This window comes from Balaenoptera ricei, chromosome 15 (genome assembly GCF_028023285.1).
Source record: "Balaenoptera ricei isolate mBalRic1 chromosome 15, mBalRic1.hap2, whole genome shotgun sequence".
Lineage (NCBI taxonomy): Eukaryota > Metazoa > Chordata > Mammalia > Artiodactyla > Balaenopteridae > Balaenoptera > Balaenoptera ricei.
The window spans coordinates 79,364,658-79,506,478 of NC_082653.1; the positions used below are offsets into that span (position 1 = coordinate 79,364,658).

Below are 141,821 nucleotides of genomic sequence, written 5' to 3' on the forward strand. Positions count from 1 at the left end.
TGCCCTGGCCTCTGTCTCTCCTTGTCCCATATCATCTCCGTCTCTCTCTGAATCTGTCTGTCTCTCTGTCTACATCTTTCAAGTGATGCTGTCTGTCATCTCTCTCTCCCTGAGCCTTTATCTCTCCCAGCTCTCTCAGGGGCTGCTGTTTCTCTCTGTCTCTGTGTTTCTGTCTCTCTCTTTCTCTGGGGGTCCTCACTTCTCTTGCTCTCTGCGACTCTCTCTCCTTGCGCCTCTTGTCTCCACCGTCCCTGCTCTCTGTCTCCTCCGACTCTCCTCTCCTGGAATCTTTCAAGAACTGAGAGAGGCATATAATTGCGCTGGGGCCGTCTCCATGGTTGCAGCTGTGGCGTAACTGAAAGATCACTTTGGAATGACCGTCTTTGTAATAATTGCACCGTAATAGTTTCTGTGAGGCAGAGTAGGGCTCGGTGTGAGGTGGCCAGGACAGCCAGGGACCCTGGCGGGAAAGGGCCACCTGCAGCTACCAGTATCCCAGGGCCAGGCTCCAGAGGGGACACTTGGCCTTGGCCAGAAAACAGGAGGGGGGCGGGAGTGGGTGAGTGGGGAGGGAGGCCAGTCTCCCTGCCCTTACATGCCCTCCCTGCGCCTACCCGCTGGGCCCTGCTCCTGTTTATAATTTATGCTTATGATCAGAATTATCAGCAATAATGATAACATGATTATAATTGCTGAGCTGCCTGGCTCAATTGCAGCACTGTTGGTAAATATTATGATAGGGAATAGCATGAGGTCAGTACCTCCCAGACCTTGAGGATGGGGTGAGGGATAGGAGGGGCACAGCGGGTATGTGGTCCCCCACCCCATCCTCTCCAGAAGAACTTCTGCTTGGCCATTTGCTGATCCATTTTAACCCCCAACGATCCTCCCCGTGTCTGCCTTAAATCATTCCTGCTTTCGGCTCAGCAGGAAGCATTTAGAAGCCTGCAGGGTGTCACCCCACCAACAGAGGGCTCTCCAGAGCTGTGGTGTGACTGCCACCTGGGAGGTGAGGGGGCACAGAAAGGATGGCCCTTCCACACCCAATTTGGGTTTGACTGGCGATTCAGTCCCACAGGAGCTCGGGGGTGGTCTGAGGGGTCTTGGCAGAGGGCTAAGGGGCAGGACAGGGCCACTGCCCTGAGCACAGTCCCTGGGGAACGGGGGACATTTCTGACATCCAGAGGCCCCGCTTCCTGCCCAGGTGAAGTGAAGCTGGAGGCCCAGGGTGTGAACAAGAACAAGAACTGCATCCTGCATGAGATGTAAAAACAGCCCCTTTAAGGGAGGTCACCCAGATCATCCGAGGACAGGGACGAGATGTGCCCACTGCCACCACCCAACAGCCCACTCGGCCGAGCTGAGCCCCCTGGATCTCGGTGGGACCGGGCGCCCCCTCAGCCTGCGTCCTCCAGCAGCCTGGAATAACCGTCCGGCTCTGATGCTATTAAGTGCGTGGTTAGAAAAGATGGGTGTGGGCTTCCCTGGTGGCGCAGTGGTTGAGAATCTGCCTGCCAGTGCAGGGGACACGGGTTCGAGCCCTGGTCTGGGAAGATCCCACATGCCGCGGAGCAACTAGGCCCGTGAGCCACAACTACTGAGCCTGTGCGTCTGGAGCCTGTGCTCCGCAACGTGAGAGGCCCGCGCTCCGCGATGAAGAGTGGTCCCCCGCTCGCCGCAACTAGAGAAAGCCCTCGCACAGAAATGAAGACCCAACACAGCCATAAATAAATAAATAAATAAATAAAAGATGGGTGGGCTCTGAGAATCAGAGTGAGGCTATAGGCGAGTGCACCGGTGCCCCAGGAGAGGGCCGAGGTGGCAGCGAGGACGGACTGGCCCTCCAGGCTGCCTTGTGGGTGGCAGGGCGAGGCTCCACACTCCTGTTTTATATCCGGAGGCTCAGAGGCTCAGAGACACTTCCCAAACTCCGAGGAGCAAGGGGCACAGCCGGCATGTGCCCTGGGCCCGTCTCTGGCGACTTGGAGCCTTTCTGGACAGGACAGAGCCCGGCTGGCCCCCAGTCCTCCATGGGCTGCATTATTCATGAGCCCCACAATACCCCCCGGGGATAAACATTCAGAAGGAGCGTTTCAAATCCACTTTCCTGCTCTGAAAATAAATGAATGAGCAGAGAATGCCAGCGCACACGGAGGCCATGGGCCCAGACTCCTCAGAGTCCTGGGAAAGCTCACAGATGGCCTATTTCTGTCCCCTCACCCCGGGCCCCTGACCAACAGGGCCTGAGACCAACACAATTGGCAAGCTGGGCCGAGCCCAGAGCGGGGGTCTGAGGCCAGATGCCCCTCTCTGTCCACTTTTCCTGCCCTGGCCCAGGGCCAGCCCACCCCCAAATCCAGGTGACCCAGGTGACTCTGGTCCCTGGCACTTGTTGGGTCCCAGGCAACTGGCACAGTCTCGGGATCCTCCGGGGACTGGGAGCTGGTCAGACCCAGAGGAACTGCCTGGGCTCCTCGCCAGGGTCAGGCTGGACACACACTTAACTGGTGCTTTTGTGGCCTGAAAAATAAATAAAAGAGGCAGCGTGCTCCTGACTCCATTGCCTGGAAGATGCCCCCGCAGCCTCCCCTCCCCCCGAGCTGCCTCTGCCCTTCTCCACCAGCCCCTCAGGAGGAGCATCTCACACAGGAGGTCCTCGGCCCAGAACTCCGGGGTGGACCCTCGCCAGAGAGTGCCTCGAAGGTAGGGATGTTAATTCGGTTGAACCCACGTCAATGTGAATTAAAAAAAGGAGGTCAGTGCTCGGGGCCAAGGTCACAGAAAATGGACTTGGTTTCAACAGCAAGGGGGCAAACTGAGAATTGTCCATCTGAAGTTCAAGTGGAGACGTCGCATGGTACAGGAGCTGTACCTTCAGGGCTGGGCTGCTGAGATGAGGCAGGACAGGGGAAAGCCATCCAGGTAGCAAATTCCGAAGAATACATTCAAAGAACTCGTCAGCTCTGGTCCCCGAGGAAGGCAGAGCTGTGGGTAAACGTGTGTTCTTGCTGTACAGGAGACAAGGGGAATACCTGGACCCAGGGAACCAGGGTCTCAGCCTTGAAATTTCCTTCTCTGCATCCCCAGCCCCAGCCCCAGCCCAGGGCCCCATCTCGCACCAGCGAGCTGGTGTGGATAGGATTTCAGCCCCCACCTGCCCCCTCAGCACAAACTGTCCAATCCCCGAGGTCTCACCTCCCAGGTCCCCGGAGGCTGAGGGACATTTTGAGATCTCATAAAGGAAGTATCCTTTGGGTGACAGAATGGAACTGTTTGCTTTACTCTGGAGCAAGGAGTCAGGAGTTGCTGTGCTACTGCAGGCAAGTCCCTTTCCCTCTCTGAGCCTCCGTTTTTTTCAAAATGGGAGGAGTTATCCAACGTTCTAATGAATTTCCCTGGGCTTCATCCTAAATGGTCTAAAAGGGGCCATCTAGGCGAGAAGGATAAATTGGAAGATTGGGACTGACATATACACACTACTATATATAAAACAGATAACTAATAAGGACCTAATGTATAGCACAGGGAACTCTACTCAATACTCTGTAATGGCCTATATGGGAAAAGAATCTAAAAAAGAGTGGATATATGTATATGTGTAACTGAATCCTTTGCTGTACACCTGAAACTAACACAGCACTGTAAATCAACTACAGTCCAGTAAAAATTTAAAAAAAAAAGGGGGATCACTTAAGCCAGAACCTAAGGGAACCAAGAGATAAAGAGAAAGAGGTTGTTCAGACTAATGGTTAAGAGTGTAAATCCCAGCACAGCCCCTCACTAGCTGTGTGTCTCTGGGCAAATAACCTCACCTCTCTGTGCATCAGTGACCTCACTGATCAAATGGGAATGAGGGCCTTGTCTACCTCGAGGAGGTGCCGTGGGAGGTAAATGAGTCCGTGCATCTGAATGGTCAGCGCTGTGTCTGGCATGTGTAAGGCTCCACGGCACCAGCTATGAGTGCCCCCCACTACCCTCGGCTCTAAGGGACCCTATGGGGGAAGCAGGCCAGGCACCTGCAAGGACAGACACACTGGATGTCTAGACCTGCTGAGCCAGACCTGGGTGGTTGGACAGGCTGAGGGCAGGTGACCGGGGCTGAAGTCCAGGCCACACTCAGCTCACTCGGGCTCAGTGGTGTGAGGTTGCTTCCAAGGTCAGCCCATCACGCTTAGCGCCCCAGCATGGCATCTGCCCAAAGCAGAGACACTTTCTAATGTGTTCCGAGGCCACCAGCCCCCTGCCTGCTGGGCCCTCCTGAGAGGTATCCCTCGACACCTGTGGAATCTGGGTCACCTGCCCAAGCTCCCGGAGAGCAACGTCCTCTTCTGAGATACTGTTGGTCCAGGCCTGTCCTACCCAAGGCCCTGCTGGACCCGGCGCTTCCTGTCACCGCTGACGGCCGAGACTATCTCTCCCCAAGCTCTTGGTCATTTCCAGCCAGCTGTCCCCGCACACCCAGGACTCTGGTCTGTGTCATTTTCTGCTCTATGTCCTGCGACCGGAAGACTGCCTGAAGAAGTGTAAGAGATGCTCGTTCATTGAATGAGGTGTGGGTAGGCCTCTATAGGCCCTGGATCTGCAGCGCTGGGCCCCCTGTCCCTGGGGCACCGTCTTTCACCTTGCCTTGTGACAGGTCCTCTGGGGCCAGTGCAAGGCCACCTGGAGCTGCCGCTCAGGTGGACGCACGAGCCAGGGCCAGCCGGGCACTCAGCCCTGAGGTGCCAAGGTGGGTAGCCGCCCGGCATCCTCAAAGCCCCTTTGCCTGCCAGCATTCTGTTCACCTCTCCAGGCCCAGCTCTCACGTCGCTGCCTCCAGGAAGGGATCCCTGATCTCAGGCTGGTCAGCTGCTCCTCTGGGCCCCCGTGGACCCGCAGCACTCTGCCCCTGCTCAATCAGGTTTGCGGAGACTTGAATAAAGAAGAAAAATAAAACCACATAACACATGCTTCTCTTCCTGCTTGACCCAGGGCCAGGGCCTGCTACAGAACTGCAGAATGAAAATGGGGGGTTGGGGGTAGGTGAGGGGGGCAGGTGCTCATTGTTCAACAAGCCAGAAAAATGTGTCCTTAAAGGTACTAAAATATAAAACTTTCCCTTTCTTCCGCAGTCTCTCTTTCAACATATCATGGTGTTTTGAAAAATTTGCTATTTTTTTTAGAATTTATTTATTTATTTTTTAATTAATTAATTATTTTATTTATTTTTGGCTGCGTTGGGTCTTTGTTGCTGCACACGGGCTTTCTCTAGTTGCAGCGAGTGGGGGCTACTCTCCGTTGTGGCTCGCAGGCTTCTTACTACGATGGCTTCTCTTGTTGTGGAGCACACGCTCTAGACGCGTGGGCTTCAGTAGTTGTGGCACGCGGGCTCAGTAGTTGTGGCTTGCAGGCTCTAGAGCGCAGGCTCAGTAGTTGTGGCACACGGGCTTAGTTGCTCCCCGGCATGTGGGATCTTCCTGGACCAGGGCTTGAATCTGTGTCCCCTGCATTGGCAGGCGGATTCTTAACCACTGTGCTACCAGGGAAGCCCCAAAATTTACTATTTAATGTCATTCTAAGTAAAGAAAAATTTAAATGTAAAGTGATTAGCATTGTGCCATTTCATCTTTACCATTCCTCTTTATATTGTTCAGGGCCAGCTTTAAATGCAGCTATAAGAGCGTTTAACTCATATGTGGAACCCCCGAGTTTACGCAGTTTATATCATGCCTTGTACACGCCTGTGTGTGTCATTCTTACTCCAATAGGTGGAAACACGGCACAAAACTAACTCAACTGTTTTAATTTCACTTTAACATACACATGCATTCAACCAACTCCCTCTACCGCTGGCTTATGATGTGTAAGAAAGGACCAAAAGGAAAAGAAACTCTGAGTTGCCCTACTTATTCATTTCCTTCTATGTCGTCATTTTCGGCATGAGTGGTTGGCTAATGCAGGGAAGTAACGGATAAGGAAGGGTATGATAGGGTTCCTTGGTCCTTTGTGATTCTTAGAAGTCATTGCCTTCTTTTCTGCATTCGAAGCAGGTTGCGGTTTGAGCAGAAAGCAGGGCTTCTCGAGGTTGTCGGCAGCCCCCTGGTAGGACACGCTCCCCTTGTACTTGCTTCAAGTCTCCTGCTCTTGATGGGCCCCCTGGAACTTCATGCCCAAGGGTCATTGCCTCCACTGTGTGACTGTGGTGGCGCAGAACACGGGTACGTATCAGGAACCTCCTCTGTCCCCACGCATGTTCCTTGTCCTGTTGGACTTCACTTACAAAACACACATTCAGTGACAGAACTATTAAGAATTTTAAGATGGCAACAGCAGAGCATTTAACTGAGCGTGGAGCCCTTCTGAGCGCAGGGCCCTGTGTGGCCCAGGAGGTGGGCCCTGCCAAGGGGAGCACAGTTTGCTCATTTGCCTGCTTCTACATCATCAGTGCACACCTGCAGGGCTGGCTCTTTTTGGTGACCAAAGGGAGTCCGTGGAACCCTAGGGGCTTGCCTGGGGCCCCACCCCAAGGCCGGTCAGAGGCATCAGCCCCAGGCTGGTCCTCCTCATGGGCCCAAACTTTTGTTTCAGGAGCCCATTTACTGGTCCCTTCACCCCCAGCTTGTCCTCCTTCCCAGAAACCAGAGACCTGTCTCCCGACCTCTGCTGCCCACGAGCTGTGCAACCTTGGCTAGGGTACCTCCCCTCTCTGGGTCTCATTTTCCCTGGGGTGAGAGCCATGGTGCTGTGGCTGCCTGATCAGCTTTGTGAACTTGCCATCAGCCAGGCCGGCAGGAGGGAGGGAGGTGTCTTTCTCTCTTGCCCACCTCTATGTCACACTCGGGGATGTTACAAGGAACTGTCGGTGTCCACGGTCACGCAGCCTGGCCCCCTTTCTGGGGCGGGGGGGTGTTCATCCCAAAGTGCATTGGTTTCCTACCAGTTGGAGTTTCTGCTGACACAGCCGTATTTTCAGTGCTGGCATTGTGCTTGTATTTAGGTCAGGCCTATTTTAATTCCACTGGGACTAGTGCTGGGCTGAGACCGCCTTCTGGGGCTGACACAGAGGAGTACTGGGTTGGTTCAGACGGGCTGGGCTCCTGAGGCTTCTGGGAGGTGGCAGAGGGAGGTGGTGGGGAGGAGTGGAGGGTGGCAAGACAGGGCAGGTGGCCTTGGCCCCAAACCCTGGCCCACCTGAGGCCCCTCCACCCTATTCCTTCTTGGTGGGAACCCCCAACACACATACTTAGCTGCTGAGGAGGAGAGAGACTCCTGGACTGAGCACCCAGGGACATGGTTTCCATTCCACCAACGTGCAGTATGATTTGGGCAAGTGACGCCCTCTCCTGCCTCAGTTTCCCCACCTGTGCGATGACCGCCTGCTTGATGAGGCTAGCCAGCCCGTCTAGGTCCTCGTGTCCCTGTGGTTAAGAACCCAGACTGGTGTCCTCGTGCAGCCACTTGCTAGCTGTGTGACCTTGTCAAGTTACAAAACCTCTCTGTGCCCAAATGTCCCCAGCTGAAAAATGGAGATAAAAATAGGACCAATCTCATGAGGCTGTAGGGAGTGAGATGACGGAAGGCACATAAAAGCGGTCACGTGGGCCCTGCCTGGAACTCGGGAACTGCTCGGCAGGAGGTAACTGGCGGTGGTGTTATTTCATTACCGACATCCACCCAAGGTGCCCCTCAGCTCCCAGCCCCTCCTTGGCCCAGGCCCCGAGCCACAGAGGCTGCGCGCTCATTGGCATTCTGACCACCAGCACCCTTACCCGGCCTGAGTAAACCTACCCCGCGTCTATCACCAGATCTGGTAATTAATACCCTTGACGGTTTTTATTGGAATGAGGCAGGACCTGCACATGACTTGCTTTTTAATTAATAACCAGCCTCCCTCCTCACTCCCCTCCCTTCCCCCTGATGTCCTTGAGGACAGGTCGGGGTGGGGGACCCAAAGTCACCCAGGCCAGTTCGGCCATCTCTGGAGGGAGGGGTACATGGCGGGGCCCAGGGATGCAGCCCTGTGATTATTTCTGACACTCCCCCCTCAACGTGCTCTGTGCAGAAGGGCTGGCTCTGGGGGGGGCGGCCAGGCCCAGGGGAGGTCCCCAATGTGGCCCCCGACCTTGGGGTGCATGTAGCCCAGGATGGCTAGACCCACAGACACATCAGTTCTAAGAACAGGCGCTACAGGAGAAGTTTGTGGAAGAGCAGAGACAGAGGTAACCAGCCTGGTCTGGAGGCGCCGGGAAGGTGCCTTTGAGCTGCCGATGCTTGAAGGATGACGTAGCTGTCCTGGTGGGAAAGAGGAGACACTGCTTTTGCAGGATGCAGGGGTGGCCTGTGCAACGGCTTCGTGTGAGGGTGAGGCTGGCTGATCAGAAAGGATGGTCCCTTGGCTGGAGCGCCGGGGAGCCCTGAGGACATGGTGGGAGATGAGGCTGAGGGACCAGACACGACAGGCCTTGAGCGCAGGGCTGAGGTTTCATCCTCAGGGCAACGGACAGCCTCAGCAAGTTATATACAGAAGAGTGACGGGGTCAGATCTGAGTCTTAGAATCATTGCTTGGGTGTCCAGTGTGCTAAAGGGACTCGTGGGGACCCCGGGCTGGCAGAGCTGTGGACCACACTCAGGCTCTGAGACCTGGACGCCCCACCAGGGGCCCAAGAGTCTGGACCCTCCCGGGGCACAGGGTCGGCTGCCTCCCTCCAAGCCCAAAGCTACCTCCTCCTCCTGCTATTTTTAATATAGAACCTTGTTGGGATTCAAATGAGCATCTCCAATCTGGGCTTCTTTGCATAATGTCCCTCAATTAACATTTCTAAGGTGCCAAAGAAGAAGACAACACACACATCCCAAGTGGGGACCCCATTGCTCTGGGAGGAACCCCACTTTGCCGGTGAGGAGCACATTGCCATCGTCCTGGAAGCTCAGTCCCAGATGGGGTCTCTCTGAACCTGACTGAGGGCCCTCTGCCTCTCCGGGACTCAGTTTCCCCTTTGTGAAATGAGGCGGCTGGTGACGTGATCTCTAAGGAGCTTTGCCCTCTCCTGGCTCAGAAACTGCAAATCGTCTCTTTTCCTCCCTGCAAACTTGTAAGGGCGATAAGGGGGATGGACCCATTTAACAGATGAGGGAACTGAGACACAGAGAACGGGAGGGATTTGCCCAACATCACTCAGGGCTTCAGTGTCCTTTCACCTCACCCCGTAGGGTCTCCCGAGCTCTATGTGCCCCCAGGGAATTTGGGGAGACAAGGCCCTCACCGGAAAACAACCAAAGGAAAATTGAGGCAAGACAAGGCCATGGTCCCTGAGGGTTGGGGCAGCCAGGAAACCCTTCCTTTTTGTTCTCCTTGTCTCAGCCCCAACTCACTTCCTCCAAGAAGTCTTCCTGGATCTCTCACTTCTCTGAGCTACTTCACCCCTTACTGTCCATGTTGCCCACCAACACCTGACCCTCCAGGTGGTCCTCTTCTCCCAGAATGCTCTGGTCTCCTTGATGGACCACGGCTTCACTGAGGTCAAGGAGGAATCCCCTTGGTTCCTGGGCTTCCTGCCTCTGAGCCCCACACATGGCTTAGCACAGACCTGAGCAAACAGGGCTGGCCATCCCCAACTACCTGCATTCCCAACACATGGCAGGACACTCCATGTGCGCTGGACATGTAAATGAGCGCCAGTCGCCGGGCGCTGACACAGGTCACTCTTTCCACGGCTGGACTGGACACTCCTGGAGGGCAGGGACCATGTTGTCTCCTCTTTTTGACCAACAAGTCCTACCCCAGGATCTCCGTGTATGGGGCTGAGTTTACTGTTGGTGCTCAATAAGGCATTTGGGATGTAAGTCACTTTGCTTCTTCAGTCCATGTCTCCATCTGCAAAATGAGAATTCTTGAGCATTTTGTGGAGCATCTGCTACGTGCAGGTCCCAGTGATAGACGCTGGGACCCACAGAGGAAGCAGATCTGACCATACCCTGTTCTATAGGAGCCCAAGGCTAGCTGGGGAGAGAGGGCATCCAAGAATAAATACCAGGCAATTAGATGGATCCTCTGAGGAAGGCAACAGGCCATGGGGATGAGAGAAAGAGAGAGAGAAAGAGCAAGAGAAGGGGAATGGAGAGACACACACTAGCTTCTAAGCTGGACCTCAATGATGGGAGAGGAGCAAGGACAGATCAGGAGGAGGAAAGAGCCTGTGGACAACCCAGGAGGCAGAGACAACACAGGAAGCGGCAGGAATAACGAGTTGTCCAGCTTGACCCAAATGTGGGGGAGAAAAGATGGGAAAGAGAAGTGGCAGATTTACTGGGAGGGGCCCTGCAGGCAGGGGTGGTGGTGGACCACAGTCCTAATGTCGGGGGGACACGATGCTGTTTGTGACACTTTTGCTGTTGGTGTCCTCCCCATATACCCTTGACCCACCTGGCATTACCTGCAAACAGCATCCCGTGACTCCGCCTAAGGGTGATGTCTGGCTCTAGGTAAGGGGGGCACCCTCAACCATTTAGAGGCAGGAGCTGGAAACTGAGCACCCCAGCTGGCCCCGCTCCGTGGGACGATCCTGAGGCACGAAGCCAGCGCAGATCTCAGAGGGTCCCGGGCCCCAGTTACCCCAAAGTCACCTGCTCACTGATACACTCTTTACTGGCTTTTCTCCCTGTCCCACCCCCTCCACAGTCATCCTGGGTCACCTCCCAAGCAGTTGCATTTAAATCCCTGGGGAATTCGAGCAAAGCCAGCCAGAATTTCCTATTTCTCTGGGATTGACTCCTATTTAAGAAGCAGCCCAGGAGGATGGGGCTGCAGAAGCCCTGGGGAAGAGGGGGGTGTCTGAAGCTATAAAGGCTGAGACACCCCAGAAGTAAGCATCTGTGGGAAAAGTTTGCATCTTTACTCTTTCATTTATTCAGTTATCTCGACTGTACCTCGTTTCAGAGAAAATTTAAAGCCACTTTCAACAACACAACACTCATGTCAGTTGGGTCATCCCATCCTAACTGACATTGCCCCATTGCAGCAGCTTGGTCCTTAAGGCTACCTCTTCAGCCTCCCGCCGTGTACTCTGGGGTTCAGTGTTAACATTGCTGGTTTGTCTGGAACCCGCCCCCCGCCCAGACAAAACACATCCTTTATGGTCTTTTTTAGGTGCATGAGGGTAAGTTTCATGTACTGGGTTTTAACCTTTTTCTTATTGATTTGTAGGAATTCTTTAGATACGATAGATCCCAATTCTTTGTGTAAAATTTTAAAACACTTAGCTATAGGCACTGCAAATCTTTCCCCAAACTAAGAGTTAACATTCATTTGTTGTCAATATTTATTTATTAAAATAAGTTAAATATTTTACTTATTAGAAGTTTTACATTTTAATTTAGTCACAGTTGCCAATATTTTCCTTTAACATTTGTGCTTTTTGCATCTTGTTTCAGAAAAACTTACTATGGTTGATTCTGTTGGGGGCCTTCAACATCCATTCTACCTTTCTGCCTTAGTAACAGAATACCAGTTTTTAGCTGGACATACTGCCACTCAGCTAAAAGACTACATTTCCCAGTCCTCTTTCCAGCTGGGCGTGGCCATTAGACTGACATCTGGCCGATGATATACGAGTGAAAGTGTTTTGTGGGACTTCTGGGACATTTCCCTTCCTTACCTTCTTCATTCTGCCATCTAGAATGTAGATGTGATGGTTGGAGCTCCAGCAGTCATTTTGGACTTTGAGGCGACCTCAGAATGGAAGCAACATGCTGAAGGTGGCAGGGCAAAAGTTAGAAGCCTAATTCTTGGTATCACTGTGAATCAGTCATAACAGTTTTTCTGGTTTTGTTTAGTTTAGTTTTGTTGCCTACTTCTAGAGTGATTATACCTGAGATAGAAATGATCTTAAATAAGAGACAACTTACTTAAGCCACTATTGCTTTGGGTGTTTCCAGTTGAACACACTTCCCTATCCTACATTTTCTTTTAAAAGTTGAACAACTTTACTTTTCACACATAGTTCTTTAATTCATCTGCAGTTGATTTTTGCTTATGTAGGAGGTGGGAATCTAATTTTATTCTTTCTCCATATGGACAGCTAATTGTCCTAGCATCATTTATTGAATAGTCCAAAACAAAGTATAAGGTATTTTGGAATACATTTAATAAAAGTTACTCAAGACCTAATAGATAACATTGTAAAATTAACTTTGGGATGTAAATTTTAAAAACACTTAGATATGGGGAATTCCCTTGTGGTCCAGTGATTAGGACCCCTCGTTTCCACTGCAGGGGGCACGGGTTCAATCCCTGGCCAGGGAACTAAGATCCCTGCATGGCGCGGCCCAAAAACAAACAAACAAACAAAAAAACACCTAGATAAATGGAAAGATATACCATGCTTACAGATGGGAGAATAATTCATGGATGGGAAGATAATTCTCCCTTCAATTAATTTATAAATTCAATGCCACCCCAATCAAATCCTAACGTGGGTTTTTCAAGTTATATTTGCAAAGATAAACAAAAACAGGTTAGGAAATTAGGGAAAATAATGGCAGGAAAAGAAGATAAAGCCAGAGGTGAGGGCTAGTGTAGTTGTCAGAGGTGAGCCACAATTTCCCTATGAAATTTTTGGCATCTGATATACAGAGGGAAACATGATCCGTTTTTATCTAAAAGGCAAAAGCAGGCCATTACCAGGTAAGCACAGTTGTTCCTGGGAGTGGTGGAGAAATTAAGGGGGTAACAGCTAAGGGGCATGGGGTTTCTTTTTGGGGTGATGAAAACGTTCTAAAATTGATTGTGATGATGGTTACACAATTCCATGACTATACCAAAAAAATAGCACTTTAAATGGGTGAGTTGGGGACTTCCCTGGTTGTCCAGCGATTAAGACTCTGCGTTCCCAATGCTGGGGGCCCGGGTTCGATCCCTGGTCAGGCAACTAGATCCTGCATGGCACAACTAGAGTCCGCATGCCACAACTAAGAGTCCGCATGCCACTACTAAAAATTCCCACAAGTCGCAACTAAAAAATCCCTCATGCTGCAACTAAAGATCCCGCACGCCGCAATGAAGATCTCGTGTGCTGCAACTAAGACCCGGCGCAGCCAAATAAATAAATAAAATATTAAAATAAAAAAGGGTGAGTTGTATGGTATGTGAATCATATCTCAAGAAAGCTGTTAAAAAAAAATGAAAGGAGAACAAAGAACACACAGTAAGATGTCGTAGATGTGTGGGTGTGAGTCCTGTGGTTCCTGGCTCTAAATCAGGCCCCAAACTCACTGGGGTGACTTGCAGAAATGGATCGTTACCTAAAAGTGTCTAAAAGCCCGGAGCATCTCCCAGAGTCGTGACCTGGGATGGTGGGTCTGAGCCCTCTTAATGCGATAATCAGAGGGCAGGTCAGACCTGGTCCAGGCCCAGGGAAAGCTATATCCTCTGCCTGCAGGAGAATGCATCTTTTTTTGCTTTTTAAAAAACTTTTTATTGAGGTATTGCATACAGAAAAGGACACATGCCACAAGTGTACAGCATGTTGGATTTCATAAACTGAACACTTGCATGTAACCAGCATGTAGGTGACGAAATAGAATCTTCCAGGCCCCCAGAAGTACCCCCATACTTCCTGCTAGTCATACCCTGACTTCCAACAGCATAGATTACTGTTGCCTGTTTTATTTCGTATACAAACGGGATTCTACAGTATGCATTGTTTTGCCTGGCACCTTTTAACAGATATATTCCTTTTTTTTTTTTTTGGCAACACCGTGTGGCATGCAGGATCCTAGTTCCCCACCAGGGTAGCAGGAGTCGAACCCATGCACTGCCCCCCTTGGAAGCGTGGAGTCCCAACCACTGAACCACCGGGGAAGTGCTTTTTTGTTTTCTTTTAACTGTCTGCTACACTTCTGTTCTTTATAGCTGGGGGTGAAGTGTGGGAAGGAGGTGAGACAAGCCTAAGGGATGGACATTCTAGGGGATCCTGGTGACCTGTGGTGGTCCTGGCAGGAAAGGGCTGGGGGTGAGGAGGTAACCTAACTGGCTGGCCTGAGTCAGGAGCCCCTGTGTGACCCCAAAGGTGATCTCTGTTTGGGATAAACTCTGTAAGAGCCAGCTGCTCCCTGACCCTCGGCCCATCAGGAGGATCCTCACACAGCATCCCTGCGCGGCACTACGTGAAAAGCATCCCCTGGCGTTGTGCAACATGACGGCCTGGCTTTCACACAGCCTTTCAGAGAACAGGACTGGACCATCCAGGAAATGAATGTGTCGGGGCAGCCTGGTGTAAAGCTGGGCCAGGTTCCTGGTGTAGACCCTCTCCTGTCCTCCATCACCAGCTACCAGGACCCCAGCATCAGTTCCCATTGGAGACCAGTGCACATGGGCAGGACCTCCTGCCCAGCACGGCCTCTAGGTCTGTGGCATCCTCCTGGCAGAACCTGCCCTGACTCCAGTAGCTGTGGGTGTCAGAGACCACGGATTCTAAAACATGCAGGTCCTTAGTGAAAGCCTGGGTGGCATGAGATTCTAGGCAACCATGTGCTTCAGTAAATCAAGGTGACCTTTGCACAGAGAGGCTAGTGAGCCTCTCTAGTTTCTTGGAATGAAGTATTTGGAAAAAGCAGCAGTGAACGGGTGGGGAGATCTATGGGGCTACCTGAGGGGGCCTACAGGGACAGCCAGGGGAATGAGGCACGGGATCTCTGCAGAGGGCCAGGGGGGCTCCTGGGGTGAAGCGGAGGCAGGGGCCAGGAGAAGGGGAAGCAGAGAGTGGGAGCCTGGACCCAGCCACATTGGGCTCGCCATCCCTCCTGCCATTCACTGGCAGTGTGACCTCCAGCAACTGTTTATCCTCCTTGGGTCTCATCTGCTCACCTTTCAAAAAGAGCTGATGGCAATCCTAGAACACCAGTTGCACAGGGTTTAGTGAAGATTGAATGCCTGGAAGATGAAGATGACGTAATCCCTGAGAAAAACAATGATTTTAAACTGAGAAAATCAAAAGCCAGCCAAGACTTAGAGTAGAGAATTATTTGAAATAATGAAAAAAATTTAAGATGACAGAAATCAAAGACTAGGACCAATGAGATGACAACTTTAAAATGTAAATGTGTATATATAACACAAAGTTGTAATCAGCCAATGCAAAATGAAAATGAAAACCCAGGAAATCGGGCTTAAAATTACCCTTAATGAGAGAGGAAAGTTAAGAGGTTTAAAATGATGATAAAATAAAGTGACAAAATGAATGTGATTGAAGATTGAAGATCAAAGCCTAAAGTCTGAGATTAAAAGATTAAACCTAGGAAAGGTAAAGATGTAAGAGTTTAAGAAGATGCAGACGACCACCCACGAGATAAAGAGAGATTTTCAAGAGGACGGGACCCTGGATGAAGAAGTGACTTTGAGAATGAAGACAGTGCTGTTTACCTTCTAAACAAGAAGAAAACTTGAAAGAGGACTAGGAGAGAAACCATTTTAAAGGAAACAACAGCAAAAAAACTTGGAGAAGTTTACAGATACAGAAAATAAACTCAGATTACAAGTAAATGAGGACATTTCGGAGACCCATAAAGGGCTATATTTTTTAGAATGGAGGGCAAACCTGGGAATGTTTGGAGTTCAAGGAAGATGGCCAAGAGGAAAGCAAGGCTGAAGATTTAGGTGTGTGTGTCGGGTGGGGATAGATCCATCTGACAACTGTTTATTGAGCAACTACTCTGTGTCAGGCACTGGGCTAATTGTGAGGGATATGGGGTGAGCCCCACACGGTGCTTGCCCCTGGGAGAGACAGGTGGTACACAAGTTCAGACTGTGGTCTGTGCCATGAGGGGGTGGGGAGCGTGCAAGGGGAGAAAAACAGGGGTTATGTGTGTGTGTGTCTGGTCACTTGGAATGGTTTCTCTGAGGCTATGGGGTTTGAGCCAGGATCTGAGGGCTGAGTTGTGAGAAGGGGGACAGGGTACCTGGGGGAGGTCCACGCAGGACTGAGAAATGAAGGATAGAAAGTGACAAACGCAATGAAGTCCAGAGATGCACACCTAGCGAGGGGAATAATGAAGATGTTCCTGGTAAATTTCAGGCTCAAGGCTTCTGGGAAATTGGAGGCAAAGTTGTCTATGTGGGTCGGGGGGGGGGGGGTGGTGGTCACTGTGACTGGGAGAAGGAGGCTGTAAGGGGCACCTAGATGGGCGTTGGGGCAGCCCTGGAGGCAGCAGGTCCTTCCCTCTGCTGGGACACCCGAGCAAAAGAGCAGAAAACTTTGCCCAAGTTTCCAGAGAAGACTCTAGAACTCGGTCTCCTGGTTACTTGCTCTATCCCATATTGTCTCCTAAATTTACACTGGGCCCCAAACTTCTGTCTTAAGACATTTTTCAGCCACTCTTGGGGAGTAGGAGGGGGACCAGAAAAAGTACCCAGAGTTGGGGTTGGCAAGGGGGACATGAAGAAAACGTTTAGGACAGAGATTCTAGGTCTAGGAGGCATCTCCATGGAGGTGGGTAGAGCCTAGAGTTAGGAGGGGTGCATCAAGACCCGAGGTCCTGCAGGTTGGGGAGGCCACCGTGATGGGAGGAGGGAGATGGGTCAGGTCCTGGTCTGCAGGGTCCTGGTGATGGAATGAATATCCACCCCCAGCTGGCCTCGGTCCCAGATAGATACTCACATAGAGGCCGGAAGCAAGACTGGGAAGCCACAGGGGCAGAGAGCGCTAGGGTCACGCACTGGGACATCTGGGTCCCCATCTGGTTCTGGCTTGTGAACGTGGCCGTGTGTCTTCTGGGCCTCAGTCTCCCCTTCCCCATCCATCCACGGTGGATTGATACGCAGAGGTGAGATGGCCGAGGGTGACACCTGGTGGTGAATGGGGAGCATCACAGGCTTGGCTTGCCAGATGGGTCCCCGTGGATCCAGGGCTGTGTATTTCACCCACCCTCCAGCTTCACCCCCAGTTCCCTCAGGAGGAGATGGCCAAGACCTCCCAATTGGCCTAGCTGGTCTGACTGATGTTTCCCCAGGAAGTCGGAGTAAAGAGGGGAAGTCTATGGTTAACATTCTGAGTAAAGTGGGACAAGAGAAATCCCAGTTCCTGAGACCAGCACCCCCCAGGAGACAGACCCTGTGTTGGGGGGAGGGGATGTCACATTTGATTGTCACAACAATCCCATAAGATGTATTCCACTATCCCTGCCATACTGGAGATGGGAAAACAGAGGCTCGGGGAGGTTTAGGGGTCTGGTGCAGGTCATAAACCTGGGAAGTGGTTGAGCTGGAATACAAAACCAGACTGTCCAGTTCTTAAGCCTGCTCAGGTTCTTGGCAATTTTTTTCTCTGAAATTAGCTGAACAAATAAAAAAGTTCACACATCACGGCTGAACAAAGATTACCAATACAGTTTGGTGTTAATATGAACAAATCACACTCCTCCCACAATCTTACTGGTACACATGTGGAAACATGGCAATTATCATAATGTAAAATTTCTTTTCTTTTTTAAAAAGTAATTTACTGAGGTGAAAATTATATCACATAAAATTAATCATTTTAAATGATTAAATGATCACTTAGTGGCATTCAGTATTTTCATGACGTTATACAACCAGCACTTTTTAAACAAAAAATTTACTTATTTATTTGGCCATGTTGGGTCTTAGTTGCGGCACGTGGGATCTTCGTTGCTGGCACGTGGGATCTTCGTTGGGGCAGGCGGGAATCTTTCGCTGTGGCACGTGGGCTCTAGAGTGCGCGGGCTCAGTAGTTACGGACAAGTTTCCATAAAAGAAATGGACAAGTTTCCCCCTCACCAGACCCCACTGCATGTGTGCCAGGCCCTGCCCTCCAGGGTATGAGACCTTTCCCTACTTTCTTTTTTTATTATATTTAACCTTGTCTTTACTGTAAAAAATTAATAGACTTTTTTTTTAAGATGTTGCTTTTTAAAAAATATTTATTTATTTGGCTGCGTCGGGTCTTAGTTGTGGCACACGGGATCTTCATGGCAGCGCGTGGACTTCTCTCTAGTTGCAGCACGAGGGCTCAGTAGTTGTGGCGTGTGGGCTTAGTTGCCCTGCAGCATGTGGGATCTTAGTTCCCCGACCAGGGATCAAACCCGCGTCCCCTGCATTGGAAGGTGGATTCTTACTCCTGGACCACCAGGGAAGTCCAACAACCAGCACTTCTATCTAGTTTCAAAAAATTTCCATCACACCAAAGTCAAACCCTACCTCCCTTAAGCAGTTTCCTCCCCACTGCCTCTTCCCATCAGACCTTGGCAACCAGCAATCTGCTTTCCATCTCTATGAATTTATTCTGGATATTTCATATAAATGGAATCATAGGGTATGTGACTTTTTATGACTGGCTTCTTTTGCTTAGCATCACGATTTGGAGGTTTATCCACCTGGTAGCATATATCAGTATTTTATTCTTTTTTATGGTGGAAAAATACTCCATTATGTGGATCTACCACATTTTGTTTACCTAGTCAAAAGCTGATGGGCATTTGTGCTGTTTTCACTTTGGGGCTATTGTGAAGAATGCTGCTGTGAACATTTGTGCACAGGTTTTGGTGTGGACATTTTAAAATTTATCTTGGGTATAAACCTAGGAGTTAAATTGCTGGGTCATATGGTAAGTCTATGGTTAACATTCTGAGGAACTGTCAAGCTATTTTCCCACGTGGCTGCACCATTTTACAGTCCCACCAGCAATGTAGAATTCCAGTTTCTCCACAAGCTTGTCAGCACTTGTTACCGTCTGCCTTTTAATTGTAGCCCTCCTAGTGGGTGTGAAGTGGTATCTCACTGAAGTGGTTTTTTTGGGAGGGCGGGGGTTAGTGCCACCCCGTTACAAGATCTTAGTTCCCTGAACAGGGATTGAACCCAGGCCACGGCAGTGAGCACCGAGTCCTAACCACTGGACTGCGAGAGAATTCCCCTCTGATTGAAGTTTTATTTATTAATTTAATTTAATTTAATTTAATTTTGGCTGCATTGGGTCTTCGTTGCTGAGCGCGGGCTTTCTCTAGTTGCAGCGAGTGGGGGCTACTCTTCGTTGTGGTGCGCGGGCTTCTCATTGCAGTGGCTTCTCTTGTTGTGCAGCATGGGCTGTAGGCTCACGGGCTCAGCAGTTGTGGCTTGAGGGCTCAGTAGTTGTGGCTCGCAGGCTCTAGAGCGCAGGCTCAGTAGTTGTGGCTCGAGGGCTTAGTAGCTCCTCGGCATGTGGGATCTTCCCGGACCAGGGATCGAACCCGTGTCCCCTGAACTGGCAGGTGGATTCTTAGCCACTGTGCCACCAGGGAAGTCCCCTCATTGAAGTTTTGATTTGCATTTCCCAATGAGCATCTTTTCATGTGTTTCTTGGCCATTTGTCCATCTGCTCTGGAAAAATGTGTATTCAGATCTTTTGCCTAATTTTATTTTATTTTTAAAAATTGATTAATTTATTTTTGGCTGTGTTGGGTCTTCGTTGCTGTGTGCGGAGCTACTCTTCATTGCGGTGCGCGGGCTTCTCATTGCAGTGGCTTTTCTTTGTTGCCAAGCACGGGCTCTAGGCGTGTGGGTTTCAGTAGTTGTGGCACCCGGGCTCAGTAGTTGTGGCTCATGGGCTCTAGAGTGCAGGTTCTGTAGTTGTGGTGCACGGGCTTAGTTGCTCCACGGCATGTGGGATCTTCCCGGACCAGGGCTCGAACCCACGTCCCCTGCATTGGCAGATGGATTCTTAACCACTGTGCCACCAGGGAAGTCCCCTTATGCCTAATTTAAATTGAGGTATTTATCTTTTTATTGTTGAGTTGAATGAGTTCCTTATGTATTCTGGATACTAGACCCTTAGCAGGTAAATGATTTGCAAACATTTTTTCTCACCTTTGGTGGATATCCTCTGAGGCAAAAAAAGGTCTAAATTTTGATGAAATTCAATTGATCTATTTTTTTCCCCTTTGGTTGCTTGTGCTTTAGATTCTTATCTCAGTGGCTGATTCCAGGGCTGAGGCAGGAAAAATACAAAATGAGTTTGGAGTGTACTGTAGAAAGTATGGAAGTACTCAAAAAACAAAAGGATGAGGGCACATCAAAGGGACAGGGGATGGGACTTCCCCGGTGGTTAAATGGTTAAGACTTCACCTTCCAATGCAGGGGGCATGGTTTTGATCCCTGGTCGGGGAACTAAGATCCCACATGCTGCGAGGTGTGGCCAAAAAAAAAACCAAAAAACCAAACCAAACCAAAACAAAACAAAAAGGGACAGGGGAGCCAACTGAAGGCACTCCCGATGGTCAGGGCTAGGACAACCTGAACAACAAAGTAAATAACAATCGTATTGGATAATAACCCAAAGTATGGAATAAATATCTCTGAGTCCATAGCGAAATAAATACATAGATAAATAAATGGGGGAGAAGAAACAACTCTCTCTTACAGAACAATTCCAGTTAATAAATGAAGACAGAATGAGAGAACTAGAAAACCACTACTAGAATATCATAGTAATAATTACAGCAGGCAAGCTCCGTGGACAGATGCAAAAATCAGTGGTGAAAGTTTAAGGAGAAATGGGACATTTGCATAATCCCAAAGTATATCCTCCAAAATAGTTACGATTAGAAACGGAAAAAAAGAGTAATTTGACAGTGGAGAATCCTAGTGAGACAGGCTGGGACATGGGACACTTTGCTGGGACCTGGGACCCTTTGCTGCAGTGCTGCAATGCTTGCACCTGGACACACCTCTCCTTGAGCAACAAAACACAAAGAAACTGTATGGGACTAAAAATAACTGCGTGCATGTGCAGCTGGGGCAAATTCTGGACCCAAAAGATACAAAGAGACCAAAAAAACCCAACCGCCACTTTTGAAAAGGCTGGAGCAAAAACAGGGCGTGTAGAGCAAAAGCAGGGTACTGCACATGGCCCCTGCACACAACATCACCTAAGGGGTGGACAAAACTCCTAAGCCAACCCTCCGGCCCAACCCCTGGACACACCCCTACTCTTACCCCATATAAGAAACAAGCTCGCACCCCTCAGGGAGTGAGCAACCAAGGGAACCTGTTGTTTGTTCTCACTGTCCACTGCTGCAGCAGGGGCCCCAGTAAAGCCTTGCCCAAATTTCTTGTCTGGCCTCTAGTCAATTTCTATTGATTGGGGCAGGCCAAGAACCCTGGTCGGTAACACGAGCACACACCACCTTAACCAAGCGATCAAGGTTAATCATCATCAGTAATAACCCAGGTTGACTGAAATCAGGTACCCCCGCTATGGTGCACCGAGAGGGCACATCACCTCGGGGCTCCATCTAATCATGAGAAAACACCAGACAAACCAAACTGGGGGACATTGTGCAAGATAGCTGTTGCACGCTCTTCAAATGTGTCAAGGTCGTGAAAGACCAGGAAAGTCCGCTAAACTACAGACTGGATGACGAATCCATGCCCTGTGGGATCCGGATGGGATCCCGGACCAGAAAAGGGATATTTAGAGGAAAAACTGGTGAAATCCAAATAAGGTCTGTACTTGAGCCCACAGTACCCTACCAGTGTCAGTGTTCTAATTTGGATCATCGTCCTGTGGTTGGACAAGAGGTTTACTCGAGAGGAAGCTGGTGAAGGGTGTGTGGGAATTCTATCCGCAGTTCTTCTGTATGGCTGACATTATCTCAACACTTAAAAGTTAGGAAAGTCAAGGGGACTTCCCTGGCGGGCCAGTGGTTACGACTCTGCGCTTCCACTGCAGGGGGCCCGGGTTCGATTCCCGCTTGGGGAACTAAGGTCCTGCATGCCGCGTGGTGCAGCCAAAAAAAAAAAAAAAAAAAAAAATCGACCCGGGGTGGTGTCGAGACACCCTCTGTCCAGAGTGGCAGGCTCCTGCCCCCTGCCACCCATACCCCACACCCAGCCCTGGGGGGAGCAAGCTTGCTGCCTCTAAACTGGACTGTCCAGGGGTCCACCAAGCTGGGGGTGAGGGCTCCCAGGGGCCTGCAGATGGAGAAAGGGCAACTTCCCTGCTAGGCTGGGAGAGTGAAGAAAACCACCAGGTGTAGCCCGTAACCTAAAGGCTTCTCACGGTCTCATTTAGACCCCACGGTGCACGAGACCAGTTTTATTTTCTCCATTTTACAGATGAAGAAACTGAGGCTCAGGGAAGCGGAGAAATGGGCCTGGCCCACAGCCAGAGGGTGGCGGGCTGGGCTGGACCCCAAGGACGTCCAGTGCCTGAGCTCTTCCCAGGGTGATGCTGTCAGAGACGCCCCCCCAAGGGGTACAGCTCTGAAGGGCTCAAGGCTGCCCTCCAGGTCTTTGACTTTGCACACACCTCCCTGAGTCCCCACCCCTGGGCTTCCTGCCCCCCAGGCTTTGAGCCCCCGTGAGAAGGACTCTCTGTGGCAGGCTGTTGTCACCACTTCACCCCTGGCGGACGGCCGCCCTCATCCCTCCTTCAGGTGTCCTCCTTTCATCCCGCACCTCCTGGATGCCAAGCTCTGGACAGATAAGGACTCAGGAAGCTCCTTCCATGAGATTCAAGCCCTCCTTCTCCATCTGGCCTCAGGTCGCATGCACCCTCAGCCCCGCGGCTGTAAGGGCCAGAGACACCAGGCCCCTGGCCCTCCCCTTGACAGTCCCTGCCTGCCCACACTTCCTTCCTCCCTGCCCCCGCCCCCAGCAACCTCTCCTTCACGGCAGCTAACACAGGGTTACGTCGACTGCTGGCCTGGGAGCCATGAGCGGGTGGGGGGGGTCTCTCTCTTCTCCGACCACGAGCCCCCAGCGTGGAGTTCCCACCGAAGGTTAAACTGGTCCCGGAAACGCTTTACCTCGGGGAGGGTGACCCACTAAGCGCCATCGCCTGGTGGGTGACTGGCCTAACACGGTGCCTTGGGTAAAACGGAAAAAAAAAAACCAATAAGTCACAGCGGTGTTTGGTAAGCCTCAGAGGAAAGGATCTTTGCAGAAGCTCTCTGAATTTCAGAATACTGGGCTGATGAGTTCTGGAAAGATAGAGACCATTGATATTTGAGGCGGCAGAAACCTAAGAATTGGCTGCTGTTTCAATCTATCCCAGATCTGTCCCCACCTCCAGACCTACTGTGCACCCCCCTCTCCATCCTGGCTGTGCCCCAGGAGCTGACCTCTACGGCCTCCAATAGGCTCCCTTGCCTTGGCTTCTGCTTATGTCCAGCCAATGGGAGGGGCTGGCAAGAGCGGCGGGGGGTGGGGGGGTAGTAGAGACCCTCATAGGTTTCCTTTGCCCTGTCCACACCTGCGCGCACAGCCCCTCCTTAAACTCTTATTCCCCCTCGCACGGTCCCACTGCTTCCTCCAGGACTCTGCTGATACAGTGCCTGAGAGAGAGCACAAAGCTTCTGGGTACATTCAGCTGTTAACCTCGAGAGCCTTGTTCAGTCTCCATGGGGGGAGGGGGGGGAGGACCCTCAACTGCACAGCCTGCAAAATGACCATAAAGCTTGCAAAACGTTGACCATTTGATCCATGACGTCTTGCTGCAGGAGACAGGATTAGCTCACTGAAGTCTTAAGTGCTCTCACCGAACGCATCGAATTTGCGTTAGCTGATCCATCACTATTTTGTACACACTATTTTGTATTTTCCATTGTTCCGTGTGGGCCCACTTATACCTCCAACAGATTCAAATCCAGCCCCCCAGACCTCTCTGGCAACCTTGCCTGGCCTCTACTGCTGCCCCCCATCTCTGGTTCTCTGCCTGTTCTTGCTGAGCTCCCTCTCCTCGGACATGGCAGCCACACCAGGCCCTCTGAGGCTCTCATCAGCCATTCACACCTGAGTAAGAATTAGCTGGCAGTCCACCAGGCACAGGATCAAGACACACTCCTGGCACCAGGGTGCCAGTGAGCTGAGAGAGGATGGGGGAGCCCAGGGAACCCACAGAGAGAAGCAGAAACTGCAGGGGTCCTGGACCTCGGTCACAAGCTTTATTGTCTCGAGCACGGACTCGCCACACTTCAACAATTCCACTTTGGGGAAGGGAAGGGTGCGGGAAGACTTGGGGAGGGGGCATGGCTGAGCGCACACTGGGCAGGCGCAGATGCTCACAGGGAAAGCGCTTGCCACCTGCCAGCCCGCCCTGGGGGCTCAGCCCCTCCCGGTGTGGGCTTTTGGCTGTTAGTAGACTAATCTCCAGTGGGCAGGGCGGCTGCCTGATTTTGCTGGAAAGAGTAGAATTTGACTCTGGGTTAAGCCACTACAGCGTTGCTTCTAGACCGTTGTTAATAAAACCGCATGCAAGAGCTACCGAAAGCCAACGGGGAGAGGGGCGGGGGCCAATGGGACTAACTGGCCACCCCCAGGATGGGCTGCTTTGGGGCAGGGACGTGACCACCACCCACCTGTACCCAGGAGCACTCAGAGGCTACCTGGGCTGCTGCCAGGGCACCAACTGCATACCTGTCCTGGGGCAATTCAGGAACGCTGTGATGGGCCATCAGACCCCCCCCTCTAGCCCCTAGTGGGAGAGGCCCCTGTGAGCACTCACCCTGAGCTGGGGGAGGAGGGGCAGGCCCTCCACGGAGACGCCACAGGGTACAAGGCAGTCACCCGTGGGCCCTCCAGCTCTAAAAGTGGGGGCTTTGGGCAGACGCTGTCTTTCCCCACCACGCATGAGGCTGGAGTAACTTGGCAGGGCTTGAGAGGAAGCGGGGGAGGCAGGGAGATTTTTCTTGTCCCAATCATCCTCGGGCTCCTTTCTTGGCTACAGAAGACAGGGCTTAAAAAGCCCAAGGCAGATGCCTTGTACCACTGAAAGGGGGCTGTTGGGATGTGTGCTCCTGTGCGTGTGTGGCCACGCCCCCTTGAAGGCTCACCCATGTGTACCCGGCTTTGTATGTGCACGGTGAGGTCTCAGGAGCATTTGCAACTTGTGCGGTCACGGCCCTGCCAGGCCTGGGGCTTGGTCCTGGAACCCGAGGGTGAGCGTCCACAGGTCTGAGTGTGGCTGACTGCCAAAGTCCTACCTACACGGCACATGTGCACGCGTGACCCCTCTGAGTGTGTGTGTGCCAAGGGTCAGTGGGTGTATATGTCGGGGTCTGCATGGGTGAATCTGCAGGTGGCAGGCCCGGTTTCGGAACATCAAGTCAACCAGGGGACAGCATATTACTGACCAGTCAAAACATACCCAGAGCCCTAGTCCTGGGCCCCCCTGGGGCCGCCCTGCCCCACCTCCAAGCCAGGTCACTGGGGGTAGGGGGTGCAGGAAGGAGAGGGGCTTCCAGACTTTCCTAATACTGTGGCTCCTGGCCTTGGTGACTACCCTCCGGCCAGCAGCTCAGAGCTGTGTGTGCGTTGGGGTCAGGGTGGGAACGAAGGGCCTCGCCTCCCAGCACTTTGAACCTGGGGCCTCACTGGGCAGACGGGCTGAAGGGAACTTGTACCACTGCATGAAAGAGGCTCAGTATGCGGGGACAAGAAGCCCTGGGGACTGCCTTGGCCTGGAAGCAGAAAAGGGGGTCCCCCACCTGGCTCCTAAGGGCTGGACTTCCCTCCGTGGTGCCTGAAGGAGAAGCTGGAGCCCTCCTCTGGCCCCTTCCCGGGACAATGGCTCTGGGGTCCGAGAGGGACCCAGGAGAAGAAGGGGAAGAAAGGGAGGGCAGGGACGTGCCCAGAGGGCCAAGATGGTCCTCAGGGCAGCTCCTTCTGGGGAGGGGGCCTGGCCGGATCACCTCGGCCTCCCCAAACCAACTCCAGAAACTGCCGGGGTGTCCATGGTGTCCAGGGCGTCCAGGCTGAAGGTCCCGGGGGCCAGGCCGGGGCTGTACCGCCTTCTGTGGAAGGTCGTGCTTGAGGAAGCCTCCTGGTCCGGCAGGGGGGTCGGGGTGGGGGATTGTCCGCGGCGGTGGGTACGTTATTGTTACACTGTTCTCTTCTCCAAAGCGACAGTCCTGGCCCCTGCCTGGAGGTGGCGCCGCTGGGGCAGGCTGGAGGGGCTCTGGTGTGGACTGGGCAGTTCCACAGTGTCCCTCAGGGTCAGTGCTTGTCCTGGAGAGAGAAAGGGCTTGGTCAGCAAGTGTCTCAGTGGGCATAGGGACAAGCGGCAGAGGGGGTGGGGTGGGGCTGGGGGAGGAAACCCACCTGGGCCATGTAAAGGGTACAGCATGTGCAAAGGCCCTGAGGAAGGAGCAGTCTCTTTGCTGTGTGTTTGGGGCATGGTGAGACAGGAGGCAGGGTGGGAGCAGTTTATGAGAATTGAGGGGAAGAGGCGAGAGCAGGTGGGTTTTACAGACAGCTCTGAGGGCCTGCACGGAGGCTGGATCCGAGGAAAGGAAAACTGGCGCTGAGACCCCAAGCCTCAGTTTTCGCGTCTGTAAACCAGGATGACCCCCATGTGCCTTGCAGGACAAAGCCGCACAAGGTCTGGACATCAACTCCCAGGGTGCCTGGTACAGGCAGCTCCTCTGCAGACACAACCCCACCACGTCCCACTACAGCTCCGTGCCTCCACCCTGCTCTCAGGTCCTGTGCAGGGTCCCCTCCTCCCCGCACCCATCTCTCTCTCTGCTTCTCACCCACAGGGCCAGGCCCTCGGCACATGCTGTGGCCAGGGTTCTCCTGTCTCTACATGAGCGCCTGCGGCCGTGGCCCCACTGGCCAAGTTGGAAGGACAAGCCTTCCTTCCTGTGCTCCAGCCTCACTGGCCCAAAGGTCACACAGCGAGCCAGGGACAGAGCCTAATCGGGCTAGCACCTGGGCCCCAGGTGGGCTCTCTAACACTGTGGGTGAATACCAGTGGCTAACTGTGGGGTGGAGACCACCAGGCACCCGCTTAAAACACAACACAGCAAAGACATTCCCAGCAAGGGAGTCAGGCCCATGAAGTTTCAGGAAACAAATTTTCCACCCACAATTTTATAAAACATAGACTTTACAAAGACTGCTTAAGGAAGAGAGAAAATATTCAGTGAAAGAAACCAAGAGGTGAAATTGAATATAGAGCACACTACCTACGCCATTAAAATAATTTAGGGACTTCCCTGGCGGTCCAGGTGTTAGGACTCCGCGCTTCCACTGCAGAGGGCCCAGGTTTGATCCCTGGTGGAGGAACTAAGATCCCACAAGCTGCGCGGCGTGTCCAAAAAAATAATAATAATACGATACAGTACAATAATTTATGTGTTACTTTGCAACCATCACAGTAAAGACCAGCTCAGGCAAGATTCATGAATGGATGATGAATCCAGGGACATTTGGGTGAGGAGCAGAGGATTCACAAGGTCTTCCGGGGTCTCCGCTGAATGCTCGTTAGGAAAGAACCAGCAACTATACAGCGGAGGAGTCAAACAACACCTTGACCAGGTGATCAAGATTCACATGAGGAATGAAGGGCAGATGGACATCACACACCACAGTCGTGATGCCCGGAGAAGAACATGGCACTGACTGTGTATTCCAGCCTCAATCGTAGAACCTGGCTCTAATCAGCAGGAGCCATCAGACAAACCCCAAAGGAGGAATCTTCTATTAAAAAAGGAAGGAGGACTGTATTTCAAAAATGTCAATGTCGGGACTTCCCTGGTGGCGCAGTGGTTAAGATTCCACCTGCCAATGCAGGGGACATGGGTTTGAGCCCTGGTCTGGGAAGATCCCACATGCCACGGAGTGACTAGGCCCGTGAGCCACAATTGCTGAGCCTGCACGTCTGGAGCCTGTGCTCCCAACAAGAGAGGCCGCGATAGTGAGAGGCCTGTGCACCACGATGAAGAGTGGTCCCCACTTGCCGCAACTAGAGAAAGCCCTCGCACAGAAACGAAGACCCAACACAGCCATAAATAAATAAAATTTAAAAAAAAAAATCTATAAAAAAAAAAAAAAAGTTAATGTGTACACACATCTGCGGACATATACATACACACGTAACAATGCTCGTTATTTGCAGGAGTACTGTTCTACAGAATCACACAGATGCTGAATCAGCAAATACTGAACCATCGCTCCCAGTGGAAATACAAAGTTCCTGCGAACCTCTGGTCTGACATTTTCGTTGATGGATCAATACGTAACCATGTTTCATGTGTGCTTCTGTTTAAAGACACCTCACTGAATATATATTGTTGACTCATTAATAACGAACTCAAGGCCAGCAGCACCATAACTCATGGCTGAATGAAGCTTCTCTAAAGTACTTTCTGGAAGGCACATTGCAGCCTTCTTGCACTTAGGAACACTAGACAGCTCTTCAGCAAGACTATTGGGGACCATTTTAAATGGCGGAAATCACCAAGAAAAAAGCATGAAAATGTGAAAACCATGTCACTAAATAGACCGTGAAAAGGACACTTGTTTGCAGAATGAGCTAAACAAGAAGGCAGCATGGTGTTCTGTATGAGCTCAGCTGGGAACATGCGTGTCCGGTGATTAAATTTTTTCTCCACTCTGCACGGGTGTCCAGGAATGACCAGGAAAGTGCCATGAGTATTGACTTTGGGGTTACAAATAAACGTTACCAAGTAGGTAAGTCTGCAAATACGGAATAGTGAGGATTGACTGTACATGCATACACGTACACACACGCACACGCTTAGCAAAGTTCAGGAAGGACATCACTTAAAAATGTTAACCTTGGTCATCTCTGGGTAGAAGGGCTACTGGTAAGTATTTTGTTTTTTGGCTTCACTGCGTGTCTTGTGGGATCTCAGTTCCCCAAGCAGGGATTGAACCCAGGCCCATGGCAGTGAAAGCACAGAGTCTTAACCACTGGACTGCCAGGGAATTCCCAGTATTTTCTTCTTTATATATTTTTAATTTTTTTCCCCAAAAGTTGCCCAGTAGGCATGTATTACTTTATAATAAAAGGTTTTCTTTTTTTTTTTGAAAGAGAAACAAGGTTAAAAGAGCAGGATGGTCATTGAATCAAGTCTGACTACATTGGCCCCACTCTGTGAGCAACCCTATTGTAAAGCCTCTTGCACAATGTATCTTTGTATTTTTGGTGGCTTTTCAAAGTTTCTTCTCCAGAGAAGTCGGCCTGTACAGGAGGGCCGTGGGAGTGGCAGAGCATCTCCCCGGGGCCAGGGTGCCCCTTACCTCTTGTATTTGGGCCTTGTCTTGCTGGTGGATGCCATTTGCAGAACCGGAATTGCCGGTGGCCTGTAAGAGTCGAGGGCAAGATGCTGAGCAAGGTTCACCAGGCAGCATTTCCTGGTTTGTCCACTAGATGGCGAGGTCTTCCCAACAGGACCATCTCAGGATCCAAACTCTGAGCAGAGCCCATCAGAATAGGGGTCCCAGGACCCACCCTAGGAAACACCGGCTCTCAGGGCATCTCCGCCCTTAGTCTGAGCTCCTCGGGATAAAGCCATGTACCCCTTGGGCTGGGACTCCCAGGGCGCAGGGTGGAGTCTCTCCCCTCAGGACCTGGCTGAGACCCAGCTCACCTGGGACTTATCGGGGCAGCTCCTCATAGCCTCCATGAGCCTCTCCACCTGCTGAGCCTGGTCCAGCGCGTCCCGCAGGGCATCCTCTGTGCTCATCAGCTGGTGCTGCAGCCGCAGGAGCTCCGGTGACGAGGACGAGGACGGCTCAATGAGGGAGTAGCGCCTCTGATCCGACAGGGACTTCTCTTTGTCCTGGAAGCAGCAGGAGAGAGGAAGAGCGTGTGCACGCGTGTACGTGCTGCAGGAGGGTGTTCTCTCCTCTAGGCCGGAAACTCATCTGTCCCACCTCATCTCTGCGTCAGGCCTGAGAATCACCAGATTGCCCCTCAGGCCTCCCTCCCTCACCTAAGGGTCCCCTCTGAAGCATCTTCCTCGGCCCCCGCCCTCAATTCCCAGGCTCTGTCAGATGCTCCATATTCTTCAGGCCCCGAAACCCAGGACCCCTCCTCCCCCTCTTTCCTTCTTGCACCCCCCCGACTCCCTCCACACTGTTTATGCGGGTCCCTCCTCTTCACCTCTAGACCTACAGCCTCATCCCTGAACCTCTCCTCAGAACCCTGCCCTGCCCCAACCGGACAGGCCTTCCCTTCCCTTCCAAGTGCTCCGCAGCTGACCGCGCCCACCGTGGTACCTGGAGATGCACCTGCCTTGTGGGCAGACCAGCCTCCTCACTCCCACACGAAGCTTCCCTGCACTGCCCTCCCCGGGCCGGTGCTTCCAGGGCCCTTCTGCTCTGCTCTGACCCTCTCCCCAAACCTCCCTCCCCACCCAGACTTTCCTCGCTCCAGGAGGTTTTCTAACAACCAAGCCCGTCCCTAGTTCTCCCAGGGGGGCAGCTCCGTGGCACTGAGGACAGTGCAGGGGGACATGGGAGAGGCTCTCCTACGGGAAGGGGCAGCCAGTCACGTGTAAACTTGACCAGCCTGTGGCCCATGGAGACAGTCAGCGCAGCTCTGCCCCCTCCACGCGGCTCTGGCAAAGCCTTGGAATCAGAGCTCCCAAATCCACACCAGCCTCGGGGCCTTGGCTTCTGAGTTACGCCCAGGCTCACAGCACCACGAGGACCACGGAGGGCTCTGTAACCAACCCCCTGCTGGCCAGACCTGCCAGGACTGAAAGGCCGCAGGGCGGCTGGGCCCGGTGGTCCCCACACACACAGTTGGGTGCAGCCAGAGTGATACCCTTCTCCCTTAACCCTGTAGGCCCAGGGCTGCTTCCATGGCCGCAGGCCCCTCTTCTCCTTCCATCTCCTCCAGCGTGGCTGAGCCTGTGTGGCTGGGTGGGAGGGCAGCGGGGTGCTTTGGAGCAGCTTCCCCTGACAGCAGTCCTGTCCTCCCAGACACTATCTTGTCAACGCTCTGGAGTTGACCAGGCCCAGGAACCGGCCACAGGCTCGTCCTGAATGCTGACCACAGGGGGATGGAGTGGGATGGTTCCGTCCTGTGCTACCAGCATCACTCGCCTACCCCACCGCCACCTCTGGAGACTGCTCAGTCAGGCCCCTGTTCCCCTCTCCTTCCTGAAACGGATGCATGAATCGCCACTGTCAGACCCTGAACAAGGAGCTGGTTTCTGGTTGATTACTCCTCTGGATGGTGAGCTCACCACCTGCTGGTAGCCCATCCCACCTCTGGATTGGTGAGATTCTTAGGAAGTCTTCCTCTGCACTGCATCACCCAGACGGACACATAGCCGGCCACAATATCTACAAAAGGGACCGCCCACGGCCCCTCCACCAGGTACCTTGCTGACCCTGCCTGTGGTTCTAGGGGATTTTGAACGCTCCCTGTGACTTGGCTATCCCTGGGGTGGCTCCAGGAGGTCATCAGTCTCCATGGCTGACAGCAGAGAGCCCCAGCCCCTCCCTGGTGTCCGCCATCCCCAGGCCGCCCCCTTCCCCACGTACCAGCCCGGTCAGCTGTTCCCGCAGGCCCCGGATGTCATCCTTGAGTTTCTGCTCCTTGATCCGCCACTCGGCCTTGTGGACCTCACGGCTCAGGTCCCTCTCAGGCCCCGGGGAGTGGCGATTGGCCTCCAGAAGCAACACGCGCAGTTCGTTCAGGCTCCTGGAGGGGGTGGGGGGCACACAGAACACCTGCACTCAGATGGGCCCCTCCCCTCCCGCGCTCCGCAATTTGCCAAGTGCTTGGAGACTGGCCACCCTGAGGGGGGACACTGGCTACTAAGACAGCATCTGTGCCAGGAGGGGCCAGAGAGGAAATACAAGGCCTGAAACCATCTAACCACAACCCGAGAGGGGCCAGGATTCGGGGGTGGTACAGTCAAGAGGACTTAGCCTTTCTTAGAATGATTTTGAAGTTTTTTTTAAAAAAGAGAATAGTTGGAAGTTTGGGATTAGCAGATGCAAACTATTATATAGAGAATATATAAACAACAAGGTCCTACTGTAGAGCACAGGGAACTATATTCAACATCCTGTGATAAACCATAATGGAAAAGAATATGAAAAAGAATGTATATGCATGTATAACTGAATCACTTGGCTGTACAGCAGAAATTAACACAACATTGTAAATCAACTATACTTCAATAAAATAAATTTTAAAAAGAGAATATAGTATTTGTTTAATTAAAAACTAAATAATAGAGAAGTAGAAATATGTTGTACATATGAAACTTACATAATGTTATAAATCAATGTTATCTCAAATTAAAAAATAATAATAAAGTTAAATTAAAAAAACAAAACATTTATCCAAGAGAGCTCATGTGGCAAGACATTTTAAATGCCTGATGTCAAATAAGTTTTATTTCCTATGTCAACTCTTAATCAACTGGCAGTAGCTGCCTGGAGTACTGTGGTGAGAATGATTCTGGGCTTTGCAGAAAAAGAGTGCAGTGATCAAGTAGGAATGTCTTCCATGGGCACGGCACGGGAGAAAAGGACACACACCTTCTAAGCTCTTTCCTTTGCTTGCATCTACTATAGAGGAGGGGAAAACTCCCTCTCTAGGTGGCCATGGGTAGTTGAGAACAAAGTGGAAGTCTGCTGGCACTGACCCTTTCCCTGTCCTCCTTCTTCCTGCTAGGAATGATGGCTCCTGATGGCTGGAGCTTCAGCAGCCACCCTGCAACCACGAGGGAGAGTCTAACAGAACCCAAGAGAACAAAGGTGTTGGCACTGATATCTTGAGCCACTGAACCAAATGCCAGCTACAGCTACCTCCAGATTTCTTGTTATGTGAGGAAAATAAATCTCTACTTGTTAATCTGCTGATCTCCCACTCCCATCCTAAGTACCACAGAAGCATGGAGGAGCTCACGGTGGCCTACATCAATCAAGAAGAGCTTCAAGGAAGAGGTGGTGGGAATCCTCAATAATTTTTAAGGGTTTCAAGGAGTCCCTGGGCCCAAGATGCTTGGGAACCACTAACCTTTCCTATAAGCTCTGCTTGGAGAACTGTGTTAAGAAGGATTCTGAGGCTTCATCGGAGCTTAGCAGTGCACAGTATGGTGATCATCAGTGATGCCAGCCATCTGTCCACCGGGTCTATCCCTGCCCCGCCTCTGGAGAAGACTGGCTAATATTAACTGGGTGGAGTGAGGGTCAGGCAGGTCTGACCACACAGCCCACGGCTGACTCACCGCTCCTTCCTGAGCAGCTCCTGGCTGATGAGGACCAGCTGGCCCGAGGCGTCATGGGTCTTCCGGGACATGGCCTCCAGCTCCACCTCCAAGCGCCGCTTCTCCTTCTGGAGGGTGTCCACCTTCTTCTCTCCCGACCTGCACTTGCTCTCCAGTGCTGAGGGCCAGCCGGCAGGGCAAGGAGGGAGAGCGTTGGGATCACTGTGGGAATCTATCCCACCTGGGGGCCAAGGCCCGGGCAGGGAGCAGGTTTCCCAGGGGTCACAGGGACACACTCCACTGGGTGGGCCTCTCTCGTCCTGTAGGGCCAGGCAGCGAGGGGCCGAGAAGAGCTACTACGAAAAGCAGACCAAAGCTCCCACACAGTAGCCGGGCCCTCTGGTGTCAGGAAAGCAGTCCACCCTTCCCGAGACAGGGCCCGGGCATTTACACTGTTGCCTGGACAAGGAAAAGCTAACACTTCACCTTGGCCCCGGAGGAATCTGAGGTCAACTGACCTTTGTCGGGACCAATTATGCCACGTGAACGTGATGGGAACTGGATAGGAGTGGGGGTGGGAACCATTTCCCAGGATGGGGGCCGTCTCATGGACACCACCAATGGCATTCTGGCGGACAAGAAGCAGGGCCAGTTTGTCACCAAGTCACAAATTCCAGACCCCCCCGTCTCTCCCCAGTCTCCCCTCTGGCCTCACTCTCCCTGTGCCTTGCTTTTTGCTGTGGCCAAAGTCCTTCCCCCTGATTCTGAAATCCTGGTATTTCTTCTAGGGGCTGGTGCACAAATACTGTATCAAAAGGTAGAGAGACTGAAACCCAAGGGTCTTCAAGCCCAGAAAGTAAGAACTCATGATGCAATGTCAGAACACAGAGAACACAGACCTGGCTCTGAGGAGAGAAGCTGGCTGGGGTCCCCAATTATATTATGGACCGAGTGTGGGCTACTGCTCCCCATTCACTGCTGTCCAGGTGGAAGCCCAGTGCATGTGAACTGGGCCAGGCCGCCTTCTCAAGGCAGAGTGGGGGAGGGCACCCTGACGCAGTACCACCCACCCCCTGCTGGACTGGCACACGGCACGGCCCAAAGAAAGCTCCCCGCATCTGCCTTGAAGGAGGGAGACTTACCACTTACTTGGGCCCTGAGCATCTCGGTCTGGGATGTTAAGGCTGTCACCTCTTTGTCCCTCTTGTTCAGCTTGTCCTGCAGGCCTGGGGTGAAGGGAGAGATGAGGGGCCATCAATACTCCAGGGCCAACACTGCGGTCCAGTGGGTGACGGGGTGGCCCTTCCATCAAAACCCTAAAATGGGGTCACACTTGGCCTCAAGAGTCCAAGTTCTTCCTCATTCCAGTGGTCCCTCTGGGTAACCCACCCTGAAGAAGAGGCACCAGGGCTTCCCTGATGGCGCAGTGGTTGAGAGTCTGCCTGCTAATGCAGGGGACACGGGTTCGAGCCCTGGTCTGGGAAGATCCCACATGCCACGGAGCAACTAGGCCCGTGAGCCACAGCTGCTGAGCCTGCGCGTCTGGAACCTGTGCTCCGCGGCAGGAGAGGCCGCGAGAGTGAGAGGCCCGCGCACCGCGATGAAGAATGGCCCCCGCTTGCCGCAACTGGAGAAAGCCCTCGCACAGAAACGAAGAACCAACACAGCCAAAAATAAATAAATAAATAAATAAATAATTTTTAAAAAAAGAAAAAAAAAAAAAAAAGAAGAGGCACCAATACTGTGTGGTCTTGGGCAACTTAACTCTCAGAGTCTCAGTTTCCTCAAGTGAAGAATGGGGATAGTAATGGTGCCCATGTCACTTGGCCATGTGCATTCAATACTGGACAGCCTCAGAACAGTCATGAAAAAGATTCATGGAAAGTGCTAGAAAGGTATTAACTTTCTGTAAGTTAATTTATAAATTTGACATGATACCAATAAAAATACCAGCCAGATTGTAATTTTTGTGGAAATAGATAAACTGATTCTAAAATCACTTGGAAAAAATAAGCAAGACTAGCCAAGAGAGTCTGGCAAAAAACTTCTTCAAAGAGTTAAACACACAATTACTATATGACTTAACAATTCCGCTCCTAAGTATACACCCCAAAGAGCTGAAAACAGGTACTCAACAAGTACCTGCACATGCAGCACTATTCACAATAGCCAAAAGGTGGAAGCAACCCAAATGTCCATCGACAGGTGAATGGATAAGCAAAATGTGGTGATGCATACGATGCAATATTACTCAGCCATAAACAGGAATGAAACACTGACATGTGCTATAGCACAGATGAATCTTGAATATATTATGCTAAGTGAAATAAACCAGACATAAAAGGCCACATATTGTATGGTTCTTTCTATGTGAAACATCAAGAATGGGCAAATCCACAGAGACAGAAAGCAGATTAGTAGTTGTCAGCAGCTGCAGTGAGGGGAAAATAGACAGTGACTGATAATGCATATGGGGCTTCCTTTTGGAGTGATGAAAATGTTTTGGAACTAGATAGAGGAGTGGTTGCACAACATTGTGAATGTATTAATGCCCCTGAATTGTCTGCTTTGAAATGGTTAATTTTATTTTAAGTTAATTTTGTCTCTATTAAAAACAAAAAAATGGCTGAGAGAATTTTGGAAAAGCAGAGCAGGAAGACTAGCCCTGCCAGTAATTGAAATATAAACAAAGCTTCAAAACACTGTAGAAATGGCACACGAAGAGACAGACAAGTCATTGGAAAGGAATCGAAAGTCTAGAAATAGAACCAATTACCTGATGGAATTTAAAGATGGTAAATTTGGTTAATTCAAATCAGTGGAGGCAGGAGATGAGGCTTTCAAAAATGGTACTGGCAGGGCTTCCCTGGTGGCGCAGTGGTTGAGAATCTGCCTGCCAATGCAGGGGACACGGGTTCGAGCCCTGGTCTGGGAAGATCCCATGTGCCGCGGAGCGGCTGGGCCCGTGAGCCACAATTACTGAGCCTGCGCGTCTGGAGCCTATGCTCCGCAACAAGAGAGGCCGCGATCGTGAGAGGCCCGCGCGCCGCGATGAAGAGTGGCCCCCACTCGCCGCAACTAGAGAAAGCCCTCGCACAGAAACGAAGACCCAACACAGCCAAAAAAAAAAAAAAAAAAATGGTACTGGCGTAAGTGGGTACTCTTGGGAAAAAAATAAAAATGGATCCTTACCTCACACCTTATAGAAGGGAGAATTCTAGACGGATCAGAGATTTAAACATAGAAAATGGAACTTAAAAGGTACTAGAGGAAACCACAGAATACATTAAAAAAATAATAAACCCAGGATCCCAGAAAGAAAAGACTGATTTTTAAAAATCTGCACGGCAACCACCACCCAAAAAAGAGTCAAAAGACAAACCACAAATGGGGCGAAAATGTTTGCAAAGTCATATATAAGTAGTTTCTAAAAACCAACAAAAAGATCAATAACCCAACAGGGAAAAAAATGGGCAAAGGATGCAAGGAGAAATGGCAATGGAGTGTCACTCACAGTAAGAGAAAGGCAAGTTGAAGCTACATCGGGTAACATCTTTTACAGTTGAGATTGGCAAAGATCAAAGAGTTTGATGAAATATTTTGTTGGTGAAGCTTGTGGGGAAACATACTTTCAACCAGAGCCGGTGGGAGTTACAATGAGTTGAGCCAGGGAATTCCCTGGCAGTACAGTGGTTAGGACTCTGCGCTTTCACTGCTGAGGGCCCGGGTTGAGCCTAATGGAGGGCAAGGTAATTTCCTGCAGCAGGGTTTGTAACAGACAAAAACTGGAAACAACCCGTGATCCATCAGCTAAATACACGATGGTAGCTCCACATGATGGAATATTCTGGACCATATAAAAGAATGTAGTGACAGGGAGCAGTCTCCAAGATACATTATTAAATGGGAAAAAAGAAGTAAGGGGCCTGAAGGAGTTCCCTCGTGGTCTAGTGGTTAGGATTCCACACTTTCACTGCCGTGGCCCGGGTTCAATCCCTGGTCAGGGAACTGAGATCCCGCAAGCCGCAAGGCGTGGCCAAAAAAAAAAAGTAAGGGGCCCGAACAGTGTGGGAGGTGTGGCACCACCTGTGTTACCTCTGTGCTTGTATGTGCATAAACCATCTCTGGAAAAGAGACATGAGTTGGCCAACATTGTGCCTTTGTGGAGGGAACTAGGGAATAGAGGATGCTTCACCATACGCCCTTTGAACAATCTGAAGTTTATACCTCTTTTAAAAATAACAAAACCAAACATACAATCAGGTTCTCAATAAACTGAGCCTCCGCGCTCCTCACCTGGTGGGTGAGTGGCTGGTGCACGCAGTAGGCCGCTCTCACCAAACGGCAGATGATGCAAAACAAAGCGGGACCCAGCTCAGAGGCAGAACCGACCAGTCTTTCCCCATAGCCCCGCATCTCATCCGGCCCAGCGGCCACTCACCCTCCACAGTCTCCTTCATCCTCATCTTCTCCCCTGAAATGTCGTTGGACTCAATCATCTGAAAGGAGAGCCTGGTAAGGGGGACACTCACCTCCCCCTCCCGGCCCTCAGCCCCAGAGAGCCCATCTCTCCCCAATTCAAGGAGACTTTCAGGGACTCGAGAAAGCAGGGGGCACAGATGTCCTTGGGCTGGCTTCCCTGACAAGAGGACCCCCTCTGCTCCCAGGGCCCCGGAAGGCTGTTTATGTAGCTTCCACGTGATCACCTCCTACCCTTTCCTTCGTGCAAACGCCTATTATATTAAACAGATGTCTCCTTCCCTGGGATGCCTACAGAGATTGGTCCTGGGACTCTGTGTCCACCATCATCCAGAGGCAAGACTCCCGGCCTTGGTTTCCCATCCATAAAGCAAGAATTGACCGCCACGGGGCAGCGTGTGCAGGGCACGCACCGGGGTCGGCTCCCGGAGGGACTTCAAGAAATGCTACTTCTTTTCTCTCTAACACGTCTTTTAAAAAAAATAAATCCAGAAGCCAAAGAAGAAAAGATCAACCAAGGAAAAAAAAAAAATATCTGCGTGGCAAAACATCAACAGGCTCCTTGCTGCCTTTTGGTAGAAGTTTTTGGCCCCCTGCCCAAGCCGGCTGTCCCCTGAGCCTGCAGTTTGCCAGATTCCAGTATTGCATATCAGGGCAGCACAGAGCTGAGCAGGCAGTCACCTCTATCCACTTGCCCCTCATACTCCTGCTCATACATCCCAAGCCCTGCTTTAGTCTCAGTCTGTTGTGATTAACTAAGCTTCCTAGATCTTTACTTACACACACTGCAGGGAAAATGAGGCACGCACTAAAATTTCTCCAAATTCCCATACTTACTACATGAGACCAAAAATTGAGTTGTCCCTGGACTTAAACCTTTGAATCTGGGAGGCATGTGGGTCCAGACCAAGTCCCCACGTGTGTGGAAATCAAGAGATGGGCATTCCTGAGATCACCACCCACTCCTTGGCTTGAGGTCTGTGACTGAGGGGCAGCAGGCCATCCTGCGGAACCACAGCAGCCCCAAACCTCCCCTGCTAAGGAGTCCAGGTCCTGGGGTCCCAGGCCTGACCCTCCTTGCCTGAGCAGCCAATCAGGTCATGTGTACACAGCTAACCTGAGGATCTTCCTTTTCTCTCTGCCCAGCATCCTGGGAGAGCACTTGGCTGGTCCCTCCCTGGGAGAAGGGGGCAGAAAGGTCGATGCAGTGGGACCTCAAGGTGTGACACGGGCAGAGCTCCTTTTACAAAAAAGGCACCCCCTGTACGTGGAACTCCTGAATACTTGTTGCTCAATCGTTAAATTCTGGTTTAAGTGTACAAAGGGAACCAGAAGCTCAGGAACCCCCATGGCTAATAAAAAGGCAACGATCTTGCTGCTAGCTGTCCTATCGTATAAGATTTGACTTTGTCGTCCCAGGCACCCTCTGCTGGCCCTTAGGCAGTGGGGCTGGACACAAGCTCTGCCACTGATGGACAAGAAAACCTGGGAAAGGTACTCTGCCTCGGAATCTCAGTTTGCTCATCTATGAAACAAAGCCTATATGGACCTTGAAGGAGTCCAGGTGAGATAGGGCATCATAGAGCCTGCACCAGGTGTGGCGCCCAGAGCCACTCATAAGGCCCTTCCTGCCCCCGCTGCAGCACACGCCCAGGCTACCCGGGGTCTTGGCCTCCCCAGCATGCTCAGCTGGGACTTCTAGATTTGGAGCAAAGCTGAGCCCAATGGCAGCAGCCTCTCCAGGGTCTCGCCCCGCTAGCCTTCCAGAGCCCGCTCCAGGGACCACCCCACTCTCGGGAAAGCGGCTGCTGAACTGTTGCTCAGTCTCATCAGGACTAGCAGGTAGGGGGCCGCCCTCGGGTCCCCTAGGTCGGTGCTCACATTGGAGATGGGCAGGGTTTGCCCTCCACATCTCTGCCAGCCCAGTGCCAGAGCATCTGGTACTGGTGCCTTGAGGAGGCCCAGGAGCCTGCACAGGGGGACGTGTCTGGGGACTGGGAAGAAGGCTGTTCCCTGTGCCTAGATACACATCTCTCCGGGCCTGGCCTGTGGGGACCCAGCCAGGTCAGCTCAGACCGCCTCGGGGCCCCACGGTCACCCGGGCCTGCTGCCCTTCTAACGGAAGGACCTCCTCCTCCGAGCCAGGTGCCCTCCGATCTCGCACGGCGTGCTCCTGGGGGCAACGAGGACGCTTCCCTGGACTGGAAATGAAAGGTCAGTAGACGCCTAGACCCTCCCCAGCCAGGCCCTCGAGCCTGGACCGCTGCCGTCGCGGTCCCCGCACAGCCAGGCAGGAGGGGTGGCCGCCTACGTTGGTGTGCTGGGCCGAACACAGGGACTCGACAGCCTGGAGTCTGTTTTCAGTGGCCACAAGCTTCTCCCGCAGCCGCTCGGCCTCCTGCTTGCTCTGGGCCTCCGAGCGCTGCAGCAGCTCGTAGTCTAGCATCTTCTGCTCGGCCAGGGAGATCTGCTCCTTGAGGAACGCAATGGCCTGCGCCTGGGCCCGGTACTCCACGTCCAGCTTCTCCAGCTCGCGCACCCGCAGCTCGGCGCCGCGGCCCTGGTCCCGGGCCTCCTGCAGCTCCAGCCGGTGCTGGCCGGCCTGCACCTCCAGCTGGGCCCGCCAGTGTTGCTGCAGCCCGGCCAGCTCCTCCTGGGCCTCTTGCAGCTTCTGCCGCAGGCCCTCTTTCTCCTTCACGTGCACGGCCGTCTCAAGGTCGTGCTTGGCCCGCAAGTTGCCCAGCTCCAGCTGGTGCTCCATCTTGATGCCCTCCATCACGGCCTTCAGCTCCCCGATCTCCTTCTGCTGGGCACCCGGGCTCGAGTTCAGGGTGGCCTTGAGGTCCTCCAGGGACTTCTGGTGGTCCAGGGCCAGCGAGTCCAGCTTGGACTTCCAGTTGTCCATGAGCCCCATGTTCTCGCTGGTGGCCTGCTGGACCTTGGCCTTGAGGTCCGCCACCTCCTGCGCGTACTTCTCGTTGGCCGCCCGCAGCTTCTCCACCTCCGCCTGGTAGGCCCTCAGCGCCTTCTCGTACTTGTCCCTCAACATGCCGCTCTCCCTCTGGTGCTCCTTGCTGGCGGACAGCAGCCGCTCCCGCAGCCGCAGGGTCTCGGCGGCCTCGGGGTGGTCGGCGGGCGGCGGGCCGCAGTGTAGCAGGCACTGCTGCAGCTCCTCGATCTCCCCGCGCCGCAGGCTCAGCTCCTCCTCCAGCTGCAGCACCCGCGACTTCTCGGCCACCGTGGTCAGCTACCGGGAGAGAGGGAGACCGGGGTCAGCGGGCCGGCTGCAGGGCACGGGGGAAGGTCATGAGAAGGGAAGGACGCCCCGCTCCACCTGAGCGCCGCCCTGCCCACCGCAGCTCCCAGGGAGGCTTCCCCTGGCTTGTGTCCCAGTGATGACTCGGGGACTCCCTGATCCCCGCTGCTCTAGGCGGTTTGGGAGAAATCGGTGGCTAAGGGAAACCATCTATTTGAGGTTATGGCTTTCTTCAAGTTCATGTTATTTTTAAAGGGCAGGCACAACAGAGGGAATTTCGCACTATCCTGCCCTAGAAAAGTTCCAGCCGGAATGAGTTGATTCACAGAGAGGCCTTTTGGAGGGGGTGGCCAAAGAAGGGTCCGGTTTAATGTTTAATGTAGAAAAAAAAAAAAAAAAGAATGCTCCCAGACCCTCCTTCTGATGGAAAACTCTGAGATCAGAGGCTCCATCCGCCAAAAACCTACTTCGACCGTGTCAGTGATCACAGATTTGGGTGCAATATATTTGAAAGTTTTAAATCTTTTACAAGCTTAAGAAATTTGTTTCTGAAGGTGACCTTTTTAGTTCAATAAACCTGCTTTTGTCTTTCTAATCAGGTTGAACCCTAGAGGAAGATGCCTTGGTGTGGAGGGCTCCAGCCTGTCAACCGTGACTGGGTCAGTTTCTTCAAGCAGACTCCGTGTACATGCATGTGTACTGCACACGCAGTCACCTGGCAATGGCCAATGTGTGGACAGGGACCCGTGTGTGTCTCCAGACGCTCACGGACACACACATGCTCACTCGTGTACTGAGGCCGACCTGCAGAAACCAATGGTCACCCACCCTACACCCACAGTCCGTGTACGGTGGTTTTCCCCAGTCTCTGCTCTGTGGCTGCTTAACTCCATGGCCGGGGGACCTGCAGCTGGGCTGTCGGCTGGGCTGACCAGCTGTTTGGATGTGTGCCTGCATGGGGGCCCAGCCCCCGGGGCACGCATGGTGGGCGTGGAGGGGCTAGCAGGGTCTGGAGACTGGACTCAGAACCATGCCCTGGGAATCAGGGGGGACTTCACTCCCACGCAGAGCTTTCCCTGGTCTAGGAACCACTCACACCCTGGGGCTGACACAGAGTCTCATGCCCTGGGGACACCCCACTCCCTCAAAGGCCCACCACTGCCCCAGCCCCAGGTCCTTCAGGTTGGCCCCTCATGCCATGCTATTTAAGACCCTCCAGGCTAAAGAAACCTGGATCCACAGTCTCCCAACCTCTGCCTTCCCCAGCCTGGGGAGAAGGGAGGCATGGATAGGTTGGCCACAGCAGGGGCAGAACGTTCCCAAGAGCCCCCGATTTCTGAACATGACAAAGCATGGTCATGGCAATGCAATGTCGGGGGGGCGGGGGGAGGCTCTCACAGAACATTCCCAGCCAGTGGGACCACGAGCTGGGGAGCAAAGTCCCAGAGAGCCAAGACCCCCTCCTCTCAACAAGCATCACATGGCCACGGAGCATAAAAGCACGTTCCTAAACCTCCCTAGAAGGGGCACAAAAGGAAAAAAAAAAAAAAAAAAGTGAGGAGAGCGGCCAGAGGGAGAGAAAATAATAAAAACAGGGAAGCTGAAGGGGGCGTCAACAGGCGAAGGCGCTGGTGGCAGGAGGTGGCGGCGGTTACCCTGTTGTCGGCTAATTCTCGGAGCAGCCGCTCGGCCTGCGCCTTCTCCAGTAGCAGGTTTTTCTCCAGCTCGCCAATGCGCGCGTGCTCCAGCTGCGTCTGGGTCTGGTCCACCCGGGGCGGGTGGCGAGGTGGGGACAGGAGAGAGGGGCACAGGGACAGGAAGCCGGAGAAAGAGAGAAAAAGAGAGAGAGAGGCAGGTCATCTTCTGTGCACAAGACAGGAGAGCAGGTCAAGGAAAGAGAGGAGGTCTGGGGAGGCGGGGCAGGGTGGGCCTGCTGCCCGCCCCTCACTGTGTCCCAGCTGGGTTCGTTTAAGGGCAGAGCACAGATTGCAGCAACCCTGCCCAAGCCGGCCCCTGGAAGGGGCGACAATGGGCACCCGGATCCCTTCTGTCACCCCCAGGTGGCCCTTCCCCTTGCAGCTCCGGGGGACGAGGCAAAGCCTACTCTCCCCGCCCCATCGGGGAGCCTCAGGCTTTTTCTCATTTTAGGCACAGAATCCTGCACACAGGAAGCCCCCATATATGACCCCAGGATTCCTGGCCCCCAGGCCTGTCTTAAAGGTCAAAGAACTGACTGAATGGGAGGTTTTCAAATATACCCATACCATCAGGATTCTCCCGGCCAGGCCTCCTTAGTGGAGGCTGGACTATGCCTCCCACCGCCCTGCCCCAAACCCGGCCCCAGCACTGCCCACTCCCCAGGCCCCGCCGAGGACGCCTGGTCTCCCGAAAGCACAAGAGCACTTTTGTCCCCGCTTCACAACACCCGCTTCACACACTAACAAAGCCCGACATTCTCAGGGCATCCAGACTGGCATTTGGATTTCCCGTAACAGATCTGCGAGGGCAGCAGGAGGCTGAAGGCCCAGGGCATCCAGAGGGGTCTGGACACCAGGTTCTCCATAGGGAGAAGCCAGGGTCCTCCGTCTGCAGCCTCCCGCTCATCCCATCATCACCAAGGAGAGACGAGGTGAAAGCAAATCTGAGCGGCAGTTCAGGAGAGGCAGGGCTTAGCACCGTAGCATACTGTGTAAAAACCAAGAATACACCCGACACGGACAAGGGCAATGGTGACAGTGTAGACTCACAGTATCGTCTCAGAAATACTCGTGCAATTCATCAAGAGCTATAGAGACCTTTATGTCCTCTGGCCCATGATCTTATTCCTGTGAATTTTCCTAAAGGAACAAATGCCTCTTCTCTCTCTCCCCCCAAGAGGGCAGCATGCCCCAGTGCTAAAAAACAGCCCTGCTCAGTCTCTTCCAGAAAATTACAGGCTGAAGCCTCAACCCCAGCCTTGCAGGGGCCATCTCACCCCGCTCCTCTCCTCTGATGATAGGCACAGCAATCCTGCCCGGGACCCATGCTAGACAGAGTCTGATCACAGATACCATACCTGTGGCCCCAAGGGCAAGAAAAGCCTCCAGCTTCACAATTTCACGGGCAACTTCATTTGGTAGCCCCTACAAAAGGACCCTTCACTGTCACTTTCAGAACTCCCAGCCTCCTGGTCCATGGGGGCACGGGAGAACCCAGAGGAGCTGCTTCAGGTAAATTCACCCATGGGAGCTTGGGGCGGGGGGAGAGCCCCTGAAGCCTAGATTTTAGGTGAGATGGACGACCTGGGCTTCATTCTGCTCCAGGGATGCTGCCCAAGGCGTGAGCGGTGGGAGCTGCCACGCTTACACGCTGACACTCAGGGCGGTGTAAGGGAGGATGTAATTTCTGTCTCACGTGCCAACTTTAGAACCCAAGCCCCGCCCCCCTCCCACACACACACGGGGTATCTCGGTTATCTCCCTATCTCACAGCGGCCACTCCAGGGGGAAAACCTCAGGCTCAGAATCATCCAGCAACTTGGGGCAGCAGGAGGCCTAAACCTCAGACTTCCAGGTTCTAGAACCAGGGTCTCCCCAACCCCAAACCAGCCTGACTCCACGGAGAGGAGACATAGACTTCCAGCAGCAACACGGAGCAGTGACGGAAGCTCCTGAAGCGGGGGACTCCCTGTGTCCCTGCCCCCCGTCCAAATCCCGGAAGCTCGGTGAAGCCTGGCCTGAGCCCTTGACCTACAGCTTTCCCCCTTCTCCTTGCATGCACGGTGTCTACCCCGCTCCAAAGCACAAAGTTACTGCCTTGGGACGCCCCTCGGATAACAGAAGGCTGCTATTATTAATTGGGGAGGAGTTTCCCCAACTGCACCAGTGGCTCCTGAAGGTCAGAGGCACGTCGCCCCTCTTAATCTCCCTCCAGGCCTTGAGCTGCACAGTCAGTTCTCAACAAATAGCTGATTCTGAGTTCTGGCTCTTCCCCTTACAATGGGTGTTCCCATGCCAAGGAAAAATAACACCGAGGCGCTATTTAATTCACAAAACACTAACACAAAACCCCTGGATGATAAAACAACAGCAAAACCCCAATATCTTCAAGTCTAAGGTAGCCACCTGACATCCCCACCAGGGGGGCAGCAGGGAATGGCACACGTTTTCATGAGGCAACATGTTGCCACGCCCATTCAAGAACCACAAAACATGTCCCCAGCCTGTTTTCCAGAAGCATCTCACCATGCTGTGCCCTGCTCTGGCATCGGGGACAGGAAAGAGCACAAGACAGACAGGGGCCCCCCCAAGGGGCTTACATCCTGGGGAGGGATGCAAACAATATATGACCAGTGAGGATCATTTCAGACTGTGACTTGGCCTAGGAACAGAGCAAGAAGGATGAGGCAAAGTCAAGGAGGCAGAGAAGGCCTCTCTGAGAAATACAATTTAAGGGGAGACCTGCAGGAAAAGCAGGAACCGGCTGACCAGGGCAGGGGTGGAGGAGAAACGAGTGTTTCAGGCAGAGGAACCAGCACGTGCAGAAGCTCAGACAGAGCGTGGGGTGTTCTAGCTCAGACAGGAGCCCCACATACCTGGAGCAGGGCTGGGTCCCCAGGGTCGTCCCTGGGCTACAGAGCCCGGGTTTATCTAGAGTAGCGTCACCAGATGCGTGAGCAGGGAAGGGGCAGGATCTGATTTATGTTTTCAAGAGATCTGGTCATATGATGTCTGCAGTTTGCTTCAGAATAACCTGAGAGAGGGCTGTGGATGGCGGTGAAACAGGAGTGGTCAGGAGTTGATCATCGTTGAAGCTGGGCGATGGGTAAATGGAAGTGCATCATACCATCCTCTCTACTTATGTTAAAAATTTTTCCAACGTTAAAACATTTTGAAGATTCTTTTTGAAGGCTATCTGGCTTCAGTGTGGAACAAGAGAGGAAACAGAGGGGCCAAACAGAGGGGTAACTTGTCTCAGGTCACCCACTGTGACCGGGTCCAGAAAGGTGGTGGCGGGAATGAAGACAATTTTGGAGGCAAGGTCAAGTGGGTTTCTGATGGAAGGAGGAGGGAAAGAGAAGGTTCAAGATGAATTTTAGCTGCGGGGCCTGAGCAACCGTGTGGATTGTGGGGATAATTACTGAGATGGGAAGGATAAGGGGGGCACGGGGTGAAGGGGAGGCAGGAACAAATGGAGAGACCTGTTTGGGACACGTTACATGTGGGGGGTGCTGTCCTGGGCTGAAGAGCATCTCCCCAAATTTCATGTCCACCTGGAACCTCAGAATGTGATCTCGTTTTGAATAGGGTCTTTGCACATGTAAGTAGTTACGATGAAGTCATAACTGGGTTAAGGTGGGTCTGATGACTAGTGTCCTTATAAGAAGGTCACGTGAAGAGACACAGGAACACACAGGGAGGAAGGCCACGTGACGACAGAGGCAGTGATGCGGCGACAAGCCGCGGAACACCAGTGGCTGCCAGCCATCTTACCAGAGCTGGGAGAGAGGCATGGAACTGACCCTGTCCACACCTTGATTTCAGACTTCTGGCCTCCAGCACTGTGAGAGCATAAATGTGTGTTGTTTGAAGCCACTGAATTGTGGTAGTTTTTTCCTGAAGCCCCAGGAACTATTACAAGTAGCCGTCACTTGCTCTTCCTGGTGCGGATGTCCGGTGGGTATACTGGCGCGGAGCTCAGGGGAGGACCAAGGGAATCATGGCCTTATAAAGGGCATTTAATGCCACAGACTGGATGCTCTCAGGGAGAGTGTAGACTGAGACTGAGCCCCTGGACAGGCCAACATTCAAGGTCAGGAAGGAGGTGAGAGGTTGGAATGGGGCACCTTGGGTAGCTGGGGGAGGACAGGAGAAGGACAAGCAGAGAACTGGGGTGACATAGCTGGAGGGGGACCAGAAGCTCAAGGATGTATTCTGGGTTTTATTTTTGACTTTTAAGACAGGTGAGGATGAGAGGGACTTTTGCCTTCTGGTCGCCATGAATATAGTCACAATAAAAACAGCAGCAACGGGGCTCCACTGCCCTTGGACTGAATTAGCTGTCTGTCACTGTCTGTCCCACCCCCACGCCTCTCCCCGCCAGGGCTGATTGGATCTGGGCTGGACACCTGATCCAAAGCCAGCCAGCCCATTGGCTAGCCTGGGGCCGATCAGATTCTCCCAAGAGGACAGCTGGGAGACAGTGGGTGCTGGAGCCTGGGCGGATCCAGGAGGATGGGTGTTGGGGAGAAGGGAGCAGATGTACCAAGAGACTTGCAGACACGGTGACAGACAGACAGACCATGAGTCATGAGAAGAGGGAGGCCCCTCAGTGGGGGAGAATAGGCTCCAGTTCTGCTGCTGTTCCTCCTTCTGGTTCCCTGAACTGCCTGCCACTGGGGCTGTGAAGACTTTCCTGCAGCCTTTCAGTAACCCCCGGATGACTGGAGTTAGCAGGAGGGGTCTCTGTTCTTTGCAACCCAGAAGCCCCCCCGCCCCCGCCCAGCCTCTGCAGGAGGGCCTGCTAAACATAACCACATGACCTGCCCCCTTGGCTAAGACGGAAACTTACACTGGAACACCCTGATACCAGACTGGGGTTCCTACACCAGGTTGTGCCCCAGTATCCATCCTTTAAGTTCAGGCGGCAAAACCTGCCCCAACAGGGGCAGCTGTCAGTGACCCTAGATCACACATGTCCCTCCCCGAGCCGTCGTCATCCAGGGACAGGACAGCCATATGCACAATTTTGCTGGACGATGGAAGTCATAGGGGTCTGAACACGGCTTTTTCACAAAATCAGAAACCGTAATTACCCATTGGAGCTCAGACATGATCTAGTGCAGTGATTCCCAAAGCATGGTCCCCAGACTAGCATCACCGGCAACTTGTTAGAAATGCAGATTCTCGGGGCCCACCCAGACCTACCGAACAGCCACTCAGGCCAGGGCCCAGCATTTCGTGTCTGAACACACCCTCTAGGTGATGAATTCTCAAGTTTGAGAATCACTGACCTAGTTCAACCTCCTCATTTTACAGGGGAGCAAACAGAGGCCCAGGGAAAGGAAGAGGCTGCCCAAGGCCAGTTAGGGCCAGGACCAGAGTGTGGAGAGGGACTGAACTGACTGCCCCCTGCCCCATCTGACGGTTCTGGGAGTCCTTGTCTTTTGTCACCTCCCAGGGAGCAGGAAGGGTCTTAGTGGAAAGGCACTCCTGCCCACCCAACTGTGAGCAGGCCTAGTGAGCCCCGTGGCCTCCAAATGATTTGGTGAGGAGGGCTGGTGTTTGTCTTGGGGGGCAGGGATCCTTAAGTGCTTTACTAATTGATGTGAGCATCCTCCATCCCTCAGCTCAGAAAGGGTGGCTGGATTGGAGAGTGAGAGTGAAAGGTCCAGACCCCTCGTCCAGGTGCTGTAACTGAGGAGGCGCTGTAACTGGCCATTCTTACAGGCTGGATGCAGGAGTCAGGAGTCCTGGGTCCTGGTCCCACTGGCTGCTGATTTGCTCCATGACTGGGAGGGTCCCTTTGCCTTTCTGAGCCTGTTTTCCCGTCTATAAATTCTGTGACTCAACCACAAGCTACTTCCAGCCAAAATTTTATGTGGAATTCAAGATGAACAAAGGGCCCAGGGAACACCTTTAGGGCTACTGCCCAAGAAAGAAGGGACGGGGGAGGCTGGCCACTATGTCCTCAGGCCCAGCTCTGTGGATGCCTTGGGTCCATTCCACCCAGCTGCTGACACAGGAAGCATGGCCCCTCTGGGGCTCCTGGAGCTGAGCCATTCCCACTTCTGACACCTGAGTCTCTCATGACCGCCACCCACTCCCACCCAGGGTATGATCTTTGACCCTTCCCCATTTCTCCCTTGTAATACCCCCTGCCCCCTCCCAGGGGGCCCAGAGTTGCTGCCTAGACCTCATGGCCATTTGCCCTTCAAGGGCTGGGCCTGGGGTGCAAGCCTGGGGTGGGGGGGCCTTTGACCATTACCTCCAGGTCTCCCTTGGTGATGGACTCCTCCTCCACTCGGAACTGCAGGTCCTCCACCTTCCTGCAGGGGGAGAGGGGGCTGAGTGAGCTTCACCCAAAGGGGTGGGCTTTGCCAAGTCAGCCATGGCAGAGAGAGCCAAGGCCACAGGTGGCCCAAAGTCCACACTCAGATTATGCAGAAGACACTGCCCAGAGCCCCAAGTTCCTGGAAACATCCAGCCCTCCCAATTTCCTGATCCATGCTCTACACAGAGAACACTGGCTTCTCTAAAATAGACACTGTTTTGGGAAAGATCCCCAGTGTTCTCCTTATTTGCTGCAAGAAATAAATCCTTCCTTCTGCAAAAAAAAAAAAAAAAAAAAAAAAAATATATATATATACACACACACACACACACACACACACACATATATATATATTTATATAAAATAGGAATGTTTAATGCAGCATCCTTCCCCCCTAGGGTGGTTGTGGAAATAAATGACAGAATGGATAGTAAATGGAAGCACTAACAGCTCTGTTTTCATCACAGCAGGGAACAGACATGCCGCATGGAACAGTCTGTGGGGAAGGAGGCAAGGTGGGCTTCTTCCCCTACTGACCCCATTCTCATTCCCTCCCCTCAAAATCAGGGCCCAGAGTCCCAGCCCCCACTGCTTGGGCTGCTCCCTGATGTGGAGGGCTCCCAACTCCCTGCTGCAGGTGTGGGGCCCACCCTCAAGGAGACATACCCACCCACCCCCGAGAGAGCACAGGGAAGAGACACAGGCACATTACAGCTCACAAAGCTGCTACTCCTGGGGCCTCGTGACAGCTCCCAGCACACAGAGGATGAAACTAAGGCCCAGAAAGGGCTAGTGACCTGCCCAAGATCACACAGCAAGTGCAGGGCAATGCTGGGACTTGCACCCAGGCCTTCCTGAACACAACTCCCACGACGTCTGAAAGATCTGTTTTTGTTTGTTGGCATCAGGCACGTTGCCATGGGAACCAGATGCGTGGGCCCCACCGACCCTCTCAGGCAGATATAAATAAGCCCTCCTGTCTCCAAGTCAGACAGTAACAACAGCCCGTGGAGCACATGCCTCAGTTGAAAGCCCAAAACCAGACCCAAGCTGGGGGAGGTGGAGGGCTGGGTCTGGGAGGTGCTACAGTGCAGGGGAGCAGAGAAAGCTGCAGAAATCTGTGTGTCAGCAGCTCGGAGACAAAGAGAGGCTTCCGGGCTGAGGGAAACCCTTGTCAGGCCCCAGTCAGCTCTGAGCCCCACCAGGCGACCCAGGACCAAGTCAGGCCAGAGTCCCCACACAGAGGGAACACAACTCCCACTTGCCACTGGCAGGACAGAAAGAGCCAGTGGCACCACTAACAGGCTGGTGACCTCAGGCAAGTCCCTTCCCTGCTCTGAGCCTCAGTTTTCTCATCTGTGACCTGGGGGGCAATACCTGCCTCCTGGGCTAATTGTAAGACAGAGGGAGACAGAGCAGGTAAAGCTCCCAGCCCCGAGGTTGAGCCCCAAGGGCAAGGTGTTTCCAGGGGCCTTTTCCTGCTGTTTCTCTGAGCCTCGGTTTCCTGACACATGAAATGGGAATGAAGCTTCAGGACACGGGCTGTGAGCTCCACCCGAGGGACCTAATGCAGAAGGGGTGTTCCCTGCGCTGAACTGGGTCACGGGGTGGGGACATCGGATGCACGTCTCCCTAGTGAGAGGTCCCCCTGCCCATCTGGGCGTTCTCATGATGCTGCATGAGCCGGGCAGGGCAGGAACGGTGAACCCCATGTCAGGAAGGAAAACAGTGACGTATGTAGTGTCTCCCATGTGCTCAGTGCCATGCTGGGTGCCTTACTGGAGTTATCTTGTAAGTCCTCCCAACAGCCTGCAGAGATGGGGATCATCACCCCACTTTGCAGATGAGAGGACTAAGGCCCGCAGAGCTCATGTCACCAGCCCAGGTGACACAGCCAGTACGTGGTGGAGGCGGGGTTTGTGCCTGCTGGTCCTGAGCCTTGCTTTTCCTGGTCATCCTTAACGAGGCTCTGGGAAAGTGTCCCCCCAGGACCAGGACCAGGACAGGAGTGGCACCTACCTCCTCTCCTCCTCCAGCTGGTTGGACAGGTCCACCTTCTCTTTCCGCACGCTCTCCACCAGCAGCCGGGCCCGCTGCAGCTTCTCCTCTGCCTCTGCAACATACTGGGCCCCGAGCGAGGGCCAGGACAGGGTCAGCCTCCGCCTGGGGACCGGGAGCCAGGTGGGGGAGGGGTGGGTGTGGAGGTGGTGCGAGGAGCCAGGCCTGGAACCCAGCCACCCCTACTCCCCTGCCAGCCCTAGTCTGTCCGGAACCGTGGACCTAGATGTGAGGGAAGAGGGCCGGCTGAGTGCCAGGAGCGGGAACCTCAGGTCCACCTGCCCCCAGTACCTGCCACCTCCCTCAGCCCTTGAGGGCCTAAGACCTATTGTCTTGTCAAGGCCCCTGTCACGACACACACGTGAGCTTGGCCTTAAAAATTCCAGAACCCGAGGGATGAGTGAGCCAGGCTCCAAATGGGGACAGGGGCCTAGGAGGGAGCTCCCATGTGGGGAACAAGCATCAGGGAAGAGTAGACACATGACAGCAGCAGAGTCAAGGCTATGGGCAAGGACTTCCTTCCCTGAAACCCAACCCAGGAATCTGCTCGAAAGCATGATCTGAAATGTGGACAGATGTACCCCAAAAATGTTTACATCAGTATTATTTAGAAAAAGTGAGGAATTGGAAAACAACCTAAACACCAGCAGGGGACAGGCCACGTCAGTAAGGACACAGCCCGTGACAGACGGCAATGCAGTTGTTCAAACGGGGAAGAATTTTCCATGACCTAGAAATCATGCTCGCACTATAGGAGGTAGGAAAAAGCAGGATACGCAAGTTTGTGTCGAGGTTCTGGAGGTGGAATGTAGACCTACCATTGGAAGGAAATTCACCAGGAGGATGAGGGGTGTGTGTAACATGCATCTCAGTTTTCTCTGCACACCCCAAGTTCTCCTCACTGAGCGTGACTGAGGGACAAGACTGGCCCGAGGAGACCGCTGGTGCCCTCTGGGTGCTCCATGGCCCTGCCTGCCCACCCACCTGCTCATGCTGTGCCTTGAGCAGGGCGATCTCCTTCTCCACCTCACAGATGTGGCTCGTGGCCTTGGCCACCTCGGCCCGCTCCAGGTCCCGTTCAGCCAGCAACTGCTCGATGTGCTGCTGTTTCTCCTTCAGCGCCTCTTGCAAGGCAGTCGTGCCCGAGATCTTGCGGGCATAGCGCGAAGAGGTTTCCGTGAGCTGCAGGAAGGCGTGGGTGCAGGCAGGACTCAGGGATGTGGATCACCGTCCAGGCAACCCACCGCTACCCAGCAAGTGGCGGGCCGAAGTGCCTCAACTGCTGGGGTTTGGTTCCTCCCCCTCCCAGGGCCCTAGACACTCTGCCTAGGTATGTAAAGGGAATCATGATGTTTGCAACCCAGGGAACTCCCTGCTCCCAGGAGAGTCACAGCCCCTGGGGGTCTGCCTCATGGTGGGCTCCTTCACCTGGGCCACCTTCTCCTGGACTAGGAGGAACCTCCCGTGTAGACAGAGCTCTGCTGAAAGGGCAACCTCACCTTCCCTCCTCACCCAAGGTGGCTGTGCCAGCCTTTCTAAAGCACCTGCCCTGCACCTGTATAACCTGCGTGCACCTGTATTACCTGCCCTGCCTCTGTATGACCCTCTTTAACTCCCAGGGAAGGGCTTAAGCTACTGACAAATCGGTAATATAAAAATAACAATAAATGTAAATGGGTCAATTTCTCTGTTAAAAAATATGCACTTTCATCTTTGTTCAAAAACTCCAAACTGACTGATGCCTGGAACCAGAGCAAGTCAGGGGACAACTGGGTCTCTCTGTCCCCGCCCCACCCCCATACACACACCAGGGTATCCCTCACCAGGCCACTGCGGCTGGGCCGGCCCCCCACAGAGGAGGCCACAGAGCTGACAGAGCTGATGGAGGAACTGCTGGGACTGTGGGTCAGTGCCGAGACTCCCATGGCCATGCGCTTGGTCTTCTTGGCCTTGGCTGGGCTGGTGGATGGGAAGCCGATGCGGATTACCTTGTGGATGGGCGCGAAGAGACCAAATTTGGGCGGGCACTGGAAGTACCTGGAGAGGTAGGAGAGACCATGCTGCTGTCACGGCCCCACAGCTTGGAGCCTGGCCTGCCTCCCCTACCTCTTCAGAGCCCAGCAGAGAGAGGCTTCTCCTGAGGGACCCATCACCCACACCCTAAGACCGATAGACAGGACTCCCAGAAAGGGAATAGAGGTGAGCAGGGCCTGATATTCTGCATAGCCATGAACAGCAGTTGGGCATATTTCTGGGGGATGGGGAAATAACAATTACCGAGCACCTGCTCTATGCCAGTCCTTTTACATAAATGCTCATTTCGATCCCCCAACCACTCTATTGTTATCCATAGTTCACAGATGAGATTTAGGCTCAGAGAGGTTAAGTAACCTACCCACAGTCACACAGCTGGTTAAATGGCAAAGCTGAGACTGGACCCAGTGGACTCCAAAGCCCACTATGCTTTGGCTCCCACACATCAGTCAGAGGCCCCCAGCCATATCTGCAGCCCCACTCTCATGGCTGCCCCTGGACCACCCCCAGCCCCAAGGCTCTCTGCCCATGGAGCCCCCAAATGGAGAAGCAGAAGCCTGAAGGAGGCACCTCAGGGGTGGGGTGAGGATGCTGCCCAACCTGCCCCTGGATTCTGAAAGCAAGAGTAAGTTGAGAGAAACATCCGTCTTGAAAACAGGAAGGCAAGTGTTGCCACGGAACTCTGGATCATCTTCTCTCAAAACCTCTCTAGCCATGGATTCCATGTGGGACCAGGGACCTAGTTCTGTCCAGTTTCCCGCTCACCTTGAAACTGCCACCCCACCCTGCCTCCTCCCACATTCAGGTCTTTGTGCAGCCTGACCCCAGCCTAGCACACCTTCCTTCTCAGAGCTGTCACAGCCTCACCTGGACGACAGAACCTAGCCCAGGGACAGCCAACACAGGCTCGCGGGCCACCTTGCCTTAGCCCCACACCCCTGACGCTGCTCAGCCATAGCACCCCCCCCCCCCAAAGGGCCCAGGCATGGCCTTAGACCCTCTCGACCCAGGATTCCTGGCAATCAATTCCCTTTAATCAGAGATGCTGAGAAACCTGGGACCCAGCTGTGACCCTAACCTTGGCTGTACAGCACCAGGCACTGTCTGATTATTTCCTGTGTCACCCAGGGCAACTCTTAGAAGACAGGACCCCTGCCTCTCCTTTTCTGGTGCTCCCACCTCACTTAGTCACGGGTGGCAGGGGGAGGGGAACCCAGGGACAGATGACACTCCTAGTGCTTACTTGTGACTCTCTGTGTGACCTTGAGCAATGACCTCTCTGGCCTTGGTTCTCTGATCTGTAAAATGGGGTGATATTCCCACCACCTGCTTCTGTGAGCTGCTATGACAGAAGGGAGGTGGTAGCATCTATACATGGTGTCTGGCACAGTCACCCAGATGCTCAACACTGGCATTCTCAGATGCCCCAGCCCCGACCCCTGCACCCACCCCAGGAGAAGAGGACTCCCTTCCTCCCTCCCCGCCATACCTGGTGCCCGCCACTGCCCCATCGTTCTTCCCAAGGGGCTCGTCCAGCTCCACGCCACACCACTCGCCCTTGGCAAAGTCTGTCTCCCCGACGTACCGTACCACGCCAGTCTTCGTCCCACCAACCTATAGGCACACAGAGAGACTCAGGTCCAGAGGATGCAGTGGGAACTGTAGAGATGGCACAGGCACCCAGGTGCCTGGGCTCATCCCACCCCTCCCTTGCAGTGTGCAAGGGCCAGGGGAGATGAGGGGGAGGCCCAAGGACAGTTGGGAGGGGTACAGGTATAAACAGTGCTTCCCAGGGCTGTCCCGAGCAAGAGCTCTGGAGTCAGAAAGACAGACCTGCATTCAAACTCTGCCACTTACAAGCTGTGTGAGCTTGGGCAAGTTACCTAACCTCTCTGAGCTCCAGCATCTTCATCTGTCAAAACGGCTTTTGTGAGGATTAAGTACTAAATGTGCAGTGTCTGGAGCATACTAGAGTCTCAATAAATGTTATCCTTAAAAATGGTTTGGGGGTGGGAGGGAGACGCAAGAGGGAGGAGATAGGGAGATATATGTATATGTATAGCTGATTCACTTTGTTATAAAGCAGAAACTAACACACCACTGTAAAGCAATTATACTTCAATAAAGATGTTAAAAAAAAAAAAAAAGGTTTAGGGAATTCCCTGGCGGTCCAGTGGTTGGGACTCCACGCTTTCACAGCCGAGGGCCCGGGTTCAATCCCTGATCATGGGAACTGAGATCCCACAAGCCGAGCTGCGTTGCCAAAAGAAAAAAAAGAATGGTTTAAATGGGGGTTGCCAGGAGCTGGGCAGGAAGGGAAGTGGGGAGTTGTTGTTTAATGGGAATACAGTTTCAGTTTCGCAAGATGAAAAAGATCTGTTGTGCAACAATGTGAATATACTTACTACTAGTGAATTGTAAGCTCAAAAATGGTTAAGAAGGTAAATGGTATGTTACGTGTATTTTACCACAATTAAAAAAACTCACAGGACAGGCCAATAATCAGGAATATTACTGTAACAATGATTTTAAAACTTTCAATTCAAGTTATATATATACATAAAGTTATATATATATATATATATATATATATATATATATATATATATATATATACACTTCCAAAGCCTTAAAAATTCCTGTAAGTTTCTCCATCTCTCCCCAGAAGCACTTTCACTCTTTAAGATGAAGCTTTTTGGTGTTGACCTCCATATTTCTAAATGACATGCTAATATTGCTACTTGTCAATTTTTCAATTTGGGGGTGACATCCATCTACGTCTCATCAGGGAAGGGGAGACGTTCCCTCCCCAGCACCAGGCTGCACACACCCCTACTGGGTTTCTACCCCTGCCACGCAGTGATGGCTTCATTTTGATCAGTCTCCAGGTAGACGGTGCTGGGACTAAGCAAACACTACTCACAGACGCGGATGGGCAGATGCAGATACTTTTCCCTCCCAGCACCAATTTTTCCCTACAGATAGCAACTGTCTTTTATGATTGTTTGCCTAGTTTTTATGGCCCTTAAACTAATGTAACCTAAACTCTTTCAACTGCCTAAATCTCCAGAGCCCCTTTGTGAGTTGTGGTGTGTAAGCTTCGTTGCCCTGCGGCATGTGGGATCTTAGTTCCCCGATCAGGGATCGAACCCCGTCTCCTCTGCATTGGAAGGCGGATTCTCTTTTTTTTTTTTTTTTAAGATTTTTTGATGTGGACCATTTTTTAAAAAGTCTTTATTGAATTTGTTACAATATTATTTCTGTTTTATGTTTTGGTTTTTTGGCCCCGAGGCATGTGGGATCTTACCTCCCCGAACAGGGATCAAACCCGCACCCCCTGCATTGAAAGGCGGATTCTTAACCATTGGACCACCAAGGAAGTCCCTAATAGACTTTGTTTTATAGAGATATTTTAGGTTTCTGGAAAATTTGAGCAGAAAATACAGAGAATTCGCATATATCCCCTCACCTCTCGCCCCTACAGTTTCCCCTCTTATTAACAGCCTGCATCAGTGGGGTGCATTTATTACAATGGTGAGCCAACAAATTGTTATTAACCAAAGTCCATAGTTTACATTAGGGTTCACTCTTGGTGTTGTACATTCTATGGATTTTGAGAAACATATATAATGACTTGTACCCACCATTATAGTATCATACAGAGTAGTTTCAGTGCCCTAAAAATGCTGTGTTCCACCTATTTATCCCTCCCTCCCCCGCCTCCTGATAACCAACGATCTTTTACTGTCCCCAAAGTTTTGCCTTCTCCAGAATGTCATACAGTTGGAATCATATAGTATGTGGCATTTTCCCACTGGCTTCAGTCACTTAATACTACGCATTTAAGCGTCCTGAATGTCTTTTCATGGCTTGACAGCTCATTTCCTTTTAGCCTTGAATAACACTCCACTGTCTGGATGCACCTTAGTTTATTTATCCATTCACCTACTGAAGAACATCTCGGTTGCTTCCAAGTTTTAGTAATTAGGAATAAAGTTGCTAGAAATACTTGTGTGCAGGTCTTCATGCAGATATGTCAACTCATTTGCGTAAGTACCAAGGAGCAGGATTGCTGAATCGTATGGTGAGAGTATGTTTAGTTTTGTAAGAAGTGGCCAAACTGTCTTCCTAAGTGCCTGTGCATTTTGCATCCTGGCCCTCCCCAGCAATGCACGAGTCCCTGTAGTTCCACTAAAGGACTGTCCCTCCCCACACCCCCACTGGGGGACAGGCTGGGCCCCAGTCTCCGGAGGGATGAGCCCCACCCGCTCCTTTTCCAGCACCTGAGGGTTATCTGTGAGGCTGGAGTACCCGCTGGCCTGGGCCAAACACCGACTGCATCCCGGGTCTCATAAAATAAGGGAGGTGGGCAGACTGAATTTATGTTTCTCTGGGATTTTCCTCTGAGGAAGTTAAAATAGGTGGCTCGTCTAAAATAAACCCATGCGTCTCACCCACAAGGACAGACAGCTCTGCCATCAGCAGGCTGGGGCAAGTCCCCCCATCTCACAGGGCAGCCGTGAGGGTCCAGTGAGGGGCTCATTTCCAAGGCCTGGAGCAGCACCTGCCGGGCCGCTGTGGCGGAAGAGCAGAGCAAGCGGGGAAGGAGGGGGTCCTGGCAGGAAGGAGGCTGCCCGGGAGAGACGGGCAGGTGAGTGGTGGCACTGGGCCACCTTCAGGGAGACGAGGGGACAGAGGCGAGCAGCCCCTCTCGGTGATCCTCCCTGACTGTGTCCACGTCGCTGACCTCAACAGCTAGTGAGGGGCATCTGGGGCTCAACTAGCTTTGGCAGCATCGACGTCACACACGTGGTACCTCACGCGCTCTCAGGACCACCTGGCAGGGCCATGAGTCATTCACTGAGCAGGAAGGTTTGAGTGCCTTCCTGGCACCGGGCTCTGTTGCAGGCACTGGGGGTGCAGCCATGTGAGCAAAACACCCCAACCTTCCTCGTCAGGGCGGGAAGCAGACAGCCCAGCAGTAAGTGAGTAAGTGCTGTCATTCCAGGAGGATGACAAAGGCTACGTGGAACAGCACCGGAGAGCCCCGTCTCCAAGAGGTGACCTTGGCGCAGAGGCCTAACGGAAGCGGGACAGTGAGCTGCGGGGAGCCCTGGGGTCAGAGTTCCAGGTGGAGGAGGTCAGCAGGGCACAGCAGAGGCACTGGCCTGGTACGGGAGCAAAGAGAAGGAGGCCGGGGCGGCCGAGTGCAGCCAGGACGGAGGGCGAAGTCGGATCATACGAGGGTGGGCGGGCAGACCACAAGGGTCTGGGGGCCATGGGAAGCTGGGTGGGTTTTATCCCACGTAAGATGGGGGCTCCTGGAGTGTTGGGCCCTGAGTGGGGGCAGGGAGACCAAGGAGGGGGCGGTTCCATTGCTGGAGAGAGACGAGCTGCCCACAGAGGTGGTGGGCTGGGGACCAACTTGGGTGTATTTTGGAGGCAGCACCAGAGGCCTGATTATGAATCACGTGGTCAGGAGAGAAAAGCAGGACGTAAGGCCAACTGCCAAGTTCCTGGATTGGTCTGCTGGAGACACACGTGTGCCATTCACTGAGATGGGGAGGACGGGGCGGAGCAGGTCGGGGATGGGGGTTGGGTGTGTTATAGTTTGAACTGTGTTCCCCAAAAAGATACGCTGAAGACCTGACTCCCACGACTATGAGTGTAACCTGATTAAAAAATAGGGTCTCTTATGGGAGTTCCCTGGTGGCCTAGTGCTTCGGATTCCGGGCTTTCACTGCCGTGGCCCGGGTTCAACCCCTGGTTGGGGAACTGAGATCCCGCAAGCTGTGCGGCACAGCCAATAAACAAACAAACAAATACATAAATAAAAACAGGGTCTTTTAGATGTGATCACGTTAGGATGAGGTCATTAGGGCGGGCCCAAATCCAGTATGACTGGTGTCCTTATAAGAGAAGAGACACGGAGGGAAGAAGGCCATGTAAAGACTGAGGCAGAGATGCAAGAAATGCACCTATAAGCCAAGGAACGCCGAGGAGTGCGGGCTACACCAGAACCCAAGAGAAGGGCGTGGAGCAGATTCTTCCCTTGATCCTTCAGAGACAGCATGGCCCTGCCAACACCTGGGATTTCAAATGTCTAACCTCCAGAACTCGGAGAGTGTACATTTCTGTTTTAAGTCACCCAGTTTATGGTACTTGTTACAGCAGCCATAGGAAACTAATGCAGGTTAAGTGGAGATGTTGACTAAGGGCTTGACACATGAGACAGGAGATGGAACCCTGGGCAGTGTGATGCCCACATATGCTTGGACTGTCCTAAGTCACGGGCCTGGATGGTTCCATCAAGGGAGAGACAAGCGGAGGCTGGAGTTCTGACCTGATGCTGGGAAGAGGAAGAGCAGGGAGGTAGGAGGAACCAGGGGAGTGTGTGGAATCCCAGGAGGTGAGGGAAGAAAGTGCTTCTAGAAGGAGGCAGGGAGAGATGGTGGCCGATTCTGCTAAGAGGTGAAATAAGATGAGGACTGAGAACTGACCATCGTACTTGGAATGTGAAGGGCCCTGGTGGCCTTGCGGGGGGGAGTTCCCTAGAGTGATCGGTGATGGGGAGAGAGCAGGAGGTGGAGACCATGGTCACGGACGGGCCTCTTAAGGGGTTTAGCTGAAGGGAGGACAGAGAAATGGGCAAATAGCAGGAGGAAGACAAGGGGTTGGGGGAGAGTCGGGAAAGGGGGAATGTGCAGGGGAGGAGGGAGGCTGTCTGCAGGGGGCGGGTGGGAGGGGCTGGCCTCGGACAAGAGCTGGAGGTTGGGGCCCTGGACTGGACAAAAACAGCTGGAGGGAAGACAGAGTGCGCAGACGCTGGCGGGTCTGGTGGTGGACAACAGCCCTGTTCTTCCCGGGAAGCACAGAAGAGTCACAGCTGAAATGTGGGGGAGGGGCAGGCATTGGCAATTTTTTGGAGAGAAGATGGTTATGAATGTTACAGAAGAAGAGACTGAGGGTCAGAGAGGCTAAGCGGCAGGTAGTGAGTGGCCCAGCTGACTCCCCCAAGTAGGTCTGCGGGCCTCGGGTCCGTCCTCTCCCCAGCCCAGCACATGGGGGAATCGGTCATTTGTCCTCCCAGGCACGTGGATACTTTAAAGAAAAGGTGGGAGGGGGCAGACAGAGACTACTGCACAAACTCAGGCCAGAATTCCCCGACTGAGACCCTGGTAAAAAGGGAGACATTTCAGCACTTCCCTGGCAGTCCAGTGGTTAAGAATCCATGCTTCCACTGCAGAGGGCACGGGTTCGATCCCTGGTCAGGTAACTAGGATCCCACATGCTGTGCGGTGTGGCCAAAGGGAAAAAAAAAAAAGGGAGACATTCTGGAGTCTTCCTAGCCTGGGGTCAGTCTGACCTCCCCAGCCCTGCCCCTCTAAGAAATGGGAGGATTAAAGGCCACACCCTTGCCCCCTGCCATCCAGCCAGAAGCCCCATGACAACACAGAGGAAGCAGGAGGCAGATCTAGTGCCTCCTGGGCCCCCTGCCTTACCTGGCTCTGCCCCCCATTAGCACAGCCTGAACACGGAGGCCCAGCAGCCCTGTGTGCTCGGTGGGCCACCGAGTCCCCTCCTGCTCACCCCTCCCCGCTCCCAACCGACGCCAGCTCCCTCTGCCTGAGCACCCAGGACAGCAGCCCCCAGGATGCCCCCTGGCCGGTCCTCACAACCCTCTCCCGTCTACAGCCAGGCCTCACAATGGGCATCACAGCACTTGCCCCTCAGCTGTGAAGACTCCGGGGTGAAGAAACAACACTCAGAGCAAGGAAAGAAAACCAGCCTTTCCCGAGGGCTCACTACACGCCGGGAGTCTTCCTTATTCTATTTATTTGTTTGTTTGTTTGTTTATTTATTTATGCCATGCCATGGCATGCGGGATCTTAGTTCCCCGATCAGGGATGGTACCCACGCCCCCTGCAGTGGAAGCTCAGAGTCTTGACCACTGGACGGCCAGGGAAGTCCCTTCCTTATTCAATTTATACAAATCCTACGAAATGGGAATATCAGGCCCATTTTAAAGATGAGGAAACTGAGGCTCTGCACCCTGCCCTGGGACACTGCTGTGAGGGGCAGAGCTGAGCTCACGCCCAGGCCTGTACACGCCAGAGCCCACCTTGCAGCCTCCACACTACAGATGGCCCTGCTGGGTGTCTGTTCTCAGCAGAGTGGTGGGAACTTGACCGGGGCCTGAGGAGAGAGGGAGACACCTGCAGAGAGAAAACCTCATTCCTCATCTCTCAGGAGGCGGGTCCCACACTGCCCAGGCCAGCTGCCGAGGGGTCAGCAGGCAGGACACAGCCCTGCAGAGAACCTACCCACCCACTGCAGAGGGGCCGGGCTGCTCAGACTGCCTCACGGGCTGGTACACGCTGGGTTATCTGCAAGGCCAGGCTGGCACCGGCAGGGAGCTGTGGGATATGCCGGGAGAGGGTGCCAGCAGTACAGGCGATTCCCTGGAAAGGTTTCTTGGTCCACCCTCCTCAGGATGCTTCTGTGGCCAGTACATGAAGGGACATAAAGGGGCAGAGACTTCAAGTACTTGGAGATGCTCCACTCAGATCCTGCTTCAAGGAAGCCCTTGCTGCCCTGCTGTGCGGAGCCCCTCGCCTGAGATGGGGCACTCAACATGCGGTGACTGAGCGAGGCCGGGGCAGAAAGGCCCGGACACGTTGGCTCAGCACGGGACGCTGTGATGGGCAATCTCGCTCCAGAGCTGCCCCAGGTTGGCCGAGACTCTGTCTGGCCTGCAGAGCAGTCTGACTTCTCCCTCTGCCCAATCTTTCACAGAAGTTAAAAGCCCTAAGAAACACCCCAAACCCCACCCTGGCGCCTACTTTTGGAGAACCCGACCCTCCACAGCAACCTATGGGCCATCTGACATCTTTGGGGGTCAGAGCTCTCCCATTATCCCACTGACATCCACTCCTTGCGGCTTTGGCCCTGGGGCACCTCTTGGAGCCACAAGCAACCAGCCAGGCCTCTTCCTTCCTGAGACAGCCTCCTCTGGTCCTTGCTAATCATACCCCATGCTGGCAACTGTAGCTGACCAAGATACTTCCAGCCCTCCACCTGGACTGCTGGATCCACTCGGGGTGGGGGGGATACAGAGGACATTCCAGGACTGGTAGATAGAAGCCCAGAGCTCCTGTTCCAGGCCAGCCCATGATGTGCTGTGTGACCCCAGGCAACCGCTCACCCTCTCTGACCTTCACGGTCCTTCCCTCTACAATGGGTGATTAAGGCCTGGTGGTCTCTGCCCCAGCAGGCCTGCCTGAGTCTGGATCAGCCCCCGGGTGGGGCTGTCTTCCTATCCCTCTTCTGTGCCACCAGTTCTCAAGCTGCCTTTCTACATAGTCTCGGTTCCTGCTTCTCCGTTAATTCCCCTGGAACGTCTCTTCTCCTCCACGACCTAAATCCCAAACTAATGGCTGGCTCGAGTCTGCTGCACCAGCCCTGCTGCCTCTGGAGCAACATCCCTAAAACCACGCGGACAGACCACTTCCTGGGATGGACCCTCGGGACCACACCTTGGGGGACACACACAGCAGCTATGTCTCAGGCCAGCTAGGCAGCCGAGGGCCCCCCATAGGCTCCCCGGGCCTGGAAGGTGCCCAGGGGTGCCAGGGTCCCACCAGACTGGGCCACTGGGCCTGGGTCCCATCTCAGCTGTGCCAGGCATGTTCTAAAAGGCTGTGTGTCCTTGGACAAGTCATTGCATCTCTCTGCTCCCACCTCTGCCATGCGCCCCAACTCCAGACACCCAGGATCCTTGAGTACTACCCCAAACTCACCCAGTCCGAGCTATGGGAGCACTCAGGGAGGGAGGATTTCAGAAGAGGAAGTTGGGGCGGAATAGAATGATTCGATGCTGGAAGAATTTCAGGGATTAGCCAGAAAGAGGTGTGTGTGTGTGTGTGTGTGTGTGTGTGTGTGTGTGTGTGTGTGTGTGTGTGTGTGTGTGTGTGTGTGTGTGTGTGTGTGTCCTGGGGCGGGGGAGGGGCCGAGGGCGGGAAGGACAAAGGCAGGACAACCCAGCTCTGCCACTTCCACTCTGGGTGCTGTGGGAAACTCAGGCCTCTGATTCTCATCCTCAGCCTGTAAAATGGAACAATGAACATCTGCGTCGTGGGCAGCTGGGGTAGTAAGAGGTGAATCCATGCAGCTCAGTGTGGAACTCCAAACCACACCTGAAAATTCTGCCAATTTGGCTCTGGCAGGCATGTGACAAGATTCCCAGGATTTAAGTGACACTATTCCAGGAAGGTCAGGCATGTTCCCCCTGTGTCACCCTCCCAGGGGTTCCTCCAGGGGCCAGGGCCCCTCAGGGTTGAAGAGGAAATGGATTCTGTGTGTAAAGTTCTTGGCACAAGCCTCCGCTCCCAGCGAGCACTTGGCCAGTGGAAGTCAAGGACATGCAGGCTGACGTGAGCCGCTGTGTGACCTCAGAGAGGCTCCCCGAGCTCTGAGTCCCTCCCTGTGCCCAGGACCCCATGGCTCAGGGAGAATGCCCACCCTTCATGGACTTTAATGCTGATACCAGCTAACACTTCACAGAGCTTACTTAGAGCCAGACCACCTTCTAAACACTACATATGCAGGTGAAAATTTTTTTTTTTTTTTGGCCACGCTGTGCGGCTTATAGGATCTTAGTTCTCCAACCAGGGATTGAATCTGGGCCCCGGCAGTGAAAGCACGGAGTCCTAACCACTCGACTGCCAGGGAATTCCCAGCAGGTGAACTTTTATCCCCATCTTACAGGTGAAGAAACTGAGGCAGAGAGAGGATAAACAACTTGCCCACGACTATTTGGCGAGTACACGGACCTCCTGGGGTAGTCTGAAGCTGAAATGAAACCAGGATCCAGAGGTATCACTGAAGAGCAGCGTAACTTAACGGACATAAATTCTGTTATTTATGTTCAAAAATAACAAATATTGTTCATGCCTTTGACCCGGGTCAGAAGCAGGTTTGTGGCAGGTGAAGCTAACGTAGCTTAGGTAATCAGAGCCCCTCACATACACCAGCCTCTCTGGAGGCTCTGGGTGGGGAGGGCCCTGACAGTACATTCATGGGATCACATGATTTGTAAAATTTGTGAAAGCAATATTTTTTGTATTGTTATTTCCTAAAAAGCCCCCATCCTCAAACTGTATAAGCTCGGGCCTCTACCTTCATTCATGTCCAGGATATAATTTGTTAAAGGGAGGGGTAGGGATAGGAAGATGATGTGTCAGGTGTTTACAGAAGGCACAAGGGAGAAGTAGCAAGTCCCAGGGTCGGCCGAGCCAGCTGGATCCTGGCTGTTCACAGTGGTCCAGGCTGGAGGACTAACCCAAGGGAAGCTGTGGACTAGGGTGGGGCACGTGCGGCTCCATCCTCGAGGTGAAAGTAAACCCCTCCTTCAAATTCCTCTCCCCAACCCACCACAATCCAAGCATGTCCTGTTCCCAGGGCAGTCACAGTTGATGAGTGAATAAAGGAATGAATGGCCCAGCACCTCCTGACTGAGTGGCCCTGGGCAGGTCGTTTTCCAGGGCTGAGCCCAGTTTCCTCATCTGTAAAATGGGGAGATAACACCCACTGCGCAAGGCAGTGGGGAGAACCAAAAGAGACAAGGTGCAGAAAGTGCTGGGCGTGGATACGCCCTGGAGAAAGCAGTGTTTCAAACCAAAGGATGCAACCCAGTCTCAGGCTGGGAAGTCACTGGGGCCCGTCTGCTGCTACTGCCAACCCTGCTGAAGGGCTGCAGTCTGGCGGAGATTTCCAGAGCAGTGCCTGCCTCGTGCCAACTTGAGTGCCCCCTGCTCAGTACGTCCAGTTCTCACTCCCTGAGGGGGCAGCAGGTGCAAGCGGAGTTCCAGGCAGGATCACACTGGGGTTAAACCTCTCTCCTCTCCCAACCTGAGGAGCATTCAGGGATGGTGAATAACCCTAAAGGGCTCCACTGCCCACCCCACAGGGCACTCACATGACACTACCCAGGTCTTGCACAGCCAGAGCCCTTGGTAACTACGAAGCACTTCCACGGCCAGCTGCTTCTCAATGATCCCAGCAAAAGTATCACACGGGAGTTATCTATGCCCGTCCTGCTGAATGGACAGATGATGAATGAATGGGAATGAGGCCCAGTTAAGTGAATCGCCCAGCATCACACAGCTGGCAAGTAGCAGCAAAGGCGCGAACCTGGGCCTGATTTCCCTGCAGAGGCCATGGCCAGCAGGTGCCCTCAGTTCCCAGGCATCCCCGAGGACAGCTCGGTGTGACTGTAAGCCAGCTTGCCTGACCACTCTGGGTTATAGCTGATAAGATGTCTGAACCACCCAACCTTGGGCCAGGGGTCTTTTTTCTTTTTTTAATTGGAGTATAGGTGATTTACAATGTTGTGTTAGTTTCAGGTGTACAGCAAAGTGAATCAGTTATGTGTATACATATATCCAGTCTTTTTTGGATCCTTTTCCCATATTGGTCTTTACAGAGTATTAAGTAGAGTTCCCTGTGCTATACAGTAGGTCCTTATTAGTTATTTATTTTATATATAGTAGTGTGTATATGTCAATCTTCCAATTTATCCCCCCCTTTCCTCCCTGGTAACCATAAGTTTGTTTTCTATGTCTGTGACTGTATTTCTGTTTTGTAAATAAGTTCATTTGTACCATTTTTTTTAAAGATCCCACATATAAGCAATATCATATGATATCTGTCTTTCTCTGTCTGACTTACTTCACTCGGTATGACAATCTCTAGGTCCATCCACGTTGCTGCAGATGGCATTATTTCGTTCTTTTTTATGGCTAATATTCCATTGTATATACATACCACATCTTCTTTACCCGCTCCTCTGTCAATGGACATTTAGGTTGCTTCCCTGTCTTGGCTACTGTAAATAGTGCTGCAGTGAACACTGGGGTGCATGTATCTTTTCAAATTATGGTTTTCTCTGGACATATGCCCAGAAGTGGGATTGCTGGATCATATGGTAGTTCTATATTTAGTTTTTTAAGGAACTTCCATACTGTTCTCCATAATGGTTGTACCAATTTACATTCCCACCAACAGTGTAGGAGGGTTCCCTTTTCTCCACACCCTCTCCAGCATTTACTGTTTGTAGATTTTTTGATGATGGCCATTCTGAGTCATGTGAGATGACACCCCATTGTAGTTTTGATTCGCATTTCTCTAATAACATCTCAACATCTCTCAGTGATACTGAGCGTCTTTTCATGTGCTTTTTGGCCATCTGTATGTCTTCTTCAGAGAAACATCTATTTAGATCTTCTGCCCTTTTTCTGAATAGGTTGTTTGTTTTTTGATATTGACTGCATGAGCTGTTTGTATATTTTGGAGATTAATCCCTTGTCGGTTGCTTCGTTTGCAAATATTTTCTCCCATTCTGTGGGTTGTCTTTTCATTTTGTTTATGGTTTCCTTTGCTGTGCAAAAGCTTTTACATTTAATTAGGTCCCATTTGTTTATTTTTGTTTTTATTTTCATTACTCTAGGAAGTGGAGGGCCAAGGGTCTTGAGCACTCTGGTCCCCAGCCTTTTCCAGTATAATCCTGGCACATCCACGCTGGTGGGCTGGATCAATGGATATCAATGACAGCTAACATTTTGAGGGCACTAAGTATCAGGCACTGTCTAAAGCCATTAACATGTATTCACACATTTCAACCTACAAGGCAGGTACTATTAAAGTTCTCATTTTACAGATGGGAAGACTGAGGCCCAGGAAGGTTAAGACACTTGCCCAGGGTCACACAGTGACAGTCTCCAGGGTCCCCACTTTACCTGTCTCCCTGGTCACTCTGTGGTTCTGACCAGGAGTGGGTGCCCCAGCCCGGACCCCACCCGAGCCCCGTGGGTCCCCCGCCCTGCCCAGTCCTGGGGATCCAGTTCACTCACGTGGGGTGGAGTGCTTGGGGAGGGGGGACTCACCAGCACACGGTCTCCCAGGCGCAGGTCCTTGTCACCCCGCTTCACAGAGCCGCTGTCGGAGAGGTTGGAGCCTGACTCGTTGCCGGTCTTGACGGAGCTGTTGAGGACGCTCTCCCGCAGGGGGATGACGCGGCTGGTCAGCGGCGGCGTGGCCGTGCCCGAGTGCAGCGACAGGTTCTGGGTGGTCAGCGACTCGACCGAGTGCGCGTCGCTGCCCGAGCCCTCGGCCGCAGGCTGCCGGGTCAGCTTGGAGGGCCGCGTGAAGATGCCCTGCAGGGCTGGGCACTCGAAGTAGCGCACGCCGCCCACGGCGCCGTCGTTCTTGCCCACCGGCTCGTCCAGCACCACGCCCGCCCACTGGCCCGGCGCGAACTGCGTCTCGCCCAGGTACTGCACCACGCCCGGCTTCACGCCATTCACCCACACACGCTCGCCCACCACGAAGTCCCCCACGAACTCGTCGCCCACCTCGGCCGCCTTGGCGCCGGGCTTCTCGGGGGCGACGGGGGCCGCGGCCGGGGGGCCCGAGGCCTGCTTGTGCAGGGGGGAGCCTGTGGAGGAGGAGAGGGGCGGCGGTTAGAGCTCGGGTGGGGGCTGGACCCTCGGTGGTCCCAGGAGCGCATAGTCTAGCTGGCCGGGGGGAAACTGAGGCAGGTGGGGCTGGGAGTGGGGCCTGGGGCGGGTCTCACTCCTCCTGGGCTGTGGGCATCCCCGGGTGGCTCCCTACTCTGCCAACCCCTCTGGAAAGTTCTAGGGAAGAAAGTTCTAGAGAAGCTCAGGACAGTGCCTCCTCTGAAGGCTTTCCACTGCTCAGGGTCACTCGAAATTGAGGGCAGAATGAACCCATGACCGAGGGTTGCAAGCTGCTACTTCCGCATCCCGGTGGGCTCAGGCCCTCAGCTGTTACTTTGAGGCCGCCCATGGCCCCATGTGGGACTCAGGTCTCGTGGGGGGATCTCTGTGCCCCCCCACCTTCTTCTCCAGCCAGTTCTGGGCCCCACAAAAGGCTCCTAACTGTTCCTTGACAGCTGACCACAGACATCTCGGAACAAGGAAGGAGCCAGAAAACCTTCTTACTCCACTCCTGAGTCTCCCTCTTCTTCCCGGTCCCCAAGCTGCAGCCCAAGCCTCAGGGCACACAGACCAGGAAAAGGGGGGGGTGAGGAGGGTGGGAGGCGGAAGCAAGCACTGAACCTCATTCCTGGACTGAACTCCAGGCTCTCTGGACTGAACTGGGTACGCTGATCCAGCCCCTCTTTACAGAAAGAATGACCCTGAGACTCAGAGAGGCCAGGGCCTCGCCCAAGGCCACACAGCAGAAATAGGGACTCAAACCCTCGGAGGGGGCCTGCCTCCCAGGCCTGGGCTCTGATGTGCTCTAGACTCAGAAAAAGAAGGGAAGCGGGGCAACCTGCTCACGATCACTCACAAAAGGACAAAGCAGAGCTCAAACCCGCCATGCTTGGTGCGTGTCTGGCTCCTGGGCCCCACGCAGGGCCTCCTGTGCAAGTGGACGCTGGCAAGCCTGCCCATTTATACCTCAAGGTCTGGAGGCTGCCCCTCCTTCCTGCCAGACCAAGTATCAGGCAGGGAAGGACTCATCCTTTTCCTCCTCTACTCCAGAGGCTGACGGACTTGTCAAGTACAGATGGGGACAGGCGGCAAGCAGACACTGCCATGCCCCTATCAGAATTGCCTGTGTTTCTGGTCCTTTCCACGGGGAGCCAGTAGAGGGGCCACAGGGGCAGAGGCTCCACCAGCATCCTCCTTGTACCCAAGGCCAAGGAGCCTGGGACCGCAGGCCTGGCTGCATGCTGTCTCAAGGCTGGAAGGACAGAGCTTCTGGGAGATGAGGAAGCCACACAACTCCAAGGCAGGGCTGACATACAAGCTCAAGCAGGCAGGTTCTCCCTCTGGGACACTGGTAGTGGTGGGAAAGCATGTGATCACCCAGGGCCTGGGGAGCCAGGACGGGGGTCCTAACTGAGGGGCCAGGGGCTCCCTCTCAGCTGTGAGCTGGGCTCCTGGGAAATCAGTGAGCTTTGCTATTGAACTTGATTAACAACCAGAGTGATCACACCCATGAACTGATGCTCTGTGCTAAGAGGCAGACATACAGTAGCTCACTGGACCCTCACAGTTAACCCTGTGAAGTGATTCCATGATCCCATTTTACAGATGAGGAAACTGAGGCTTAGAGCTATCAGGTGCTTTATCTAGGCCCCCCAGGCAGGAGGCAGCAGAGCCAAGGTCCGGCCAACAGCCCCTGGCTCTTGGTGCAGGGCACTTTCATTCATCCAGGAAATGAGTACAAGGCACCCGCCATGCCAAGCCCTAAACTACAACCACCCCAATCTTGGACTCCTCTGCATGGACCCGTTTCCTAGATTCTGACCAAACCCTACAGTTCCCTTCGAGCAGGGAACAATCTCATCTTGCACTCCTTCCTGCAGAGGGATGTCTCCTTCTCCTTCTGTGGGACCCTGCATGGGACCCTGGGGGCGGGGGCGGGGGTCCCCAAGGCTCTTCTCTTCCACCCCTGAGATCCCACAAGGTGGAGGCCACAGTGGCTGAGGGAGCAGACCCTGGAGCCCCACCTCGGTCTCCTCACCTGCCCTCCGCCACGGGGCTGCTGTACAGTGATGGACACAAAGCCCTAGGGATGGTGCCTGGGTCACACAAGTGAACAAGTGCTGATCGTTCTTACTGTGATGAAAATGATTGATCCTCAAACTAAGGGATTAGAAAAAATTTACAACCACAAAAGGATCAGTGGGCAGAAGAAGGGCTTCTAGGCAAGTTCTGGTGACCTTGGACCCGTGGCTCTGCCCCCACCACACACACCCCCCCCAGAGCAGCCAACCTCGTCCTGCTGTTCCCTGTGTCTGGGCTGAGCTCCGGGTCCCTGGTTCTCATCTAGGACAATCTTGTTACAAGGAACTTCTGCTGGGATCACAGCAGTACTGGGCCTGGGAACCCCACTAGGTCAGGTGGGCCCATTCCTTAAAAAAAAAAACCTGCTCTGAAAAGCAGCCATAGTGGGAGGAAGCCACAAGTTAGATGGTGCTCCGGGTCCCTTGTAACACTGCCCAAGCAGCCCGTGGGTCCTGCTAACAACGAGGGGTCAAGGTTATCATCATTGAAACAGCAGCTACCATTCATGAAGTGAGACTACGTGCCCTCAATGGACTGGGTACTTTTTTTTTATATATATATATATAAATTTATTTATTTATTTATTTTTGGCTGTGTTGGGTCTTCGTTGCTGTGCACGGGCTTTCTCTAGTTGCGGTGAGCAGGGGCTACTCTTCGTTGTGGAGCACGGGCTTCTCATTGTCGTGGCTTCTTTTGTTGCGGAGCACGGGCTCTGGGCACACAGGCTTCAGTAGTTGTGGTTCGCGGGCTCTAGAGCTCAGGCTAAGTAGTTGTGGCACACGGGCTTAGTTGTTCCGCGGCATGTGGGATCTTCCCGGGTCAGGGCTCAAACCTGTGTCCCTTGCATTGGCAGGCAGATTCTCAACCACTGCACCACCAGGGAAGCCCTGGACTCAGTACTTTTGCTATATTATATTCTTATCTTGCAGATTAGGAAACAGAGGTTATAAAACTTGCCCAAAGTTACCCAGGCAGGAGCCAGGCCCACCTGGTCTGGCTCAGAGCTTCCTTGTAAGGCAGGCATAGGAGGTGTCTAGCAGGTGTCAGTGCCTTTCCCATATCCATTTCCAGAACACTTCCTTATGCTGAGGGGCTCTGTGATGTCTGCTTAACGCAATGGCCGTGGCTCAGGTGAGACCCTGCCCGACCTGTTGTCTGTGCAGAGAGCACAGAGAAGGGTCCCAGGTCGAGGGGGACCCTGCGTGGCTATTCTTGGCAAGAACCTGCCTACTCAGCTGTCCTCCCAGCTGTCCTGGCCCAGGCAGACCCCCAGGTAATCTCCTTTCTTCCCCACCCCCGTCCCTTCCAGAGGTCACAGGCCCCGGGGACCAGTTGTTTGAACAGCTGCTAAAATAAAATCCAGGTCACGAGCCTGGAGACCACACTTGGGTGTTCTGCTGCATTTTTCCTCTTTGGCGCCCCAGTCTCACAGGCACAAACCTTCACCCACTCCCCCACTCACCCCGGGGAGCTTGCAGCCGCCTGAGCTGGGCAAAGCGTGGCAACCCCGCTAGAGCCCCCTTCCCTCCAGGGAGCCATTAGTAACACACTGGCTGGGCCTGGCCGAGCCCCTTCCCATATCTGGGCCTCAGCTTCCCCATGGGACAACAAAGGGCGAGGTCAGAAATTGCTCAGGTACTGGCCAGCACTGACATTCTACGAGCCCCACCTCTCCTCCCAGAGGAGCTGGCGTGTCCTCAGAGCTATGAGACCTGGCTGATGGGCTGAGCCTCTGGGGCGGTTCTGGAGGCTCCCTGAGGGCAGGGCCTGGGCCTCCCCGCCCTCCTAGTTCCCGCATGGACCAGCATCGGCTCGGCAAAACCCCAAGAAAGCAAAGGACGGCAACAGACTTAAACCTCACGCCAGCAGCTGATCCTTCCCCAGACACCAGGCACAAGGGAATTGACTGCTGGTTTCAAGTTCAAAGTAGAACTTTGATAAAAAGGGCTAAAGGACATGGTGTGGAGTGACAGCAGCTGGTGGCCTGGTCCAACGTGAGCAGGGGGCGCTCAAGGCGGGGGTGGTGGGAGGTGCCCAGATGAGAGCGCATCCTCCCCTGCTTCCGCAAGGACTCTGGTCCTGCCCTGCCTGGGAAGCGGAGACAGGCATTTTTCATACCTGCCGAATCTCAGCCACCAGGGACCCCATTCGTTGAGCACCCAGTGTCAAAAGTGGGGCCAGCAAAGGGGTGGGGGGAACACCAGGACCACAGCTACAACTCAGCCGGCCTTCTGCCTGGCAGGGAGGCACCAAGGTCCGTGGGGCCCTGGGGTTGGGGAGAGAGGGCTCATTGCAAACAGAGGTGGGAGCACCTCCCAGAACCTCCGCCCTGACAGTCACAGGGCTCGTTCCCTCACCTCCTCAGAGAAGCCTTCCCTGACTGCTTCACCTAAAAGCCCACCCACTTGCAGCACCCTCTACTCACTTTATTCTTCAAGAGATTTACCCCATCTTCACCTGTGTATGTCTGCCTTCCAGACTTAAATGGAAGCTCCCACGGGCTGTGTTTCCTCTCCAGCACCCAGCCTGGTTCCCCGCAGCAGGCCCTCAATGCAAGCTGCACTGCACTGCCGGCTCAGAACTGGGGCCCGCCCCGGCTCTGTGCTGGGTGCACGGAATAGTCAACAATCCGAGCTGCAGAAAGTCGCTCCCATTTCTTCAGTCAAGGAATCTGAGGCTCACTCCAGGCAGTTTCCGGTTCACCTGGTCTCCCTTCCGCCTTTGTACCTCCCTGAGCCCTTCTCATTTTCCCTGTGTTTCCAGAGGAAAGCTAAGAACCCTCTTCTCCTTTTAGAAGCAAACCTCCACCCCCCTTTGGTCTTCCCTGGGACCCGCCTCCCCGCCACCTCTCTCCTCTCCCCGCAATGGCCCTCCGACAGAGGTCAGAGCCCACGGGTGGCATGAACACCACCCTGGCCCACAAAACAGCTTCCCTCACCTCACCCCCGCCTGCTGTCACCCATTCTCCTTCCCAGCAAACAAGCTTTTCTCTCTCTAAATGTTTATTACATAGATCATTCATGTCCATTGCAGAAAAATTTTTAAACGTAGTTACTGATTTAAAAAAAGAAAAGGACCTATAGTTCCATCATATAAACATAATCACAGTTAACATCTTGGTGTGTGTTTTTCCAGGCTTTATCCTGTGCATGTAGGGGCATGTGTGTGTATGTGTGTGTGTGTGTGTGTGTGTGTGTGTATGTGTTTGTGTCTGTGTGTGTGTGTGTGTGTGTGTGTGTGTGTGTGTGTAGTACTTAAGTCAAAAACACAAGCCAGGCTGTAGTTAGATATCACTGGTCCTCTGCTCTTCCTGCAGTTGGTATTTTTCCATCCAGCAGTGTCTAGAAGGAAACCATTCCATGCCCTAGTAAGACTCTGCTTCCCAGTCTGTCTCTGACCCTCAGCTCCCGACCCCTCCCCGCTCTGGAAACTTCTCCTGCAAGGATCCCTCGCTGCACTGCAGGGGGCCCTTCCCGGCCTTGTGGTGCCCGGCCCTGCTGTCCATGCGCCTCTCAAGGCTCCCTGCTCCCGTGACAGGACTGGGGCCTCCCCAGTCCTCCACCCTGGCCCACCCTGGTGGTCCTCTCCGACGGGGTGGTCTCCATCCACTACTCTCTCCACCTATATTCCAGCCAGTGCTGTGCTGGGAAAGTCTTAACTAGTTCTCCAAGAGAAAAAAAACAATAATAATAATAACCCTGATTTTGTAGCCTTTGCCAATTTCCATAGTGTAAATTCTCCCACCATGATCCATCTCAAGCTACCAGCATGATGCCACTGAACACAGAATTGGGAAGAGATTATATATAGTATTTCCAACATAGAGTAAATAACCTCAAAGACACAGATGCTGGGGACTTCCCTGGTGGCGCAGTGGTTAAGAATCTGCCTGCCAATTCAGGGGACATGGGTTTGATCCGTGGTCCGGGAAGATCCCACATGCCACGGAGCAACTAAGCTCGTGCACCACAACTGCTGAAGCCTGCGCGCCTAGAGCGCATGCTCCGCAACAAGAGAAGCCACTGCAATGAGAAGCCCGTGCACCTCAATGAAGAGTAGCCCCCGCTCGCTGCAACTAGAGAAAGCCCGTGCGTAGCAACAAAGACCCAAAGCAGCCATAAATAAATAAATAACAGAACAAAACAAAAAAAGCACAGATGCTACAAAATCTTACTAGTAGTAAATAGTAGCTTTTTTACCAGTAGTAAAATAGTAGTAGTATTAGTGGTATAAACACTACTAGGAGAACTACTAGAAGTCATGAGTTTTGAATATTTATTACCTATGTTTTTAATAGAATGTACTTAATTTTAAGTTCACACAATCTGATTGTTTAAATGATGGCTGTGTTTAATACCTAGCTTGCAAAATTCCTGACAATTTCACAACTGGTTCTCGTGAGCCGGCCTGGGCCAGCGCCAGCACACCATGGGCCCTATCCCAGCCCACACCCTGGATAGTGGCCCATCAAAGAACCGTCTAAATTATCTAGACCCTGTGAATGAGAGACAGGAAGAGGAGACAGAGAAGGACCAAGCCCCTGACCTGTCTCCAATGCAGGGAGCAGGCGGGGAGGGGCCGAGAGGCAGCAAAAATGTCCCTCTTCTCTGGTCAGTACCTGGGAACCCTGCTTTACACCGAGCTCCCCTATAAGCTAACGCTCTCCTGCACCATTAGCTACTGCTTATATGCTGCCACATTTCTGCTTTTTAAAAGACGTTAATAAATTCCCCTTGTAAAAGATCCAAATGACACAAAATGATGTAGAATGAAGCTGTTCTCCCCAGTCCAGATCCCTTCCCTGTCCGCCAGACCTGCCCTTCCAGTAGCTGCCTCCTCCTGGATGTCCCCCAGGACTTCACGTTAGACATCCTGAACCAAGGTGACCCCACCTCCAAAAGCTCCTCCTCTGTCCTCCCCATCTCGGGAGTGTCCCCCACCCATCCATTTACTCAGGCCACTAACGCTCATTGCTCCTCCCCCTGCCCCCACCACCCCCAAACCAGTTATTCATCAAGATCTAGCAATTTCACAGAGTAACTCCTAAATCCACGCCTCCCTCTAGGGTCTCAGAGACCCCTCCCGAGATCAAGTCCTTGAGATTTCACACCTTGCCCAGCAGAGAAGCTTCCAGAAGGGTCTCCAGCATCCAGTCTCCAGCCCCCTGTTTCAGGCCCTCCTCCAGAGCCGTCAGCGTGAGCCCTCTGAAGGCAAACCCAACCACATCATCACTCCCCCGATTCATTTTCACTCTCTGGATGGGGATCACTTTTTATGTTAACCTTTGGCTTTTACGAGAAGCCCATGTTACTTGTGTAATAAAATAACATAATAAAAAATGAAATACAATATTTGAAAAAGAAAATAAAATAATGTCATCTGTGGCCCATTTCCCAAGGAAATAATTTAGAAAGAAAAAACTGACTCACTGTCTTGTTATTCACAAAACAAACAAAACCTGGATTTAAGGGCCCCCCAAAATAGTAAGCAGTTATATAAATTATGGTCAAGTCTTTCGGATTATTAAGTACTCTTTAAAAATAATTTTTCCAGGGCTTCTCTGGTGGCGCAGTGGTTGAGAATCTGCCTGCCAATGCAGGGGACAAGGGTTCGAGCCCTGGTCTGGGAAGATCCCACATGCCGCGGAGCAACTAGGCCCGTGAGCCACAACTACTGAGCCTGCGTGTCTGGAGCCTGTGCTCCGCAACAAGAGAGGCCGCGATAGTGAGAGGCCCGCGCACCGCGATGAAGAGTGGCCCCCACTTGCCGCAACTAGAGAAAGCCCTCGCACAGAAACGAAGACCCAACACAGCCAAAAATAAATACAAAAAAATAAATTAATTAAAATAATAATAATAATAATAATTTTTCCAGGTTACAGCAGGAAGTGTTTATGATGTGATGCTTGGTGAGAAAGGGTTCAAGAGTGTCCCAATGCACAGTACACAGGCACGAATGCCTGGGGGTGGGGGAAACGGTAATAGGAAACAGGATAAAAAGGGATCAATTTAAAAAACACAAGAGGGGCCTTGGAGGGACCCACAGTGATGATATGACATGCACCAAAGAGCATGATGAAGTTGGCCCTTTGCCCCTGAAGGCCAGAGGGAAAAAAGCGTTTCTATAAACGTTCCATAGAACATAGTTCAACAAGGTGTTAATAGGTATCATGAAAACAAGACCTTAATCTCCAAATTCAAACAAACTTGAGGAACAGGGGCTTAAGCAAAGTTAAGGTTACTTTGCTGCAGGACTTGTCAGAGCCTTTAATGTGCGAATGAGCAGTGTGATGACTTAGGAAGGGCTATAAATAAGGTGACTACATAATTTATAATCCAAAACCTGACACGGTGGAGAGAAAAGAGGTGCTATTAATATAGTATCATGCCAAGACCACAAGCGTAAACTAGGGCTGTCCCAGGCAGTACATGGTCACTCTGGCCTAAAATTATAGCATTTTTTTCTCTGTGTCACCTAAGGAAACCCTGCCTGTCCATCAGGCCAGCTCCACCACCCCTCACTGGCACTGCCACCCCATGGAACTCCATTCTTCCTTAGTTGGCACAGCCTGCCACCCAGGCTGCCAGGGTACGTGTCTGCACCCCACCCAGAACACAAGCCCTGGGAGGCGGGGTCCACAGAGACCCCTTCTCCATCCCCGGAGCCCCAGAATGGGGCTGAAATATACCCTGGCCACGACCCTGACCTCCCCTCCTTGGTGGCCCCAACGCAACATACATAAATGCCCCACAAACCCCAAAGCAGCTTTCTGCTCTAAGAGCCCGGCTCTCCTGGCAGGGACTCAACACCGAGGTCCAAAGGAAGGGATCGGGTCTCTAGAGCATTCCTCAAGGCAGCCAGCTTTCCCACCATGAGCCCCCCAGCCCGGTCCACCCTCCAGTCAGTCAATTGACAGCGCCCCGCCCATATGGTTTCTGGAAAGACCCCTCCCAACCCACTCTGACCAAGGCAGGGCCCGCCCCCTGTGGCCACCACAGGCCCGGCATCTCCCCTGCTACGCTGTCTCCAGCCATCCATTCCTGCAGAGGGGACCCTCTACCAGGCCGTTCCGGGGCGGGCCCCAGTCCCAAGGATTGCTCAGCGTCCTTCCTGAGCCAAAGGGAACTCAGAAGCCCCCTTCTGTTCCCCTTACTCCCAAACCAGGGGGACAGAGCCCCTACCCAGCAGACTCAGCTGAGGCCCCAGGGAGAAAAAGATGCGGGAGGCTTACCCTGGAAGGAGCAGAGCCAGCTCCCCATGGAGAAGCCCTGCTACGGCCACGCCAGCCACGGCAGGCAGGCAGGCGCTGGCAGCTGGGCCCCTGCTCCCCCCAGCTCCCCCTCCCCCCGCCCCCATTCCCAATCGATTCTGGGCGTCATCAGGAACATTAGGAGGCTGCCCTGCCCCCCGCCCATCCGCAGCCCAGCCACAGAAAAGCTCAGCTTGGCTTTCCCCATCCTGATGCCATTAAAAAGTTTAGGATGTGGTCAGGGGAGGAGAGCAGGAGAGCTGACCCTGAAGGGAGTGAGTGCCGCCTGGAGCCAGTGCTAGCTCTGCACGAGCAAGGGCTGGAAGTTGGTCCTGGTTCCGCCCAGGCTTGTGCAGCACCTGGGACAGGTCAGTTAAAACGGGGGTGAAGCCACCTACCCTCGTAGGGAGCACGGGGATCAAGGTGAAAGACACAAACCTCCGGGGGTGCAGTGGAGTGGGGTCAGCGTCTAGGACTAGAGGCCAGCTGTGAAGCTCTGCGGGACCCCCCACCCCGGGCACGTCAGGCTGGCTCCCATGTCTGGAGCACCCACAGGGTGTGGGAGCACCCGGGCCCCAGCTCAATAAGCCAGAACTGCAAAGGTCTGGGCCCCTTGGGGGAGATCAATATATAGGAGGTGGACCCTGCCCCAAGTGGCCCGCTGCTTTTCTGAGGGGGACGCCCATGCACACGCGTCCTCGACCTCCTCTGTCCTGGGTCCCCCACGTGTGCAAAGGCCACAGGCACACCGGGGGATAGCTGTGACCAACCTAATGAGAAGAGATCGCTCCTCCAACCCTGCCCATCTAGCCGGTGCCTGAGCAGAGTGTGGGAGTGGACTCAGGAGTCCAGCCACCCCAGCTGTCTCATCCCTGGGGGCAGCGGGTGCCAGCAGCCTGAACCAGCTTTAGACCAAGCCCAGCATGAGTCTCAAGCCCAGCCCTGCTACCCTCTGGCCCTGTAACTCTGAGCAACTCAGCTGAGACCTCCAAGCCTCAGTTTTGTCATCTTTCAAATGGACAGAAGAGCAGTTCTCTCACTCAGTTGTTAATGAGAAAGAAATGTGATAAGACACCTGCTGCTGGGCCGGCTTGTGACACACAAGTGTCAAACGCTGTCCCTCCTTAGATGGGAAATCTCTGGGGCTGGACCACAGGGCAAGGGATGGGAGAGGCCCTCCAAGGACCCGCCTGCCCCAGTGGGGGGCAAGGGCGGAGGGACCTCGACAGTGGCCTACGGTCTGTCCCTGTCCCTAGAGTCCTCCCCAGGTCCCTGCGGCCAGCCCTTCTTGTCCCAAGAGGGACACCCACGGCCTAGCCTGGCCTGCCCCGACCTGAGGCTCAGAAGCAGACCCCAGGCAGGACTAAGGGCTCCTGTGCACAGCCTGCCGTGGTTCCTACGACTGCCCAGCAGTGTTGGACCTGCCCGACCACCGCCGGCTGCTCCTGACCCAAAGGGAAGGCCTAACCCCAGCAGCATCTTGGGCCGCCAGCCCGGAGACCTGAGCTCCCCACACATCTTCCTCAGGCCCAGGATAGGCTCCCAACCCCCAGGCGGCCTGGGTCACAGCTCCCCAACTCCCTTCCGGTCGCCACTCCTGCCCCGGCCCGTTCACAGCCCTCCCAGGCCTCTCAAGCCGCTCTCCATCCCCGTCCTTAGAGGTCTCAAGACTCAGGACTTTTGTAGCCACTACTGCCTCTGCCTGGAGGCCCTTTCCCTGACCTTGCCTCGGCTGGGCGGGTTCCTGCTTGTCACTAAGATCTTCACACCAGTGTCACCTCCTGAGCGAGGACCCCCTTCCCCGCCCCGACTGCCTGATCTGAAGCAGCCTCCAGGGGGTCCATCCCATCTGGCTGGGCTGCCCCTGACCTAGAGGCCCCACCCAGGTTGTGGCCTACGGGTGGGTCCCAGACCGCCTTCCTGTGCACCTGCTCTGACCACCTCTGGGCCACCTCCTGGTGTAAGAGACCCCCTCCCACGGCCCCTCCGGTCCTACTGCTCCCTGTATGTCACCGCTCTGGGAACCGACACAGGCCGCGGGGGGCGGAGGCATCAGCCCAGGCCTGACCCTTGGCAGATCCTCTGCCCGGAGGCTGAGCTCATGCTTTGGGAGGCTGCCACTGCCCCGATTCCCAGAGCAACTGCCCCCCTCCAACCACCACCAGGCTCCAGCCTCTGCCAGACCCTCTCTTGGTGCTCCAGCACCCACCTCCGGAGTCCCAGCCTCCCAGCCTCCCATGGGGGTGGGCACCTCCAGCACCTCGGAGAGCTGACGGCCAGTTCCATGGGGTGGGTGAGGGAGCCTGTGGGCCAGGAGTGGGGCCACCATCCTCCCCTGCTGCTGCCACACGTCCCGCCTCTGCTGGGACTCTTGTTATGAGACCTGGAGCAGGGACAAAAGCAGCTCTGGGCAGCAGAAATCTCCCTTCCCGTGTCACAGGGCTCCACTGCCCTGGCCAACTGCTCCCGGCTCTCTGCTCCCTCCCCCAGCCCGGGGGTCTGTCTCTCTCTGACCTGCAAAGGCAGCAGGTGCCAGAGCGGGAAGGAGGGCGGCACCAACCGCAGCTGCAGCCTTTTGCTGCCACCGTGTCCCTCGGCAGGGGGCGTGTCTCTGTGATCAATCGGGCATTCATGGAGTGGCGCCTCCTCTCCCGGCACAGTAACAGCCCTGCGGGGTTGGGGTCCAGGCAGAGTCAGACCACCCAGCCCCCACCCTCAGCGGCCCCCAGACCACCGTGCGGTGTGACCAGGAGGCAATCAGCAGGCCACACAGTGTGGTCCATTCCCCTTCCCTCGAGAGACCAGGATGTAGCCATTCAAAATGACGGCAAAAAGGACACTGCCCTGGCACGGGGGTGGGGAGCACTTCCCATAGAACGCAATCAAATGTGAAGCAGTAAGATGCAAGTTTGGATACAACCCATGACTTAACTGCTTGAAACAACAACATGTGAACAGGAAAAAAGACCAGAAGGAATATGTCACAGTGGTGGGTGTGATTAGGTTAAATGGAGGGGTAATGGGAGTTCCTTCTTTTATCACTCAAATTTTTCTGTAATGAGATTATGGAGGGATGAAAGGAAAAGAAATTACTCTTTAATGAGTCTTGTGCCTGCAGGCGCTTTCCATTTATTAACTCACTTGATTCCACGAGAGAAATGACATTATCCCATTTGTGGCTCAGAGAGGTTAAGTAATGCTTCCAAGGTCACACAGGAGGGACATTAGAGCTGGATCAGAGCCAGAACTCAGGCCCTCTGGATCAGAGAGGAGGCAATGAGGAAAGAATCCAGAAGGTGCTAGGGGCTCTCTCCAGTGGAGAAGAGGGTCAGGGTCAAGCCTGGCTGGAACCCTTCTCCAGCCAGTGGGATATACAACTCCCACCCGCACTAGACCACTAGGCCCACTTGGTGCCTCTGCCCATGCTCTGTCTCCAGGCCCCACATCGTCCTCCTCCTCCACACTTACACTCCCCCCTTCCTTCAGGCTGAGCTCACTCACACTTCCTCCAGGAAGTCTTCCCTGTAGCCCACTCATGGTGGTCAGCCCCTTCACCTCCCACAGCCCTGGCAGTGAGGGCAAACATCCTCGCCCGGGTGACCACATGCCTCCTCACCCGTCTCCCCAGCCCCGCTCTTAACCCCCGCAACCCGCCCTCTGCCTGGTGGCCTGAGGGATGCCAACACCACCAGACGATCTTTGCTAGCATCCTCCAACAGCTCCCATCACACTTAAAACAAACCCAGTCCCCCTGCCCTTCACCACCTGCCTCTGCCGCCCTCCCCAACCTCATTTCACACTCCTCTTTACCCAGACTTGTCTTCTTTCTCTTTTTTAACAAACAATCCATTTCTGCCTCAGGGTCCTTGCGTTACTTGTTCCCTCACCTGGAACAGCCTTTCCCCCTTGTTTTTTCCCCGCCTAGGTTCTTCTCAGGCTCAGAAATGAGGAAAGGAGGATTTGCCACCTTGAAAGGGGTTGTCTGGGCCTCCACATGAGCCTGTACCAGGCAGGGCTGTCCATGGGCCACATGACATGTCTTCCTCACCTTTCCATGCTAGCTGTCTGGCTTTCCCAGGGACCTGGTTCTGTCAACTGCCCGTGCCTTTGGCTCAAGTTTCACTTGACCCTACCCAGGGCCCAGATTGCCCAGTCTGGCCTGTGACTGTTTTTGCCTCTCCAAACTTCTATGCCAATCAGATGACATGGACCCTGTCTTACCCTGCTGGCTGGAGTGTCATCAAAGCGGGAATTTGTGCCAAAGATGTTCATCACAGCATTATTTACCAAAGTGAAAAATAAGAGGGCCTCCCTGGTGACGCAGTGGTTAAGAACCCACCTGCCAGTGCAGGCGACACAGGTTCGAGCCCTGGTCCGGGAAGATACCACATGCCGCGGTACAACTAAGCCCGTGTGCCACAACTACTGAGCCCGTGTGCCACAACTACTGAAGCCTGCGCGCCTAGAGCCCGAGCTCCGCAACAAGAGAAGCCACTGCAGTGAGAAGCCCGTGCACTGCAACGAAGAGTAGCCCCCGCTCGCCGCAACCAGAGAAAAGCCCGCGTGCAGCAAAGAAGACCCAATGCAGCCAAAAATAAAATAAATAAAATAGAACAAATAAATTTATAAAAAAAGAAAAAAGCAGATTTTCAAGTTGTATATGCAGCATGATTGCAAAGAGATTAAAAAAAAAAAAAGTGAAAGGATATAAACCAAAACAGTAATAGTTACCTCTAGGGAAGATTATAGGCAATTTAACCCCTACATCAAACTTTCCAAATATTACAGAGTGGACTATCTTACTTTTTATCACTAGAAAAAGCCAATAGCTAACAGCTGTCCTCAACCCATTTGCCTTCAGAGCTGGTGCATCCAGCCCGAGCACCTGGCCTTACCCCTGCCCTGCCAGGAACCCTCTGCCCACCAGCAGGAGGACTAGATATTACACAATTAAAGCTCAAATGGCACAGGTCTGAGTGGTAGACAAGAAAGCTGATGGGAAGATGGGGATCATCTCAGACCCTGGAAGGGGAATGAGTGGGGGCAGGGAGGCTGGCAGAGGCTGGAGTTTGAATCGGGCTGTGTTTTCCAGGCTGAGTGACGTGGGCAAGTTGCCATGCCTCCCTGGGCCTCCATTTCCTCATCCCTAAGGGAAGCCAACAGTGGTACCCGCCTCCCAGATTTGGAGGAGCGTGAAAAGGAACAATGCACATAAAGCACGTGTCACTGCCCGTTCATTTTCAAAGGGATGTGGTCAGACATCAAGAAGGACTTCTGGGAACTGCTGGCCTCCAGGCTGGTCAGGGAGCGGCCCAAGTTCCCTTGGCTCTTCCAGAAGAACCACTACCAACCCAGCTCCACCCTCGGCCCTGCGTACCTTCCTTGGAGCCAGCGGCCGTCACAGTGGCAGAGGCCGAGGTTGATCCAGTGGACGTCCGGCCCATGGGGCTTGAGTGCTTCCCCCCGCGGCCGGGGGGCTTCAGGCCGCTGGGCTTCTGCATGGTGGCGCCACTCGGTGGGCAGAGAAGGGTCCGTGCAGGTCACGTGCTCTCCGCCATCGTCACTCACCTGTGGGCAGAGAACAGGAGGGATCACATCACAACGTCACCAGATGGCAGAGCACCCCTGGCCCCGTGAGGCAGGGACCATGTTCACCCCCATTTTCTAGATACGGAAACTGAAGTACAGAGAAGTGGCTGCAGGCGTGGGCCCAGCATGGCGGTGGCGCTGCCAGGACATGTGTTCCAGTCTGCCAGACTCTGAGTCGGGCACACACTCTCTCTTACATCCGGGACCCAGGAGGTGAGAATCGGGAGCAAGCCGGCTCAGGGGTCTACGGCACAGGCTGTATTAACCCCAGCAGCCCCTTAGCAGGACCATGCAGGTCAGTACGGCCACCGACAGCTGAATGCAGCTCTCACCACAGAGCACTGGCCAGCAGATTCTGACATGCGTGGGCAACCCAGTGGGTCACTCTCCAGCGGCCCCCAGACCCTCTAGGACCAGCCAACAGCTCACATCCCTCAGTGCAGGCTGGACAAAGCAACATCTAATTTGATCAACCAGCCTCACCACACAGGCCATACGCCAGCTTTGGGTTCACCATCCAGCACTCACCCACTCCACCCCGGGTGCGGGGACACACACACAGAGGAGCTTACACCTGCCTCAACCCCCCCGCCAGGATGGACTTGCTGTGCCCTCAGCCTGCCCTCCCGCAATTACAGCTCCCTGTTTTCATGACTAAGCAGAGAAGGATGCGATGCATATGGCATATAGGGCACTGGTGTTTGACAAAGGGGACTCCTGAGAGGGGAAGCCCCCAATCTCCATGGTGATCAGCTTAAGTCACTTGCAACCAAAGAAGTTCTGACTAATACAGAAGCCAACCCACAATGCTCACAGCAGGAATGTGTGTCCCCAGGTGACAGAAAGATGGGACTGGCTGCAGGGGAGTTGGGGGAGAGGCAGAAAGGACAGGCCCACATCCCCTACCCCCCCACTGTCTTGTGTGCACACCCTCTCTTGTACTAGGTATTCACGTAGGGCTCACCACAGGCCAGGCCCTGTCCTGCCCCAGAGCCGCAGGCAGGATGCGTCCTCCACCTAGCGGAGCACACTGTCCAGTGGGGAGAGGGGATGCAGAGCACCGCGGATGGACAGAGGATTCTGGGAGAAAGCGTCACCCCCTCAGGACCTCGGGAACAGGGGAAACCAGTGCCTTCTGGACGTTAAACTCATGCAGTAGGGGAATGCCACACCCTTTGCCCGTCCAGCCATATCCTTATCCCACTCATGGTCACAGAATATTATTCCTTTTTAGAGAACCCTTTTCTCCTTTCTTGATCCATATGACTTATATGAGCTGACCCCCAATCCCCACACCTAGAGTGGACACATGACCCAGGCCTGGCCAGAGCCCCATGGTTAGCTGAAGGAAGATCATGTGACCCAAGGAGCATCAGGGCCTGGACTCTGGCTGGAACCTTTAGGAAAAGGTGCTCTTCTTGCTCTGGGGCTGTCTAGGTGTGGGATGAAAGCCAGGAGCTGCAGGATTACCCCACAGAAGAGACTGCCAGGGAACAACGCCAACACAGAGAAAGAAGAGCTAAGTCCCAGGATTTGGAGGGCCTGGATCCAGCTGAACCTGAAGCTGGTCACTTGAGCCCTTCACTTACATCAGCCAACAAATCCTGACACACACAGGCATTGTTATGTCTTTTTACCTAATTCTCTTTGAGGGACACTGTCACTTGCAACCAAAGAAATTCTGACTAATACAGAAGCCAACCCACAATGCTCACAGCAGGAATATGGGTGCCCAGAAAGGCTCCCAGGCCAGCAGGATAAGCCAACAACACCATTACCGTCCTGGCATAGCCATGGGAAGGATGAGCTCCTCACACAGGGTGGTTAGACATAAGAGCAAAGGAAAATGAGCTCCTGCAAGGCACAAAGTAGTGGCACCTACATGCCCAGGTGAGCTGATGGGAGTATGAGGCATGCCTGCCAGCCTTGGCCTACCCCGCAGAGTCCGCCAAATCCAACATTCTAATCCCCTGACCAACTCCCTGACACCCCAGGAATTCTGGAGCCCAGGAGTCACTTGCTGTCAGGCTTGGGTCAAGCTATAAATCATATATCTAATAAAGGTTATTTATTCACCAACATATAAAGAACCCTTACAACTTACTAATAAGACCTAATAAAAAAAATGAACAAAAGATTTGAATACCCATTTCACCAATGAAGATACGTAAACAGCAATAAGCACGTGAAAAGATGACCTACATCATTAGTCACAAGGGCAATGTGGATCAAAGCCACAATGCGATACCACTTCACGCAGATTAGAATGGCTAAAATGAGAAAAACTGACAATACCAAGTGCTGATGAGGATGTGGAGCAATCAGGACAGATTGCTGGTGGAAATGAAAAACGGTGCAACCCCATTGGAAACCAGTTTGACAGTTGCTTAAAAAGTTAAATATATACCTACCGTATGACCCAACCACCCAAGAGAAATAAAAGCATATATTCATACAAACATTTGTAAAAAAAAAAAAAAATGTTCATAGTGACCTTATTCACAATAGCCAAAACATGGAAACAACCCAAATGTCCATCAACTGGTGAATATATGAACACAAAGTTCATCTAGACGATAGTACACAGTTGTCCCTTGGTATCCTTGGGGAACTGGTTCAGGATCCCTGTGGTTACCCAAATCCGAGGATGCTCAAGTCCCTCATATAAAATGGTATAGTGCAGTCAGCCCTCTGTATCTGCAAATGCAGAACCCAACTGTTGATATTTGCAACAATATGGATTAACCTCCAAAAACATTATACTAAGTGAAAGAAACCAGACACAGAAGACTACAAATAGTTTGATTCCACTTATTTGAAATTTCAAAACTATAGACACAGAAAGCAGATCAGCAGTTGCCAGGGGTTGAGAGCAGGGACTGACTTCAAACAGGCACGAGAGAACTTTCTGGGTGGTAGAAATGTTCTAACACTGGATTGTGGTGATGGCTGCATACCTGTATGTTTATACTAAAAGTCATCAAACTGTACACTTAAAATGGATAGACTTAATAATGTGTAAACTAGATCTCAACTTAAAAAAAAAAAATTCTATAAAAAATGAAATCCTTGGGCTTCCCTGGTGGCGCAGTGGTTAAGAATCCCCCTGCCAATGCAGGTCACATGGGTTCGAGCCCTGGTCCGGGAAGATCCCACATGCTGCGGAGCAACTAAGCCGATGTACCACAACTACTGAGCCTGAGCTCTAGAGCCCGCATGCCACAACTACTGAAGCCCGCGCGCCTAGAGCCCACACTCCACAACAAGAGAAGCCACCACAATGAGAAGCCCGCGCACCTCAACGAAGAGTAGCCCCCGCTCGCCGCAACTAGAGAAAGCCTGCGTGCAGCAACGGAGGCCCAACGCAGCCAAAAGAAAAAAAAAAAAAGAAATCCCTGAAGGCTCCCCCTAGTAGTGCAATGGCCTTCAAGGCCCTCCTCACCACCTCCAAGGCCCTCCCTCACCCACTCCGCTCCAGCCACACTAGCTCACACTAAGCACACTCCAGCCTCAGGGCCTTTGCACATGCTGTTCCCTCTGCCTGGAATGCTTTTCCTTCAAATATCCAGTGTGTTGCTCATCTCCTCCAAGTATCTGCTCCAATGTCTCCTTCTAAGATTACAACCCCTCTCCAGCCCTCCCCTGCTTTGTTTTTCTCTATTGCACAAGGACAAGACTTGAGTCTGTTTACTGTGGTATCCTTAGCACTGATGGGATGCCTGGTGCCTATAGGTGCTCAGGAAATCACTTGAATGGATGAATGATGCTGGCTTATGGGGATGAGAGGCCCGGGAGGCCCCCCTCACCTCCTCAGGGCCCAGCCCACAGGACTGAGTTGATTGTAGTGATCAGCTCAGCTGGCCGTCTGACATCACAGCTTTTCATGCAGCTGGTCTAGACTCCTCACTAGCCCACGTGCCCTCTGAGACAGGGACCAGGCGTCATAACTGTGTCCAGCATTGGAGGCTCCCCAACCAGCCTTGCTGCCGATGACCCTGCATTTCCTCACCACTCGCCTGACAGTCTCCCACCTCCCGGACTCTGCCTGTGCCTTTTCTCCCACCTGCTTCACTTCACCTATTCCAACCACATATGGAACACTTAGCTCGATGCCTCCTCCTCCAGGAAGTCTCCCAGGACCTTTGACCCAGAGACCTCAGGATCACACACTGAGCCAAGGAGAGAGGATACCGTTCTCCTACCTTCATCATGCCTCCTGGGAGCCCACGGGTAACCCCAGGTGGGGCCACGGTCTCCTCTCTGAGAACCCAGCCCCAGCATGGCGCCTAGCACAGAGCTTGTGATTCGGAAACCCCATATGAGAGCACATGTGCTACGGCCCAGAAAACAAAGGCCTTCAAGGCCACAAATCCCCAGGGACACTGTTCTCACGGGAGGCTTCTGGAGGCTCTCACACTCACCCTCCTGCCCTTCCAGACCCTGATGACCCAGCGGCGTCCAGCGTGAGGAACCTATTGTGTGCCAGGCCTTACACCCTGATGAGGCGGTGGTCACCTTACAGGAGGAACACCCGATGCTCAAGAAAGTGCGGGATCGAGCCCAAAGTCACACATGGCTCAGCAGCTGGGCTGGAACCAGACCCAGGTCTAGCCCTCCGCCTCCCTACACTGCCTGGCCCAGGCCTGGAATAACATTTGTGAGACCCCTGGCCTCTGGGGAGAGCGCCCACGTGCCTCACGGACAAAGGAGACCAGAGGAGCTGGCGGGAGAGAGAAGAACCAAGGCTGCATTACTTGGCCCACCCCAGTCCCACCCCTGCCCCCGTGCAGGCCTCCGGTGCTGGGGGAGCACAGGGAAAGGGAGATGGAGAGGAGAATGGTGAACAGGAAGAGGGGGAGGGGCTCCTTTATGACTCAGCCCTGCTTGTGGGACAGAGGAAGAGAGGGGTTTCTTGGAAAAAGCTGGGACGTGGGGATAAGCTGGCCTCTGGCCACACTGCAGCCGATGGGGGAGGCCTGGGAGGAAGTAGATTTCAGTCTCATGGAGTCCAAACCCCAGACCCACCACAAGTGGCTGTGGGACCCTGGCTCAGCACGAACCTCAGTGTCATCACCTGTAAAATGGGGGGGAAAGCACTGCTGCTGCGTGGGGAGCACGGATGAGCGAGTCCGAGGAGACAGCCCCACGAATGTCCCTCTGTGCCCGGCACGCAGGCTGTGTGGAAATGGCAGCATCACTACGATCTGGTCTCTATTACGTTCTCCAAAGGCCCGGGATGCACACCCCGCCTCCCCCAGGGAGCCGGGGCCCCGACGAGGCGGGAGTGGGAGAGGCGAGCAAGGGCGGGTGGCGTTCAGACCAACAGGCCCCCTTTGTGCCGCCCTCAATTACCATTTACCAAAGACAAACCCGGGCTGCATTTCAGGGTTTCCATTTCAGCTGCCCTGGGGGTGGCGGGCCGCAGCTTCGGGGGTGGGGGGCAGGGGCGATGAGGCCCAAGAACTTTCCACCAATCAGCGGCCCCGACAGAAGGGGGAAAGATGCCAACTAGGACAGTGGAAAGCCCATGTCCTTGTGCCAGTGTCGCCCAGAGGGCATGGGGGGCGGGCACCAGGAAGCAGGCTCCCAGCACCAGACCTCAGCTCAGAGACCTCGGCCAAGAGCCACACCCTGGGCTCTCTTGTTGCCCAGCAGAGGCAGCTCTCCGGGGGGCTGCTCCTCCTCCCCAGCCCAGGGGTCCCAGCAGTTGGGGTGCCCATGCTCCCCCCACCTCCTGAGCCTGTGACCCATGTGCCGGGCCACATGGTAGCCAGGGATGGACTTAGTGTGGCCCCTGCCCACTCACCGCAAGCCCAAAGGCTCCAGACCACAGCAGCGCCACGGGGCGAAGGGGGTGGGAGGAGGAGGGCTGTAACCGGGAGCACGGGGTGGGGGGCTGGGTCCAGGCTGGGGAAACGGCGGGGCACAGACTCCGCTCTGCCAGGTCAACCAAACAGCTAAGGATTTAGACTGCCTAAAATGTGCAGGGGGTGGCTATCCAGAGACTGAAAGGGACCCCTGGCGGGGGGAGAGGGTCTCCCAATCGTGCCCAGGCATCAGGCTGAGGGGATGAGAAGCCACGGAGGACATCAAGCAAAGGATCCGGCAGATCGGATGAGCATTTCAGCAAAACCTCTGGGAGCCAATGAGGATGACGGGGGTGCTGTGACAGACAGGGACTCCACGAGGCCTGAGCTGAGACAGAGGCAGGGGCTGGAGGGGACAGAGCGGGGACAGATGCCGAGCAGGTGACAAGTACTGGTGGAGGAGGGCAGGTGGGAGGGAGGCAGGGCTGAGGATGGCGGAAGGCAGAACCTCTCAACACCTGGAGGGACCTGGGAGCAGGAAGGGGCCAGGGTGGGGAGCTCATCTGGGGACAGTCTGGGTGTGAAGTGACTGAGGCCTGGGGCACCCACCTGGTGTGTAGTATACGGGGCTGGAGGCAGAGAAGAAAGGGACCAGAGGGCACCGACCTGACAGCACCCTGATGACAGCCGGGCCAGCTTTCCAGGAGAGGATGTTGTTAGGCTGGAGAGCAGCTGGGCCTCCCCAGTCATCAGGGAAATGCAAATCCAAGCTGCAAGGAGATCCCGTTTGCCACCCAATCAGATGGGCGAAAAGTCAAAAAGCCAGGTGATACCAAGTTGCTAGAAAGGCCTCGGGGAAAGGGCCGGTGGGCCAAGGGCTGGGCGAAGGGCGGGCACAGCCTGGGGGAGCAGCGCAGGTGCAGTGGAGACTCAGCCGGGGACCTTGGCCGAGGGTCCTGGAGGCGCCTACACGGCACTTATCCACAGCATCCCGTGCCACAGCCAAGAAATGCAGTTTCGGGGGTGGGAACGGGGCTGGGGTCGGGCAACCGGGCCTTCATTTCTATTTGTAAGATTTGCTTCTTCCTCCTCCTCTTCTTTTTTTTCTTTTAGGCCGTGCCAAATGGCACGTGGGATCCTAGCTCCCCAACCAGGGAAGGGATCAAACCTGCCCCCCCGGCACTGGAAGCGCGGAGTCTTGACCGCTGGACCGCCAGGGAAGTCCCGAGATTTGCTCAAGTCCTGCAGGCTGTACGTGGGAGTTCACTGTGCCCTGTCTATTCTTTTTGAGTGCCTATAATATTTCAGAACATTTTTTAAGTAAAAAAAATTTAAAGACAGACACCAGGGGAGGGGGAGAGGAAACAGTTCCTCCCCTCCCCATGCACATCCACCAAGAGGAATGGGGGGCAGGTCCCAAACAGAGTGAACCCCATGGGTGCTGACCGCCAGGCTCCCAAAGGCAGGCCCCTATGTGGGCGTGGCGTGGGCCCCCCAGCTGCGCCACGGGGCATCCCAACACTCCCGCCTGCACTAGAAACCCAGTGCTACCCCAACCCCCATATCCAGCAGGGGCCCCAAGGGCGAGTGTGACCACCGTCCCCGTGAGCCTCAGCCCAGCCGGCACCCACTGCTTGTCCCATCCTGCTTGGAAAAGAGGCCCATTTTGTTTGCATGCGACTGAGGTTCAAGGAATTTCACCCAGTGGTGAAGCGAGAATCCCCACGTGCAAGCAGAGAGCAGAGCAGAGCTGGGAGAGCCCCCTCCCTGAGAGTCCTGCCAGCTCACACCAGCTGCCCCTCAGGCCTGGGAGAGCGGAGGAGACGGCGCCTGTCTGCCCGCGCCCCAGCCCCCCACCCACCCCTGCCCTCCCCCGGTCAGTGAGGCCGCGGGGCGGGCTGCGTGAGCCCCACATTCACACAGGGGCCGGCCAGCAGCGGGAGATGGGATGGGAGACCCCAGGAAGAACGGGGTGGTGGTGGGCCCGGCTTGGGGCCCCGAGTCGCCCTGGGAGTACCCAGGGGCCTGGCGGCCATCCAGAAGCAGCGTGGGGAAGGGACCCAGCCAAGCCTCCCAGCAGGGCTGGGGCAGGAACCCAGGCCACACCAGCTGATATGGCCTCAAGGACGGGGAGGGAGGACGACGCTGGGAAGACGGCAGGGCATGCGTGCCAGCAGCCCGGACATGGAGTGCTGGGGCACCCACGGGGCTGAGCGCGGAAGGGCAGACCGACCTAAGAGCCCCAGTCGACTCCCCACTTCCCTGGCACCTGCCGGGGGCAGACAAGCAGGGGCTGAGGCCGGAAGGCTGGCATCCAGTCCCACACACTCACCATCCTACCATCCTCACGGCCTCTGAGCTCAGGGCTGTGGTTCTTACTTTGTAAAGCCAGCTGGTATCTTCCGTGTCCTGCCCACCCCCGGGGTGACTGCAGAGCCCTGGGAAGGGCCACCCTGTCCGTCCTACCTGAGCTGGCCACACTGGGGTGTGGCCATCCTCCCCTCGAGCTTGGAGTTCAGATCCTGTCTCCCGGCAAAGGGGCTCAGGGCTGGGAATTGGTTAGGACTCCGCGCTCTCACTGCCGAGGGCCAGGGTTCGATCCCTGGTCAGGGAACTAAAATCCCATAAGCCATGTGGGGCAGCCAAAAAAAGAAAAATAGAAAAAAAGGATCAGGGCTGTGTCAGGTCTAGGGAGGGAAGGAACGTCAATATACTTCCCTGTCTTACACACACACATGCACGCACACAGCTGGCATGCTCAGAACCAGGGCACAGCCATGGCCCCAGAACCCACTCCTGGCTGTGTGGCCACCCACAGCCCCAGCAACTGGACATCTGTAGCCCTCCTGCTACCGGCCCAGGACACTGGGCAGGCATCACCCTGGCTCTGCTGGATGGGGTCCCCCATCAGGCCCAAAAAGAAGGGCTGGGGAACAACACACCTCAAGTTGCCCCCTGACCCACCTTTATTCCCATTTCACAGAATGGGAAAACTGAGGCCCAGGGCACAGGAGTGAAGCAAACAGGACAGTGAGAGTCAGCTGCCCAAATGAAGAAAACCTGTGCTGGCCAAGAAGGTCCCTGAGACCAGACAGAGTCAGAGGCCCAAGGAGGGGAGGGGCCTGCTGAGGTCACCCAGAGATCAGGGGAACAGGAAGGAACGGGCTCTGGTATCCTGCCTTCCAGGCCAGGATGCTGACCCAGTCATCTTTCACTACTGCCTCCTTCACTTCTGGTTTCCATGGCAGCCCCATCCAACACATCCAGGCCAGGGCAGCTGCAGGAAAGTCACCCCCATCTCCTGGGTTCTCCTCCCCAACCCAGCCTGTCAGGCCTCCACCCCTGCCGGGGTGGAATTTGCACACGCAACTAAAAATTACCCCTGAGCAAAGGAGAGTCTTTACAATAAGTGGTGCTGGATCAAATGGACAGCCATGTGGGAAAAAAATCATGCTCCCTTCTGCGGCTGGCAGAGTAATGGCCCCATCCCCAGTACTTGTGAACATGTCAGTTTACGTGGCAAAAGGGAATTAAGGTTGCAGAGAGAACAGTTGCTAATCAGCTGACCAGAGAGAAGAAGGTTATTCTGAATTGTCCAGGCAGACTCAATGTAATCACAAGGGTCCTTATATGTGGAAGGGGGGCGGCAGGAGAAAGAGAAGCAAAGAGATGGCAGCCTGCAAAGGACCCAGTCCAACATTGCTGGCTTTGAGGATGGAGGCAGGGGCCAACAGCCAAAGGATGCGGGAGGCCTCTAGAAGCTGGAAGAGGCTTCTAGAAACAGATTTTTCCTTAGAGCCTCTAGAAGGAACGCAGCCCTGCTGACATCCTGCTTTTAGCCTGGTGAGATCCATTTCAGACTTCTGACCTCCAGAAGTGTAAGATAATACATTTATGTTGTTTTAAACCACGAAATCTGTGGTCATTTGTTATAGTAGCCACAGGAAACTAATACACTTACTTCACATCGTACACAACAATCAACTCCAGATGGAGAGCAGATCTAAATGTGAAAGGTAAAACAATACAGTTTTTAGAAGTAGACATGAAAGAAGATCTGCCTTAACACTGGAGCAGGCAAAGATTTCAACCCAGGAAGTGCTGAAAATAAGGGAAAAGATGGATAAACTGGACAATATTTAGAGCTTCTGTGCATCAAATGATACCAATGGGGGTGGGTGGGGAGAGAGAGAGAGAAAGAATTTGTAATTCCTGTATTGTACAAAGGATTCCTATTCAGAATATGGAAATAACTCCAAAAATCGAGTTAGAAAAATCAGCAAAAGACTTGAACAGGCACTGCACCAAAAAAAAAAAGGGGGGTGGGTAATCAAAAGACCAATAAACAGGTGAAAAGATGTTCACCTTCATTAGCCATCATGACAACACTACATCCACCGGAATGTATAAAATGAAACACGGACCACACCAAGTGTTGGTGAGGATGTGGAATATCCAGAACGCTCATGCACTGCTAGTAGGAGTGGAAATTGGTGTAAGCAATGTGGAAAACAGTCTGGCATTACACACTACAGCTGAGCATGACCCAGCAATCCCACTCCTAGCTATGCCACCACGGAAAAGTGCACATACATGCACCAAAAGATGTGGACTATTCTTAATACTCCCGAACTGAAAATAACCCAAATTATCCCTCCATCAGAATGAGTAAATAAGTGGTGGTTTATTCACACAATGGAATAAAGCACAGCAATGAGAATGTACAAACTATCAGTACAGCCACATGCAACAATATGTATGAACCTTGTGAATCCTGAGTGAAAGAAGGCAGATGTAAAAGTGCTTAGAGTGTGACTGTATGCTTCCATTTAAAAAGAAGTTCAGGACTTCCTTGGTGGCGCAGTGGTTAGGAATTCGCCTGCCAATGCAGGGAACATGGGTTCAAGCCCTGGTCTGGGAAGATCCCACATGCTGCGGAGCAACTAAGCCTGTGCACCACAACTACTGAGCCTGCGCTATAGAATCCACGAGCCACAACTACGGAGCCTGAGTGCCACAGCTACTGAAGCCTGTGCGCCTACAGCCCAAGCTCCGCAACAAGAGAAGCCACAGCAATGAGAAGCCTGCGCACCGCAATGAAGAGTAGCCCCCGCTCGCCACAACTAGAGAAAGCCTGTGCGCAGCAACGAAGACCCAACGCAGCCAAAAATAAAAATAAATTAATTAAATTAAATTAAAAAAATAAAAATAAAAAAAAAAGAAGTTCAAAGGCAGGCAAAATTTATTAATGGTGCTAGAAATCAGGGAAGGGGGTCACGCTTGGGTGGCCTGGAGAAGGGATGAACCAGGCAGGGGGCCATGGTTACCAGCAGGGCCAGCCAGGGCTGCTGGCGGAGGGGAAAGAAGGGGGGCAGGAGGGGCAGAACTTAGTGGTCCCAGGGGTGAGGTCAGTCGCTAACAAGCTCTCAAAGTCAGTGTTTTCTTTTACTGCTTCCAGAAAGGCACTCCCCACCTCAATGCCCCCCAGCCACCAAATTCTGGCGGAGTGCCACCACCACCCCATGCACACTCTGTCACATCTGCAGGCCTTTGCACACGCTGTTCCCTCTGCTAGAATACCCTTCCTCTCATTCGCTGGCATAATCCCTAGCCTCTCTCACTGAGAGCAGCTTTAAAGGGCAGGTTCTTTGCATATCTTGTTGGTTTCAGGACTCGCGGTACCTAGGACAGCGCCCAGCACAGAGAGAAGCTCAAAAGATGTCTAAGGAACACATGAATGAATTAAATGCACTCCTCTGCCTCCATCATCCTTCCCATGTTGACTTGGAGGCCCACAATAGCTTGTCACACCCCATGGCCACACTCACCGGTCGGCTTGGAGCGATCTTTGGAAAGGACAGAGAGGACTAACTCACATTCTTCTGAATCCCAGCACCGAGCACACCCGACACAGAGCCAGTGCTCACCAGTGGATCCAACAAACAAAGAATCAGGTAGTGAGCTCCCTGTCTCTGGAGGGAATCAGGGAGAGACTGGGGCCTGCTCTCAGAGTGGGTTCCTGCTGCCCTGAGAGGCTCTCATGAGCTTGCACAGCTATTATTACTGTCAGTACAATTAACCAGAACCTGCTGAGCCCCACCCCACGCCCCCAGGGCTGGCCCACTGCAGCAGTGCTCTTCACTGCGCCTGACTCTGAACCTGTGCGGTGTGCTGGGTGTGGCGGTTCAGAGGGGATGAGGCTCTATCCCCTGCCAAGCCGCTTCAGCCCAAGGAATTCCCAGACCAGTAACATTTGCTCTGCTGCAGGCATGTCGGAGCCCTTCACAGATATTAACCTGTTCAGTCTTCACAGCAGCCCTGTGAGGAAGATACTGTTGGGAGCTCTACTAACAGGGAAACTGAGGCCCAGAGCTGGCAAGTCGCTTGCCCGGGATGACACACTGAGCAGCAGCAGGTGGGAATCGAACTCAGGCCCTCTGGCCACGGAGTTCACATTTTTTTTTTTTAATTAATTTACTAATTTATTTTTATTTTTGGCTGCATTGGGTTTTCTTCATTGCTGGGCACGGGCTTTCTCTAGTTGCGGCGAGTGGGGGCTACTCTTAGTTGCAGTGCGCAGGCTTCTCATTGCGGTGGCTTCCCTTGTTGTGGAGCACGGGCTCTAGGCGCGCGGGCTTCAGTAGTTGCGGCTCACGGGCTTAGTTGCTCCGCGGCATGTGGGATCTTCCCTGACCAGGGCTCGAACCCATGTCCCCTGCATTGGCAGGCAGATTCTTAACCACTGTGCCACCAGGGAAGTCCTGGAGTTCACGTTCTTAACCACTGCTCTTTACTTCCTCAGAACTGGGACCAATGCTCCTACAGGCACAGGGTTGCAGGAACAAGGGCACAGATTTAAGCAGGAGGTCATGAGGGTGCCCCACGGCCCTGGGTGCCAAGGCCATGGTCCGCAGCACCTCTGCCAGCTGGCCTGGCCCCCACCCGCCTCTGGCCTGTTTCCTGGGACCCCTCCCACCCAGCACCCTGATTCCAGCTTCCCTGAACTTCTCATTGCTCCTGAAGACACCCCAGCCCATTGCCTGCTCTGCTGGAATGCCTTCACCCCTCTTCTGCCCCCTAGCCAAGTCCAGGAGCCAAGTGGGTGTGTCCGGAGCTCTCTGCACACCCCTGTATCACAGCCCCTAAAGCCTCCTAGCAGGATGGGGATTCTCCAGCAGGGACCAGTCTGGCTCCTGGCTCACGAGGTCTCACCCACCCCTGGAGCCCATCAGGCCCTCATGGAGGGGGCTGGCTGCGAGCATCAGCCCCAGCTCTTGGCTCCCACAGCTGCTGGTAAGGACCCTCCAGGAGGATTAGAAAGATTAGAAGGTGGCCGCCTTCTTCCCCCCCACAGCCCCCCCCCATTCTAGACGTTGCTTCACGGGGACCCTACCCCAGAACCAGGACCACGCTGTCCAGCCCCTCCCTGGAGCTGCTGCCCCTCACTCAGGCTTTCATGTTATATATAGCAGCGGCTTGCACGAGACAACGTGACAATGTGAAGACACTCCAAACTCCTCATCCCCCTCCAAACTCCTCATCCCCCTCGATCCAGCTGCTAGAAAGCTCAGAGTCAAATTACCGCCGACAGAAGGTGCCGAAGCTCCTCCAGCTTCATCTGATGTTTGCTACCCAGGGTTTCTCCTTGCTCTGATTTTCTCACATCCTTTTCATCTCGTTATACTGCATTTATCTTTGTAAATCACCTCAAGTCCTTTCTGGAATCGGACAAAGAACACAGGAGACCCTTTCAGATGCCTTCCCTCCTCTGCTCCGAGTTCCCAGTGCCCAGCTGAACGGGAAAGAAGCTGAATGTGAGCTGACTGAGCGAACTTACAAGCAGATGAAGTTACGCAGGGAACAGTCTACAGCAGAAAAGGGAACAGCAAGAGCGGAATCAGGATACAAGGTAGCAAAAAACAAAACAAAAAAAACAAATCGGAAAACACCAAATGTCATTCCCTCCTTCATCGCAGGGTCCGACAACCAGATGCCCGACTTCACAGTGGACTTGGAAGAATGGTGGGCTCCATGCTGAACACCCCCAACCGGACACTCAACACCCTGCCGCCCAAACTTCTTCACTTTTCTCTCCCTGTGCCCATACGGAAGGCACTCCCTGTCTACCCAAGTCCACCCATCCTTCGGGACGCGGCCCAGTCCTTTTCCCCCGAGAGCCTCCTCAGCCATCCCACCCATCCCGTGCCCTGCCTGAGCAACCCTTGCTGGGACTTGAGCCACTCCCGGGGCAATGACCCCACTGGGCAGGGAGGCTCTTCTGCTCTGGCCTTAAAATGTTCCTCAAAGATGCTGATGTCGTTTACACTTTCAGGAAGGGGGCTGATGTCTTCCTAATTCAGCAAAAGCTCCTCAAAGGCAGGGTCCAAAACTAAGGTGTACTGTGTTCCCCCCACACCGAGGGGCTGGCTTCTGCCCAGCCATCACCCGCTCTCACCCTCGATGCTGCAGGTTGGAGGGCAGGACTGGGGCACCCCGGGGAGGAGATGGGTGCAAGCAGGAGCAGATCAGCCCTGGACACCACAGGGTCACCTCCTTAGGGAGGAGAGATGAGAAAACCAGGCCCTCGTTGTGAGCCTCAAATTCCCCCCTCTCAGGGTGAAGAGGCCAAAAAGGCACAGATGGAAGTGAATGAGGAGCGAGTGTCTCTCTGGGCTGCAGCTGGAGTCAAAGGTAGGTTCCAGGGATGGAGCCAGAGCTACTCCGTGAAGACGGAAGCCGGTAAGTGCACGAGGCCCCAAATTTATGTCTTGTTAATAAAAACCACCTGATATGCTCTACTTTCTATTCAGAGGGGTAATATTTCATTATCATTTTGAAGCGTTTCCTCTGAAAACTTGAGTTCTGTGTTACTGTTTCTGTGAGTCTGGCAGCGCAGCCCAGAGGAAGGAGTGGTGGGACAGGGTGGGTCCCCTGCCAGCAATCGCCACCCGCCCCCGCCAGTTCCCAGGCGCTGAAAGGAGAGCACATCCTCTGCCCCTGAGCCCGGGGCGGGGCGGGGGAGGGGGCGGGAGGCCTGCGGTGGGCTGCCAGGGACGGCGAGGCCACCACTCACCCGTTCTCCCCCAGCACACACCCCACGTCATAACTGCAGCTGACACTGTACCAGCTGTGCCCAGCACTGGCTCCCACCCCCAGCCCCAGAGACCACATGGCCTGCCCCCGATCAGCGGAGGGGATGGGGTGGGCGCCCTCACCCAGGCTGGGCCCATCCAGCTCTCAGGCACCCAGAGACAGAGGGGAGTGCCCCTGGGTGGTCCTGGGGCCTCAAGCTGAAGCCACCATTCAGGGTGGCCACGCCAGCAACCCAGAGAGAGCAGCCTACAGGGAGAGGAGAAGGGAGAGAGGCACTGGGAGAGGATGAGAAAATGAAACCACAGTCCAGAGAGAGGCAAGTCGGAGGAGGGGCTGCCTGCCAGCTTCCCGGGTCCTGGGGGAGCCAGGCCGCCTGCAACTGTTTCCTGCAAAGTTCCTTTCCTCTCAACTCCCCTTTCACTTAACCTAATTGGAGGCGGTTCCTGTTCCCTGCGAAGACATGTGTCAGGGCCCTCCCCCCTCTTCCAGCTCAGGGCCAGGCCTGCCCATCAAGCCAGGGTCACTGGTCAGTTTATAAAAGGTGAGGCCTGTCTGGGTAGAGCCTTGCTGGGAAGGCAGGGCACAGCCAGCTGGGGGTGGGCCCTGAGAGCCAGACAGTGTCTGGACTTTGTGCTTGAGCCAGTGGGGTGGAGCTGTTTGAGGAAAGCACGGCCAAAACCGCTTTTGGAAAATGAACCAGGTAAGTAGGTGAGTGGGGTGGGGGAAGGAAGCAGGTCTCCCAAGCACACAGTAGGTGTTTAACAAATGTGTGGAGGGTAAACAGGCAAACCTCTCCACATCTTAATTTCCTCATCCGTAAAATGGAGGCGATGGTATCAAGATACCCACAAACTAATACAGGCACTCAGAGCTTCAAACAGTTCCTGGCAGAGTAAGCATTCAATATGCATTGGGTTTGTTTTTTTTTTTTAACCTACACGAAGGCTGACATTCTCCCCAAGGACCACCGGGCAGGTGCTTTGGTCTGAATGTGTCCCCCCCCACCCCACTTCATAGGTTGAAATCCTACCCCCCCAGGGAGACAGTATTAGGAGGTGGGGCCTTTGGGGGGTGATTAGGTCATGAGGGTGCATCCCTCATGAATGGGATTAGTGCCCTTGTAAAAGAGACCCCCAGAGAGCTCCCGAGCCCCTTACACCACGTGAGCATACAAAAATAAGTGCGACTCGGAAGAGGGTCCTCACCCAACCATGCTGGCATGCTGCTCTCAGATTTCCAGCCTCCAGAGCTGTGAGAAATAAATGTGTTGTTGATAAGCCATCCAGTCCTAATATTTTGTTAGAACAGCTCAGACTAAGATAGCAGGGAAGCAGGAGGGGTGAAGAACGCAGCTTCTCTCCTCTGGGTGTTGAAGCAGAGGTAGGGTAGATGGCATCAAGAGGGCAGGATCAATCTTTAGGGTGGCAAGGCCAGGGAGGAAAGGTCAAGAGAAAACTGTCCCCCACATCGTGGACCAGAGCAGAAGGAGCAAGGATGGCCAGGGCTGTGGGGATGGTGGCCTTCCCATCACCAAGGGAGGCTGGACCAGAGCAGAGAAAACAGCCCAGGGAGGAGGCTGCATTGAAGCAGAGAACAGCAGGGCCTTGGGCAGGGCTAAAGGCAGGACTCCCTGACAATGGACAAACAGCTGGGGAGGGGATGGGCCACTCGTGGGTGTGGATGGAGGCTGGAGGGCCACCTAGTACAGCAGCGACAACAAACACTGGGCATTCTCTCCATCACAGTACACACTTTGCATACATTCATCCATTCAATTCCCTCAACAACCCTAAAAGGTAGATACCTTAAGTCTCCTCATTTTATAGATGGGGAAATTGAGGCAGAGAGAGGTATAGTGACTTGTCTGAGGTCACACAGCTAGTAAGTGGCAGGGCTGGGCTTTGAACCCAGGCTGTCAGGCTCCAGCATCCAAACTCTTAATCGCCAGAGTGGACAGCAGATGCTGAAAAGGGATTAGTGCCTCTGTGGGTGGCACCCCTTGGGATTTCAGGCTCTGGATAAAAATTTCAGGCACCTCCTTCCCAGCCTGCTGGCTGCACCTGGGGGCTTATGGGTACAAAGTCCTGTGTGCTGAGGCTCCCCCCAGGTCTCCTCCGCCAGACTCTTCTGACTTTGAAACTCCTCTCCGTCCCATCCCCCTCCACCTGTCCCAGAGCCTGTATCCCGACACCCCTCCCAGGCCAGGCACTGCAGATGCCAATGCATCCGGGGCTTTTGGAGAAGGGCGTCTAAGGAGCCCCACCTGGGAAAGTAGGAGGGACAGAACAATCCCTTCCCTCAACAGAACCTCCCTTGCCTTAAACCTCATGCCCCAGTCACCCAAATCCTTTGCTGCTCCTCTCAGCCACCAGCCACCAGGCCTCCTGCCTCCTTTTCTGACTCCTGTCCCCTGCCAATGCTCTTTCCCCTCCCTCAAGCCCCCTGTGGCATCCTGACAGCAAACTTCTACAGTGAGCTCTATCAAGCTCCCTGCTCCACCCCATCCTCCAGGTGTCCCTCCTCTGTGCTCCCAGCTCCCCCATCACTGCACTCATCAAAGGCTGCTGGGCTGTGCTCCGTGGGAGCAGCGAGGCTCCAGTCCTGTGTACCTGTCAGCCCCTGGCAGTGCGGGGCCAGGTGACAGCAGCTGGATGAATGAAGGGCTCATTGTTTACATTACAACTGGTTGGGAGTCTTGCCCCACGTGGTACTCCCTGCACCCTCCCGCTCCTCTGCCCACAACCCTAAGCCAGCACCACCCCCACTAGCCTCCCAGGGCATCTTACAGGGGGGAGGGCAGCCCCCCCATATTGGACTCCCACTTCTCACCCAGAAGGGAGAGGCGGCATCTCAGAGGTTGGGGGATTCGCAGCTGGGTGTGTGACTCCCCACAAGGTGCCCGCTCCTATCCAGGGTGGGGCTGGGACTTGCATGGCACTGCCCAGTGGGCACCCGCCCCACCCAGGCCCTGCCTGAAGGACCTAAACGGGAGGGCCCTGGAGGCCCAGCGAAGCATCCTCCGCGCGGCCACGGCCCCTCCCTGTGGGGAGGGCAGAAAATGTGCTGCCTCACCAGCCATGAGCGCCAGCTTGGAGGGGGGGCACCCCTGTGGAAAGCCGCCCCACCCCAGTCTCCCCCTATCCCCCTCCGCCATGCACTTCAACCAAGTTGTGCAAAGGGCATTGGCCAGGCGACCCCAGCCAGCGGAGCGGGGGCTCCGTGTCCTCCCAGATCCTGGGGCTGCGTAGCCGCGCCCACCAGGCTCACCCCACCACCACCCTCACACCACCCCCTCCGCCGGGCCTGTGAGCCCAGAGCCCCGCGGCGCGTCCAGCCGCCCAGCGCTGCCCTTGGGAGGAGGAACGGGCGGCTCCCCAGTATATGTGCCGAAGCCCCGTTGGGGGCACCGAGGGTGCCGGTGATGCCTTCACCGAGGGGACCCGCAGCCCGGGAAGGGTCCGCCAACACCAGCAGCGCCCCCTCCTCGCCTGCAGGCGACGGGGAAGTTGGGGGTGCACCCAGGACCAGCTCCCGCTCACGCCCACCCGCCAGCCCCCGACCCTTAGACGTCCCCCACGCCCCGACAATGCCTGCGGGCCGGCCGCCCCGCTTCGGGCCGGCCGCCCCGCTTCGGACCAGGCCGGGGCTACCGCGGCCTCCCGCGTCCCTCGGTCCTTTGTTGCCCATCGAGCCCCCTCCCTCGGGGTCCCTCCGGCTGCTCCTACCTTCGCCCTTCCAGCATCAGGCTGAGCGACGGGTGGCCGGGGACCCGGCCCCCTCCTCTCCCGGCCCGGGCGCCGCGGGGACAGAGGATGCTGCGGCCCCTCCCCGCGCGCCGCTGCCCACCGGCTGCAGCCCCTCCGGGCGCCCGGGGCTCCGCGTTCGCGCTCCGGGCCCGGGCCTCGCGCCGCGTGTGCGGCCGGCCAGGCGGCGGCGAGAAGGCGGGAGGCGCTGACCCTGGCAGCCCCGGCCGCCGCTGACCCTAGCAGCCCCGGCCGCCGCCTGCGCTCCCGGTGGCCGAGCGGAGCGGAGCTGAACGGGAGCGGAGCGAGCGGCCGGGCTCCAGAAGGGAACAAAAGGGGCCGGCGCTAGGGCGGGCGCGGGAGGGCGGGGCCTGGCGCGGCGGGGGTCAGGCGCGCGCTCGCGCGGCCTCGCGTTTCTCGGGCTGCGGCGCCGCGCCGCAAGGGGGCGGGCGGGCGGAAAACGGAGTGGAACCCTGCCCACCGCTTCCAGCGGCAGTCAACTGTGGGGCGTCCGAGGCGCGCCAGCCCCCACCTCAGCTCTGGGCACCTATTGGTGCTTCAGTCGTGTTTGGCGGAAGCGCATCCTTCAGCCTTGCTCTGCTCACAAGGATGTCCCAGATGGGGAGGTTTCTGGAGTTTCCGGGAAGGCTTCACAGGGGAGGTGACGTTTGAACTGGACAGGAAGGGATGAAGAGGAGACAGGGTAGCTGACGTGCGAACTCCAGGTCCTACTGAGCTGTCTTGAGGCCAAAACGGGTGGGGACAAATGGCACGGATGTCTTGGTGATTTTCTCCCAACACTAGTTTGGAAAAAGTGGTACCCAAGATACAGATTGAACCCTGCACCATCCTCCCCCGGCAGGAGCTGGCTCCTACAATATCAGAGGATTGGGATAGCTACCCGCCTACCCCCCATCCCCTACCCTCCACCCCCTCCCAGGTAGGTCAAGGGCAGAGGCTAAGTGGCAGTCCAGGGATGAGAAGTAACTGAATCCCAACACCCAAGGTGCCTGGCTGTGGTTGGACTCTGTGCCTTTGTTCTCCCTTTTCCCCTTGATAAGCTAACCTCAGTTCCTTTGCCCTTGCTGGTTCCTCGCCACTTTCTCAGTTTGACAAGTCATCTTTCCCCTTCAAAGCCCATCTCAAATTCACCTCCATCTCCCTTGCATATGGGAATGTGGGTGTGTCGGGGGAGGTGTGGTCTGTACAGTGAGACTGGGGAGGGCAGGCACCAGGCCCACTCTTATTTATGTGCCCTGTGAATAAGCGCACTGCCTGACCAAGGGTCGACATTCAATGACACTTGTTGAATGGATGAATTTGCTAAGTTGCTACCAACCATCCCTCCGCTGGTATCCATAATCTCTGAGAAATGAATGAACCTCTTTTTTTTTTATTTTTTGGCCGCGCCGCGCGGCATGCAGGATCTTAGTTCCCCGACCAAGGATGGAACCCGTGCCCCCTGCAGTGGAAGCGCGGAGTCTTAACCGCTGGACCGCCAGGGAAGTCCTCTTCACCTCTTGAACTGAGTTTCCCCACTGATAAATTGGAGATAGTGTTTCACTTCAGTTCAGCAAATGGGTCATGATATTGATGATGGAGGGTGGGCACTGGACCAGCCCTGAGGAGGTCTCCGCTGGTCAGGGGAGCCAGACCTGGAGACCAAGGTAGGAGGAGGGTGCGGAGTGAGCCCAGTGGAGAGCAGGCTTCTGGAGGAGGTGTCAACAGGGTGGGAAGGGAGTGGAGAGGGCTGAGCTCAGGAAACATGGAGTGAATTGTTCCATGTGGCTGGGATGGACGGTCTTGATACTGAGACATAAGACCTGAGGCAAAGTGCAGTGGTAAGAATCCAGCTCCATCACCTACCAGCTAATGGTCAGTCCTCTCTGGGCCTCAGTTTCCCCCATTTATAAAATGGAGCTAGTGACACACTTACCTCCTAGGGCTGTTATCAAGGTTGAATACGTTAATCTATGTGAAGTGCTAAAAACAAATAGTACCTGCATTCACGAAATGTGAACTTTGTTTCAAATGGCGAGGTTAGAAAAGAACTTGAGTGCCTATTAGGAGTTTGGATTTTCTCCTGTGAGCAATGAGTTCTAACAGGGACTTCTCTCACCATGGAGAGGAGGAAACACAAAGAGTAAAAGGGCAGGGCTTTTGCAGGTTACTCTCCTCTGAAGATTCTGCCTGGGAATTAGTGTGGGGTAGGAAGGGAGCCCAGGATGGCTACAAAGGCCAGGGGCGTCCTGATGACAGAAAGCAGATAGGACTCAATCAGAAACAACTCAGAAAGTTCTGGGACTTCCCTGGTGGTCCAGTGGTTAAGATTCTGCACTTCCACTACAGGGGCGCGGGTTCGTTCCCTGGTCGGGGAAGTTCCACATGCCTTGAGGTGCGGCAAAAAAAAAAATTATTAAAAAAAAAAAAAGGAAAGTTCTCCTGGCAGCCCGTGGGAGCAGGCTGAAGCCCTAAGAGACCAGCTGGGAGGCTGGGAGGCTCCAAGCTAGAGCTGGGGGGCTGGGATTCTGTTGGGGAGGGGAGACAGCACAGGAAACAAAGGGAGAGGCCCAGGCCAGGGGTTCTTATAAGTTTTTAGGGCCACACATGCCTTGGAAACTCTGAAATCCATGGGGACTCTCCCCAGACACATGCAATATGCTTACACACATACACGCATGCACACATGTATGCGCACACGTGCGCACGCACACACACACACACACACACACGGAGTTTTGCAGACAGGTTCAGGCAGTTCACAGATCCCTGAAGCCCACCTGGTCTGTACACCCAGGTTCTAGGGCAGGAGAGAGAGCTCAGAACAGACAGGGGGTAAGTGGGGTGTAGCAGAAAGTGTGTTTTGCCTGAACTGGGGCAGGGCCGGGGAGGGGGGTTGACCCAGATCAAATGGCACCTGGGCCCTACCTCTCCCTTCTTTGACACCTGAGGCTTCTGGAACCAGGAAATTGGATAAAGTTCCCAGGACACCAGCCCATCAGGGATGGACTAAGAAGCTTCCTTGTTGGAAACAAAACCACCATTTAGTCCTGGCCCCTCCTTGTACAGGTGGGGAAACTGAGGTCTAAAGAGAGACAGGGATTTACCCAGGTGCTGCTGTGACGCACCTGAGCTCACCTGTGCCACCTGGCAAGTTCAGTCACCCCTCTCCTGCCCTCCTCCCACCCCGGCCCCCACCGGCCCACCTCCCTCACTGACAGCCCTCCCCCCCCCCCGCCCCAGTTATTCAGAGCAGCAGGGAACACCGCAGAGTACTAGCTTCCCCTCACCTGAACGGTGGGCGGAGCTGCAAAGGGGCAACTCACCTGAGAGGTTCTGCCCTTGCTGCTGCCAGGCTTGTTCTACATGAGAGAAGATCCGCTTCTATCTTGTTGAAGCTTGGATTGGGGTTTTCTGCTGTAGATGTGGAGGGTGGAACTGGGCACGATGCCCTGGACATCAAGCCTGGGGATGGGGGGGAGGGGGGAGGACTGGTGGAGGGGGCTCTCCCCATAGACCTCTCACCCAGCTCTTTTGTCTCCACAGAAAGTGCTGATTTGGCCATCTTCTTGCTGACACTGGCCATAACTGGCAGCCCCACAAGAGGGGGAGTTTCATGGGAAGAGCACGTTGGGAATAACTTTGGGGCCAGGGCAGCGCTCTCGCGGGGGCCCGCGGTGGGGCGAGAGGCCTAGCTGGCCTGCAGGTTGCTGCCTCCCTGGGATACTTTTTATTGTATAATTTTTTAGGACCAACAGGACATTCACATGATAGAATATTTTATAGCCTCTGAATTGCTGTTTACAAGGAATTTGTAATAAATAACACGGGAAACACTCCTGGATTTATGTCAAATGGAAAAAAAATTGTACAGATGGTACAATCTCAGCCTTGTAAACCATCAAGGGGGAAAAATGTAACCGTGGTAGCCTTTGGGTGGGGGGAGCCAATGGGATTTTTCTCTTCCCTTTTCTGCGTTTTCCTACAAGCATGTGTTACCTTTAGAACTAACAAAAGAAATGTAAACCCAAACCCGTGTCTGTTCAAATGGTTGTTTGGATGTTGTGTCTCTGTTAAAAACACACAAAAACATGGTTTGGATGTTGTTGTGGCCTTGAGCTGGGAGTGACATCACCATGGAGACATGAGCTGAGGCCACATCACTCTGAAGGCCACACCCTTACTTTCAAACGCAAGGAAGATGCCTGAGCCCAATTCTTCCTCAAGAGGAAGTCGTGCCCCCTCCCTCCACTTGGTACAGGCTTGATACAGCCCGTACCCAGGCTCGCTAAGTGACCCAAAGCTGGCATTTCTGATTACTTATTACAGAAGTCGTATGGATTATGGAAATCCACAAAGACCACCCAGCAGAGAACCAGCCAAGGCTGTTTATTCAGCGCTTGCTCTAGCGAGGGAGTCAGATGCATCACTCGCATTTGGCAAAAGAGGCACAGGCCAGGAGTGGGAAGGCTTCAGAGAGGACCAGAGGGAAGGTTCGGGTGTAGGTTTTTTTTTTTTTAATAAATTTATTTATTTGTTTTTGGCTGCGTTGGGTCTTCGTTGCTGCATGCGGCTTTCTCTAGTTGTGGCGAGCGGGGGCTACCCTTTGTTGCAGCGCGCAGGCTTCTCATTGTGGTGGCTTCTCTTGTTGTGGAGCATGGGCTCTAGGCGCACAGGCTCAGTAGTTGTGGCTTGTGGGCTCTAGAGCGCAGGCTCAGTAGTTGCGGCACACAGGCTTAGTTGTTCCGCGGCATGTGGGATCCTCCCAGACCAGGGCTTGAACCCGTGTCCCCCTTGGCAGGCGGATTCTCAACCACTGCACCACCAGGGAAGTCCTCGGGTGTGTTTTGATTGGAGACTGTTGGCTGGGGAGACTGGAGGCTGGGTAACTAGAGAGGGATGAATATCACCTCTGTGATTGGTGAGGGGAGCACATTTGGCTTTCGGGGATTGGCCCTAAGCTGGAAGTAAGGGCAAAAACTCAGGAAGCTGGCAGTTCTTGATCGAGCCTTGGCCATTCAGGGCCCGTTGCCCCGGGGGTTACCATTTGCCTTCCCGGACTGGAGGCTGCAGGCTGTGAGTCTGTTCTGTTTTGTGGTCTGGCCGTAGTCCATTTGTCTATCCAGTCTGTCAGTATTAACTCCTGTGATCCTCACCAAATACTCTACAGCTGGTGGGATTACTGTATCATTTTAGACAAAAGGAAACCGAGTCACAGAGAGGTTAAGAGACGTGACCAAGGTCACACAGCTTGTGAGTGCAAGGTTAGCCAGGCCCCCGGGGTTCAGAGCCAGGCTCCCTCCGGCCTGTAAGGAAAGAGCAGGGAGATAGATGCCACCTTAAACTCCAGCCTGAGCTCTGTTTGCTCCCCGGCCTTATGACCCTGGGCAGGTGACACAGGAATCCTGCCTCCTCCACAGGGCTGCTCGCAAAGTGCCAGTTCCAGGCGTACACTTTGAGTGCCTATTGTATACGCTGCATTGATGATTCGCTGCATGACAGGCACCCTTCTAAGCACCTGAGATTCTGTAAGCTCACGTAATCCTCAGGACGCCCCAGGAACAGGGGCTGTACCCGCCCCATTTACAGGTGAGGTTCTGAATCTCGGCCAGGCTCACAGGCAGGTAGGGAGAAGCACCCGGTGGGATCCAGGCCGCCCGGGGCCAGAGTCCATGTTTTAATCCCTGCATTTCCTGCCTCTCAGATGAAGCAGTGGCTGTGAATACGCAGCAGGGGGGCACCTGTGACCCTGGGGTGGCACAAGTCCTCCGCTGAGGCCTGATTGGCGGGGGAAGGCACTTCTCCTTGGGCGACTCCTGCATGGGCTCCTTCAACGGGGGGGCCTTGGAAATGGGGGACTGTGGAGGGGAGAAGCCACCCCCTCCGTGGGTGGACAGCGCCCACAATCACTGAGAATCGGGTGACGTGCGGCTAAGGACTTCGCTGCCGCCGTGGTTCCCGCTGGGGTGGTTCCCGCTGGGGTGGAAATCTGCCTCTCTGGGTAGAGGCCTTAGGTGCCTGTGCCTGCCACACCCCTGGGGTTACTTCCTCTCTGGGTCCCCAGCTGGGCCACAAGCACCCAGCCTCTTCTCGCCAAGGGAAGTCTCTAGAAGGTGCTGCCTGCAGGGCCCCTCTGCAGTCCCTCGCTTTCCAAACTAGGGAAAGAGCCTTCCTTCCCAGCTGCTATGCCTCATCCCTCTCTCCACGTCCCCAAGTTTGCACATCTGTGCATTGCATCATTCGGCCGAGGTGGTAACACACCCTGGAATCATGTTTATTCTGTTTCTGTGAGCCTCTTGCCCGGGGAGACTGCCAGTGTCCTTCTCCCCAGGACGCTGGCTGCTGGCGCCTGCTCCCTCCGGGGCCGCCTGCCCCTCACAGGCTGCACCTTCTCTGCAGCCCCCGCCTAAGGGGTCATCTCTTTTGGTTTGGGTCTTTTGGGTCCTTCTGAGAAGTCACACCAATCACCAGTCACCCCACCCCACCAGAAACACAAAACTTGAAACTGACAGAAGGTTACCAGTTTGTGATTTTACCATAAAAAGACGCTGGAAAAAAACAACTGGGCTATCACCATCATTGCCTGCAAGAAAGGACATTTTAGCACCAGAAAAAGGTAAGAACTTCATTTTGGAATAAAAGACAGCCCTTTGAATTAAGTAAACCTGGCTTTCTGGAAAACTTTCGTTCACTTTGCGGCAGATGGAGGTCAAAGTTGGCAGCTATTCCTGGAATATCTGGGAACCAGTGTCCTAAGGAGGCTCACACTGGCCCAGGGCAGTGACATTCCCGGTCTCACCCCTCCTGGGGCTCTCGGCCACCTTGGTTGCCTGACAGAATTGCACTGCCTAATCTGGCTTTTCTTAGACCAACCCACACACCCTTCCATCCTCCGCACCCTACCTTCTGGCACCCTCTGAGCTTTGGTGTCATTCCACCCCCAGTGTCTGTGAGCCAGATGTTTGGGGAGAAGCTAGGAGGTCATTTGTCCAACCCCTGTTGCTTTGCAGCAGGACAGATAAAGTGCATTAGACAAAGCATCATTAGGAAAGCCACCAGCAGACTCCTTACTCTACAGCTCACCCCTGCAGCTTCATCATTCTTAAACTGTTCCCTCATCCCACAGATGTGGTCCAGGTGTGCATAACATACAACAGTTAGAGCTCATATTCAAACTGCTAGTGTCCCAGCAACAAAACCCCTTTTACTGTTTTTAAATACTTTCACCACTTTTCTGCCCAGTGTGTGGCTACAAAATTGCTTTGAAAAGATGCAGACACACTTTCTCAGTATAAAGTAATAAGAGCTCTGATGAAGTTGTGGGCAGAGTGCTTTGGGCCACATCTAATTCTCAATGCATGGAGTCAAGGGCAGCTTCCTGGAGGAGGTGACAGCCCAGATGTGTCTGGAAGGGTAAGTGTGGTGGGCAGGTAGAGGGGGCAGCTCAAAAGCGATGTTGGGAGGAAACTTGAAGAGCTCAGCCCGCAGAGCACCAGGGAACTGGGACTGAGGTGAGGGTGGAGGGGCAGCCTCAGTCTCCTTGTCTGCAAAATGGGAATGACAGGCTCCACCTCCACCTGCATGGACAGACAGACAGACAGGGTTCAAAGCCTAAGTGCTCTGATGGAGTCATGGTCAGGGTGCTTGGGGCCACGTCTACCTCTCAGTTGCGGGGCTAAGAAGACAGGGAATTTAGGGCAGTGGGGCCGTGTCTGTAAAGCATTGCCACGCCTGTCTTTTCCGTTGGTTGGGCAAGAAGAAGCAGACGCAGCAATGTTGGCTCAGAGTGGGCAGCTCTGATCAAGATTTAGCAGGGAAGAGAGGAGGAGGGGACCAAAATGAGCATTTTCCGTCTTTGGCAGGAGGGAGGGTGTCTGTGAATGTCATCAGTGAGCTGGTTCCTCTCCTCCTCCAGCCTGGAGAGCTGAAAGCAGCTCCTGCACAAACCCTCCATGGGGCTCTGAGAAAGACACCTAACAGTTTCCTGCCTCAGTTTCTCCACCACACACCGCTGCTCTTTTTTCTCACGGCCGAGCTCCCCCAGCCCTCGCCACAAGGGCCCAGGGCTGGTGCCAGTGCAGCGAGGAGCCTCGGTCCTGCAGCCCCTCCGACGTGCTCCTTTTTCTCTCTGCAACTCCATCCTCCCAGCCAGCGCCCTGAGCTGACGTGTCCAGAGGCCCCACAGCAAGTCAGAGGGGCTGTCAGAAATCAAGAGGGTATCATTTACCAAAGCCTCCCCAGAGTTATCCACCAAAGGGCTCCATCTATCAAATCAGGGGGTGCCCACCTGCCCACACCCAGCCTGCAGCTGCAGTCTCCCCAAGTTTCTTGTCCACAAGGATCTCTGTCTGAGGTCCAGTGTGTTGCTCAAGGCCACCCCTCCCTACTCTTGTGCCTGCCAGCTCCCCACAGGTCAGGGTGCATTAGAGACAGTTCACCAGCTGGGGACAGATCACCCTCTAGCCCCTTTGCCCCGGGTTTTGGATCAGCACACTGACCCTGGTCTCCTCCCTGGAGCCTAGTGGAAACACCGAGATCAGAGTCACAACAAGGCCCCTAGACCAGGGTAGGGGTGAGGGGTGGAGGTGGGGCTGTCTCTAGATCAGGGTGGGAATAGGGTGGAGGGTCTCTAGGTAAGCGTGGAGGTGGGGTGGGAGCGTCTCTAGATCAGGGTGCAGATGGGCGGGTGTAAAACAAGAGAAAAAATATATTGGTCTCTGTCCCCCAGCCCCTGGCACAGAGCTCCTAAAATTCTTGCAATTTCCTAAGTGATAAGAGCACCAGGACCATCTTTTGTGCTGTTATTTGGTATTTGACCCCCGGGTCCTGACACAGGGCTCCTGAAACCCTTGGAGTTTCCTGGGTGACAAGAGCATCTTCTGTTCTAATGAGCCAGCTCTGGGTGGCCTCCTGGATGGGGGGGCTGGTCACCGGAAAGAACAAACCGTGATTAAAGGCTTAGAACTTTCAGCCCCACCCCCGTAATCCTCCAAGAAGGGGAGAGCGGCTGGAAATGGAGTTAATGATCGACGGTGCCTACATGATGAAGCCTCCATAAAAATCCCCAAGTATGGGGTTCAGGGAGCTTCTGGGTGGGCGAAAACATCCACATGCCAGAAGGGTGATGCACCCCAGCTCCATGAGGACAGAAGATTCTGCACTTGGGACCCCTCTGGACCTCGGCTATATGTATCTCTTCCACTGGCGGTCCATCTTTATCCTTTATCATATCCTCTATTATATAATAAACCAGTAAACATAAGTGTTTCCCTGAGTTCTGTGAGCAAATGACTGAACCCAAGGAGGGGTCGTGGGAACGTCCAATTTACAGCCAGTTGATCAAAAGCACAGGTGACAACCTGGACTTGTGACTGGCATCTCGGGGGGGTGGTGGGGGACAGTCTCATGGGGCTCAGCCCTTAACTTATGGGCCAGATGTTTGGGGAGAAGCTAGGAGTGCTAACTCCAGGTAGAGAGCGTCAGAATTGAGTTAAATTGTAGGACCCCCGGGAATTCCCTGGTGGTCCAGTGGTTAGGATTCTGCACTTTCACTGACGAGGGTCCGGGTTCAATCCCTGGTCAGGGAACTAAGATCCTGCAAGCCACGCGGTGCGGGGAAAAAAAAAAAAAAAATTCGCAGGACCCCCAGCTGGTGTAGCAGAGAAAATTGCTGGGTGTGGGGATCCCACACATCTGGTGTCAGGAGTGCAGTGAAGTGTCGAGTGGGAATAAAGGAGACACATGGGGGGTTTTCCTACAGTGGGGAGGGTGTAAGTCAGGGTGGGGCTGGGGGGGCGGTCTTTAGATCAGGGTGGGGCTGTAATCTTGCGCTCTGCTCCCAACTCCCTGTGTGATTTGGGGGCAGAGTTCTTTTTTTTTTTTTTAATAAATGTATTTATTTGTTTATTTTTGGCTGCGTTGGGTCTTTGTTGCTGTGAGCCAGTTTTCTCTAGTTGCGGCGAGCGGGGATTACTCTTCGTTGCGGTGCGCGGGCTTCTCATCGAGGTGGCTTCTCTTGTTGCCGAGCACAGGCTCTAAGCGCGCGGGCTTCAGTAGTTGTGGCACACGGGCTCAGTAGTTGTGGCGCGCGGGCTCTAGAGCGCAGGCTCAGTAGTTGTGCCACATGGGCTTAGTTGCTCCACCGCATGTGGGATCTTCCCGGACCAGGGCTCGAACCCGTGTCCCCTGAATTGGCAGACGGATTCTCAGTCACTGCGCCACCAGGGAAGACCGGGGTCAGATTTCTGCCCCCACCATCCTGGTTCTTGGTTCATAAGATGGGAATATGGGTGGGGAGGTGGGTGGTAAATTGCTTTTGGTTTTGATCATAAAGTATCATGCATATAAAGCACATTTGTAGGCATGGCTTAAAGACAATAAAAAGAACAACTATGTTAGTAACCCCTGGCTTAAGAAAGTAACATTCCCTGGACCTTTGAACCCCCTACACCCACCTCTCCAACCCATCCCCTCCCCAAAGGTACCTGCTTTCTTGAATTTGGATTTTCTCCCATTGCTTTTCTTTTCTTTTTATGTATATGCCCCTCAAATGATGCTGTGTTCGTTGTTTTTGTTTATTTGTTTGATCATTTGTTTGTTTTGCTGCTTTCAGCCTATATGTAAAAAGAACCATGTTGTAGGTATTCATCTGCGAGATTTCCCTCATGCAGCTCAAAACAGTGTTTGGGATCCATCCACATGAATGAGAGTGGCCACTGTCCCCCAACACACGCACCTGTTCCCCGGCTGACGGACCGTTAGGTTGTTTCCAGTTTGGGGTCTTGTTTAGTTTTATTCTGGTTTTGCTCATTTGTCCCTGTCTCATGGCATGTGCATTCAGGAGGGAAATTTACAAATTCTTGGAGGACATGCGCCCTCACATTCATATGATGATGTCGGATTGTCTTCCCAATTGGTTGTACCAATTCACAACCTCAGAGCAGAATATAAGTTTCTTTTGTCTGGTATCCGTGATGACATTTTGTATCGTCAGACCTTTTAGTTTTTGCTGTCTTGTAGTTGTAAAAGAAAAAACGGGGCTTCCCTGGTGGCGCAATGGTTGAGAATCTGCCGCCAATGCAGGGGACAAGGGTTCGAGCCCTGGTCTGGGAAGATCCCACATGCCGCGGAGCAGCTAGGCCCGTGAACCACCATTACTGAGCCTGCGCGTCTGGAGCTTGTGCTCCGCAACAAGAGAGGCCGTGATACTGAGAGGCCCGCGCACCGCGATGAAGAGCGGCCCCCACTTGCCGCAACTAGAGAAAGCCCTCGCACAGAAATGAAGACCCACCACAGCCATAAAGAAAGAAATAAATAAACCCAAAGTTAAAAAAAAAAAAAAAAAGTTGTGCCATTTAAAAAAAAAAAAAAGAAGAAAAAACGAAACCAAAAATAAACACAAACAAACAAAAGCTGATTACAAGTGGGGTTGGGCATCTCTCAAAAGTTGGTGGACTGTGTGAGTCTCCTTTTCTGTGAAATAGTTATCCATGCAAATGTCCATTTTCTATGGGGTGGTTTGTCATTTCTCGTAATGATTTGTAGGATTATTTACACTATTCCTTTATCAGTTGGAAGAATTGTCAAAACCTCTGGTAGTTTGTGGCTTTTCATTTAACTCTGTTTATCATGTCTGTGAATGGATGGAAGTTTTAAATATGAATGTAGTCAAATTTATCATCTTTTTTCTTCATGGTTTAAGTCTCTGGGGGCCTTCTTTAAATCAGAGATTTTCAATTTACTTTTTAGCAACACGCCTCTTTGTTCTACAGAAGCCACATATGGATCCCAACACAGAATGCCCATCCCCTTCCAGGCCCAGCTCTTTCTTTAAAGAAAATTTCTTGGGCAAACTATCATACATCAAAGACCTAATTGCCATGGAGAGTAGTAATGTTACATTTACTCAATAGTTTGTTAACACTTTTCAATAGTTAACAAAATAAACGTGTAACGCTCAGTGTCTAAATAAATGAATCTTTATAACAACAACAATAACAAAACTCAGAAAGGTAAAGATGAAAGAAATCAATGACACCACTGCAAACGCTGCCCAAGGTAGCCCGGGGCATGCTAGCCACCTGGCCACCTACACGCCAAGGTCAGGCTCCAGGATGACTCTCTTCTTCTGCCATTTTAATTTTTTTCCAGATAAAATTAAGTTAATTCACTTTACAAAATTATTCTTTGCTGTGCAAAGTCATTTCAGAAAGTTGGTAAGTAAGGACATTCTTCTGGGGATCTTGAGATGCAAAAAGCCCAGAGCAGGCCTCCAAAAGATGAAGAGCTTCCAGGAAGCAGGAGGGCAGGGGCAGTAAACGAAGCCTCTTCACTCAGATGGGCTTCTCAGACGTGAACGGCTGCATGTCGGGGTGTGAGGGGCTGCAAAACTGATCCCCTCCTTGATGGCGGGTAGTGCCACCTCAGCCTGGGACCTGGGCTCCAGCGCCCCTAGCAGGGAGGTGAGGGACCCTGGCAGCCCCACCTGGTCTTCCCTTCCACCTGGGCCCTGTTCCAGCTGTCTGTTAAAATCTAAGTATGGCCATTTGTCCTCCAGTTGGATGGTTCAGCCCCCGGTGGTACTGAGGCAGGTGGGCTGGGGTGGAGAGGGCATCGCCCTGGTGCGGGGCCCGCTTTTTGGCCTGGAGGCCCTAACTCAAGGAGCCTGGAACTGGGAAAGAATCCATGGATCCTGTTTCCCCTCCCACGGCTGCAGCCCGTTCTCTGGTATATTCTTTCCTTCTCCTTCCTACCATCTAACCGGACTGAGGCCACAAACACCTGGGGCCCCTCATCCTCGCTCCCCCCTTTTTGCCTCAGAGAGGAGATCAGATGACACCTCGGACCCAGGTCCCGGGCACTTCCTGGGAAAGGGGATACAGAGGCGGTCCAAGGCATCTAGACAGAGGCTGCGGGCAGAGGGGTAGGAGGGGTGTCCAGGGAGCAACAGCCTCTCTTCAGATCCCGGTCCTGCCACTGACGGTGTGACCCTGGATGACGACCTTCACTGCTCCGAGACTCAGTTTGCCTCTCTGGGAGAGCAAAATAAGACAGCGTTTTCTCCAGGGCTCTGCACACAGCGCCTGGCTCTGGCACGGCTGCAGGTCCTCTGGAGGGGGTAGTAATTATGCTCTCAAGGAGCAGGGGTGCCAGGGATTTGTACCAGCGGCCCAGGAACCCCAGTGGGAGAGAATGACTCCAGTGCATCGCAAGGGCCCACCCAGCTCCAGCCAGCCAGGCTCTCCACACGCCCCCGAGGCTGATTCATCCCCCCACCAGCCCTGGTGTCTGCCCCCCCCCCCCAACCACTCGCTCCGCACCTCCCCACGGCACTGCCTCCCCATCAGCTGGAGGGCTTCCGGTGCTCTTGCCTTTCCTGCTTCTCTCCCGTGCCTGGTGCTTCAGCTCAGATGTGGCCACCCCCTCCCTGACTCCCACCCTCGTGGGAGGGCAGATCCGGCCCAGGGCTGTTTGCAGACTCGAGCCCCTCTCCTCTCCTCTGAGCCCAGGGTGAAGCGCGCACTGCCTGGCCTCCGGCAGGACTAATTCTAGTAGATTCCCAGATGGTCCATTTAAGCCAGGAATGCTTGACTTCCTGTTTTGTTTTCCGTCAGCAGTTCTAAACCAGAACTTTCTTTCCCACAAGTAGTATTTCCTCAGGTTACTAACATTGCCACCCCACTTTGAAAACGGGGGAAATTTGGGGGACTTTTTATTTGGATCCGAATTAAAATTAAGGCCGTCCAAGGAAGCAGTGAAGGTTTAAAGCTCAGATCTGGACCTGTGACCTGGGTTCAAACTCCACCCCCGCCTTGAGGCACTTGCTGGCTGCCTGGCTTTGGGCTAATTGATCAGGGATTTGTTCAGTTCTCTCCTGTATAAAAATAGGAAGAAGGATTTCTCTGCTACAGACTTGTAGAGATTAAATTAAATGTTGCAGGAAATAGCTTCGAGCACAGAGCCTGGCGTAGGAAAGACACTCCTTGTCCAAAGAAACAAAACTTCTCCCCGACCCACTCCCAACTCAGGTTTTATAGAGAAGTCGGAACCGAGAAAAAGACCACGCGAGAGGTAAAAATTCCCGACAAGAAAGGCTGGAGAAGAAATTTTTTAAAAGAGAAGGTATCTGAAAGGCAAGGGAGAAAAATTGCTGAGGCTCGAAGAAGCAAGTCCAGGCACCAACCTGAATCCGTCTCTCTAATTAAGGAAGAATTTTGCGTCATTTTCCAGGAATTTCCACATCTTTGGAAGGAGCAAAGAATGTGAAATATCCAATCAACCTATAAGATCTCTATTACTCATGAGGAAGTTTCTATGGGTATTAAAAATATATGTATATATACTGCATATTGCCAAGTGAAAGAGCCAGTCTGAAAAGCCTACATACTGTATGATTCCAACTATATGACATTCTGGAAAAGGCAAAACCACTGCGAAAGCAAAAATATTAGTGGTTGCCTGGGACTGGGAGGGAGAGGAAGGGAGGAGGATTGAATAGGTGGAGGACAGGTGATTTTTAGGTGCTGAAACTATTCTGTTAGATACTGTAATCGTGAATACATGCATGACATTATGCCTTTGTCAAAATCCATAAAACTGATGAACATAAAGAGTGAACCTTGGGAATTCCCTGGTGGGTTCAGTGTTAGGACTCCAGGCTTTCACTGCCGAGGGCCTGGGTTTGATCCCTGCTCAGGGAACTAAGATCCCACAAGCTGTGCAGCGTGGTCAAAAAAAAAAAAAAAATCAAAAACCAAAAACCAAACAAACAAAAAAGAGTGAACCTTAATGTAAACTATGAGCTTTACATAATAATAACGTATCAACGTTGGTTCACTAATTATAATTAATGTACCACATTAATGCAAGATGTTAATAATAGGGGAAGCTGTGTGCCAGGGAATAGGGTATAGGGGAACTTCTCTGTATTATCTACTTAACTTTCTGTAAATCTTAAACTGTTCTGAAGAATACCGTATTAATTTAAATTTTTTGTACTTGCCGGAAGTGTGATGCAGTGGAAAGAACATCGGACCAGGTGACAGGGAACCGCTGCAGATTATCACCGATTCGTTGAATGGCCCTGAGCAAGCTCCTTGCCCTCTGAGCCTGTTTCCTCATCTTTAAAGTGAGGGCTTTGGGCTAGATTATCTCTAAACATCCCCTTCTGGCTATAACATGCTCAGACTTTAGCATTTCTGAAGGATAAACAAACGAAAGTCTTGAGTTTCTCAGGGAACAGTCTTATGAAAAAAGTGCCAGGTATGTGCCCTGCAAGTATTTTAGTTCCAGGAAGCCTCAGATAGTATAGAAACAGCCAAATCTCCCGCCCCGGGTCACCTTGACCGGCCAATTCAAATTTCCTCCAAATACCACGCGGGAGGCGACAGCAACCGAAACGCTAAATTGCCTCTGGTCCCTACCAGCTGGCGGGGGTTTCTTCCCTCCTTGGCTCGGCCTGGAAACTCATATTTTATTCATGAAAATTGAGGCCCTGGGAGGCCTCGGCATAAACAGGATGTAAATATTTGCGGGTGGTTGTGGAGAGGTGGTATTTGATCGGGGACTGTCCAAAGTGGGGACCTCCTGGACAATGCTTACTTGGGACCCGCCCACCTCCGTCTCCTCTATAGGTTGGGAGTGGGGGGCATGTGCAGGCTCCACCCCCCCGACTGGAGACCGGGTTTGGGACTCCAGTGCCCTCCAAGTGAGTCGGGATGCCGCTTAACCTTACGGTGTGTCCCGATCCCCTAGTCCCTGGGTCCCTTCATGCCCTCTTCCTCGGTTTGAGACAGGATTGGCTTTCTGGCACTCGCAGAAGTGCCTGGCCTCCTCTCCAGCCCCTCACCTGCCCTGCCTGCAGCTGGGCATCCTTTGTCTCAGCTACTTAAGAGTGTCCCTAACACCCGCCCCCCACCTCCCCCATCATTCCCCAAACTGTACCTTCTCAGGGTGCTGTCCCTTTGTTTTTTGCAATTGCTCCACCCGGTGCGAACTCACCTCTGTGAGCTTCAGCTGGTCTCTAAGACACCCCCTCCAGATGTTTGCATCCTTTCCTGGAACCCAGGGCATCCCATCTCTTGGGCTTCCCCAGGAGAATAGCTCCCTCTCAACTCTCAGGTCCTGGCCTGGGTCCTGATGCTTCCCCTCTAAATCTGGGTTCAGAGTCCCCCTCCCCGCATCCATGGCCTGGGATTTCCCTTATTGTAGCACCTGCAATGCTGAGCTAAAGCTCTTCCTCATCCGTATCCCACACTCTGATAGGGCCCAGACTCTTTGTTCCTGGTTCACTAAATAAATACTTGCTGAATAAATGAATGGATGGATGGATGGATGGATGGATGAAGAGAATTCAATTACCACCTGTGTCTGTGGCCATCTCTTCTTTTTTTAAAAAAATAAATTTATTTATTTATTATTTTGGCTGCATTGGGTCTTTGTTGCTGCACGTGGCTTTCTCTAGTTGTGGTGAGTGGGGACGACTCTTCGTTGCGGTGCGTGGGCTTCTCATTGCGGTGGCTTCTCTTGTTGCAGAGCTCGGGCTCTAGGCGTGCGGGCTTCAGTAGTTGTGGCTCGTGGGCTCTAGAGCGCAGGCTCAGTAGTTGTGACGCACGGGCTTAGTTGTTTCACAGCACGTGAGATCTTCCCGCAGCAGGGCTCGAACCTGTGTCCCCTGCATTGGCAGGCAGATTCTTAACCACTGTGCCACCAGAGAAGCCCTGTGGCCATCTCTTCTTGCTACCACCGTCGGATGGAACCCTTCACTCCCACGCATCTGCTCCATGGATGTCAGACCCTACTCTTTTAGGGCCTTACACACACTGTGCACCAGCCTTTCTTGCTGTGTCTCCTCACCGCCTCACCCTTCAGCCTGTGTACTACACATCCCTGCACCCAGGACACTTCCACCTGTGAGACACATCCTTCATGGAACTGACGCCCTCGGGGCTTCCCAAGGAATGTGGCGTGCTTGTGTGAGCATGAGTGGGCATGCTGGGACTAAGCTTTGTTTAAAATGTTCATGATGCCTTCTTCAGATGAGACCCATGCTTGGCTATTTCTGGGATTAGGGGAAACATAAAATATACCCTCCAAATTGGAGCACCAGCCAGCTAGACTGGACCAACATGAAGCATTCGCAGTGGATGTGGTATTGAAATGGTGGACATGACCTCACATTGAGAAATAATGTCCTGGGGAGACTGTTACTGAAAGAAATGTGAAACTGCTTAGATGAGGTTTTTTGAATGCAGTTAATCAACCCCTAATTGATCCTGTGAGGACACACAGTTTTCTTCAGTATAGGCCTTCTTTTTTTTTTTCCTATTACAAAAAATTTTGGGGGGGCCAGGTGGCTTGTGGGATCTTAGTTCCCTGACCAGGGATTGAACCCGAGCCCTAGGCAGTGAAAGCACAGAGTCCTAACCACTGGATCACCAGGGAATTCCCAGGACTTCTTAAGTGGGTTTCCTGATCTGGCAGTCCAAATACCCCATGACACAGAGTACCCAACAGGAAGCAAAAAAAAAAAAAAAAAAAATACCCCACAGATCAGCCTAAAGAGCCTGCCCTGGCTCTCACGTTCCTGCTGGGAGAATCTCCCCACCCCTACTCACACTGCTTCCCCCTCATTTATTGACGCCTTAGCAGAGGTTCAGCCCAGCTGCATGCCCAGGCCCCCAGACCTACTACATCAGAAGCTCTGGGGTGGGTCCGGGCCTCTGCATTTGTGTAAAACTCTCTAGGTGATTCTCTGCAGCCAGCCTTGAGCAAAAACATGCTGTCTCATTAATCATCCTCATACATTAAAATGTAGTAATTTTAACATTACTGATAGGGACAGAGTAGGTGATTAAATAGTTTATCCCACTAGGGGATTATAAGTAAAGAAAAAATTATGGGCGACCCTGTAAGTTAATGATCACTCAAGAAAGCAGGTTTGCTTAACCACAAAACCAAGCAGGCTTGCCTAGCAGCAAAACCATGCAACAGAAGCATGAGACATGCCCCCAAACAATAAACGGTGGAATGAGACCCACATCCTGCCCAGTGAGCTCAGTAAGTTAATGATTCCTAGAACATACTTCTCGGTGCCCAAGAAAAACAAAAATATAAGGAAAAGGTGACGTTATACTGAAAGCTGAGATGATTTACCATATTTTAGTATATGTTACTGCCTTTTGGCTCTTTTCCATTGCACCATGACAGTCCCAGCTTGACCACGTAGGGACAAAATAACTCCCCCACCTGACGTGGAGGAGGAGCTGATGATGGAAGCTTGATGTCTACTCAAGAATGAGGGAGAAGGTGGTCTTCTCCCCCTCCCCACTTTTCCTTTGATTATAAAACTATAGCCCACTAAGTTCTCAAGGTGCCACTCCCTTGCCCACCCGCTTGTATCTCTCACAAATGTCTTATACTAATAAACTCTTTCCTTACTTGTCACTCTGCCTCTCGCTGAATTCTTTCTGCCCTGAGACAGAAGAACCTATGCTCTACTGAGAACTGAGACGCGTTCTGCCGGTTTCATTACTGGTGGCGAGATTCCTGAGAGCCTGCATTTCTAACCTGCTCCCAGCTGGTGCCCATGCTGCTGGACCCTGGACCACACTTGACGTGGCAAGACTTTAGACAGAATAATTTTCATTTGAGATAAGATATTTCAGACACAAGTAGCTCACAGGTAACTCTTGTTGTAGAAGATTACAACTAACAGAAGTCCATGAGAGAAAGAGTTCCTTCTCCGATTCACCAGCAGCCCCTCCACACCACTGCCCTCCCCACAGGGAAACACAGCTAACATTGGTTGTTTCAGGCTGAGATATAGTTTCTTTTTAAATGCATTGGATTATGTTTTTCCTGTGAGTTTTTTTTGGGGGTGGGCGGGGCACGGAGATCTTTCCATTTCAGCATACGTAAATGGCCTTCATTTTTAAGTGACCGTACAGCATGAATATACCATAATTTACCTACTCATTCAACTACAGATGGACATGTCTATCATTTTCTGTTTGTTTCCGTTCTAAACTGTTGCAATGAGGGAATTCCCCGGCGGTCTAGTGGTTAGGACTCCACGCTCTCACTGCCAATGGCCCGGGTTCGATCCCTGGTCAGAGAACTAAAATCCCATAAGCTGCTCAGTGCGGCCCCAAAAAACAAAACAAACTAAACAAAAAACCGCTGCAATGAATATCCTAGTGCATATATCTTTGCGAATATGTGTATTTCCTTCAGACAAGTTTCTAGAAGCAAATTCTGGGTCAAAAAAATGCATAGTTCTAAAGCATCAGGACTTCCCTCGTGGTGCAGTGGTTGAGAATCCGCCTGCCAATGCAGGGGACACGGGTTCCATCCCTGGTGTGGGAAGATCCCACATGCCGTGGAGCCACTAAGCCCGTGCGCCACAACTACTGAGCCTGCACTCTAGAGCCCTAGAGCCACAACTACTGAGCCTGTGAGCCACAACTACTGAAGCCCACGTGCCTAGAGCCCGTGCTCTGCAGCAAGAGAAGCCACCGCAATGAGAAGCCCGCGCACCGCAAGGAAGAGTAGTCCCCGCTCGCCGCAACTAAAGAAAGCCCGCGCGCAGCAACGAAGACCCAACGCAGCCAAAAAAATAATAATAATAATAAAAATATAAATAAAAAACAAAGCATCCCTAGAAACTGACACATTGCTCTCCAAAAGGGCCTTATAATTTGTACAGAACAGAAAAATGGACAAACAGACAAGTCACAGAAGAGGAAATGTCAAAGGTCAACACACATATTAAAAGGAGCTTATCAAGGAAATGAAAACTAGGGAGTTTTCTCGCAGTCCAGTGGTTAGGACTCCACGCTTCCACTGCAGGGGGCTGCGGGCACGGGTTGGATCCCTGGTGGGGGTATCCTGCATGTCTAGCGGCATGGGCAAAAAAAAAAGAAAACAAAATGAAAATTAAAACAGCAATTATACATACACATATGTTATCATTTACAGATAATATGTATATTACATGTACTATACGTGTGTGTGTGTGTGTGTGTGTGTGTGTATATATATATATATATATATATATATATATATATATATATATATACACACCAGATTGGCAAAAAAACAGAAGTACTCTCTCTCATCTCTCATTTTGCATAATGTTAAGATGTGGTAATTTTAACATTATTGGTGGAGGGCTAGCCGGGACATAACTGAACGAACTTCATGTTCTGGTCCCCCATCCACTAGCGGATTGCGAGGTAGCCACAAGGAGGCCAGGGCAGACAGACTGACTGAGAACAGGAAGGAGGGAGAGCTTGGATGAATAAACAAACAGAACAAAATGAGAAGTAAAAAATCCAAAGAGACTAACGATCCGGGCTGTCAAGTGTGAGGACAAGTGGTCCAGTAGCACACCCCGCAGCCCTGGGGTCAGCCCCCCATCACAGCACACAAGTCACGCAGCCTCTGTAGTGAAAACCCTAAGGCACCAGGAAACATTCATCCGCTTTTATTTTAAGAAGGCAAGGAAGTGTGTAAAGCAGTTTTCAAAATTTCCCGATTGTTAAAATGTAACGAAACAGTTAAAATGAAAAATTTACATACAGAGGGCACTGAACTGGAACCGCATTTTTGTAGACTAGCTGCTTCTCTGGGAGGGTTTTTAAAGGACTGTTACTCGGGATCTGCCTAAAGCAGGGTAGGCTCTCTGAAATCCCCAGTCCCACCCCCTCTAAAATGCCACCTTGTGAGGAAAAATGAAGGTCTTTTAAAAGGTGCATCTTAGGGTCCTGTGTAGGCATCTTCCCCCTGCCCCTCAAAATGGAGGTGTCTGGGGGCCTAGGACCCAAGATTTTCCGCTGAGAGGTGTAGACGTTTAAAAATCAGGCGTCCTCTGGACACTCTTGCTCAGGAGCACCGGTTTAAACCTGAGCTGTGCTTCCTTTGAAGGCTGAGCTCACAGGTCATCTCCCCGTGGGGCCTGGGCCACTCCAGCCACAAGTGCTCTCCAGGTGCGAGGACCTTCCGATCATGAACTTCTTGTTGGGCTTATTTTTGCATCTCCCACTGTGGTCAGAACAGTGCTCCCAGAACAGAGCTCACACAGGGCCGGTCTTCTGTGGACTGACCATGTGAGACTCACATCCTGGCTCAATAGCTAGGACTGTCCTGGAAAAATGGGCCGCCTTCTCTGGGACGCCTGTGGAGAGAGCCGGCTGGAGGTCACTCCGTGACCTCGTTATCCGGAATGACAGGAGCAGGTTGCAAATTCAGAGACACCAGATTCAGGGAGAGACTCCAGGAGAGACAGAGACAGGCATGGAGGGAGGGCCTTTCAGGTGGCCAGTGCACCTCCTCTGCGGGCAGATTGACCTTGACCCCAGGCCATCAAGGCCCCCAGGATGCCACGATGTCCTCAGAGAGGCAGACTGAATCTCAGTGACCCTTGGTTCTCTCATCTGTACTAACAATAGTACTCAAGCATTGATTAGCACTTAACAAAAATTACCTCCTGGTACTGCGGTAGGAACTATGCTGGTACACGCTGCAGGATACAGTGACAACACCCAGGGGAAATGGGGGTTTTCTGGGGCCCTGAGACAACTTCTGCGCACTGAAATTTTATTTGCAAAGTTACTTAAGTTTTTTTTTTTTTAAATTTTTGGCTGCGTTGGGTCTTTGTTGCTGCGAGCGGGCTTTCTCTAGTTGCGGAGAGCTGGGGCTACTCTTCATTGCAGTGTGTGGGCTTCTCATTGCTGTGGCTTGTCTTTGTTGCAGAGCACAGGCTCTAGGCGTGCAGGCTTCAGTAGTTGTGGCACACGGGCTCAGTAGTTGTGGCACACGGGCTTAGTAACTCCGCAGCATGTGGGATCTTCCCGGACCAGGGATAGAACCCGTGTCCCCTGCATTGGCAGGCAGATCCTTAACCACTGCGCCACCAGGGAAGCCCAAGGCAAAATTTTAACATCTGTCTTGGTGGCGAGTACATGAATGTGGATATTATTTTCAGTCTATTTGAAATGTTTTACAATTTAAAATTTAGAAATTGGGACTTCCCTGGCGGCCCAGTGGTTAAGACTCCATGCTTCCACTGCAGAGGGTGTGGGTTCGATCCCTGGTCAGGGAACTAAGATCCTGCAAGCCGCTCAGTGAGGCCAAAAATAAAAAAGTATCATCATTAGAAATTAAAAGATCACAAAAAAACACAAACAATTCTGCACGCATTTCCTCCACATGCACGCTTGCCTCCCTCCAGACCACCCGAGGCACGGTAACCAGAGAGATCGAAACATAAACTGGGTCGCGCGGCTTTTACCCAGCCTCCCCCAGGGGCTCCCTGCTCTTGTCCTGCATGCTCTGGCCCCTGCAGGCCTCACCTCTCTCCAACCCCAACACCCGCTCATCCCAGATCCATCTGTCCGTCACTCATCCCTTCAGGACAAATGGAGCACCTACGCTGGGCCAGCACTACAGGCAACGGGGAGAAATGATGACCAGGACAGACAGAGTTCCTGTTCTTAACAAGCTGTCATTCTAGGAGGGGAAACAAACAATAAACAAGGCAATAAACCCAGGTAATCGTGGGTAAGTACAATAAAGAAATAAACAGAGTGAGAGGGAAGACAGTCATGGGAGAGAAGGAGGGGGTTAGGAGGTGCCTGCCAGGCAAAGCCAACAGAGATTCAGGGTTCAGATCTCAGGTTAAATGCCTCCTCCCCAGTAAAGCCCTTCCTGACCTCCCAGGTGAGGTGGTACCCTAGGGCTGATAGCCTAACAACTAGTCAGTGCTTCTTCTAACACATCATAATCACAGCTAAGTAAACGTAAGATTGGCTGCCTGGTGTCCCTTTCCCTCCCTACAAGCTCCTTAGGGACTGAAGCTTGCCCTGTTCATACATCCAGTGTCCATAACAGTGGCTGTAGGCTCTCAATCAATATTGTTAGACAGAAACCAAGAGTCAGGCTAAATGGTTTCCAGCTTCAAAATCCCGCACATCTAATCAGAGCAATTCCCGAGAACAAATCCTTATACTGTAGATATGTTTAGGATATATGCTTTTTCACTACATAATGAGCGTTAGTTTTTTTTGTTTTTTTGTTTTTTTGTTTTTTTTGAGTGTTAGTTTTAATATTGAAAATGCTAATGAGAATGTTAGAAAACTCTACCAGTGATGGAATACTGCGGTGTCTGAGGGCAAACAATTATTTCAGTGATAGTATCACCATTAGCTAACATTCATAAGGAAATCCACTGGAAAACAACAAATGAATTTTTAAAACTTCAGTGTAAACAAAGCAAACAGCATCAAGTAGGTTCAACATTCTGGGTCAATGGAGGCTACGAGTGGGTGGAAAGCTGGAATATCTGGCAGTCCTGGTCCTGAGATGCCACCAGATTTCCAACCCCACATCCTGCAATGTCACGTGAGAAGTGAGCTGTACTTCAATGGTCAAAGTCAAGGTGTCATCTTAACCAAGACTTGTTGCCTGTCCCATTTGATAAATTTGACTGAAAGCTTCTGGCTTTAGGTAAAGGATTTTGTTTTCAATTTTATTTCCTTTCGACATCTTTCCTCTTTTCTCTAATTGCCCTCTTGTGATAAGAGTCTGGGAGCTTAGCTTATATGTGAATTCAATTTCCTGGGATTTCACAGATTTGTCAGGAGAGAAGTGGAAGATTTGCTTGGACTCCTCTTGCCCTTTTACAAGAGCCTGTGGTTTCCCCAACACTCCTTGGTCCCCCCATGTGGCTGTTGTGTGGCCCTAGGGGAGTGGCTGGAGCTTTTAAGATCTAAGCTCTGTCTGGGCCCAAGTCCAACAAATCACAGAAGGCTCAGACTAGAAAAAAGAAAAAAATGTCCTGATGGTGCAGTTCTGCCTCAAAGGTCATCTCCTTCTGATTCTCCTGGTATTCCAAGCACACCAATGAACGCGGGGTCCTGGGAGCACCAACAAGCACCCTCTAGAGTGGGGTTTTTGGAGAACCAGGAAAGGGGAAAGAATTATACACCATTTTCTGCATTTACTGAAAATGTTTAGTTTCTAAACCGTGTATGTGGTGGGACATGTGTGTGTGAGTGAGAGCTGACTCTAAGGAAAATGTGAATATTACCACATGGGAACAATCCCAAGGGAAAACCACAAAGAGACATTTCAAAAAAAGTTTATATTTCAAGAAAATTTGTATTTTCTCCTCCAGAGAAATAAAGGGCCTGTGAATAGTGACTCTAAAAATACACAGGATGGCTCTGTTAGTTTAAAGGGGAATGGAAGAGATATAGCCAACTTCAAATATTTTTTCCCAAATCATATAAAAGGGGAGAAGAAAAACACCGAGTTAGTTTTGAACCTGGAGACTTAAATAATTACCAGCATTAAAACAAACTGCTTCAGAATCTGAGTCATTTGAGGTTCCTGCCCAATTGGCAATAACGTGAAAAGAATGAGGAAGCACATGTTTTCTTCCCAACCCATAGAACACAATTGTAAATTGTACCCACTGCCTTGAACTTGCTAGCCTGGCTGCGTAACTGTAAGAAGCAATTGGCAGACATCAATTCCATGCCGCTTATATACAAGGGAAGAAAATAGGAATCGAGGGGCAGGTCCCATGTCCTCAAGGAGCTAAATAAACACTCAGGTTGGAAAGATGAAGCACAGAATTTACACACGAAAAATGAAAAGAACAGCAATACTGTCTTCCCCAATAGATTTCCATAATGGGCTGGGTTTCTTGAGGGAAAGAAAATTGAAAAATAAGGATAAAAAGAGAAAACAATTACTTGCAGTATAAATTCTGGAGCGCATGTTTATTTGAAAGACCAATCAACTGCCTAGAAGAGAAGTCTTCTCCCTGTAATATATACATATTTTAACTGATGATGGAAGGAAAACATTCATGGGGCTTTAATCAGTTCTCTGATGAAAGCAACCCAGTTCCTCGCAGCTGACCCAAGCTGTTCTGGAAACATGGATCCTTACTGTTCATTAAAGATACTCATATTGAACAGTTACAGAGCACCAGGCCTTGTGCTAAGCAACAGGGTAGAGATGAAGAGGTCCCAATCCTTACCTTCAGTTCAGACTTTTGTTTTTGTTTTTGTTTTTTTTTGGCAGCTTGCAAGATCTTAGTTCCCTGACCAGGGATTGAACCTGGGCCCTCGGCAGTGAAATCACAGAATCCTAACCATTAAAGTCAGATTTCATCCCGAAATTATGATGCAATACGGTAAGTGCAATAAAACAGAATTTTATATGAACTGTTTTGGCAACATGGTGGGTTGGCTCCACCACTTACAACCCAAATGACACTGGACAAATGAGTCATTCTCAAGCCTGTTTCTTCATCTGTAAAACGAGGACAATGTGAGTATCCACCTCGGGTCTAGTGCATAGTAGAGGACAGTAAATATAATCACCATTCGCTATTTTTATTAGTTGTTATTATTATGTTAATTAGGCAATGGGAGGAAAGATTAGTTCAACAGGTAGAAAACCAGCCCAAAAGAATACTCAAAGCGCTTGTGAATATGCAGTATCTATTTTTCTGGAATGAAACTGAGTCACATTTTACAGAGGGGCAGTTCCTCCTCTGCAAAATGAGAGTAATTCCCATTTTGTAGCATTATGAGAATTTCCTGAAAATAAACGTCAAGTTCCAGGGTGCAGGAGCCCACCCAATGGGACCTAGTGTTCCGCATGGGGACATTCTGAGCAGTCGGGAAAAGTGGGCAAGGGCAGGTCCCAGACGTCGGCTCCGGCCTTCCGCCGTCCAGGACCGCTGGACACCTGCCCGTGTCCGTGTCCGCCGTCGGGTCCTGCGTTTGGGCGGAATGTCCACAGGCTCCGGCTTCTCCCTGCACCCGGCAGGATGCTCCCACCCTGCCAGGCCTGCCCGGCGTGCGGCCCCACCTCCGTGCAGCGGTTCCCCACGGGCCGCACAGAGAGGGCCACCCCGACAAACCTCACAAAGACGAAAACCAACGAACGTCCCTTCTTGAAGAGACCAGCCTTCTCGGAAGGCGATGCGTTCCGGTCTCGCCTTCCCCTCACTACCCAGACCGGACACCAGGTCTCCCATAGCAACTGCGGTCAATAGCAACTAGCGCCCCCGCCAGGCCAGTGCCCTCTGCGCAGGCGCAGAAAGGGGCGGGCGGAAGGCTTCCGCTCGCGCCCAGAGTCCCTCGGAAACAAGGGGCGGTGCCTGCGTGATGGCGTCATGGGGTGAGGTCTCGGGCGGCGGGAAGAGGCGGCGGGAGAATGGAGGCGCAGGAGAGCGGCGGTGGCAGTGGCGAGTGCGGTGCCCAGGACCCTGACCCGGCCCCCAGCAAGGCCCCCGGCAGCGCCGGCCAGTACGAGCTGCCGTGGTGAGGATCCAGGCCATCAACGATGGGTTCTCTGGACATGTGGGTGGGCGAGTGGCGGGCCGTGTGTCCCGGGGTAACCCAGGGGCGGGAGCTCATTTGGGGGTCACCTGAGCGGAGCAGGAGGCCCCGGGGTGGTGTCCAGTAGATTATTATTTGAAGAAGGCAAGGGATGTGGGTCGCTAAGCCCACCTGGGGTGGAGAGTGACCAGTCTGTACTCTGGAAGCGGGGTCTTGGTCAGAACAATGCTAATTGTGATAATAGCCGCCCGCTGCGACCACCCACTGGGCACCAGGCGCTGTGCCAGCCGCGACTCTGATGGTCGCTCGGCGGGAAGTGTCGGACGCAGATTCGGAATCGGGATGGTGTGAAGGCACCCGCCTGTTTTCCGTGGCTTGCTCACTTTAAACAGCAACATCCTGGGCAGCTGGGAGGAAAGGTGACGTGGGAAGTCACCCGCCAACTGGCGCAGGTGTAGGGCAGGCTCTCCACTCGGTTCCCACTCCCTGTGCGCACCTCTCGGAACTCTCCACTGGGCGTGGGAATGGTTTCCTCCCTGTCCGCTGCGTATTCCCATCCCTCCAGCCCACCCCTCTTCTTGGCGAGAGCAGATACCTAAACGAAGGGCAGTATAGCTTACTGGAATATCTATGCTGCGCTATCCAGTATCCCCGCCACTAGCCACATGAGTCTGGTGCTAGTCCGAATTGAGATGGGCTTGTAAGTGTACAATACACACCGTATTTCAAGGACTTAGTTTTAAAAAAACTCATTAGTAGTTTTTATATTGATTACGTGTTGAAAATGATAATATTTTGAATATATTAGGTTCTCTAAATTATATTAGTAAAATAACTTAACCCATTTTCTTTTTACATTTTTAAATGTGACTACGAGAAAGTTTAAGATTACATATGTGGTTTGCATTATAATTTTCACACATGACCCTGTTTTAGATGCTTAAGATACTTCAGTGTGCAAAACAAATTCTGTTGTCACAGAGCTTACATTTGATAGAGAAAGACAAAGTAAAAAGTAAACAAGTAGACATATAATATATTTGATGGTGACAGCTTCTGTGGAGTAAATCGCTATGGTGGTCAGGGAAGGCCTTTGATGAGATGATATTTGAGTAAAGACCTGAATTCAGGGAGGAAGCCATGTGGCCATGGAGGCAGAGAGAGCTTTCAGTCAGGGAGCAGCTATGAAGGTCCTGAAGGAGGAGTATGTTTGCCTTGTTCAAAGTCTAGCTGAGAGGGGCTTCCCTGGTGGCACAGTGGTTAAGAATCCGCCTGCCAATACAGGGGACACGGGTTCAAGCCCTGGTCCGGCCAATACCGGGGACACGGGTTCAAGCCCTGGTCCGGGAAGATCCCACATGCCGCGGAGCAACTAAGCCCGTGCGCCACGACTACTGAGCCTGTGCTCTAGGGCTCGCGAGCCACAACTACTGAGGCCGCGTGCCACAAATACTGAAGCCCGTGCGCCTAGAGCCCATGCTCTTCAACAAGAGAAGCCACTGCAATGAGAAGCCCATGGACCACAACGAAGAGTAGCCCCCCGCTCGCCGCAACTAGAGAAAGCCCGTGCACGGCAACGAAGACCCAATGCAACCAAAAATAAATAAATAAAATAAATTTATTAAAACAGAAGAAAATCTAGCTGAGATTTCAGCTCCAAACATTCCCAGGTGGCGATTCCTCCCTCCTCTGGGCTTCCACAGCCCGTGGTTTTTATAAGCAGTTGAGCATTGTAGTGGGATTTGCCAAGCTGTATCTCCCCTCTAGTGGGAAAGCCCTTGAGAGCAAGAACTATGTTTTGCTCATGTCTGCACCTTCTACCTTCCTCCCGTTGAGTGTGCTAACTCCTTACACACCGCTTGGCACCGGGAGGGGGCTGAGTATGAAGAATAAATGAGGAGGAACAAGCACGCTCCATCTGCTGACCTTGGAGGAGAGCTGTCCCTTTGTTTTCTGCAGTATGTGGCAAAAAAGCTTTGCATGCAGCTCCTTCTGGTGCAAAACCAGTACCTGGAGGGAGTACAAGCTAAGAGTAAACCAGGGAGTATAATAAAGGGCAGAGGAAGTCCTGATGGTCAAATCATTGCAGATCTACTTCCACTTCTATTCTCAGAGCCAGAGAAAGTCACTTTCTTTCATAGCATAGCTTGCTTAGTAGAAGAAGTATTGGTCTGAAAAGGCCACTAGGCTGTCCAGTCCACACAGCCTAATAGGATCACAGGATAGGCCTGCGGTTTCTGTCTAGTCAGCCGTGCTGGGCACCTGGCACAAGTCTGTAGACAGTGGCAGGTAAGGGATGAGAAGGGGGCCCAGTTGCATCCATGTCTGTCAGAGCAAATGATGTCAGTGCCGCGTGCGCTGGAACCTCTGTTGTGATGGGCAGACTGTGTGGCCACACAGTGTCACATTTCTCCAGATGGCCTGCTCTGGCCCTTCTCCAGCACCAGCAGGTGTTTCTCTGCTGTGGCGGGTTTGAAGTCTTGGGTGCACAATTCTCATGCGCTTGACTTTTCAAATGGCACTCGGGCATCTCTTTAAATTTAAAACCTGCAACCATTTGATGTATTTTTTTTGAATGTATATCATCTTCTGACAAAGCTCCCAGAATTGCCCTTTAGTGCTTTCTTTAGGGTAGCATGAAAATAGCCGTGTCAACATCTTTATGCATTTTCTTAAAAACAGGGTTGAAAAATATAGACCAGTAAAGCTGAATGAGATTGTCGGGAATGAAGACACCGTGAGCAGACTGGAGGTGAGTTTTTAAAAGAGGATCTTGCATCTCATTATTGTGACTTTGATAAGCTCATTTGGCATTTGGAGGAAGCCAGCCAAGATAGCGAGCTGGGGGCTGGCCACAAATCCAGAAGAATTAAGGGAATGGGAGACATTCAGTTTGGAGAGGAATCTAGAAGACAGGGTGGGTAACTTCAGATGTTTGAAGGACTGGCTCATTGGAGAGGGCTTATCAGACTTGTTTTGTATTCTTCAAGAGCAGAGGTGGCAAACTTTGTCTGTAAAAGCCGCTGAATAGATATTTTAGGCTTTGCAAACCATATAAAGTCTTTGTCAAATATTCTGTGTATTTTTTTTTTGGCCGTGCCGCGTGTGCAGCTCGTGAGATCTTAGTTCCCCGACCAGGGATCGAACCCACGCCCCCTGCAGTGGAAGCGCAGTCTTAACCACTGGACCCCCAGGGGAAGTCCCTTTGTTTACTTTTTAAACAACCCTTTAAAAATGCGAAAACCATTCTTAGCTAGGGAGCTTATAAAAACGGGTCTCAGGGTGGACCACCCCCACTCCCCCCACCTTTCTCTCCATCATAATTGCTAAGCGCTGCCTAAAGCGACTAAGTGACAAGGCAGCAGACTTCAGGATGACACGAACCGGGAGCAAGCAGAAACATTCAGCAGTAGAGCAAGCTTTGAATTCCCAGCCCTAGAGGTCTTTAGGCAGAATCTAGAAGCCCAGCTGTTTGAGACATGACAGAGGCGGTCTCTGCAGTAACTGGGGCTTAGACTTCAATAGCTACCAAGGTTATTTATTTATTTTACAGACTTATTCATTTGGCAAATATTTGAATATCTTCTCTGGGCTAGTTACGGTGTGGTTTTAGGAACCGTTGATAAAATGGTGAACAGACTAGACCTGAGCCCAGCTCTGCGTGGGATTTACAGTTGAACCGGGGCAGCATTAAAGTCGGCAGGCCATGTGATAAGCACTCTGCCAGGGGACGTACAGGGGCTGTGGGGGCATGTGGGTTAGTTCAGGGAAGAGTTAACCTGCTTACAGAGTCCTAATTCCCAAATGGAAGAAGTGACACCAAAGCTAAGTGAGTGGGAGTCAGCCAGACTTGGGGGGTTGGGGGTGGAGAGAGGGGAGGAAGCAGGAACAGCATGTGCAAAGGCCCGGAGGTGAGAGAGAACATGGCTTATTCTACGGGGGGTGGGAATGCCATCTGAGTAGAATACAGAGTAGTGCTTTCCCGACATAAATGGCATACGAATTGCCTGGGGATGTTGTCAAAAATGCAGGTTCTGATCTGGTAGTTCTGGAGCGGGGTCAGAGAGTCTGCATTTCTGACACGCTCCCAGGAGGTGCCGATGCTGCTGGTCTGTGGAGCCCACCAAGTAACAAGGCTGTAGAGCACGTGTACTGGGGGGTGGGAGGGGTGAGCTGGTGAGGTGGGCAGGGCCTCGCGAGCCAGGTTTAAGGGTTTGGGTCATCCAAGAGTTCCAGTCAGGTAAAAGTGTTTTCAGAGATGTGTATTTTAGAAAATTGGTTATGTTACCGTATGGGAAATGGATTGGAGTGGGGCAAGATTAGAGGCAAGGAGACCAGCCAATGGCCTGTTGAAAGCAATGCAGGCAAGAGGTAATGGGCTAAGAAGAATCTAAAAAAGAGTAGATATATGTATATGTATAACTGATTCACTTTGCTGTACACCTGAAACTAACACAACATTGTAAATCAACTATACTCCAATAAAAATTTAAAAAAATTATAATAATAATTTTTAAAAAAGAGGTCATGGGCTAAGAAAGTGGCAGTGGGCTGAAGAGAAGGACGTGGTCTCCAGATAAAGGAGAAAGAGGGGCCCAGCCTTTGTCATTGAGGGGCTGCATTGGGTGAGGGGGAAGGCCAGTCAAGGATGACGGTGGGTGACCTCCAGGTTCCTGGTGTGGGCGGGAGGGTTGATGCCGTTGACAGTCCACGGAAGGGGAAACATGGGGGGGCCTCAGGTTTATAGGGGAAAGTGCTGAATTCAGTTTTGAGTGTGTTGACCTGAGTGTTCCACGGGGCATCCACATGGAACAGTTTGTAGCCATGTTTGCTACACGGGCCTGTGTGGTTGGGGAGACCTGGCTCCTCAAGTTTGCAGATGAACCAGTTTTAACGAGCATTTCTTCCTTCAGGTCTTTGCAAGAGAAGGGAATGTGCCCAATATCATCATTGCTGTGAGTACTGGGTCCTGGCCCTGTCGGGCGTCTTGGAGTCTGGTTTTCGGCCCCTCTGAAGCGCTTTCTCATGTACAGAGCTTCCTCCTCAGAGAAGCCCATGATCACCAGAGCCCACACCATTCCCACCTCCCACTGGTCAGGCCTGCGGGTTGGTTGCCGTATTGATCTGGTGTGTGCTATGGGTTGGGGTCGGGTTGGGAGGGTTCTAGGCGGGGGGTGAGCGCAAACAGTGGTGAGCAGTAAATCGGGAGTTCTCGTTACGTTCATTCTGTTGGCTTGAAGCACTTACTGGAGATCTCATTCCTAGGGCCCCCCAGGAACCGGCAAAACTACCAGCATCCTGTGTTTGGCACGAGCCCTGCTGGGTCCGGCCTTCAAGGATGCCGTTTTGGAGCTCAATGCCTCAAATGACAGGTACACCTGGGAGTTAGGCCTGAAGGGTGGCGAGTGTTTTACATTTTGAGCTGTCATAGAAACAACCTTTTTTCAGGTCTCTGTAGCACTTATAGAGCTTGTTTTGCTGTTTGTGTTTTCCTTTAATCTTTCCAATGAAAGAGAATGGGGATTGCTGGCTTGTTGATGTGGCATCATAAGCACTTGACTTATTGGTTTAGTTTTTTTTTTTTTAATGGAGATTTTTAAAATTACTTTTAATTGTGCTGAAATACACATCGCATAAAATTTACCATCTTGGGACTTCCCTGGCAGCGCAGTGGCTAAGAATCCGCCTGCCAATGCAGGGGACACGGGTTCAAGCCCTGGTCCGGGAAGATCCCACATGCCGCAGAGCAACTAAGCCCGTGCGCCACAACTACTGAGCCTGCGCTCTAGAGCCCACGAGGCACAACTACTGAGCCCACGTGCCACAACTACTGAAGCCCGTGCGCCTAGAGCCCGTGCTCTGCAACAAGAGAAGCCACCGCAATGAGAAGCCTGCCTGCTGCAACGAAGAGTAGCCCCTGTTCATTGCAACTAGAGAAAGCCTGCGCGCAGTGATGAAGACCCAACACAGCCAAAAATAAATAAATAAATAAATTTATTTTAAAAAAAAAATTTACCATCTTAACCATCTTTAAGTGTACAGTTCAGTGGCGTTGGGTACATTCACATTATTGTACAACAGATCTCCAGAACTGTTTTCTTCTTCCCAAATGGAAACTCTATACCCATTAAACAACAACTCCCCATTCCCCTCCCCCAGCCCCTGGAACCCACCATGTGACTTTCTGTCTCTATGAATTGACTATTCTAGGAACCGCACACAAGTAGAATCATACAGCATTTGTGCTTTTGTGACTGGCTTATTTCACGCATATTTCAGGTTCTTCCATGTTGTAGTACGTGTCAGAATGTCCTTCCTTTTTCAGGCTGAGTGGTATATACCACCATGTTTTGTTTATCCATTCAGCTGACAAGGGACACTTGCGTTGCTTTCATCTTTTGAATATTATGAACTGTGAATAATACTGCTATAAGCAGGGGTGCACAAATATCTCTCTGAGACCCCGCTTTCAATTCTTTCAGATATAGACTCAGAGATGGAATCACTGGATTATTTGGTAATTCTATGTTTCAATTTTTGAGGGACCGCTGTACTGTTTTCCATAGTGGCTGCACCATTTTACATTCCCATCGACAGCACACAAGGGCTCCCTTTTCTTCACATCCTCACCAACACTTGTTATTTTCTGTTATTGTTAGTAACCATCCTAATGGAGGTGGGCTGCTGGTTTACTTTTTTTTTTTTTTAATTTATTTTTGGCTGCGTTGGGTCTTCGTTGCTACATGCCGGCTTTCTCTAGTCACATCGAGCGGAGGCTACTCTTCATTGCGGTGCGTGGGCTTCTCACTGCGGTGGCTTCTCTTGTTGCAGAGCATGGGCTCTAGAGCGCAGGCTCAGTAGTTGTGGCACACGGGCTTAGTTGCTCCGTGGCACCTGGCATCTTCCCGGACCAGGGATCGAACCTGTGTCCCCTGCATTGGCAGGCGGATTCTTAACCACTGCACCACGAGGGAAGTCCCTACTACTTTTTTTTTTTTTTTTAACATTAAATTTACCATCTTAACCTTTTTGTTTTTATTAGTTAATTAATTAATTTATTTTCGGCTGCACAGCGTGGCTTGTGGGATCTTAGTTCCCCAACCAGGGATTGAACCCCCGCCCACGGCAGTGAGAGAGCCGAGTCCTAACCACTGGACTGCCAGGGAACTCCCCCAGTTTACTTTTTAGACATGGGTTAGTAGAGGATTATGAAATGAGGACCTGTTGAACAAAATGTCTGCAAAGTCTGCCTTTGGTTATTCCCTGAGGACGTGGTTCTCTACTCTGCAGCATTTTCCTGGTTTTGATGATGTACACAGACCTGAAACGGGCTCTGTCCTGTGAATGCAACTAACAGCTAGCTCCTCGGCTGCCATGAACACGCCTGCAGTCGAGCCGTTTTGTAAATGCCGATTCCAGATAGCAGATACCAACAGAAGACTTTGAAAACTTTGGTGGCTCTTAATTTTGTTGAAGAGAGAATGGCCCATAATTGCAAATATTTTCAATTTTAGATTTATTAGAGGGATCCATACAATGGCTTTTTTTGTTTCCTTTATCATCTGTTTCCTTCCAGGAACCTTATTATACACACCTGCCTTCAGCTTTTGATCACTTACAAACTGTACCCTGTAAATGTGAGCGTTCGAATATCATCAAAGATGAACGAATACTGTCACATGTTCTTTTTTTTTTAAATACAGTTATTTATTTATTTATTTATTGGCTGTGTTGGGTCTTTGTTTCTGCTCTCAGGCTTTCTCTAGTTCCGGCGAGCGGGGGCCACTCTTCATTGTGGCACTCGGGCTTCTCATTGCAGTGGCTTCTCTTATGGAGCACGGGCTCTAGGCTCACGGGCTTCAGTAGTTGTGGCATGCAGGCTCAGTCGTGGCTTGAGGGCTTAGTTGCTCCACGACATGTGGGATCTTCCCAGACCAGAGCTCGAACCCGTGTCCCCTGCATTGGCAGGCAGATTCTTAACCATTGTGCCACCAGGGAAGTTCTGTCACATGTTCTTTTAGCAAAACAGCATGGTCCAAGTTCTTGTCACAAGACATTGGGGAGCTAAGTCCTTCCTGTTGAGTGACTAACTGGGTGAAAATATGTTTAGTTTTTGTCCTTAGAAATATGTTCACGCCTTGATTCTTAAGTTTGAGAAAATCCATGGAGGATTCTGGCATCTGAAGACTCGTAGTCTGAAATTTTGTTTATGTGATCAATTTCACCATCATCATCAGAGTCTAGAATCCTGCTGTCTCTCTGCTTCATTTTCTGACTTGTCTAATAATGATGAAACATCTTCCGCTGTCATTTCTTTTCTCTGACATTATGGGTAGAAAATGAAAAATTTTGAATTTTCGGCTGTGGTCAATGAAAGCTTTCAGATAGTGTATCTGAACTACTTTTGTATCTTCCAGAAAGATAATGTAGTACCTCACGAAACAATAAAAAACTGAAGGATGAGGCGCAGTAGTAACAGTTTTTCCGAATATTGCATCGATCTTCTAAGCATTTCCATCATTCTTTCATTTTATTATTTTAGTCTTTTTTAGCATAGTTGGGAATAATTGATGAGTAATGATGAAATAAGTACTAGGATGATGATGTAGCAAACATTTTAAGATATAGGAAGTGTAAGATTACTGAGACCCCCAAAATGTATCTTAGATTATAAAGAGTCCAATGGACCCATATGATAATTGCAAGATAAAATGAGTTTCATTCTGTTTTTAAAAAGTAAGTAAATGTTTTCCTTTGTTCTTCTGAAGACCTCCAAGAAGGAATAAAAGTAATGAATGACAATCCTTATAAATAGTTAGATTGCCCAAAAAGAAACTGAAAAACTAAAGTTGGGTCCATGATGGTGTCCTGAGGGTTAAAAGTCCCCGTGAAGGTGAGTGAATTGGTCTCAGAAGGTGACAATAATATTGTGGCTCATTGTTTCAGGGGCATTGACGTTGTGAGGAACAAAATCAAAATGTTTGCCCAACAGAAAGTCACCCTTCCCAAAGGGCGACACAAGATCATCATCCTGGATGAAGCAGACAGGTAGAGTGCTTTGCCAAGAATTTTTTACCTTGATCTCTAAGTCTTTTATCTGTCTGTATTAAATCAGGAGGAAAAGCTCTCACCTTTGCACTTCTGTGACAGATTTGCTTATTACATCTTGAAGAGAAATTTAATAGAGGCCTGAGCCTTACAAACATTTGTCTAAGACAGTTAATGTGTTTGTTCCAGCATCACTTACATGCATAATTTAAATGAGTTTTTTAAATTGTGGTGAAATATATCTAACAGAAAATTTACCATTTCAACCATTTTAAAGTGTACCATTCAGCAGCATTTAGTAGATTCACAATGTTGTGCAATCATTATCAGTATAAATGAAAAAATGTTAAGTGCCGTTTAGAAAAATAACAGTAATTCATGTTCTTTGAAGAAATTTTTAAAGATATGGGTAATTTCTTGCTTTATTTTATCTCCTGTTTTTCTACACTGTGCATTTTTACATAGTTGAGATGATAATTATAATTTTTGTATCCTGGTTTTGCCTTTTAACGTGAAGAGCAGAGTTGCATGTTATTATAATCTTGTTGTGAACATAGGTTTTAATTGCTGTATTCTGTTGCATTCTGTTCCATAGTGGGGACACACCTTAACCATTTTACTGCAACATTATTTACAGCAGTAATAGCCGCTAACATTTATCCAGCACGTATCTGTAAGCATTTGCATTATGCCAGGTGCTCTGCTACACACTTTACGTGTTATTGTTTTATTTAATTGTCATAACAACCCTCTGAGGCGGGCAGTAGCATTATCTCCTTATAGGCGATGACACTGAGGCTCAGATAATTTGCCTAAAGGTCCCACAGGAGTGGATGAAGGAGCTTTGAGGTGAGCCCAGGCAGCCTGCCTGCAGGGCCTCTGCTCTGTCCGCGTGCAGCCTGTCTGCGTGAGACCCGCACGGGGTCCCGGAGAGAGACTGAGCATGCCCAGTCAGGAGTATAGGCTTCCCAGGGTCCGTAGGAGGGGATTTGTGTCCCGTGGACCTTGGGTCCCAGCTGCAAACCGCCCCTTGTGTTTTTCTTCTCAGCATGACTGATGGAGCCCAGCAAGCCTTGAGGAGAACCATGGAAATCTACTCCAAAACGACCCGCTTCGCTCTTGCTTGTAATGCTTCGGATAAAATCATAGGTGAGGGTCGGCTCTGCGTGGCTCGGGGTCCACGTGCCGTTCACGTGGGCTCTTTAGCCGCAGAAGAGAAGGGGCTTTTTGATCACCTGCCGTGGCCTGAGCACTGTATAATCCGCTTTCTCATTTAATCTTATATAATTCTATGCGGAGGTATTATTAGCTCTACCTTAGATATGAAAAAAACATGGAGCTCAGAGGGGTTGAATAGTTTGCCCAAAGTCTCACAGCAAGCCGAAGAGCTGGGATTGGAACCCCAGGTCTGTCTGACTCTTGCGTCACAGGCACACGTGATGTTTTGGTATCCTGTGCGCAGTGTCACGGTCATGGCCCCTGTGCAGACGTGCTCTTGTGCTTTCTGTGTGTCCGGAGCACTTGGCACACAGTGTGTCTGCATGCTGGGTTTTGTCATTACCAGGAGCTGCCTCCCCTGCGAAAGCTCACACGCTCATCTTCCTGACCTGGCGTTGGTCCTTCCAGCCCCCTGCCTCCCTCCCTCCTTCCCTCCCAGCAGTCTGTCTTCTTCCTCACCGCTTTGAGCCCTCCCGCCTCAGTGTCTCAACTTCCTGCCGGTTTCACGTCCTTCCCTTTCTGATACAGACTGCGAGCACAGTCCAGCTTTTTTTCACTGTCTCTCTGACCATTTCTCACAGCTCTCTTGTCCCTCTGTCCTTGCCTCACATCCGCCCTGCTAACCCCCAGCCTGTGTAAGCTCAGCCATCTGGCTCCTCCTTCTCCACCCAGACAAGTGTGGTACCAACCATGATGCCCCCCACAGAGTCATTGTCTCCAGCCCCAGTGGGCTCGTGTCCCTTGACCTTCCCCAGGTCATGAATCTGTTCCACAAACATCTACTCTGTTCTTAGTAGGTGTCAGGCACCGGGCTAGTGCAGAGCAGACAGAGTTTAACAAGAAACGTTCTCTACCTTCAAGACACCCACGGTGCAGTGGAGGAAACTGTGCTAAAAGGTCTTGATTTATGGCCGTGTATGTTGCTTGTCTCCTTACCAGTGGTAGGACCGGTCTGGGAGGGCAGGAGCCGTGTTATACTTAAAGAACTGCCCCCACCCCCCAGTGCATTTTTTTTTTAATTTAAATTTTTATTATAAATTTTATTGTAAAAGTGAAATGAACAATATCCTAGAAGTCAAAATGCTACCTACAGTTAATGGCAAGAGTAGGGAAACTACTGAGTCCAGGTTTTACCAAATAATGTTCAACTTTCCAGATCAGCAGCTTAACTGGAAACAACATGAACTTTGTAAGCAAACAGATTTCACATCAAATCCCTGCTCCCCTAACTAACAACTGAGTCAAACAAGGTAGCTGTGCTATCTTTTTTTTTTTAAAACATCTTTATTGGAGTATATAATTGCTTTACAATGTTGTGTTAGTTTCTGCTGTATAAGAAAGTGAATTGGCTATATGTATACATATATCCCCATATCCCCTCCCTCTTGCCTCTCCCTCCCACCCTCTCTATCGCACCCCTCTAGGTGGTCACAAAGTACGGAGCTGATCTCCCTGTGCTATGCAGCTGCTTCCCACTAGCTATCTATTTTACATTTGGTAGTGTATATATGTCAATGCTACTCTCTCACTTTGTCCCAGCTTCCCCTTCCCCTTCCCCATGTCCTCAAGTCCATTCTCTACGTCTGCGTCTTTATTCCTGTCCTGCCCCTAGGTTCATCAGAACCATTTTTTTTTTTAGATTCCATATATATGTGTTAGCATACAGTATTTGTTTTTCTCTTTCTGACTTACTTCACTCTCTATGACAGACCCTAGGGCCATCCATCTTACTCCAAATAACTCAATTTCGTTTCTTTTTATGGTTGAGTAATATTCCATTGTATATATGTGCCACATCTTTATCCATTCATCTGTCAGTGGACACTTAGGTTGCTTCCATGTCCTGGCTATTGTAAATAGTGCTGTAGTGAACATTGTGGTACATGACTCTTTTTGAATTATGGTTTTCTCAGGGTATATGCCCAGTAGTGGGATTTCTGGGTTATATGGTCGTTCTATTTTTAGTTTTTTAAGGAACCTCCATACTGTTTTCCGTAGTGGCTGTATCAATTTACATTCCCACCAACAGTGCAAGAGGATTCCCTTTACTCCACACCCTCTCCGCGTTTATTGTTTGTAGATTTTTTGATGATGGCCATTCTGACCGGTGTGAGGTGATACCTCATTGTAGTTTTGATTTGCATTTCTCTAATGATTAGTGATGTAGAGCATCCTTTCATGTGTTTGTTGGCAATCTGTATATCTTCTTTGGAGAAATGTCTGTTTAGGTCTTCTGCCCCTTTTTGGATTGGGTTGTTTGTTTTTTTTGATATTGAGCTGCATGAGCTGCTTGTATATTTTGGAGATTAATCCTTTGTCAGTTGCTTCGTTTGCAAATATTTTCTCCCAGTCTGAGGGTTGTCTTTTCGTCTTGTTTATGGTTTCCTTTGCTGTGCAAAAGCTTTTAAGTTTCATTAGGTCCCATTTGTTTATTTTTGTTTTTATTTTCATTTCTCTAGGAGGTGGGTCAAAAAGGATCTTGCTGTGATTTATGCCATAGAGTGTTCTGCCTATGTTTTCCTCTATGAGTTTTATAGTGTCTGGCCTCACGTTTAGGTCTTTAATCCATTTTGAGTTTATTTTTGTGTATGGTGTTAGGGAGTGTTCTAATTTCATTCTTTTACATGTAGCTGTCCAGTTTTCCCAGTGCCACTTATTGAAGAGGCTGTCTTTTCTCCATTGTATATTCTTGCCTCCTTTATCAAAGATAAGGTGACCGTATGTGCATGGGTTTATCTCTGGGCTTTCTATCCTGTTCCATTGCTCTATATTTCTTTTTTTGTGACAGTACCATACTGTCTTGATTACTGTGGCTTTGTAGAATAGTCTGAAGTCTGGGAGCCTGATTCCTCCAGCTCCATTTTTCTTTCTCAAGATTGCTTTGGCTATTCGGGGTCTTTTGTGTTTCCATACAAATTGTGAAATTTTTTGTTCTAGTTCTGTGAAAAATGCCATTGGTAGTTTGATAGGGATTGCATTGAATCTGTAGATTGCTTTGGGTAGTATAGTCATTTTCAAAATGTTGATTCTTCCAATCCAAGAACATGGTATATCTTTCCATCTGTTTGTATTATCATTTATTTCTTTTATCAGTGTCTTATAGTTTTCTGCATACAGGTCTTTTGTCTCCTTAGATAGGTTCATTCCTAGGTATTTTATTCTTTTTGTTGCAGTGGTAAATGGGAGTGTCCTTAATTTCTCTTTCTGATTTTTCATCATTAGTGTGTAGGAATGCAAGAGATTTCTGTTCATTAATTTTGTATCCTGCTACTTTACCAAATTCATTGAGTAGCTCTAGTAGTTTTCTGGTAGCATCTTTAGGATCCTCTATGCATAGTATTATGTCATCTGCAAACAGTGACAGTTTTACTTCTTCTTTTCCAATTTGGATTCCTTTTATTTCTTTTTCTTCTCTGATTGCTGTGGCTAAAACTTCCAAAACTATGTAGAATGATAGTGGTGAGAGTGGGCAACCTTGTCTTGTTCCTGATCTTAGAGGAAATGGTTTCAGTTTTTCACCATTGAGAATGACGTTGGCTGTGAGTTTGTCATATATGGCCTTTATTATGTTGAGGTAGGTTCCCTCTATGCCTACTTTCTGGAGAGTTTTGATCATAAATCGGTGTTGAGTTTTGTCAAAAGCTTTTTCTTCATCTATTGAGATTATCATATGGTTTTTCTCTTTCAATTTGTTAGGATGGTGTATCACATTGATTGATTTGCATATATTGAAGAATCCTTGCATTCCTGAGATAAACCCCACTTGATCATGGTGTATGATCCTTTTAATGTGCTGTTGGATTCTGTTTGCTCGTATTTTGTTGAGGATTTTTGCATCTATGGTCATCAGTGATATTGGCCCGTAGTTTTCTTTCTTTGTGACATCTTTGTCTGGTTTTGGTATCAGGGTGATGGTGGCCTCGTAGAATGAGTTTGGGAGTGTTCCTCCCTCTGCTGTATCTTGGAAGAGTTTGAGAAGGATGGGTGTTAGTTCTTCTCTAAATGTTTGATAGAATTCGCCTGTGAAGCCGTCCCCCCAGTGCATTTTGCACAGGGCTCTGCGTGGATGAGTCTGTGTAGAGATTAGAAACTGCAGTTATTGGTGGAGAAAGGTCTGGCCCTCGCTTTTCATGAAATTAATTTTTCTGGTATATATAGATAGCATTCTGATGATTTTTTAATTTCTAAAGGGATATAAGAACCATGTAAACCAAATCTCTAAAGAAACGTATTGCTTAGCTTTAGAGGAAATGGTTCATGATCAAATCACTGCAGAGATGATTTTTGAAACTGTCAGTAACAACCTCA

At 52.3% G+C, this 141,821-nt stretch overlaps 2 protein-coding genes across 6 annotated transcripts in view; one reads left to right on the forward strand and one right to left on the reverse strand.

Annotated features, from left to right (window-relative positions):
* Window positions 1-23,889: 23,889 nt before the first annotated feature.
* Window positions 23,890-101,203, reverse strand: CLIP2 (CAP-Gly domain containing linker protein 2). Of its 5 annotated transcripts, none has more exons than XM_059896334.1 (17): window positions 100,870-101,203; window positions 82,033-82,223; window positions 66,752-67,302; window positions 54,298-54,422; window positions 52,598-52,811; window positions 51,759-51,956; window positions 50,736-50,839; window positions 48,651-48,711; window positions 42,341-42,445; window positions 39,741-40,676; window positions 37,392-37,449; window positions 34,093-34,176; window positions 32,972-33,128; window positions 31,272-31,431; window positions 29,366-29,557; window positions 29,016-29,078; window positions 23,890-25,973 (listed from the first exon to the last, which is right to left on the reverse strand). In XM_059896334.1, exons 2-17 carry the CDS (start codon window positions 82,154-82,156, stop codon window positions 25,962-25,964), a joined length of 3,144 nt encoding a protein of 1,047 aa, XP_059752317.1. In that variant the 5' UTR covers window positions 82,157-82,223; window positions 100,870-101,203; the 3' UTR covers window positions 23,890-25,961. The 5 variants fall into 5 exon arrangements, with proteins under 5 accessions (XP_059752317.1, XP_059752319.1, XP_059752318.1 ...); XM_059896336.1 differs by lacking the exon at window positions 100,870-101,203 and adding an exon at window positions 95,634-95,703; XM_059896335.1 differs by lacking the exon at window positions 100,870-101,203 and adding an exon at window positions 90,518-90,630.
* Window positions 101,204-127,080: 25,877 nt separating this feature from the next.
* Window positions 127,081-141,821, forward strand: part of RFC2 (replication factor C subunit 2) — a 21,442-nt gene continuing 6,701 nt past the window's right edge. The window contains exons 1-6 of the mRNA XM_059896854.1: window positions 127,081-127,229; window positions 129,930-129,999; window positions 132,161-132,202; window positions 132,513-132,619; window positions 136,194-136,295; window positions 137,344-137,444. Coding sequence (XP_059752837.1) covers window positions 127,123-127,229; window positions 129,930-129,999; window positions 132,161-132,202; window positions 132,513-132,619; window positions 136,194-136,295; window positions 137,344-137,444 — 529 coding nt within the window. The 5' untranslated portion in view covers window positions 127,081-127,122. The remainder of the gene's footprint in view (window positions 127,230-129,929; window positions 130,000-132,160; window positions 132,203-132,512; window positions 132,620-136,193; window positions 136,296-137,343; window positions 137,445-141,821) is intronic.

Excerpts from the sequence above, each read along its gene's own strand:
- CLIP2 (XM_059896334.1), bottom strand. The coding sequence starts at position 82,156 with ATGCAGAAGCCCAGCGGCCTGAAGCCCCCCGGCCGCGGGGGGAAGCAC. Across the intron at positions 52,812-54,297 it reads GGGGCAGTGGCGGGCACCAG|GTACTTCCAGTGCCCGCCCA; the intron begins GTATGGCGGGGA and ends CTACCTCTCCAG. Across the intron at positions 31,432-32,971 it reads GAGCTGCTCAGGAAGGAGCG|GAGCCTGAACGAACTGCGCG; the intron begins GTGAGTCAGCCG and ends CACCCCCTCCAG.